General features: G+C 54.4%; 2 protein-coding genes across 2 annotated transcripts; one reads left to right on the forward strand and one right to left on the reverse strand.

The window, feature by feature from the left end:
• Positions 1-9,587: 9,587 nt before the first annotated feature.
• On the reverse strand, positions 9,588-52,625 carry LOC106731961 (IgGFc-binding protein-like). Its single transcript, XM_075907339.1, has 11 exons — positions 52,572-52,625; positions 21,490-24,551; positions 20,030-20,606; positions 18,731-19,320; positions 16,563-17,130; positions 14,892-15,493; positions 13,476-14,049; positions 12,509-12,708; positions 11,672-12,052; positions 10,914-11,202; positions 9,588-10,228 (listed from the first exon to the last, which is right to left on the reverse strand). Exons 1-11 carry the CDS (start codon positions 52,621-52,623, stop codon positions 10,218-10,220), a joined length of 6,906 nt encoding a protein of 2,301 aa, XP_075763454.1. The 5' UTR covers positions 52,624-52,625; the 3' UTR covers positions 9,588-10,217.
• Positions 52,626-77,247: 24,622 nt separating this feature from the next.
• On the forward strand, positions 77,248-116,254 carry LOC102448003 (IgGFc-binding protein-like). The gene is made up of 20 exons (XM_075907485.1): positions 77,248-77,296; positions 81,992-83,218; positions 83,651-83,991; positions 84,948-85,521; positions 86,731-87,329; positions 89,775-90,342; positions 90,988-91,577; positions 92,465-93,038; positions 93,942-94,141; positions 95,737-95,878; positions 96,249-96,580; positions 97,589-98,159; positions 98,774-99,369; positions 100,524-101,088; positions 101,419-102,014; positions 102,968-103,538; positions 107,148-107,347; positions 109,411-109,791; positions 112,051-112,337; positions 114,042-116,254. Exons 2-20 carry the CDS (start codon positions 82,012-82,014, stop codon positions 114,049-114,051), a joined length of 8,904 nt encoding a protein of 2,967 aa, XP_075763600.1. The 5' UTR covers positions 77,248-77,296; positions 81,992-82,011; the 3' UTR covers positions 114,052-116,254.
• The last annotated feature ends 24,772 nt before the right edge of the window (positions 116,255-141,026 follow it).

Below are 141,026 nucleotides of genomic sequence, written 5' to 3' on the forward strand. Positions count from 1 at the left end.
CAGTGGTAACACAGGACAAAGGCTTAGGTGGGAAAAAATTCTCCCAAGTAGCCTAGTGTTTTCCCTGCCTTCAGTGTGGCCTGCACCAGGTGGATCAGACAGAGGCTTTTACCTTCTCTACAGGATCATCTGCCATCAGAGCTCAATTAGTCGTTGGAAAGGAGATCACTCCATAGAGGCTCCTCCTCACACCCATGTTGGTGAATTCTCTCCAGGCCGAGGGCAGACCTCCCGCAATATTCTTGCCAGCAAGTTAAGGGAATGTGGATTGGATAAATGGACGGTAAGGTGGATAGAAAGATGGCTAGAAGGTCGGGTCCAGCGGGTAGTGATCAATGGCTCGATGTCAGGATGGTGGTCGGTTTCTAGCGGAGTTCCCCAAGGTTTGGTTCTGGGACCGGTTTTGTTCAATGTCTTTATTAACGACCTGGATGAGGGGATGGATTGCACCCTCAGCAAGTTTGCGGATGACACTAAGCTAGGGGGAGAGGTAGATACACTTGAGGGCAGAGATAGGGTCCAGAGTGACTTAGACACATTGGAGTATTGGGCCACAAGAAATCTGATGAGGTTCAACAAGGACAAGTGTAGAGTCCTGCACTTGGGACGGAAGAATCCGAAGCATAGTTACAGGCTGGGGACCAACCAGCTAAGTAGTAGTTCTGCAGAAAAGGACCTGGGGTTACAATGGATGAGAAGCTGGATATGAGTCAACAGTGCGCCCTTGTAGCCAAGAGGCTAATAGCATATTAGGGTGCATTTAGAGGAGCATTGCCAGCAGATCCAGAGATGTCATTATTCCTTTTTATTCGGCTCTGGTGAGGCCACATCTGGGCTATGTCTAGACTGGCATGATTTTCTGCAAATGCTTTTAACGGAAAAGATTTTCCATTAAAAGCATTTGCAGAAAAGAGCGTCTAGATTGGCACGGACGCTTTTGCACAAAAGCACTTTTTGCGGAAAAGTGTCCGTGCCAATCTAGACACGTTTTGTGCAAGAAAACCCCGATCACCATTTTAGCCATCGGGGCTTTTTTGCGCAAAACACTTTTTAGCTGTCTACACTGGCCCTCTTGCGCAAAAGCAATTCCAGAAAAGGGCTTTTGCCCAAACGGGAACGTCAAAGCATTTGCGCAAGAAGCACTGATTTCGGACAGTAGAACTTCGGTGCTTTTGCGCAAAATCAAGTGGCCAGTGTAGACATGGCCCTGGAGTATTGTGTCCAGTTCTGGGCCCCCAATTACAGGAAGGATGTGGATGCATTGGAGAGGGTCCAGCGGAGGGCAACCAAAATGATTAGGGGGGTGGAGCATATGACTTATAAGGAGAGGCTGAGGGAGTTGGGTCTGTTTAGTCTGCAGAAGCGAAGAGTGAGGGGGGATTTGATAGCAGCCTTCAACTTCCTGAAGGGAGGTTCCAAAGAGGATGGAGAGAGGCTGTTCTCAGTAGTGATGGATGGCAGAACAAGGAACAATGGTCTCAAGTTACGGTGGGAGAGGTCCAGGTCGGATATTAGGAAAATCAATTTCCCTAGGAGGGTGGTGAAGCACTGGAATGGGTTACCTTGGGAAGTAGTGGAGTCTCCATCCCTAGAGGTGTTTAAGTCTCAGCTTGACAAAGCCCTGGCTGGGTTGATTTAGTTGGGCAGAGGTCTGGCCTTGATGACCTTCTGAGGTCTCTTCCAGCTCTGTGATTCTATGATTCTATGATCTCACGGGCAAACTGCAAGGATACTACCTGCGGCAAAGCCATGGGGGTCTCCGAGATTGCCCCTGCCCTGCAGCCTGTCCCACCTGGCTGTTGTCATGGATGCTCTGATATCATTGACTCACAACTACTTTTGAGCAATAAGGTGACATGCTGCAAAAAGCCTTTGTGATGTCACTGCCACACTCACACCTGCCTTGCAGAGCTAATACCCTGCCTCTGGCCAGCCACTCAGTGTCACATTCATTTTTTTTCCTAAATTTGTGGACTTTAAGGCCAGAAGAGTCTGTTAGATCTGCCCTCCCTCACCTTCCTGCAGGCCTATTGTATGGGGCAGTAGTGAGTTTTGAAACAAAGTACACTCCAGAAAGGCAGCTGGTCTTCACCCAGGGGATGTCTACACTACAGCGATAATTCGAACTAACTTAGTTCGAATTAGTTAATTCGAACTAAGCTAATTTGAACTAGCGCATCTAGAACTAAAAACTAGTTCAAATTAGCGTTTTGCTAATTCGAACTAGCGCGTCCACTGATTGGACGCAGGGGGGCATTTAAGGGCAGCTGAAACTGGTTCTTGCAGGGCATCAGGTCAGTAGTTGATTTGTGTGGCTGCTGTCTGAGGCTATCTGAGGCTCGAGCTTAAAGGGACCCCCCTGGACAGCCGGTTCTCAGCTTTTCCTGCTTGCTTGCCAACCTCGCCGAGGGACAGCAAAGCATTGGTCTCTGTGCCCGTCTGTGTCGGTGCTTCCCTTCGGGGGGGCCGCCGCAGGTGGCAACATGGAGCCACAGATCGCCCTGCACCTTCTGGTGCACGTTCTGGACTTGCTGCTGCAAGCCTGCCAGCAATGGCTCGAGGCTGCCTGGCACCTCCTGGTGCATGTCAGCCCCCTGCCTCTCCGCCTGGCCGCCCTGGGGGCCATAGAGGAGCCGCCGTGGCGCCCCGGCACCGGCATGCCCCGCCGCGTCTGGCGTCTGGACACCAGCAGCAACTGGTGGGACCGCATCGTCCTGGAGCGCTGGTAGGACCGACAGTGGACCCAGAACTTTAGGATGAGGAGGAACACCTTCCTGGAGCTCTGCGAGTGGCTCGCCCCTGCCCTGCGCAGAAGGGACACTCTCATGAGGCCCACCATCCCTCTCCAGAAGCGGGTGGCCATCGCCCTATGGAAGCTCTCCACGCCGGACAGCTACCGATCCGTCGGGAACCAGTTCGGCGTGGGGAGATCCACCGTCAGAGCGGTGCTCATGCAGGTATGGCACTCGTCGGCCACCGAGCCGGGGGGAGGGGGGCTGCAAGGAGGGGATGGGCCGCCCCAGGGACAAAGGGGGGGCGGGAGGAGGCGAAAGCGCCCTGCACCGGAGGGGTCGGTCTGTCCCGGCCGTACTACGCGCCGCCAGGGGGGTTGCTTCCGGGAGTGGGGTGTGGGGCACTGCCAGGGCACGAACGCTCCCAGCCACCCGGGCGCCCCAATGATTGGCGCTTTGCTGTGTCTCTCTCCGCAGGTGGTCAAGGCCATCATCCGGGGGTTCGGCGTCCTCGGCTTCCCCAACTGCGGGGGGGCCATCGACGGGACGCACATCCCCATCCGTGCCCCGGAACACCAGGCGTCCCGTTACGTGAACCGCAAGGGGTACTTCTCCGTGATCCTGCAGGCTGTGTGTGACCACCGGGGACAGTTCACGGACATTAATGTGGGCTGGTCCAGCAAAGCACACGACGGCCGGGTGTACCGCAACTCCTCCGTGTGCCAGTGGCTGCAGGCCGGGACCTTCTTCCCCGACAGCCACATCAGGGTCGGGGACGTGGACATGCCCGTGTGCCTGGTGGGGGATGCCGCATACCCACTGCAGCCCTGGCTGATGAAGCCCTACACGGGGCACCTCAATCCCTCCCGCCAGGCCTTCAATGCCAGGCTGACCAGGGCCCGCATCGTGGTGGAGGGGGCCTTCGGGCGACTTAAAGCCCTCTTTCGATGCCTCCTCACCCGTCTGGACCTGGCCGAGCACAACATCCCTCCCGTGGTGGCAGCATGTTGTATGCTCCACAATTTATTTGAGAGAAAGGGGGAGGCTTTCCTGCCAGCCTGGATGGCTGAGGTTGACCGCATGGCTGGACACTACGGTCAGCCCCGCACCGCCGCCATCTGGGAAGCCCAGTGGGGGGCCGTCCGGATCCGGGAAGCCCTGCGGGAGAGCTTCCTGGTGGAGGAGGAGGACTGACCTCTCCCTGCATGCCCCACTGAGGCCTTCTTCCACCCAACCCCCCTTCCCCTTTCCCCTCCCTACCTACTGTAAAATAAAGACACCTGTTTTTCAACCAAAAACGTCTGTTTATTTCACATAACTGGGGTGGGGGGAGGGAGGAATGAGGGTGGGAGAGGGGAGGGGGAAACCTGGGACGAGGGAGCTGGAAGGGGAGGGAAGGGAGGAAGGGAAAGGAAAGCTCAGGGGTGGGAGTCCGGCTGCCTCTCCCGTCTCGCCACATTGCGGGTCCGGGGGCGTCGGTGGGGAATGGTTGTGGAGGGGGGGCAGGAGGGACAGGGGGTGTGGAGGAAGCAGGAGCGGGAGCAGCAGGAGGAGCAGGAGCAGCAGGAGCAGGAGGAAATGGGAAGCGGTCGAACAGGCTCTGGAGGTGGCCTCGCAGGGCATGGCCCTGCTCCTCCAGGGCCTCCAAACTCCTCCGGCGCAGCCTCAGGTCCTCCTGGACCCATTGGTCCTGGGTGCGGAGCTGGTGGTCCATGAACCGGAGGTGCCGCCTTTGGTACTCCTCCTCGTTCCTGGCTCTCCTGCTTGCCCGGGCACGGGCAGCTGCTGCAGGTGGGGTGGTGCGCCCTGCAGGCCCAGGTGCTGCAGCTGTGGTGCAACAAGACCAGCGGTCAATTACCCCAGGGGCCCAGGTGTGTGAAACCCAGCTCCCCTCTGCAAGGCCAGGGCCTCTGCAGGCTCCCCAGCTGCTGCTCCGTGGTGGGCAAGGCCCAGGCGCACGGTCCCGGGGCTCCCTCTCGCCCCAGTCCCCCATACACATAAGGGGAATACGAGGGTACTCACAGGTGGACGCCTCCCCGGCCTCGGACGACACAGGCAAGCGGCTCTGTGGCGTGCCTCGGGGGTCCCGGGTCCTGGGCAGGCTGGCGGCAGGCTCCTGGCTCTCGGAGCCCTCCTCCTCCTCCTCCTCCTCCTCCGTCTCCTCGAGCGGTCCCTCTGCTCCGGGGTCTATCACGTCCTGGGGGGCAGGGACGGCATGAGCCCCCAGGAGGCGGTCCAGAGCCTGGAAGTGGGGGCAGGCCTCCGGGTCGGCCCCTGGCTGGCAGGCCCGGGAGTAGGACTGCCGCAGGTCTTTGATCTTGCAGCGCACCTGCTCCCGGCTGCGCTGGTGGCCCCTGGCGGCCAGGCTGTCAGCCATGCGGCCGTAGACGGCCACGTTCCTGTGGCTAGTGCGGAGATCGTGGACATTGGAGGCTTCCCCCCAAACCTCGATGAGGTCCACGATCTCCGCACTTGACCAAGCGGGCACCCGCCTTTTGCGCCCCTGGGCAGGCTCCTGGGAGCCGCCAGGCTGGTCCTGGGGAGCAGTGGAAGGCTGGGAGCCCTCGGGTGGCTGGCTCATCCTGTGGCAGGTGCAGGGTCTGCTGGCACGGGTGCTTGCAGCCTTGCAACTGGCACAAACTGTGTAGCCAGCCCGTGGCCCTTTAAGGGCTCTGGGGCCGGGAGGGGGGCAATAGAGTTTCCCTGGTGTTGGCCAGAGTGGCCACCAGGGAAATCTGGGGAGGGCTAGCCTAGCCTAGTCTACACAGCCCTTAATTCGAACTAGCTAGTTCAAACTAGGCTTAATCCTCGTAAAATGAGGATTACCTAGTTCAAACTAAGCGCTCCGTTAGTTCGAATTAAGTTCGAACTAACGGAGCGCTAGTGTAGCGCCTATGAAAGTTAGTTCGAACTAACGGACGTTAGTTCGAACTAACTTTGTAGTGTAGACATACCCTTAGACATCAAGGGATGGAGAAAGAACCACTTTCCTTTAGTAGTTTGGAGGAAATTGATGCAGTAATGGGAAGGGAATTGACCTCATGGCCAGATCTGTGAGTCTGTATCATAACACAACAGCCTGTGTGAAGGTTGCACATATACCCTTAACTCTGGTGTTTCCTAATGTTTAGAGGCCTAGACTACACACCATTCTTTGTACTTATAGAACTACTGGCAGATTTACCTGGCATTGTTCAGGTCCTTAATTTGATTAATTTTTTCTGAAAAATAAAAGGAAATTGCACATGCTTTATTGAAATGATTGTATTTTTATGAAGTTAATTTTAGTGGATTTTTTTTTAAATGGGGATTCCATCATGTATTTTTTTAGTTCATCCCCATAAACTCTTATCATTTGCTAGGATTTAACAATTTGGTTTCCAATAAAATTTTTTTCTAATTATCAAACCCTAATCATTAATTTAGCTGCTGCCAGTCTGCTCCTACACCCCACCTCCCACCCAGATTCTGTACCCTCATCCCTAGCCCACTCACTGGCAGCTCTATCCCCCATACTGCACCCCTCATTTTTGGCCCCAACCCAGAGATCAGGGGAGCCCACAAAATCCACTAGCCCTGAACCCCAGAAAAATTAATCTGGCCTGAGGCCTTGAACCTCAGTCCTCCCTGCTCCTCCTCCCCTGAGGCTGGAGTGCAGGTGAGTGAGGTGTCTCAGCTGGGGACCAGGGGAGTGAGGGGTGGGGCTTTTGGAGTTTTTTAATTTGCTCCTCACTTGTGTGGTCCTGACTGATTTTTCTGTGGGTCAGTGGCCTCCCACCCCCAAAAACTTTGCACCCCTGCCATAAATAAAGACAATGTTGGAACCTTTTCTATCAGACGTAATATTGTATTTTATTTAAAATGAAGTTTGGCAAACTAACATGAGGAAGTAAAAGTGCCCAGACCCCATCTGGCCACAGCGTCCTGTCCCTGGCCCCAATCCTGGGACAGGCCCCCCGGTCTGATCCCCATCAGGCCACAGGAAGGGCAGGAGTGGCAGCCCCCCTCTTGCTGCAGCACAGGTAGGAGGGGAGGCCACGATCCAGCTGCGGTGATCCTGGCCCCGTCCCTCGTCTAGCCATTGCCCTCTGGGTGCAGCAGCCCAGCCGTGGCCAGGTGAGGTAATCCAGCCCCAGGACCTCCCTCCCCCATTCTCTACTTCCCACCCCCAGTGCCCTGCCCTGCCTCCCATACACCAACCCCCTGCCCTGAACCCCTCTGAAAGCCCAAACCTGACTCTTGCAGCCAGCATCCACAAACTGCACCGCAGCCGCAGAAGTCCCATGAAATAAAGTCTGTGAGTGCGATGGCCCATTGATGCTGTTAGGAATCTGCATGTCCATTCTCAGTAGTATTCAGCTGTCTATTTTCTGTCATGCAAATGGGCATTCGCAGACTGGCTCGGACCCCTTGTTCCAAATTTGGATGTAGTCTGGCTCTTTGGTTTGAAAAGGCGCCGACTGCTGCCCTGTGGCAGCCAATCCTGTAATCATCCCTGGGCGTGTGGGCTCCCTTTAATGGGGCTCTCAGCGTGGTCTGGCTTCTTCACTGTTGTATCTGGAATGAGGCGTACCGATAGTTCAAATTAGAGATCCTAATTCGAACTACCTACTCCGTGTCGCGTGTAGCCATGGGCACGGAGTTCAGACTAAGGGACATTTAAAAATGGTGGCGCTTGGGAAGATGCAAATGAAGCCCGGGATATTTAAATCCCGGGCTTCATTTGCAACTTCAAATGCCTACATTAGCCTCCCTAGTTCGAACTAGGGGGCTAGTGTAGACATACCCTGAGAGGCTGGTAGTGGGGGTTTCCAACTTCCAGCCTGTTTGAGTAACTAACACACACACACGCTCTTCCTATTTCCACATCCACTGACAGCACCTGTGATCCAATAGGACATGAATGGTCAACAGATCTGGACATTTAGAACGACGCTTCACGAGACCTGGTTTGTACAAAACATGCTGCACATAATTCTAGGGCCGTGTTCTGTGGGGGTACCAGGAGTTGCTTTGAGGCACAGAGGGTGCTTAGCCCATCCTGACTGAAGGGGCCCCCTTCCCTCAGAGGACTGTCCCTCAGCAGAGCCCCATGCTCCGGGGTTCTCCCTTGCCAGAGAACCCCCGTCCTCTGTACCCACCTTGCCTCAGTGACCCACTGACACTCATCATCTAGGCCCTGCCTCAGGGGCGAAGGGGTGTGGACCTGCTGCCTTCTGCTGCCCTGGCTGCTCCTCTGCAGCCCTAGTACTTCCCTGGGCCCCTGTCGCTGGGCCTCAGCCTGGGGTTTAGTCAGGCCTGAGCTCCCTGGATCACCCCAGCACTGCTGTGCCCCAGGTATCCCTGCTAGCAGGCAGCTCAGTCTCTCTCACTCCAGAGCTGGAGCAAAAATGAGTTCTTCCTGCCCCGCCATCTTTTTATACAGCCCCGCTGGGCTCTGACTGGCTGCCACAAACCCTCTCCCAATTGGCTCACAGCCTCAGCCCTTTCCCAGGCCTGTTTTAACCCTTTATACTCCAGGGCTGTGTCTCGACTGGCCAGTTTTTCCGGAAAATCAGCCTCTTTTCCAGAAAAACTTGCCAGCTGTCTACACTGGCCGCTTGAATTTCCGCAAAAGCACTGAGGATCTCATGTAAGATTGTCAGTGTTCTTGCAGAAATACTATGCTGCTCCTGTTCAGGCAAAAGTCCTTTTGTGCAAAACTTTTGCGCAAAAGGGCCAGTGTAGACAGCTCAGATTTGTTTTGCGGAAAAGTGCGTCTAGATTGGCACGGACGCTTTTCCACAAAAAGTGCTTTTGCAGAAAAGCGTCCGTGCCAATCTAGACGCTCTGTTCCGAAAATGCTTTTAACGGAAAACTTTTCCGTTAAAAGCATTTCTGGAAAATCATGGCAGTGTAGACGTAGCCCAGAGGAAAGATACCATCCCAGCACAGAGGGGAATTAATCAGTGGCAAGGAGCATGGTGGACTCCCTCTCCCTGGCCATTTTGAACTCCAGGTTGGCTACTTTGCTAATAGATTTGCTCTTGGGATTGTTATGGGGCAGTTCCCTGGATCCTGAGCTCCAGGAGCTCAGATTGGATGGTCACCAAGTTCCCTTCTGACATTGCACCTTGAAGCTGTGAATCTGCTTCCTCTCCCAAGCTGGCCCCTCTTTTTATGCATTTCCCTGAATTTCTTTCTATGATGCTCGGGGTCAGTGTAATCCTGTCTTTCACCAGCCCAGCCATCACTTCATTGACCTATTGCTCCATCCAGCATCCGCTGCTCACTCTGTTGATCTATCCAGAGACTCAGGAGGCTGAGTAGGAGGCTGTTTGTCTGTCTAGCCATGGGCAAAGAGAAATGGCTAATTGGACTATGTCTACACTGCAGAGGTTTTTTTCCAAGAAACGGATGTTTTTCCAAAAAACTCCAGTTACGTCCACTCTGCAATCACATTCTTTCGAAAAAAAATCAAAAGAGCAGAGGGGTTTTTCCAACATTAGTAAACCTCTTTCTACAAGGTAGAAGCCTTTTTGCGAAAGAGCTCTTTGGAAAAAGGTGTGTGGGGGTGGGGAAGAGGGAGTTCTTTTGGAAGAAGAGGAAAGAGGAAAAAGCACAGGTGCCCTGGTGGCCACTCTGCCCATAGTAATCACAGCTTACGCGCGAGAGAGCGTCCACACTCAATGGATGCTATCTTTCGAAAAGAAGATTGTTTTTTCGATGCACTTTTGTTGTTCAGACGCTTTCTTTCGGAAAAAAGGTTTTTCAGAAGATCTCTTCTGGAAAAGCTTCTTCTGAAAGAAGCCTGTAGTCTAGACATAGCCTGAGACGTAGCTGGGAGAAAAATAACTTCACAGAAGCAAACCCAAAGCCATTGCTGGAAGCATTTATTGATTAGTAGATTCTTACAGCGCTTTCAGTCGAGAATCCAGGATTCTCCCTCATTTCCTGTCCCAAAGTGTTGCTGCGCACCTGTGTTTGCAACCCCTGTTGCACCCCACCCCAGAGGAGGCTGCATCTCAACAATGGATGAGCCATCCCCAGGCAGCTGTTCCCTAGCTGCCCTGCCCCAGAGGTGGCTGCATCTCAGTGCTGGCAGAACCATCCCCATGCAGTGTTGCTGCAAGGCTGTTCCACAAGGAGCCTCCCCAGAGGTGCAGTGGCAGGGAAAGTGAGCCCGACATAAATAATTTGCGTAACACTTTGAGACAAAAAGGGGCTTGGTAATATTGAGTAAAAAAACACGGAGCGTTTGGAAATCAGGCACTCGTCTGTAATGTAGACTAGGCTCTTCAGCTGGTGGAAATTCATCGCTGATTGACAGCAGCTTTTAAACAGCATCTCTGCATAGCAAGCAATTCACAAAGTCAGCTTCTCTGCACAGGGATCTAGGCAAGGGAATTTAGTGCTTTGTGCTAAGCTGGAATCCGTTGTGTCTCAGAGCCTGTTGGATTTTCAGAAGGCAACCCAAATCCTTGGAGGGCTTCAGACATTTGTATCTCAGTCGTAATCTTAAAAAAAAAAAAAAAAAAAAAAAAAAGGGAATCATTTCACTTTCTTTTTGTTTGAGAGTCATAATTCTGGTGTACCAAAAATTCCCCAAAACTGTCTGGTGTTCCTGTATTTTTGGGGCCCATAAATCTGAAGTGGGACAGGGGGAATACTGGGTAGGATAGGCCCACTGGTCTGACTTGGGGGGGGAATGTAGGTTGTGGGGAACAATAGATGGACCTATCAATGGAAAGGTGGAGGCAGGATGCCAGTGTAGATGGGCCAGTGAATGGCAGGATGGAGGTGGGATGCCAGGGTAGATGGGTCAGTGAATGGCAGGATGGAGGTGGGATGCCAGGGTAGATGGGTCAGTGAATGGCAGGATGGAGGTGGGATGCCAGTGTAGATGGGTCAGTGAATGGCAGGATGGAGGCAGGATGCCAGGGTAGATGGGTCAGTGAATGGCAGGATGGAGGTGGGATGCCAGTGTAGATGGGTCAGTGAATGGCAGGATGGAGGCAGGATGCCAGGGTAGATGGGTCAGTGAATGGCAGGATGGAGGTGGGATGCCAGGGTAGATGGGTCAGTGAATGGCAGGGTGGAGATAGGACCATTGATCTGGTCTGGGGCAGGGGATACCAGTCTGTGACATTGGCCCTGTAGCTCCCTTGGACATAGGCTCTTGGTTCTGCTCCCCTCACGTACCTTCCTCGGGCTTCTCGGAGATTCTCCAGTAGCTGAGGACCTCGCTGATGTTCTCCACGACTGTCCCATCGGGCAGGCGCAGGTCGTCGGCACGGTTCCTGTTGTAGTTCCCACAGGCGGCTTGCACCTTCCTGGCTAGCTTCCCGCTAATTCTCACCGTCACGTCCCCGCTGGTGCTGAAGAGAACCCGCAGCGCCGAGCCCTGGGCCACAGTCACCACGTTTCCTGCCCGGCTCACTGACACGGCTTTGGAGGGCCTGGCCGGGAGTCGCACTGCACGGCCATTCACCTGGAATGGCAGATGGAGCGGTCACTGCCAAGGACTCCAGACACACAAAGAGCTGAGACTGAGGGGAGAGGGTAGCAGCAGGTGGGCACAGACACGAACACTGTGGGTGCAAGGGATGGAGGGATGCTCCAGATACAATAAACAGGAGGATGGCTAAATGGATAGACAGATGCTGTAAATATATGGATGGATGGATGGATGGATGGACATCAGGTGCTACGTGTGGTTGGTTGGGTGGGTGGGCATTATGGGTGGATATTGATGGAAGATACAATGTACAGATGGTTAAATGGATGGACAGATGCCATAAGTGGGTTGAATGGGTGGACATTGTAAGTGCTATGGACAGCTGGGGACTTGAGATACAAAAGAGGGAGGGTTAGACGCATGGACAGATGCTATGGATGGGTGGGTGGGTGGACCAATAGGCAGACAAAGTGACAGGAACCTCCCCTGCCTTTCTCCTCACCAAGACTTTGCCGTTGCGGTTGACCAGGATGGTGAGCTTATGGAAGGAGATGGTGACGGACGTGACTTTGGGTGCACGGCACTTTTTGCAGGTCTGGAATTCTACCACCACTCGGAACCAGCTGGCAGACTTGATGTCGATGAGCGTGGAGATCTCGTAGGTGCCATCCAGGGGCACCCTCCCGGAGACCCCGTCATAGGAGGTGAAGACGCCACCACGGGTGATGGTGCACTTCCCATCCCGTCTCACGCAGCCCCACCGGCCTTGGTTCAGCTCGCAGAACTCCCCCGCCGGGCACTGGAATGGCTGGCACATCACCCCGCCCTTTGGGAAGCACCTGCACTGCTGCCGGCACCGTGCCGTGAGCACCCTCTCCCCTGGCTGCCGGAAAGAAAGACATGGTTGGAGGGGGAGCAGCTGCTGGGGTTTTGCCCCTAGCTCTGGGAGGAGGATGGGGGCTGCTGCTTAGAGTCTGTGTGTGTGGGGTGAGGAGGGGCCAGACTAGGAGTCCCAGGTTCTGGAGGGAAGAGGTTTGGTGGGCTGGAAAGGGAGGACTGGGAGTCAGGACTCCTGGGTTCTATCCGCAGCTGTAGGACTCTCCAGAATGGAATGTTACATCCTTTCTGATTCCATAGCAGCTGCTTCAGGCTGGGGGGTTCCAATGTTGGGGCATGTCAAGCTATCCATCCTCAGTCTCACCCCATTCTCGGTCTCCCCACAGCCCCTGCTCCCCTCACACAGCAACCCTGGTCCCCCAGTTCCATGGGGCAGCTACGGGTCCTTCTCTGCCTCCAGCTGCCTGGTGAGCTGGGCGGGACCTCTCAGGGGAGGGCTCACCTTGTAGTACCTGCCCTTGCGGAAGCAGTGGCAGTGCCGAATGGGGACACACTCGTTGCCAGCCCAGAAATAGCCTTTGTTGCACTGGCACCCCTCAGCACAGCGCTTGGGGCACTTGGTGACATCGGACACTCCTTTGCAGCTGCTGGAGCAGGGGTTGGCACAGAGTTTGTAATGGCTGTTGGCCGGGCACTTCATGGCTAGAGGGGAAGAGAGGGCAATGGAGGGGTTAGTGCAGGGAGAGAGGAGAGATGGGATGGGGGTGGAAGGGAGCAGTAACAGAGGGAAGAAGGGATTTTATGAGCTACACTTGAGTGAAAGGGTGGATGGATGGACAGAGATAAGGCTGATGGATGGAAGGATGGAGGAAGAGATGAGTGGAGGCACTGTGGAGGGATGGGTGGGTGAAGGGAAGGAGCAAAGGATAGATGAAGGGATGGATGGATGGATGGATGGATGGATACCGTGGATAGATCAGTGCAGGGATGCAGATTCTGCTGAGGGATGACTGGGTGGACAGAGATATTGCACATGAAGGGGTAAATGGCTGGATTAGTGAATAAATGGAGAGAAAGCTATTGTGGGTGGATAGCTGGGTGGCTACTGCAAATGAATGAAAGGATGGAGAGAGATCTCATGGATGGATACTGTGAATGGATGGGTGGACAAACACTGTGGACCGAGGGATCTATAGATACTGCGCAGATATGGAGCAAGTAGGAGAGTTTACAAACAGATGGATGTGGAGGGAAGGATTCGGAGGAAGGCTGGATGGACAGTTGGGTAGATACATAGGTATTGGCAGGAAAGGAATACTGTGGCTGTGTGGAAGAAGAGAGAAATAGATTCTGAAGATGGATGATGCCATGAATGTCTGGGCCAAGAAAGACATGGCTGAAGGGACACAGACACAAGCAGTGCGATATTGAGGAGGGATGGATTGGTATCAGCTATGGGCAACACTTACGGCAGAACTTCTTGGTCCTCCAGGGCTTGATCTTGACCCCTGCTGTCTGGCAAGCAGTGACGTAGCTGTGGATGGCCCTGCACATCAGCTGCCGGTTCCCCCCAGCCTTACACAGGTCGTGCACGCAGTTGTTGAAGAAGATGGTAGGGTTGAGGGTGGAGTAGCAGGCACTGAAGGGCCCATAGGGTGCCCGGATGATGCCACAGTAGTTGTTGTGGACGTAGCCGGCCTTCCGGGACTCCTGGCAGGCAGGGCAGACCAGGCTGGAACAGCCGTGGTCACACACTTCCTTGGGGACTTTTACCCTCCAGGAGACACCCAAGTCCCGCAGGTCCCGGGCCATGTGGCCATTGGGCCGCAGGAGATCATCCCGTGGTTTGCCATTGTAGTTGCCACACAGGCCACAGGTCTGGCTACGGTAGCTCTTGGGCACGGTGATGGCCAAGTAGTAGTACAGGTCAAAGGAGAGGTGCAGGCCAAATTTGGTGTGCAACACCACATTGGCACCGTGGTAGTAGACACGCACCAAGCCGCTCTCCAGCTGGAAGGGAAGGTAGTACAAGACGCCGTCCATCTGGGCAGGGGAGGGGAGAGAGTGAGATTAATAGGAATTGTGGCATTTACTGTGTAAGGCAGCTACTGTCTATGAGAGGCCCCCTTACGTATCTTTCCATCCTCCCACTTTGTCTATCCAGCCTATTCCCCTCACCAGCAGAGTCAGAGAATCCCAGAATTGGAAGAGACCTCAGAAGAACATTGTCAAGCTGGGACTTAAATACCTCTAGGAGGGTGATTCCACCCCCTCCCTAGATAACCCATCCCAGTGCTTCACCATTCCTCCCTCCATCCCATATACACCACCCCTTCCATTGCTCAGCCACTCATCCATCCATCCCATATACACTATTTCTTCCATTGCTCATCCACTCATCCATCCATCCATCCATCCATCTGTCCATCCATCCACCTGCATTTGTCTGTCCAGCCACCTACTTTATCCATCCATTCCTCTTGTCTGTTCATATATCCATTCACCCTCCCCCTTACCCTTCTATCCTCCTCATCTGTCCATCTCTCTGTCATATACCCACCCACTCCATTCCTCCATCATCCATCCATTCATCCACATTATCCATCCATCTCTCTGATCCATCCATCCACCCATTCACCATATCCACCTATCCCCACACACTCCTATCCATCCATCCATCCATCCATCCATCCATCCATCCATCCACCAGAATCCACTCACCAAATGAGCTGTATCTTTCTTCCACTCGTTTCCATTCATGCTTCTCCTCATCCACCCACTAACCCACCTACCCACCATTCTAGTAACTATCTCCCCGCTCCTCTCTCTGCACCCTCCATCTACCACGTTCCTGCCACCAATCAGAGCCCTGCTTGTGCTCTTACCTGCACCACGCCGTGCCTTTTCCGTACCAGGGTGAACGTGTGTTTGTAGACAATGACGGACACGGAGTGGGTGACAGCAGCTTTGCTCTTGCCCAGCCGTTCATTCTTCACATGGATAGCAAAGGAGGGCAGGTAGCCTTTTCGGACACAGCTCTTGGCAAGGACGTAGGTGCAGTTGCCTTGAAAATCATAGGGGAAGCCGTCGAAGGTCAGGTAGTGGGGGTCACCAGCAGCATGGCATGTGCCAGTCCTGGGCACCACTGGGTGGCACTTCTGGATGCCATCCACTACCCGGCATTCCTCGTTGGGGCCGCAAGAGAACTGGTGGCACTCCACAATCCCGCCCGCCTGGCACGAGCACTTCTGCTTGCAGAAGCCACTGGGGTAAAAGGTTTCGCCTGGTTTGTAGTAGAAGCCCCGGTGGACGCAGCCGCACTGAGAGATGGGCACACACTGGTCACCGCTCAGCACAAAGCCCTCATCACACTCACAGCCCTCTCGGCACTTGCTGGGACAGCGGGATGGAGCGTAGAGGCTGCGGCAGGTGGCTGGACAGCTGCTGGAGCACATCTCGTAATGGCTGTTCTTGGGGCAAGGTGGCCCTATGAGGGAACATCAGATGGACGTGGATGGCCCAACTTCCTGGTGCTGACCCTGACACCTGTTCCCATCCCTTCTATTCTCCCAATACCTCTTATCCAGACTCCCATCCACCCCCTTCTCCTGCATGCGCCTGCCCCTCTCCCACCCAACCAGCCCTTAGATTCTACCCGCTTCCTGGACAGCTAGGACAGGGCCCACGGGAGAAGTAGATTGTGGAAGTGCAGTCAGCTGACTTGTCCATGGGAATGGATTTAGATGGAGCTTCTAGTACAGGGGTGGGCAATAATTTTTGCTGGAGGGCCACTTCAGGAATTGTGGGTAGTGGGCACAGGGTGGCTCCACCCACAAAAGGCGGGGCACTGGACAGAAGGGGTAGGGCCTTGGGCAGAAGGGGCAGTTCCCTTTAGGCACCACTTGGGGGCAGAGGAACACACAAAGTCTCTTGCCTCCACCCTACAGGGGTACACAACGCCTAGAGCAGTGATTCCCAAACTTTTCAGCATCACGCACCCTTTTTGATTTTTGAGAAACCCTTATGCCCCCCCTCCCAAAAAAATAGCAGAAAAACTTGGGGTGGGATTGATGGGTGTGTGTGGGGCTGGGTTGCCTCATCCCCCCCCCGGAAGTTCTTCATGCCCCCCAGTTTGGGAACCCATGGCCTAGAGTGAACCTCCAGCCCTTTTGAACAGCAGCTAGCTCCCTCTAGGTGCTGCGTGCCTGTGGTGGGGAGAGGAGGCTTCGCTCACTCCCCCCTCTCCAGGCCAATCCAGACCCAGGGGCAGGGAGTGCACAAAGTAATTCGCTGTTCAAAATGGCTAGTGGCTCCCTGTAGGCACTGAGCTCCCCTGAGGGGAGGAGGGAGCTGCCAGCCGCTTTGAACAGCGAATGACTTTGTACACTCCCCTTCCCCCGAGTCCCATTTGACCTGGGGGTGGGGGCGTGGCAGCGCAGGCCCTGGGCTGGATCTTGCCCATCCTTGCTCTAGCAAGAATTGAACCTGGGACCCTCAGATCTAAACGCACAAGTACCAGCGGGGTCGAGGACACACTATGCTGTGGGCATACTCACTGCAGAATTTTTTGGTCCTCCACTTAGAGACCTTGGCACCAGCTGCTTGGCAGGCTGCAGCATAGCAAGCGAGGATGTGGCAGACCACAGACTGGTCGTTCTTGTGGGAGCAGCAGTCGTAGATGCAGTCTTTGAAGTACCCTTCTGGATTCACCTTGCTGTGACACTTCTTGAATGGGCCATCCTTGTCTAGAAGGAGCCCACATTCCTTTTTGTCCTCCCTGTGCTTCTTTTCCACGCTCTCTATGTCCATGCAGTCTTCCTTTTCCATCTCCATGCAGCCCGGGATGTCCCGGATCTTCCAGCTCCTCCCGAAGTCTGAGGGGGTGGGTGCCAGCAGCATGTTACTCATGGTCATGTCGTTGTCATCTTCCCCGTCGAAATTGCCACACAGACCACACATTGAGCGTCTGTAGGTGGCCGGCACCTTGATGCGGATGTGGTTCTGGCCGTCAAAGGTCACTGTCAAGCCAAAGTCTGTTCTCACTACTATGTCCCAGCCCCGGTGGTAGGCCGTGATCTTGTCATAGTCAATGTTGTAGGGAAGGTTGATCTGAAGGCCATTCAGCTGAGGGGAGCAGCAGTGGGTATGAAGAGAGAGAAAACACAGTGGGATTAAAACTGACCTCCAGCCATGGAAATATCTTTAGCACAGGAGAAAGCATCCATAGGTGTCTAGGTCAATGCAGATCCCACACAAATGTGGACAGGAACATGGAAAATCATGTAGATCTTTGACTCATGAAGCCTAATCCTGAGTCCTGGGTGTTTAGTTAATAGATTTTTATTCATTGCTCATGACTTACTCACGATTCATTCCTAGCTCAGTAGTTACTCATCTGCTACTCATTACATACTCATTCCTTACTCAATAGTTATTCATTCTCTACTCACAATTTATGCCGTAGTTACTCATTTCACATTCACCATTTTTCATTCCTTACTGGGAGTTACTCATTTCCTACTTACTACCCTTAGACTATGTCTACAGTGCAAGGTTTTTGCGCAAAACCACATGGTGCATCCATACCTCAAATACGTGTTTGCGCAAGTAAATCAACAGTAAAACGGCAGAAGAAAGGGCTTTTTCTGGCAAAGGTAAACCTCCTTTTACAAGGTATAGCTCCTTTTAGTGCTACAGCTATTACGCAGAAAGGCAAGTGTGGATGCTCCAGAGGGAAAAAGTACAGGTGTTCTGATGGCCATTCTGTAATTGCCAATCAGTGCTTTCTTGAGAAAGAGCATCCATGCAGTGTGGCTTTTGCGATGTGCTTTAAGGTGTGGATGTGCTCTTGAGCAAGAAGTTTTTGTGCAAAAACTCTTGAGCAAAAGGCTTTTTGTGCAAGAGGCATGTAGTGTAGATGTAGCCTCAGTGATTCATTCCATACTCATTCCTTACTCAATAGTTACTCATTACCTAGTAAAGAGTTATAACTTCCTTGTTCCTCACTGTGTATTCCTGCCTTACACACTCCTTTTTCAGTATTCACTACTTACTTAAGAAGTTACATTTCCATTAATATGTATGCCTTATGCATCCATTTCTTACTCTGTCCTTACTGAGTTCTTACTCTGTAGTTACTACTTCTTTGCTCCTTATCCAGTGCTTACTCCTTCCTTTCTCAGTATTTATTTGCTATTTACTCATTCACTACTCCTTAGTAGTAAATTCATTTCTTGATCCGTGGTATTTATTGAATTGCCCACACGTTACTCGACACTTGTTCTTTACTTGGTAGCTACTCGTTACATATTCCTTACTCACTTCTTACGCAGGACTTATTAGCTACTCATTAATAATTCATTACTCATCACTTGTTCAGCAGTTACTCCTTTTCTCAATATTCTGTCCTCACTCATTGTTTTCTCATTACTCCTTCCTTCCTCCATGGTTACTTCTTACTCATTATTGGCTTATTCCTTACTCAGTACTTCCTTGCTTCTGCATCATTCTATATTCTGTGCTTACTCACTGTTTACTCATTCTGTACTCTGTGGCTACTCACTTTTCCCTTGTTCCTTTCCTCATTCTTTATTCTGTATTTACTCACTCTTTACTTGACTCCTTGATGTCAAAAGAAAGTGCCTGCATGTGTGCAGCTACATGCTCCTACTGCACACTTACTCTGCAATGAGTTCACACTTACCCAAAGTGATTGCACACTTACCCTGGCCTTTCCATGGATGATGACGAGCTTCACTCCATAGACCTGGATCTCTACCACCTTGCTGCCAGAGATGCTCTTGCTGCCCTTCCTTTCGTGCTGCACCAGGATCTGGAACTTAACCAGCTTGGAATTCTTGTGGCACAAGCCAGCCAGGAGATAGACACAAGTGCCACGGAAGTCGTAGTGCAGCCCGTCAAAGGTGATGTAGTGCGACTCCCCCAGGGTGGAGCAGGTGCCGTAGCTGGTGGGGTAGCAGCCCCGGATGCCATTGACCACTCGGCATTTCTCGCCCTCCCGGCACCGCGAGGCCTGGCAGGTGACCTTCCGGCTCTGCAGGTTGCACTGGCACTTCTGCCGGCACTTCTTGTCCCCCCAGAAATGCTCCCCAGGGGTGTAGAGACGCCCTCTGTGGACACAGCCGCAGCGCCCCTTGGGGATGCACTGACCCCCATCCAGCATGTAGCCCGGCTTGCACTGGCAGGTCTCCATGCAGGGCAAGAGGCACTTGTCCAGGGATGAGAAGGCATTGCAGGTGGCAGGACAGGCAGAGCCGCAGAGCTGGTACTTGCTGTTCTCTGGGCAGGGCAGAGCTGACAAAGGGACAGTGAATGCAGTTTGCTAACAAAGCCAAGGCCACCAGAGTCTCTGCTACATTTTCTGTTTCCCCTGGGGCTCTAGCGCAGGTCAGAGGCCTCAGAGCCTCCTGCTGTGCAACCAGGCCTGGGCCTCCTAAGCTAAAGGGGAATCGCTTTCTCTTGGCAACAGTATGGGTGAGTATGACACACAGATGCTCAAACGTGATTCTATGCAGCAGAGGGTGTGCCCATGTATGTAAACCCACACACACAGAACAGATGCAACACACCCTGTGGAAGGTGGTATTTATACACATGCACACCACACATAGTCCATCCATCCATCCATCCACAGTGCCTCTCCAGCCACAGCATACATCTAACCACCTTGCTGAAGTATCCATCCATCTTCCACCTGTTCATCCCTCCATCCATTTTCCATCTGTCTCAATGTATCCATTCATCTCTCCATCCATCCATGGTACCCACCCATCTATCCATGTCTATCTATAGATCCATCTACTCTGTCTATCCACCCTTCCGCAGGATCTGTCCCTCTCTTTCCATTCTCACACTGACACCCCACTCCATCACATCAGGACTCAGAGCCCCGTGCTGATGGAAACCTAGTGAAATGCACTCACTGGGTGCAGAACCCATGTCCCCCACCCTTCAGCACTCAATGATATGGTTGCCCATGGCTCCATATCCTCTGGTTACTCACGGCAGCCAGCCTGCTTCCTCCAGTCAGTCACCACGGCGCCCTCCCGCTGGCAGGCATCCACGTAGGTCTTGAGTGCCCGGCAGAGGATCTGCTTGTAGCCATCGTAGGCACAGAGGTCAGCCACGCAGTCATCCAGGAAGGTCTTGGGGTTGATCAGGGCATGGCAATGCCGGAAGGGGCCATTTTTGGCTGCCTTGGTGATCAGGCCACAGTAGGCCTCTCTGCGGTAGCGCTTCACTTGCTCTGGCGAGCAGCCCCCGCACTTGCCCTTGCAGCCATGCCGGCACTTTTTGTCACCATCCTCCACCTTCCAGCTCTTGCCAAACTCCACGGCATTGGTGGCCAGCTTCCCCGAAGAGGTGAGGAAGTCATCGCTGGGGTCACCATTGTAGTTGCCGCACAGGCCACACAGCCGGCCCAGGAAGGCCTTGGTGACCTTGACCACCAGGTAGTAGTTCCAGTCATAGTAGACCTTCAGGCCAAACTCGGCCTCCAACACCAGCTGGCCTCCCCGTTGATGGAGCCAGAGCTTCCCATCGAACAGGGAGACGGGCAGGCGGGTCCGCTGGCCGTTCACCTGGAGAGGGTTAAGGGAACAGCCTCCATCAGGCTAAACGCCCCGCTCCGCAGAGAGGGAAAGAGCAGCCTTGTGGCTACGGCCTTGGCAGGGTCTCTCAAAACATGAGTTTAAGCCCTACCTGTGCTACCAGGGTCATCCCTCAGGCCTGGCTTTAGAGCTGTGCTAGGCCTCGACAGGGTGGATTCCTGACCCCTTACGGAGGGGTGGGATGTTTTCCCACAACCCTTTACAAGGACTCTGGGTGCCAATTTCCCACAGGAACCCAGCAGCATCACAGGAAGAACTAAGCTGTTGTCTCCCCCCGCTGCCTTTGAAACGCTTGTCTCTTGGGGGCTCACCCGATCTCCTCCACTGGAGCATCTAGGCCCCTCACAACCATTAATGGACTTAACGTCATAACCCCAGGGAGGGAGAGCTGGACCATTATCCCCAGAGTACAGGGGTCAAACAGAGACTCTCTTGCACAGCAGGAAATTGTAACCCTGGCTCTCCCACTGGCAATGCCTCCCCGTTGCAGGATTTAGAGGACTGTGAGGTCTTTGGGGCAGCATCTGTCTGGGCAGCACCTGGCACAACGGGGCCCTGATCCCAGCTGGGCAGGGTCTGTCTCTGGCTGGGTCTGGGCAGTGCCCAGAATGAGGAGGCCCCAATCTCAGCTGTGGCTGGGACTGTGTCTCTCTCCACCTGGGCAGGGCCCACCACAAAAGGGTGGCCACTAGATGCATCTGATCTGCTCTGTTATAATCAATGGAACCTGACTCTCACCCACAAAGGTGACTCCATTAACTCCCGGGGAGTCCCTCTGGGTTGCCACCAAGTGAGTGAGAGGGACCCTGGGGACCTGGCCGCAGGCTGCCCCCGGACCGCGCTTGGTTCTTACCCTGGCGAGCCCGTATTCGTACTTCACCATGGTGATGTTGTAGTGGTAGGCCTTGACGGTGACCTGGCTGACAAAGGAGACCCGGGTGTTGCCGCGCTTCTGGCTCTTGGCGATGATGTGGAAGGCAGGGAGCTTGGCCTTGTGGCGGCAGGTCCTGACCACCGTGTAGCTGCAGGTGCCATGGAAGTCGTAGCTGTGCCCGTCAAACGTGTGGTAGTGAGGGTGGCCCGAGGCCCAGCAGACGGGCTGGGAGCGCGACACTGGGACACACTGGGGCCAGCCGCCTGCCACCTCACACACCATCCCTTTGCTGCACTGGACCGTGTCGCAGGAGCGGTGGGTGGGCATGCACTTGGGCCAGCCGTTCACCACTTGGCACAGGGTGCCCGGCTTGCAATACACACCCTTACAGGAGGGCTTCACACACTTGGGCCAGCCGTCCAGAACCCGGCACACGCGGCCTGGCTTGCAGGTCATTTTAGCACAAGATGGTGGAGATACTGGGGCAGCTCTAAAGAAGCGCATGCACTTAGGCCAGCCATCGATGGCCTTGCACACCGTGCCGTCCTGGCAGTGCACTCCTTCGCAGGCCAGAGGGGCGGGCACACACTCGGGCTGGCCATTCACCAGCTTGCACACAGTGCCCTCTGGGCACTTGACGTGGTGGCAGGAGGGCACTGGGACACACGTGGGCCAGCTGTGAACAATCTCGCACACGGTCTCTGGTGGGCATGGGAAATTCAGGCAGGATGGTGGCACAGGAACACACCTGGGGCCATGCTTCCCCATCTCACACATGGTCCCTTCTTGGCACAAAACGGCAGCACATGACACAGGTAGGGAAGAAACACACATGGGCTCACCCTGAACCATCTCACACACCATGCCCTCCTTGCAGTGGGTGTTCTGGCAGGACGGCACGGGGAGGCAGCTGGGCCAGCCATTTACCATCTGGCAGAGAGTTCCTTCTCTGCACCGAATGCCTTTGCAGGAAGGTAGAATGTGAACACACTTGGGCCAACCATCTTCAACCTTGCACACGGTCCCCTCTTTGCAGCGGACGGTCTTGCAGGATGGTACAGGGACACATTTGGGCCAGCCACCGTCCTCCTGACAGACGCTCCCCTCTGCACAATGCATATTCTGGCAGGATGGCACAGGCACACACTTGGGCCAGCCGTCTTTCTCTTTGCACACGGTGCCCTTTTCACACGGGGTGTCCTGGCAGGACGGTATGGGAACACACATAGGCGAACCATTCACTATGCTACAGAAAGTCCCCTTTTTGCAGTGTTTGTGCTTGCAGGAGGGCACAGGGACACACTCAGGCCAGCCGTCTTTCTCTTTGCACACGGTGCCTTTTTCACACAAGGTGTCCTGGCAGGACGGTATGGGAACACACGTAGGCGAACCATTCACTATGCTACAGAAAGTCCCCTTTTTGCAATGTTTGTGCTTGCAGGAGGGCACAGGGACACACGTAGGTGAACCCTTTACTATGCTACAGAAAGTCCCCTTTTTGCAGTGTTTGTACTTGCAGGAGGGCACAGGCACACACTTGGGCCAGCCGTCTTTGATTTTGCACACGGTGCCCTTTTCACACGGGGTGTTATGGCAGGATGGCACGGGAACACACGTAGGCGAACCATTCACTATGCTACAGAAAGTCCCCTTTTTGCAATGTTTGTGCTTGCAGGAGGGCACAGGCACACACTTGGGCCAGCCGTCTTTGATTTTGCACACGGTGCCCTTTTCACACGGGGTGTTATGGCAGGATGGCACGGGAACACACATAGGTGCACCATTTACTATACTACAGAAAGTCCCCTTTTTGCAGTGTTTGTGTTTGCAGGTTGGCACGGGGACACACGTAGGTGAACCCTTTACTATGCTACAAAAAGTCCCTTTTTTACAGTGTTTGTGCTTGCAGGATAGCACAGGCACACACTTGGGCCAGCCGTCTTTGATTTTGCACACGGTGCCCTTTTCACATGGGGTGTCCTGGCAGGACGGTATGGGAACACACGTAGGCGAACCATTCACTATGCTACAGAAAGTCCCCTTTTTGCAGTGCTTGTGCTTGCAGGTTGGCACGGGGAGACACGTAGGTGAACCCTTTACTACGCTACAAAAAGTCCCTTTTTTACAGTGTTTGTGCTTGCAGGAGGGCACAAGAACGCACGTAGGCAAACCACTCACTATACTACAGAAAGTCCCCTTTTTGCAGTGCTTGTGCTTGCAGGAGAGCACAGGGACACACTCAGGCCAGCCATCTTTCTCTTTGCACACGGTGCCTTTTTCACACTGGGTGTTTTGGCAGGATGGAATTGGGACACACGTAGGCGAACCATTCACTATGCTACAGAAAGTCCCCTTTTTGCAATATTTGTGCTTGCAGGTTGGCACGGGGACGCACGTAGGTGAACCCTTTACTATGCTACAGAAAGTCCCTTTTTTACAGTGTTTGTGCTTGCAGGAAAGCACAGGCACACACTTGGGCCAGCCGTCTTTCTCTTTACACATGGTGCCTTTTTCACACGGGGTGTCCTGGCAGGATGGAATTGGGACACATGTAGGTGAGCCTTCTACAATGGTGCAGAACATGCCTTTCCTGCAGTGAATGTTCTTGCAGGTCAGCACTGGGACACACTTGGGCCAACCATTTATGACATTGCATATTTTCCCCTCTGGGCATGGGGTGTTCTGGCAGGATGGTATAGGGACGCACTTGGGTTCACCGTCTGCCATCCGGCAAAAGGTCCCTTCCATGCAAAGGATGGTCTGACAGGACGGCACGGGGACACATCTGGGCCAGCCTTTCTGAACTTCACACACTGTGCCTGGGTTGCATTTGATGTGATGGCAGGACAGTGGTTTGGGGACACACTTGGGCTGGCCATGAACAATTTCACAAGTAGTCCCATCTTTGCAGTGCATTTTGTTGCAGGTTTGAAACGTAGGGATGCAATCTGGCTCTCCATCCTTGTCGATGCACTGGTACCCTGGTTGACACTGCACCTCGCTGCAGGAATCTGGGTGCTTGGGATGCTCGGGACTAGCAGCTGATGAAGAAAAATAAACACAGTTCATTGAAAAGGATGCCGTGGAAGAATTAGTCATGCACATGGCAAGATTTGCCACCAGGGTGAAGCTGACTTCTACACAGAGGAGTGTGAGGCAGGGCAGCACAGGGACCCACTGGGCCAGCTATGGGATTGCGCTAGTTGGCCTGCATCTCTGCTCCTGGTTGACTCCAATATGTAATACATGAGGAGGGTAAAAGTCTGGGAGGAGGAAGCTCTATGAAACTGAAGGGAACACCGGCACAAGAACCAATATGGAGAAACTGGCTACGGCTGGAAATTTTAACCACCAGTGCAGAGAGTCTGTGGAATGACCTCCCACTAGGAACTGTGGATGCTATGATCCAGGAACGTCTTGATTCCAGCTGGCAGGAGGCACTAGAGTTTCATAGTCAGATGTATGCCTATGGCGGTTACCAAAAGGTGGCGGATGTGAGTTCTACCAGGACCCAGAAAACTGTAGGTCATCTTAGTTGTAACAAAATGTACGTCTGGATCACACGGAAGGAATTATGCTCTGAAAGCCAGTGAGATGAGGCAGGACCCCATGTTATGAGAGAGCTGGACTTGACATAGCCATCACCTTTCTGTGTATTGAGCCACAATTACCTAGAAGTGCGAACACCATGGAATCATTTGGCCTTTGTCTAAGAATCGCCCACAACTGCTGCACTGGTTTGGTGTTGCTAGCAAGGAATGATAAAGTAGCAGATCCGCTGCACTGGGAAGGAGTATGAATAGCTGACTTTGAATTAGGGTGTGTCTGACTCTTTGGGAGGGTGTTGGGGAGGGAGGGGGAAGCTGCTTTACTGATCATTAGAATTATTAGTTCTGTTGGTGTTGCTAAGGAAAAGGTTATTATGAATTATGTGCTTTCTTTTGAACAACCTATACAAAGCAGAGTGTGTATTTGGGAGACAGTGGCCAAGAGATTTTGACAGACTAGGAGACTGGTATCCAACTTCCCCAGGGCTAGAAGGAAGGCTGGCCACTGGAACCCTACTGCTGACAACTCAACACCTCCTCACATTTTGGGGAACTATAGTTTTTAGTGTGCTCCAGAGTATTGTTATTTTTGATGTGTCCTTTAGACCCAGTAAAAACACAGATTTGGGGGTGAAAGCATTCCTGTGTGTAGCAATCACTTAGCAGACAGAGGAGCTGGGTGCCCATTGATTTATGTCCTGAAACTACCTGGGAAGCACAGGCTAGTTTTCATGGTTTTGGTTCAGCAAACCCCAGGTAACAGGGTGATAAACATGCTTCTGGGAGGTAGGAGGGAGAGATACTTATTGCTCTCTGGCTGGTCCTTAGTGCATCAGGGCTTGTCCGCTTGCTACAGAGCCAGCTGAGTGCTCATCAAAAGACTGTGGAATTGGCAGGACAGAGGCACCCAAGAAAGTCACGAGGAAAGACAATGGCTTTGTGGCCATGATCCTGGAACACCCTGGATCGTTCCATCGGGAAGACAAGCTGACAGCATGGCCTGTCCCGGGAATGGAGACGACGCTGGAAAGGCCTGTCTGTAAGAGGCAGGCAAGATTTCGAGGGTGGGGGCAAAGGGGGTGTGACGGCGAGTTGGGGGTCCCCTGTCTCCTGCAGCCCCGAAATGGCACAAACAGACTGCACCAGCCGGTGGAATAGAGGAACTTTATTCCCTCTCCAGGATACTGCACAGCACAGATGTAATCTGGTCACAGAGCTGGGCTAGGATGCCTCAGGCCCCCTTGAAATGGGGGAAGACTGGGCCCCTAAACTCCAGCCCCTTTCCCTAGGCTGTCTCCTCCATGCTCCCAGCCAGCCATTCTAACTAACTCTCTTCCCGCCCTGCCCCCCAGCCAGGGCAGCATTCCCCCTTCCTTTGTTCCTCTCCATGGGGTTTATCTGGTTCAACAGGTTTGGCATCACCTTTGCATAGTGAGGTTTTCCCTGCTGGGTCTTGCTCCAGACAGCAGAGGTCACCACAGCCCAGCAAGTACCCCCACTACGTCACAGGGGGAAACTAACATGGGCCCGGCAATTCATAATGACCCCTGGTGGCTGTTACCGTGGCAGTGGTGGTGGCTCCTTTAAATCGCCACTGGAGCCCTGGGTGGAGTGCTCCTGGGGGTGCTGAAGGGCTTGGCAGGGGAGACGAGCCCCCAACCCACTCAAGGCCCTGCCATTTCCAGGAGCACCGAGCCACCCTCCTACCTTGTGGAGTTCCACAAGGGTCTGTTTTGGGACCCGTACTGTTCAATATTTTCATCAATGATGTAGATATTGGGATAGAGAGTACGCTTATTAAGTTTGCAGATGATACCAAACTGGGTGGGGTTGCAACTTCTTTGGAGGATAGGGACATAATTCAAAATGACCTTAGCAAGTTAGAGAAATGGTCAGAGGTAAACAGGATGAGGTTTAATAAAGAGAAATGCAAAGTGCTCCACTTAGGAAGGAACAATCAGTTCCATACATACAAGATGGGAAGCGACTGTCTAGGAAGGAGCATGGCGGAAAGGGATCTAGGGGTCATAGTGGACCACAAGTTGAATATGAGTCAACAGTGTGATGCTGCTGCAAAAAAAGCAAATATGATTCTAAGTTGTATCAACAGGTGTGTTGTAAGCAAAACTCGTGAAGTCATTCTGCCGCTCTACTCTGCACTAGTTAGGCCTCAGCTGGAGTACTGTGTCCAGTTCTGGGCGCCACATTTCAAGAAAGATGTGGAGAAATTGGAAAGGGTACAGAGAAGAGCGACAAGAATGATTAAAGGTTTAGAGACCATGACCTATGAAGCCAGGCTTCATGAACTGGGCTTGTTTAGTTTGGAAAAAAGAAGATTAAGGGGGGACATGATAGCGGTTTTCAAATATCTAAAAGGGTGTCACAAGGAGGAAGGAGAAAATTTGTTCCTCTTGGTTTCTGAGGACAGGACAAGGAGTAACGGGCTTAAAGTGCAGTAAGGGAGCTTTCGATTGGACATGAGGAAAAAATTCCTAACTGTCAGGGTGGTCAAATATTGGAATAAATTGCTAAGGGAGGTGGTGGAATCTCCCTCTCTGGAGATATTTAAGAACAGGTTAGATAGACATCTGTCAGGGATGGTGTAGATGGAGCTTGGTCCTGCCTTGAGGGTGGGGGGCTGGACTCAATGACCTCTCGAGGTCCCTTCCAGTCCTATGATTCTATACCTCGTCCAGGGGCTTGGCAGTTCGGTCGGCTTCACTGCTTATGAGACATAACAGTTCATAGATTCATAGGTTCAAAGGCCAGATGGGTCAATTGAGACCATCCAGTCAGAACTCCTGTGTCACCCAGGCCAGAGAGTCGTCGTTCTCCCCCCCCCTCCCCCCCCCCCCGCCCCGATATCTAGGTTAGAAAACCAGCCAGTTTCCGGTTAAAAATTGTTACTGATGGAAATCGGCCCTGCTCCTTGCTTGGCAAGCTGTTCCCATGCTTCACTTCTCACCGTGTCAAGAATTTTACCCTTATTTCAAGGCTCTTTAGCTTCAGCTCACAGCCGCTGGACCTTCCTCTCTGCTAGACTGAAGAGCCCTTATTAAACATTTGTTCTCCAGGTTGGTTTCCTAGCCCTTTAATCCCTCTTGCTCCTCTTCTCTGAACCCTCTCCAGTTTATCAACCTCCTGATTCATCGGGGGTCCCAGGACTGCACCAAATATCAGATTGTCCCCTTTGTGCATTCCAGGGTCCCATTAGCACTTTGGGCCATCGTGGTCACACGTGGAGCGTGTGTTCAGCTGATTCTCTGCTCAGAGAAGGCTGCCTGGTTAGGTAGGTCTGTGGTCTTGTATGTTAGGTTTTTATTTTTTACATAACCTCCTGTTCCCAATATTGCTACTTGCTGGCATTTGAATTTCAGTGTTTGCTAAAGAAACTTGTTCCCCCTAGAAACTCCAAGTGCTCTTTGCAGCATCAGCCCCAGGATATGAGAGACAGCTTCTGCATGGCGCGCTATCTTTGCTGCACCAGATTTTGTGCTTCCCAGAGCTGAGGATGAACTTGGTGAAGCTTGGAAGTGTGTCTCGTCCTCCTACAGTAACTGGGCCCGTGAAAGCTCTCACCTCCCCCACCAGGCCTCCTGCACATCACAGTCTACGGAACCTCTCCCAGCCACTCCTGTAACAGACCCCCCAGCTCTGGCTGGCTCAGGCTATGGCGACACTGGGAAGGTTTGGTGACAAAAGTGCTGTCGACACGCAAAAGTTGCCAAAAATGAAAATAGGTCAAACCATGTTTTTTAGCTTCCCATTGTTGACATTGCATGGCCACGTTGCCAACTTCCCTGTCGGCAGATAGAGCAAAGCACTGTGGGTAAGCAGGGCAGTGTAGTGGGAAGGCCCAGCTAATCCCTGCACTTCTTGGGATTCTGGGAGTAGCATCATGAGTAGATCTGGGAGCTTTCTGTGCTGAGCAATGTCAAACCAGCACAGTGTCTGTGTCCTCCCCCCTTCCCCCTGCAGCAGCAGCCTGCCTTGCCACTGTGTTTTTATCAGGACAGAATAGGAGCACTCCAATGATTTGCTCTTTGTTTGTTCCCCAAACAGAGCGGCTCACTCAGCTTCTGGGTATTTCCTAGAGCTTTGAAAGGGGAGGGGCACATGCCTACAGGGCAGCAGAGATCACAAAGCACTGAGCAGAGCCATCAGTGCAGCCCTTTTGGGATACTGGCAGAAGACAAACAGCCGAACTGTCGTTGTTGACAGCTCTTTGTTGAAAATAAAGGGAGGGGGAAAGAAAAAAGTCTTTCACCGGGTGAAAGCTTTTTGTTGCCCAAAGTGGGTGTTTTCCCCACAAAAGTTGCATTGCAGTGTAAATGTTTTCTCTGTTTTTGGTGACAAAAGGCAGTTTTTGGCAACAAAACTTGGTAGTTGCAGGGAATCCACGCCCATGGGTCTCCGCTCCCCCTGGCCCCTGCCAATCTAATCTGAGGGCATGATGGTCAGTTACACCCCCGAGCATGTGAGTGAAACCTGGCAGCCAGACCCCTGGGAACGAGTTCTCAGTAGTAACTCAGAGCCCTCCCCGCCTCTGTTCCCTCTCCAGCTATGGGGATATTGGCTGCCAGCAGCCACCAGTGGGCTGCTTGCCCGTGTAGGCAGCCTCGTCCTGCCATCCCCTCCCCAGCCTCAGCAAACTCAGTCTGGAAGCCAGTTCAGTTCTTTGCCCCATTGCCCCTTTGGGAGGTGGCTCCGGGACTTTGGTTCAAACCTTTTACCTAACAAGCCCTCCCCCCTCCCCCATGCTGATGGCCATGGTAGAGCCCTTTGTTCTGTGCCTGTTCCACAGGTAAGGGCTGTGTGGTCTGTGGAGTGATGGTGGGAGGCACAACTGGTAAACTGTGCTGTTCTGGTCCTTTGGGAGCCACGACTCTGTGAGCACCCAGGGGAACAGGCGTTTGAGATGCTGGGGGGCTGCTTAATGCTTGGTGAAACTGCTGCTTGCAGAGCTCCCAAGCCTGTGGCCCCCACCCATAACCCCACCTCTGCTCTGCCCAGACCCCCCGTCCCTCCCCACTTTCTCCCTCCTCTCTCTGCTCACCCCTTCTAGCGAAATCCCTGACCCCAAATGCAGCCAAGGGTTCTTTCCAAAATATCTTTCTAAAGAAAACAGCCTCTTTCCCTCTGCCTGCCAGTCTGTGACAGCTGGACATGCAGAAGGTACTTCATTAAAAGCATGAACTTTGGGAATAAAAAATGTCCGGCTTGGGTTTATTGCTATACCCTAAAGTGAAATCAGAGATTTATTTGCAAAACTTTGTAGTGAGGGCAAGTCAGTTGTCCAGTGGGTACAACAGTAAATACTGTGGAACAACTAGTGCAGCCCCTCTGTTTTACATTTGCTTCATTTATGCTGATTTTAAATTTTATATTTTATATACTCTTAAGCCTTCATAAAGTAGTCATTGCAGATTACAACATATTTAAATTCACAGAAACAAAGACATTATTTTAAACTAATCAGTCAGAGTAGCTTAGTGTGTTTATTACAAAGTTCGTTGATTTTAGAGAAAGGAAACACTAATTGCTTTTGTATGAGTTTCATAAGAACAGTAAGCATATTTATGAAATGTCACTGTGATTATGCAAAAAATATGTTTCCAAATATTTTAGGCCTAACAAAGAGTTTTGTATCTTAGTAAGGTACTGATTTTGGTGGAGGGTTCTTCTAAAACTAGTTCATCAAATAGACAAGAAGTAAAAGGGAAACTCATTTGTTCAGCTATCTGGAAGAACAAGGAATGGTGTCCCTTTAAGGCTCTCTTCAAGGGGGTGTGTGTGTGTGAAAGAAGAGTCAAGAAGAATAGAAAGGACAAGGGAGACTTTGGAAGCAAGGTTTCGCACTGTCGAAATTAAAATTATCACATGTATTTTAGATAAGGGGGGGGTCTTTTGAAGAATGCATTAAAAACTTGCATCTCTGAAGAGCCAAGCATTTAAGACTGAAGCTGAATACTCAGAGGCTACGTCTACACTGGCCCCTTTTCCGGAAGGGGCATGTTAATTTCACAGGTCGTAATAGGGAAATCCGCGGGGGATTTAAATATCCCCCACGGCATTTAAATAAAAATGTCTGCCGCTTTTTTCCGGCTTTTAGAAAAGCCGGAAAAGAGCGTCTACACTGGCCCCGATCCTCCGGAAAAAAAGCCCTTTTCCGGAGGATCTTATTCCTACTTTGAAGTACTTTGAAGGAATAAGTACTTTGAAGTAGGAATAAGATCCTCCGGAAAAGGGCTTTTTTTCCGGAGGATCGGGGCCAGTGTAGACGCTCTTTTCCGGCTTTTCTAAAAGCCGGAAAAAAGCGGCAGACATTTTTATTTAAATGCCGTGGGGGATATTTAAATCCCCCGCGGATTTCCCTATTACGACCTGTGAAATTAACATGCCTCTTCCGGAAAAGGGGCCAATGTAGATGAGCCCAGACTGTGCATCTGAATCTCTCTGCAAGGAGTTTTTAGAATCTTCAGCCACAAACTAATGAAATATTTAAAGCACGTCTTATACTAAGGTCTGGTAGACACAGTAACACACACCTGGTTTTGCCAGTAAAAGCAGGGTTGGCACATGCCTGTGAAATGGCTTTGTTACCACTTAATAGCTCTGTCGCAGGCTCAGTGTTATGCAGACTCGGGATAGGCTGTGGGGAGAGCTGAGCACTAAGACCCAGGGGAGGCACTGCATCTCTTTGCCACTTATACTTGCCACCCATGCATGGCAGTTTGGAGGCTGGTGTGTCCTGCTGCTGACTGCAGAGTGGCAGGGGCCAGCACAGGCCATGCAGAGCTGCTTGGAGCCTGCAGCCGGGGAGCGGACAGCTGACCCGTGGCCAGAGATGATGAGTAACGCTTGGTGGTCGGGGCACAACTGAAGGGCTCTGGGAGGCACGTGACTGCACCACAGGCTGCCTTGGCCTGAGGAGCAGCAGCCGACCTAGGAGCAGCAGGACAGTGGTGAGCGAGGACCGTGGCAGCATCTCATGTCGCTGGGCTCCACAGCCAGGGGCTGGCTCCAAGGAACCGGCATGAGGCTCCTTCAGGGCAGCTCAGAGTTGTTCTGCCTGCCCTATCTCAGGAGCACCTGGCCATGTGGAGGTGGCCTGGCTCAGGGAGCAGGGCCAGGAGGGCTGCGGGAACCCAGTCAGCATCCTAGCTCCCTCAGCCAGGAGGCCAGGGAGTGGGGAAGGGGGGGGGGGGGAGCAAGCTGGGTGAGATCCACCAACTTCTGATGGTTTTGGGACCTGGCACACAATTTGAAAAATCTCTGAGCTAAATAGAAACAGAAGTGTGTGTGTGTGTGTGTGTGTGTGTGTGTGTGTGTGTGTGTGTGTTGGGGGAAGGGGTGAGAGAGAGAGGGTGTGTGTGTGAAGGGGGTGTGTCTGAGAAAGGGTGTGTGTGTGTGTGACAGAGAGGGGTATGTATGTGTGTGAGTGAGAGGACGGTTGTCTGTGTGTGTGTGTGTGAGAGAAAGAGAGGTGTGTGTGTGTGTGTGTGTGTGTGTATGTGAGAGAGAGGGGTATATGGTATGTGTGACAGAGAGAGAGAGAGAGAGAGAGAGAGAGAGAGAATTAGATCTGGCACCGGCAAACCCCCCTCCACTCCCCCAGCATTGCCTCTGCGTTGGGCAGGCACTATTGAATTGTTTTGTAGAGATCTTGACACATTTCAGAATGGGATTGCAGGGCGGAGCTGCTTCTCGCAGTGGGGCACAGGGCTCAGCAGATTTGGGGACACTTTGGCTATGTCTACACTGGCATGATTTTCTGAAAATGCTTTTAATGGAAAAGTTATCTGTTAAAAGCATTTCGGAAAAGCACTTTTTGCGGAAAAGCGTCCGTGGCCAATCTAGACGCGCTTTTCCGCATAAAAGCCCCGATCGAGGCTTTTTTGCGGAAAACAGTACTGTACTGTACTGTTTACACTGGCCCTCTTGTGCAAATGATTTGCGCAAGAGGGCTTTTGCCCGAACGGGAGCAGCACAGTATTTCCGCAAGAACACTGACAATCTTATGTGAGATCGTCAGTGTTCTTGTGGAAATTCAAACGGCCAGTGTGGACAGCTGGCAAGTTTTTCCGCAAAATCAGAAGATTTTGCGGAAAAACTTGCCAGTCTAGACACAGCCTTCTGGTTTACATCTGATGCTCCTAGACTCTTGTGCTTCTGGGCTCAGACAGCGTCCTGCAGAGGCCAGGAAGGGATCCAGCCCCACCTGTATTCTGGGTTCCAATGTTTCTCCTGCCTCTGACACACGGGGGATTTTGGTGGCTGCAGAGGGGACAATGGGCAGCGCACACCCGGGCCCTGCGGTGGCACCCCGCATTTTCGCTTGGCTGGCTGGGTCTCACCATAGGTGGGTCAGGAAAGTAATTCCCCCTCCCCAGCTAAGACTGGAAGGGACCTTGGGGGATTTTTCACCTGCCTCCACAACATGGGGGACTGCCATTGTCAGATTATCTGGGTATTGCCCTATCGTTGGGGGCCCACTTAGTGGGTCTTGGCCCCTTCTAGTCCTGTCTCCTGTGAGCTGTAACTTTGGTCTCATTTGGTGGTTGGGTTGAGTGTGCGGGTGCTGGGAGGTGCTGGGGGACTGTGATATACAGGCGGTGAGGTCTTCAACTCTATAGTTCCAGGATTCTCTCTATCAGTGGCTCTCAGTCTTTCCAGATTATGGTTCTCCTTTGAGGAGTCTAATTTGTCTTGTGCACCCCAACTTCTACCTCACTTAAAGACGACTTGCTTACAAAATCAGACATAAAAATACAAAAATGTCACAATGCACTATTACGGAAAAATTGCAACGTTCTCCTTTTTACCCTATAGATTATAAAATAACCCAACTGAAATATACATCTTGTACTTACATTTCAGTGCATCCTATATAAAGCAGTATGAGCAAATCATTGTCTGTGTGAAGTTTTAGTTTGCGCTGACTTTTTATGCAGCCTGTTGTAAAATGAGGCAAATACCTAGACGAGTTAAAGTACGCCTGAAAGACCTCTGTGGACCTCCAGAGGTACATGTATCCATGGCTGGGAACCACCATCCCATACAATCCTAAACTGGGGTCACTTTCTTGGACTCCAGATGGGTTTTGGCTTTACTGATAGGGTACCCCACTGTGATCCAGGGGCAATGGAGCGCAAGAGGGAGGTTGTGAGGGGCAGGAAGATGTGTGTGTGCAGGGGTGGAGGACATAAAAACAGCCAGATTAGGTCAGACCCATGGCTATCTTGTTCAACATCCTGTCTTCTGACCATGGCTGGTGCCAGATGCTTCAGAGGGAATGAACAGAACAGACAATCATTGTGCGATTCATCCTGCCCTCCACACCGAGTTCTCTGGAGCATTGGACTATATCCCTGCACCTCGTGGCTAATAGCCAGTGATAAACCTGGCCTCCAGGAACATAGCCCACTCTTTTTTTGAACCCACATGGGCTATGTCTACACTGCAGACTTCTTGCACAAGAACTTTTTGTGGAAGAGATATTCCGCAAAAAGTTCTTGCACAAGAGAACGTCCCCACTGCCATGTGCTTTTGTGCAAGAGTGTCCACACTGCCATGGATGCTCTTGCTCAAGAAAGCTCTGATGGCCATTCACATAGAAAGAGGAACAACTCTTGTGCAAAAATCCTCTCTTCTGACGATCTACTGTACTTTTTCTTGCACAAAAACGTGCTTGTAGTGTGGACGCTCTGCAAGATTTTGTGCAAAAGTAGCTGTTTTTGCACAAAAACTCTGCAGTGTAAATGTAGCCTTACACTCTTGGCCGCCACAATATCCCCTGACAAAAAGTTCCACCTGCTCTCTCTTTAGCCTCCCTTCTGCCCCCATCTCCTTGCTCCCCCCTCAACTGACCATGCATTGTGTGAGCAAGCACTTCCTTTTGTTTGTTTGAAATCAGCTGCCTGTTAATTCCACTGGATGATCCCTGCTTCTTGAAAAGGTTAAATAGAATCATAGAATCATAGAATAATAGGACTGGAAGGGACCTCGAGAGGTCATAGAGTCCAGCCCCCCGCCCTCAAGGCAGGATCAAGCTCCGTCTACACTATCCCTGACAGATGTCTATCCAACCTGTTCTTAAATATCTCCAGAGAGGGAGATTCCACCACCTCCCTTGGCAATTTATTCCAATATTTGACGACCCTGACAGTTAGGAATTTTTTCCTAATGTCCAATCTAAACCTCCCCTGCTGCACTTTAAGCCCATTACTCCTTGTCCTGTCCTCAGAAACCAAGAGGAACAAATTTTCGCCTTCCTCCTTGTGACACCCTTTTAGATATTTGAAAACCGCTATCATGTCCCCCCTTAATCTTCTTTTTTCCAAACTAAACAAGCCCAGTTCATGAAGCCTGGCTTCATAGGTCATGTTCTCTAGACCTTTAATCATTCTTGTCGCTCTTCTCTGTACCCTTTCCAATTTCTCCACATCTTTCTTGAAATGTGGTGCCCAGAACTGGACACAGTACTCCAGCTGAGGCCTAACTAGTGCAGAGTAGAGCGGCAGAATGACTTCACGAGTTTTGCTTACAACACACCTGTTGATACAACCTAGAATCATATTTGCTTTTTTTGCAACAGCATCACACTGTTGACTCATATTCAACTTGTGGTCCACTATGACCCCTAGATCCCTTTCCGCCATGCTCCTTCCTAGACAGTTGCTTCCCATCTTGTATGTATGGAACTGATTGTTCCTTCCTAAGTGGAGCACTTTGCATTTCTCTTTATTAAACCTCATCCTGTTTACCTCTGACCATTTCTCTAACTTGCTAAGGTCATTTTGAATTATGTCCCTATCCTCCAAAGAAGTTGCAACCCCACCCAGTTTGGTATCATCTGCAAACTTAATAAGCGTACTCTCTATCCCAATATCTACATCATTGATGAAGATATTGAACAGTACGGGTCCCAAAACAGACCCTTGAGGAACTCCACTTGTTATCCCTTTCCAGCAGGATTTAGAACCGTTAACAACAACTCTCTGACTACGGTTATCCAGCCAATTATGCACCCACCTTATCGTGGCCCTCTCTAAGTTATATTTGCCTAGTTTATCAATGAGAATATCATGCGAGACCGTATCAAATGCCTTACTAAAGTCTAGGTATATGACATCCACCGCTTCTCCCTTATCCACAAGGCTCGTTATCCTATCAAAGAAAGCTATCAGATTAGTTTGGCATGACTTGTTCTTCACAAACCCATGCTGGCTATTCCCTATCACTTTATTACCTTCCAAGTGTTTGCATAGGATTTCCTTAATTACCTGCTCCATTATCTTCCCTGGGACAGACGTTAAACTGACCGGTCTGTAGTTTCCTGGGTTGTTCTTATTCCCCTTTTTATAGATGGGCACAATATTTGCCCTTTTCCAGTCTTCTGGAATCTCCCCTGTCTGCCATGATTTTTCAAAGATCATAGCTAAAGGCTCAGATACCTCCTCTATCAGCTCCTTGAGTATCCTGGGATGCATTTCATCAGGACCTGGTGACTTGCTGACATCTAACTTTCCTAAGTGATTTTTAACTTGTTCTTTGTGTATCCTATCTTCTAAACTTACCCTCTCTCTGCTTGTATTCACTACGTTAGGCACACCTCCAGACTTCTCGGTGAAGACCGAAACAAAGAAGTCATTGAGCATCTCCGCCATTTCCAAGTTCCCTGTTACTGCTTCTCCCTCCTCACTAAGCAGTGGGCCTACCCTGTCCTTGGTCTTCCTCTTGCTTTTAATGTATTTATAAAAGGTCTTCTTGTTTCCCTTTATGCCTGTAGCTAGTTTGATCTCATTTTGTGCCTTTGCCTTTCTAATCTTGCCCCTGCATTCCCGTGTTGCTTGCCTATATTCCTCCTTTGTTAGTTGTCCTAGTTTCCATTTTTTATATGACTCCTTTTTTATTTTGAGATCATGCAAGATCTCCTTGTTAAGCCAAGAAGAAATAACACCTTCTTCCTGACTTTCTCCACATCAGTCTTTATCCTACCCCCCGTCAAGGAGGTTTACAGGATCTGTTAAAAAAGGCTTTCTTTCTCGACAGATCCCCCTCTAGACTGCCGCTTTTTGCCGACAAAGAGCGGAGTCAGCAAAAATGGCAGCCATTTTAATGCAAATTAGGCATGGGATATTTAAATCCCTGCTTCATTTGCAGTGTCCACCTGCCTAATCTGCATCCCTCTGCCAACAGAGGGATGCAGTCTTGACATACCCATAGTTGTCTTTTCCAAGTGAAAAGTCTCAGTCTTTTTAATTGCTCCTCTCACAGAAGCTCTTCTATACCACTCATCATTGCTGTTGCCCTTCTCTGTACTGTGCCCAATTCTATTTCTAATATGTCTTTTCGAGAGTGGGTGACCAGAATGGCACACAGTATTCAGGAAGCGTACATCTTGCTTAGGAAGGACAGACAGGGAAAAAAGGGAAGAGGAATTGCCTTATATATTACAAATGTACACATCTGAACTGAGGTTGAGATGGAAATAAGACACAGAGTTGTTGAGAGTGTCTGGATATGGATTAAAAAGGGTAAAAACCAAGGATGATGTCATAATAGGGGTCTCCTACATACCACCTAGCTAGGAAGAAGAGGTGGATGAGGCTTTCTTTAAACAACAAACAAAAGCTTCCAAAACACGGAACTTGGTGGAGATGGGGGACTTCAACTATCCAGATGTTTGTTGGAACACAGTGGGGCATAAATAATCCAATAAATTCTTGGAATGTATTGTAGACAAATGTTCAAAAAGTAGAGAAAGCTATTAGGGGGAGGTGGTTCTAGATTTTATTTTGACAAATAGGGAGGAGCTGGTTGAGAATTTGAATGTGGAAGGCAGCTTGAGTGAAAGTGATCATGACAAATTATTTTAAGGAACGGTAGGAGAGAGAACAGCAAAACAAAGACAATGGATTTCAAGAAGGTAGAATTTAGCAAACTGAAGGAATTGGTGGGTAAGATCCCATGGAGAGCAAGACTAAGAAGAAAAACAACTGAAGACAGTTGACAGTTTTTCAAAGAGGCATAATTAAGTGCACAAGAATAAACTATTCCACTGCATAGGGAAAGATAGGCAGTATGGCAAGAGACCACCCTGGCTTAACTAGGGGATCTTGAATGATCAAAAGTAAGTCCTACAAAAAGTGGGAACTAGGTCAAATGATATAAAGGATGAACATAAACAATAATATAAGTATCTAGGGGTAAAATTAGAAAGGCAAAGGCAAAAAGCAAGCTCAAAGAAGCTACAAACATAATGGTTACAAGCTCAAAGAAGCTACAAACATAACGGTTACGTCTACACTACGAGTTTTCTCAGCAAAAAATATGCTAACGAGGTATTCATTTTCATGAGTTGTGATCTCATTTGTATATTTGCAGCTGATCGTTTTTTTTGCTAAGGTTTTTGCACAAAACCAAGCAGTGTAGATGTTTCCTTTTTGCGCAAGATCCTTTGGGCAAGATCCTTATGCCCCAAAAAAGGAGGTTTACTGATCTTGCGGGAAAAGGGTTTTTTGTGCAAAAAGAAAATGTCCACACTGCTTGTTATTGCGCAAAAACCCGAGCAAAAAAATGGATTGGCAGAAAATACGCAAATGAGATGGTGACTCATGCAAATGAGTCCCTCATTAGCATATTTTTTGCCAAGAAAACTCGTAGTGTAGATGTAGCCAATGGGTAACAAAAAGCTTTCTACAAATACATTAGGGCTATGTCTACACTGCAGGCTTCTTGTGCAAGATCTTTTTGTGCAAGAGTTCTTGTGTAAGATCTTTTTGCACAAGAGATGGCAGTGTGGATGCTCTCTTGCGTAAGAAAGCTCTGATGGCCATTTTAGTCATAGGAGTTTCTTGTGCAAGAAACCCCTGTTTCCATCCACACTAGTCGTTTTGCGCAAGAGCTCTTGTGTAAAAAGGCTTATTCCTCGTGGGAAGAGGAATAACTCCTGTGCAAAAAGCCCTTTCTTCTGACGATCTACTGTAAATTTTCTTGTGCAAGAATTGGCTTGTAGTGTGGATGTTCCACAAGTTTTTGCGCAGGAACAGCTGTTCTTGCACAAGAAGCCTGCAGTGTAGACATAGCCTAGAACCGTGGTCCCCAACACGGTGCCCGCAGGTGCCATGGTGCCCATGGGGGCATTTGTGTGCGCCCGCCACGTGCTCGGGGCTGGCCTGGCTCTGGGCACGTAGCGCATGCACAGTGCCGGAGCCGGCTCCAGGCGCATGGTGAGCGCCGGCCACGGGGCACTGGCCCTGGGCGCGCGGCGCTTGGAGGGGGGGCGCTGGCCCCAGGCGTTTGGAGGAGGGGGTGCCGGCCCCGGGCGCATGGCGCTTGGAGGGGAGGGGGCGCCAGCCCCGGGCGTGCGGCACTTGGAGGGGAGGGGGCGCCGGCCCCGGGCGCATGGCGCTTGGAGGGGAGGGGGCGCCAGCCCCGGGCGTGCGGCACTTGGAGGGGAGGGGGCGCCAGCCCCGGGCGCATGGCACTTGGAGGGGAGGGGGCGCCGGCCGCGGGCGCATGGCGCTTGGAGGGGAGGGGGCGCTGGCCCCGGGCGCATGGCACTTGGAGGGGAGGGGGCGCCGGCCCCGGGCGCGCAGCGCTTGGAGGGGAGAGGGCGCCGGCCCCGGGCGCGTGGCGCTTGGGGGGGAGGGGGCGCCGGCCCCGGGCGCGCGGCGCTTGGAGGGGGGGGCGCCGGCCCCGGCCCCGGGCGCTTGGAGGAGGGGGGAGAGCCGGCCACCGCCCCGACTCCCGGCGCTTGGAGGAGGGGGGGCGCCGGCCCTGGGCGCACGGCGCTTGGAAGGGAGGGGGCGCCGGCCCCGGGCGCGCGGCCCTTGGAGGTGGCCCAGGGCACTTGGAGGAGGGCGCGCGGCTATGGGGGGGGGCCGCACGGCTATGGGGGGGCCCCACCCCCGTCCCCGCCCCCGTCCCCGCCCCCTGGAGCCCGGCGGGCGAACGGCCACGCCCCCTGGCGCCCGGCAACTCCACAGGTTGGGGACCACTGGCCTAGAAGTAAGAGGAAGATCAAGGACAGGGTAGGCCCATTACTCCAGGAAGAGGGAAAAACAATAAGGCTGTGTCTACATTGGCATCCCTTTCTGGAAAAGGGATGCTAATGAGACACTTCGGAATTGCAAATCCGTGGGGGATTTAAATATCCCCCGCGGTATTTGCATTTACATGGCTGCCGCTTTTTTCTGGCGCGGGGTTTTTGCCGGAGAAAAGCGCCAGTGTAGACGCGATTTTCCGGAAAATAAGCCCTTTTCCGGGAGATCCCTTATTCCTACTTTCAAGTAGAACCCACCAGTGTAGACATAGCCTAACAGAAAATGTGAAAATGGCGGAGGTGTTTACTGGATTCTTTGTTCAGCTTTCACTCAAAAGTTTGATGATGGTTGGATGCCTAACATGGTGAACATCAGTGAAAAAGGAGTAGGTGCAGAGGCCAAAATAGGGAAAGAAAAAGTTAAAAATGACTTAGAGAAGTTAGATGTCTTCAGGTCACCAAGCCCTGATGAAATACATCCTAGCTGCTCAAGGAGCTGACTGAGGAGATATCTGAGCCATTAGCTATTATCTTTGAAAAGTCATGGAAGACAGGAGAAATTCCAGAAGACTGGAAAAGTGCAAATATAGTGCCTATTTATAAAAAGGGAAATAAGAACAACCCAGGAAACTACAGATCAGTCAGCTTAACTTCTGAGCCAGGAAAGAGAATGGAGCAAGTAATTAAGGAAACATCTAGAAAATAATAAGGAGATAAGTCAAGAGCAAATCTTGTCACCTGATAGCTTTCTTTGAAAGGGTAACAAGCCTTGTGGATAATGGGGAAGCGGTAGATGTGGTATTTCTAGACATTAGTAAAGCATTTGATACAATCTTACATGATTTTCTCATTAACAAACTAGGGAAGCATGCTGACTAGAAGTTTTCAGAGAACTATCAATGATGACTCCAAGATCTCTGTCTCCAGTGGTAATATCTAATTTAAGAACATAAGAATGGCCGTACTGGGTCAGAACAAAGGTCCATCTAGCCCAGTATCCTGTCTACCAACAGTGGCCAACACCAGGTGCCCCAGAGAGGGTGGACCAAAGACAATGATCAAGCGATTTGTCTCCTACCATCCCTCTCCAGCCTCTGACAAACAGAGGCCAAGGACACCATTTTATCCCCTGGCTAATAGCCTTTTATGGACCTAACCTCCATGAAATTATCTAGCTTCTCTTTAAACACTATTATAGTCCGAGCCTTCACAGCCTCCTCTGGCAAGGAGTTCCACAGGTTGACTACACGCTGTATGAAGAAGAACTTTCTTTTATTAGTTTTAAACCTGCCCCCCATTAATTTCATTGGTGTCCTCTAGTTCTTCTATTTAGGGAACTAATAAATAACTTTTCTTTATCCACCCTCTCCACACCACTCATGATTTTATAGACCTCTATCATATCCCCCCTCAGTCTCCTCTTTTCTAAACTGAAAAGTCCCAGTCACTTTAACCTCTCCTCATATGGGACCCATTCCAAACCCCTAATAATTTTAGTTGCCCTTTTCTGAACCCTTTCCAAGGCCAAAATATCTTTTTTGAGGTGAGGAGACCACATCTGTACGCAGTATTCAAGATGTGGGCGTACCATAGTTTTATACAGGGGCAGTAAGATATTCTGGGTCTTATTTTCTATCCCTTTCTTAATAATTCCTAGCATCCTATTTGCCTTTTTGACCACCGCTGCACACTGTGTGGAAGTTTTCAGAGAACTGTCCACAATAACTCCAAGATCTCTTTCCTGATTTGTCATAGGCAAATTTGCCCCCTTCATACTGTACGTATAGTTGGGGTTATTTTTCCCGATGTGCATTACTTTACACTTATCCACATTAAATTTCATTTGTCATTTTGTTGCCCAATCACTCAGTTTGGTGAGATCTTCTTGGAGTCCCTCACAGTCTGCTTCTGACTTGACTATCCTAAACAGTTTTGTATCATCTGCAAACTTTACTACCACACTGCTTACCCCTTTCTCCAGATCATTTATGAATAAGTTGAAAAGGATTGGTCCCAGGACTGACCCTTGGGGTACACCACTAGTTACCCCTCTCCAATCTGAAAATTTACCATTTATTCCTACCCTTTGTTTCCTGTCTTTTAACCAGTTCTCAATCCAAGAAAGGACCTTACCTCTTATCCCATGGCCATGTAATTTACACAAGAGCCTTTGGTGAGTGACCTTGTCAAAGGCTTTCTGAAAATCCAAGTATACTATATCTACTGGATCCCCCTTGTCCACATGTTTGTTAACCCCTTCAAAGAACTCTAAGGGTATGTCTACACTACCCCGCTAGTTCGAACTAGCGGGGTAATGTATGCATACCGCACTTGCTAATGAAGCCCGGGATTTGAATTTCCCGGGCTTCATTAGCATAAGCGGGGAGCCGCCATTTTTAAATCCCCGCTGCTTCGAACCCCGTGTAGCGCGGCTACACGGGGCTCGAACTAGGTAGTTCGGACTAGGGTGCCTATTCCGAACTACCGGTACACCTCGTTTCACGAGGAGTACCGGTAGTTCGGAATAGGACCCTAGTCCGAACTACCTAGTTCGAGCCCCGTGTAGCCGCGCTACACGGGGTTCGAAGCAGCGGGGATTTAAAAATGGCGGCTCCCCGCTTATGCTAATGAAGCCCGGGAAATTCAAATCCCGGGCTTCATTAGCAAGTGCGGTATGCATACATTACCCCGCTAGTTCGAACTAGCGGGGTAGTGTAGACATACCCTAACAGATTAGTAAGACAGGATTTCCCTTTACAGAAACCATGTTGACTTTTGTCCAACAAATTATTTTCTTCTTCATGCTTCACAATTTTATTCTTTACTATTGTTTCAACTAATTTGCCCGGTACTGAAGTTAGACTTACTGGTCTGTAATTGTCAGGATAGTGACCCTTTTTAAATATTGGTGTCACGTTGGCTACCTTCCAGTCATTAGGTACGGAAGCCGATTTAAAGGATAGGTTACAAACCACAGTTAATAGCTCAGCAATTTCCCATTTGAGTTCTTTTAGAACCCTTGGATGAATGCCATCCGGTCCCAGAGATTTGTTAACATTAAGTTTTTCTATTTGTTCCAAAACCTTCTCTAATGACACTTCAATCCGGGACAGTTCTTCAGATTCATCACTCACAAAGGATGGTGCAGATTCAGGAATCTCCCCAATGTCCTCAGACTGAAGCAAAGAAAACATTTAGATTCTCCGCAATGGCTTTATCGTCCTTGATTGCTCCTTTTATAGCTCGATCATCTAGGGGACCCACAGGTTTTTTAGCAGGCTTCCTGCTTCTAATGTACTTAAAAAACATTTTGTTATTTCTTTTTGAGTTTTTGGCTAGCTGTTCCTCAAAATCTTTTTTTTGCTTTTCTTATTACATTTTTACACTTGATTTGACAGTGTTAATGTTCCTTTCTATTTATCTCACTAGGATTGGACTTCCACTTCTTAAAAGTTACCTTTTTGTCCCTCACTGCTTCTTTTACATGACTCTTTTTTAGGTCTCTTACTATGTTTTTTAATTTGGGGTATACATTTAAGTTGGGCCTCTATTATGGTGTCTTTAAAAAGTTTCCATGCAGCTTTCAGGGATTTGGCTCTAGTCACCGTGCCTTTTAATTTCCGTTTAATTAACCTCCTCATTTTTGTGTAATTCCCCTTTTTGAAATTAAATGCCAGGGTGCTGGACTCCTGAGGTGTTCTTCCCACCACAGGCCACCTAGCCAGGTGGAAGAGGTGGATGAGGCCTTTTTTAAACAATTAACAAAACTATCCAAAGCCCAAGATTTGGCGGTGATGGGGGACTTCAACTATCCAGACATATGTTGGGAAACTAACACAGCGTGGCACAGGCTATCCAATAAGTTTCTGGACTGCATTGGAGACAACTTTCTGTTTCAGAAGGTTGAAAAAGCTACCAGAGGAGAAGCTGTTCTGGATTTGGTTTTAACAAATAGGGAGGAACTAGTTGAGAACTTGAAAGTGGAAGACAGTATAGGGGACAGTGATCATGAAATAATAGAGTTCATGATCTTAAGGAAAGGTAGAAGGGAGACCAGCACAATTGAGGTAATGGATTTCAGGAAGGCAGATTTTGATAAGCTCAGAGAACTTGTAGGTAAGGTCCCATGGGAAGCAAGACTGAAGGGAAAAACAACTGAGGAGAGTTGGAAGTATTTCAAAGGGATGTTGTTAAGGGCCCAAAAGCAAACAATTCCTCTGTGTAGGAAAGATAGAAAATATGGCAAAAGACCAGCTTGGCTTAACAAGGAGATCTTGCATGATCTCAAAATAAAAAAGGAGTCATATAAAAAATGGAAACTAGGACAAATAACAAAGGATGAATATAGGCAAGCAACACGGGAATGCAGGGGCAAGATTAGAAAGGCAAAGGCACAAAATGAGATCAAACTAGCTACAGGCATAAAGGGAAACAAGAAGACCTTTTATAAATACATTAAAAGCAAGAGGAAGACCAAGGACAGGGTAGGCCCACTGCTTAGTGAGGAGGGAGAAGCAGTAACAGGAAACTTGGAAATGGCGGAGATGCTCAATGACTTCTTTGTTTCGGTCTTCACCGAGAAGTCTGGAGGTGTGCCTAACGTAGTGAATACAAGCAGAGAGAGGGTAAGTTTAGAAGATAGGATACACAAAGAACAAGTTAAAAATCACTTAGGAAAGTTAGATGTCAGCAAGTCACCAGGTCCTGATGAAATGCATCCCAGGATACTCAAGGAGCTGATAGAGGAGGTATCTGAGCCTTTAGCTATGATCTTTGAAAAATCATGGCAGACAGGGGAGAAGACTGGAAAAGGGCAAATATTGTGCCCATCTATAAAAAGGGGAATAAGAACAACCCAGGAAACTACAGACCGGTCAGTTAACGTCTGTCACAGGGGGTACGTCTAAACTACATGCCTCCGTCGATGGAGGCATGTAGATTAGCCAGATCGGCAGAGGGAAATGAAGCCATGATTAAAATAATCGCGGCTTCATTTAAATTTAAATGGCTGCCCCGCTCTGCCGATCAGCTGTTTGTCGGCAGATCGGGGCAGTCTGGACGCGCCGCGCCGACAAAGAAGCCTTTCTTGATCGGCACAGGTATGCCTCGTGAAACCAGGTTTACCTGTGCCGATCAAGAAAGGCTTCTTTGTCGGCGCGGCGCGTCCAGACTGCCCCGATCTGCCGACAAACAGCTGATAGGCAGAGCGGGGCAGCCATTTAAATTTAAATGAATCCGCGATTATTTTAATCACGGCTTCATTTCCCTCTGCCGATCTGGCTAATCTACATGCCTCTGTCGACGGAGGCATGTAGTCTAGACACAACCAGGGAAGATAATGGAGCAGGTAATTAAGGAAATCATATGCCAACACTTGGAAGGTAATAAAGTGATAGGGAATAGCAAGCATGGGTTTGTGAAGTACAAGTCATGCCAATCTAATCTGATAGCTTTCTTTGATAGGATAACGAGCCTTGTGGATAAGGGAGAAGCGGTGGATGTCAAATACCTAGACTTTAGTAAGGCATTTGATACGGTCTCGCATGATATTCTTATTGATAAACTAGGCAAATATAACTTAGATAGGGCCACGATAAGGTGGGTGCATAATTGGCTGGATAACCATAGTCAGAGAGTTGTTGTTAACAGGATGAGGTTTAATAAAGAGAAATGCAAAGTGCTCCACTTAGGAAGGAACAATTAGTTCCATACATACAAGATGGGAAGCGACTGTCTAGGAAGGAGCATGGCGGAAAGGGATCTAGGGGTCATAGTGGACCACAAGTTGAATATGAGTCAACAGTGTGATGCTGTTGCAAAAAAAGCAAATATGATTCTAGGTTGTATCAAGAGGTGTGTTGTAAGCAAAACTCGTGAAGTCATTCTGCCGCTCTACTCTGCACTAGTTAGGCCTCAGCTGGAGTACTGTGTCCAGTTCTGGGCGCCACATTTCAAGAAAGATGTGGAGAAATTGGAAAGGGTACAGAGAAGAGCAACAAGAATGATTAAAGGTTTAGAGACCATGACCTATGAAGCCAGGCTTCATGAACTGGGCTTGTTTAGTTTGGAAAAAAGAAGATTAAGGGGGGACATGATAGCGGTTTTCAAATATCTAAAAGGGTGTCACAAGGAGGAAGGAGAAAATTTGTTCCTCTTGGTTTCTGAGGACAGGACAAGGAGTAATGGGCTTAAAGTGCAGCAGGGGAGGTTTAGATTGGACATTAGGAAAAAATTCCTAACTGTCAGGGTGGTCAAATATTGGAATAAATTGCCAAGGGAGGTGGTGGAATCTCCTTCTCTGGAGATATTTAAGAACAGGTTAGATAGACATCTGTCAGGGATGGTGTAGACGGAGCTTGGTCCTGCCTTGAGGGCGGGGGGTTGGACTCGATGACCTCTCGAGGTCCCTTCCAGTCCTATGATTCTATGATTCTATGAATGTTGAATGTTATTATATTATGGTCACTATTCCCAAGCGGTCCTGTAACGGTTATATCCTGGACCTGATCCTGCACTCCACTCAGGACTAAATCGAGAATTGCCTCTCCCCTTGTGGGTTCCTGCACCAGCTGCTCCAAGAAGCAGTCATTTAAGCCATTGAGAAATTTTACCTCCGCTTCTCTTCCTGAGATGACATGTATCCGGTCAATATGGGGGTAATTAAAATCCCCCATTATTATAGAGTTCTTTATTTTGGTAGCCTCTCTAATCTCCCTTAGCATTTCAATGTCAGTATCGCTGTCCTGGTCACGTGGTTGGTAATATATCCCTACTGCTAATTTCTTATTATTGGAGCATGGAATTTCTATCCATAGCGATTCTCTTGAACATGTTGATTCACTTAATATTTTTATTTCATTTGATTCTACATTATCTTTCACATACAGTGCCACTTCGCCACCCAGCCAGCCTGCTCTATCCTTTCGATATATTTTATATCCCGGTATGATTGTATCCCAAAGATTTTCCTCATTCCATCAGGTTTCAGTGATGCCTATTATGTCAATCTCCTCATTTAATACGAGGTACTCTAGTTCACCCATCTTATCAGTCAGACTCCTAGCATTTGTGTACAAGCACTTTAAAAATTTGCCACTGCTTATTTGTCTGCCCTTCCCTGATGCATTGGATTCCTTTATATGCAGTTTTTTGTCTGCTCTGGCCCATGGTTTGCCCTCTCCCCTCCTCTCTATCTGAGTACAGCATAGAGAATCTCTATCAATGGATTCTCCTCTAAGAGAAGTCTCCCTCCGATTTACGTGCATCTCTGCACCAATCAGCTTTCCCCCATCTCTTAGTTTGAAAACTGCTCTATGGCCTTTTTAATGTTTAGTGCCAGCAGTCTGGTTCCACCCTGGTTTAGGTGGAGCCCATCCTTCCTGTATAGTCTCCCTCTCCCAAAAGTGTCCCCAGTTCCTAATAAATCTAAACCCCTCTTCCCTACAACATTGTCTCATCCACGCATTGAGACTCTGAAGCTCTGCCTGCCTACCTGGCCCCGCGCATGGAACTGGAAGCATTTCCGAGAATGCCACCATAGAGGTCCTGGATTTCAGTCTCTTTCCTAGCAGCCTAAATTTGGCCTCCAGGACATCTCTCCTACCCTTCCCTACGTCATTGGTACCTACATGTACCACGACCACCGGCTCCTCCCCAGCACTACACATAAGTCTATCTAGATGCCTCGAGAGATCCGCAACCTTCTCACCAGGCAGGCAAGTGACCATACGGTTCTCCCGGTCATCACAAACCCAACTATCTATGTTTCTAATTATCGAATCACCCACTACTAACACCTGCCTCTTCCTAACTGGCATCCCCCCCCCCCTCAGAGGTATCCTCAGTGCGAGAGGATACCACTACATCCTCTGGGAGGCAGGTCCCAACTACGGGATGGTTTCCCTCTGCTCCCATTGAATGCTCTGTTCCCTTGAGACTTTCATCCTCCTTAAGAGCACTGGGGCTTTCAGACTGGAGGTGGGACAGTACTACAGTGTTTCGGAAAGTCTCATCAACATAGCTCTCTGCCTCCCTTAGCTCCTCCAATCATTATTTAGACTCAATCATTATGTAGAGTTGTATTATGATTTCCTGTGTCCATTATTTTGCATTAATCAATACGGAATTTCATCTGGCATTTTATTGCCCAGTCACCCAGATATGTATGATCCCTTTGTAGCTCTTTGCAGTCTGCTTTGGACTTTGCTATCTTGAATAGTTTTGCATCATCTGCAAACTTTGCCACCTCACTGTTTATCCCTTTCTCCAGATCATTTATGGATGTTTGGAACAGCCCTGATCCCAGTACAGACTTCTGAGGGACACCACTAGTTAACTTTCTCCATACTGAAAACTGACCATTTATTCCTACCTTTGGTGTCAAGTATCTGAGGGGTAGCCATGTTAGTCTGAATCTGCAAAAGCGATGAGGAGTCCTGTGGCACCTTATAGACTAACCGAAGTGTTGGAGCATAAGCTTTCATGGGCAAAGACCCAATTCATCAGACATGCATCTGACGAAGTGGGTCTTTGCCCACAAAAGCTTATGCTCCAACACTTCGGTTAGTCTATAAGGTGCCACAGGACTCCTCGCTGCTATTCCTACCTTTGTTTCCTGTCTTTTACCCATGTCCCAGTCCATGAGAGAACCTTCCCTCTTATCCCTGACAACTTACTTTGTGAAGAGCCTTTGGTGAGAGCAAGTCCAAGTACACTATATCCACTGGATCCCTCTTGGCCACACATTTGTTGACTCAAAAAGAATTCTAGTAGATTGGTGAGGCGAGATGATTTCCCTTTACAAAAGTTGCTTTGACTCTCCCCCAACAAATTGTGTTCATTTATGTGTCTGACAATTTACTAATAGTTTCAACCAATCTGTCTGATACTGAAGTTAGACTTACTGGCGGTATTGTCAGAGTCACCTCTCTGAAGCCTTTTAAATAGTCTGTGTGAACTATCCTCCAGTATTCTTGTATAGAGGTGGATTTAAGCAATAGGTTACATGCCACAGTTAGCAGGTCTGCAATTTCATATTTGAATTACTGTTTAACTTATCACTTTATTACAAAACCTCCTCTATGACCACTTTAGTCTGGGACAATTCCTCAGATTTTTCACCTAAAATGAAAGGCTCAGAGGTGGGACACTCCCTCACGTCCCCTGCAATTAAGGCTGATGCAAAGAATTAATTTAGCTGCTCTGCAATGGTCTTGTCATCCCTGAGTGCACCTCAACTGCCCAGGGGCCCATAGATTCTTTGGCAGGCCTCCTGCTGCTGATGCACTTCGTCATTTTTCCTGTTAGTTGTTGTGTCTTTGAAAGTTGCTCTTCAGATACGGTGTTGGGCCTGTTACTGCTGTGCTTGACGTGCGAGGGTCTAAACTCTCATCTCTTTTTTTCACTGGGATTTGACCTCCGTTTTATAAAGGATGCTCTTTGGTCCCTAACCACCCCTTTTGCTCCCATGGTGGCATTTTTGCCCCCTTTTAGAAGGGGAGAGGAGGAAATCTAGAAGAGGGGGGAATGGGAGGATATGAGGGGCAGGAGAGAGAGTGGGGGAGCACAGTGATGGGGGAAAGAAAGAGGCAGAGGAGGGAGGATGGTGATACGGGGGCAAGAGGGAGACTGAGGGGGGAGCATGAGATGTGAGGGCAGGATGGTGGGGGTATCAATGATGATGAGGGGGCAGGGTGATGTAGATGGCAGGAGGGACGCTGAGGGGGGAGCAGGAGGTGTGAGGGTAGGATGATGGGTGTAGCGGAATGTGAGGAGCACAAATGATGCTGAGGGGGCAGGAGGGAGGCTGGGGGGGAACAGTGTGATCAGGAGGTAGGCACATGGGTTGGGAAATATGGGGGACACAAGTGAGGCTGAGGGGGAGCAAGAGGATATGGGGTGTAGGAAGGTGGCTGAGGGGGGAGCAGGGAGATATGGGGGCAGGAGAGAGGCTGAGGGGGAGCAGGAGTGTGTGAGGGGGCAGAGGGATGTGGAGATAGGAGAGAGTCTGAGAAGGGAGAAGGAGGTCTGGGGGCAGAAAGGACGTTGAGGAAGGAGCGCAGGATGTGGGGTAGGAGCGAGTCTGAGGGAAAAGCAGGAGGTGTGGGGGCAGGAGGGAGGCTGAGGGATGAGCGTGGGATGTGGGTCAGGATGGAGTCTGAGGGAAGAGCAGGAGGTGTGGGGGTAGGAGGGAGGTTGAGGGATGAGCGTGGGATGTGGGGTAGGAGCAGGTCTGAGGGAAAAGCAGTAGGTGTGCGAGCAGGCGGGAGGCTGAGGGAAGAGAGCGGGATGTGGGAGCAGGAGGGAAGCTGAAGGCGGTGCGCGGCATGTGGGGCAGGAGGGAGGCTGAGAGGGGAGCAGGAGGTGTGCTGGTAGGAGGGAGGCTGAGGGATGAGCGTGGGATGTGGGGCACGATGGCGTCTGAGGCTATGTCTAGACTGCAAGCCTCTTTCGAAAGAGAGCGTCCAGACTGCACACGGAACTTTCGAAAAAGCAAGCCGCTTTTTTGAAAGAAAGCAGCAAGTGAGTCCAGAGTGAGTGCTCTCTTTCTAAAAAGCCTGTTTGCTTTCAAGAACGCCTTTTTTCGAAAGAGCACTTTCGAAAAAAGGCGTTCTTCCTCATGGAATTAGGTTTACCGCCGTCGAAAGAAAAGCCGCATTCTTTCGATTTAATTTCAAAAGAACGCGGCTGCAGTCTAGATGCAGGTGAAGTTTTTTTCGAAAAAAGGCTACTTTTTTCGAAAAAACCCCTGAGTCTGGACACAGCCTGAGGGAAGAGCAGGAGGTGTGGGGGCAGGAGGGAGGCTCTGGGAGGGAAGAAGGGCTATTTTGGCCAGTGAGGGGCATGCAAACACTGGGGGCAGAGGGTGGCTGTGTCATGGCAGTTGAGGAGGCCCTGTGGCTCCATCCTTTAGCCAGGGCAGGGGGAAGTGGGGAAGCCCAAGGTACAATCACATTGCCTGGTAACTGATACTGATGAATTGTGAGGGCAGGGAGCATCTCGCCATATATAGCAAATGCTCACACTTCCCACGTGCAGCACATCTTCCCCAGCACACGGCATGTCCCCTCCTTCCATATGCACATCCTCCCACATATGTACCCGATGTCCTCCCAGATACATAGATCCTCCCCCACATACACTGCATGTCCCCACAGTACACAGATCCTCCCCCACATATACAGTATGCCCCCCAGCACACAGCATATCCCCCCTGTATACTGCATGTCCCCGCAGTACATAGATCCTCCCCCACATATACAGTATACCCCCCCTGCACACAGCATGTCCCCCTAACTAGGGACCTTACAAATTCATGCTCTATTCTGGTAAAATTCACAGTCAGGATTTTAAGAATCTGAAATGTCATGGTTTCGGATAGTTAAAACTTAAAGGTTTCAGTATTGCAACCATTGGGGTCCTGACCAACATTCCCTGTACGCTGAGCTCTTAGGTGGCCCTCCAGGAGAGATTCAGCTGATCATCAGAGCAACCACAGCTGGCAGCATGTGCATCTCTTGGTAGTGCTCATCTATATATGCCTCGGAGTTCATGTAAGCATTTATTTTGCACATGGATGGAAAAAATTAGAGGGAACATTGGTTCTAACCCAAAACTGGGTCTTGGAGCGGGGGGGTAGGGAGTGTCACCAAGCTATTGTAGGAAGGTTACGGTATTGCCACCCTTAGAGCCAGAGCTGCTTCTGCTGGCCACACTGCCTTCAGATCTGGGCAGTGGGAAAGTGGCGGCTGCTGGCCTGGAGCCCAGCTCTGAAGGCAGCGCTGTCGCCAGCAGCTGCGCAGAGGTGGGAGTGGCATGCTATGGTATTGTCACCCGTACTTCTGCGCTGCTGCCAGCAACAGCCATGGAGCTTTCTGCTGCCCAGGGAGGTCCTGGAGATGTGTTTGACCTGGCCTTGGGGCAGGAGATGAAGGAATCCTGACGCTCCTCGTCCTGGCTGGGATTAGCAGCTGGAGCCGAGTAGGGGGCCCTGGCTGTGGTGCCATCCAGCCTTGCTCCTTGAAAAGGGCCTTGGGCTGGCTAGGTGTGTGTGTGTGTGTGTGTGTGTGTGTGTGTGTGTGGTGACCATGAAGCACCCAACCAGGGTGCCTTAGATGGCTTCCCACTTCACTCACCCACAAAAGTGACAACATTCCCATTGTCATGCCACCCTCACTTCTGAGCTGGGTGCCCAGCCAGCAGCTGCGCTCTCCAGCTGTCTGACTCTGAAGGCTGCACAAAAGTAAGGGTGGCAATTCTGTGTCGTCGTCCCCCCACACACCTCTAACAGCCAGATTCCATAGGGGAGATCATATTTCAGGTCCATGATGTTTTTCATGGCCATGAATGTGGTAGAGTCCTATCACCAACACATGGCATATCCTTGTAGAATGCCCCCCCCCCATGTGTCCAGGCATATAGCACATGTCCCCTGTATACAGCACCTGCCCCCCAGTTCAACTCACCGCAGAGGAGTGTGAGCCAGGCCCAGAGCAGTAGTGTTCCGATGGGCCCCATGTCTACAACAAACAAGGGAAAATAAGAAACAGGAACTGGAACAGGAACTCCCACCACACACACTGTAACCATAGACACCACTGCCCTCCCAAAACTTCAGAAAGAGCCCAGGAGTACCAGCTCCCAGACACTCCCTGCTCCAACCACTAGACCCCTCTTCCTTCCAGAGTTGGAGATAGAACCCAGAAGTCCTGACTCCCAGCCTCTCCCTTCACTAGTCCCCACTCCCCATGCCAGGGATAGTACCCAGAAGCCCTGGCTCTTAGCACCCCCCCCCCAACCACATGACTGGACTTACCTCATCAGGGCCATCTGACTGAAACCCCATCTCGATTCTCAGGCTTTTGTACTTTCCGCATCCGGGGACTCAGCCAATGGCACGAGGGACATGCCCACTTGGCGTCCTCCAGCAATATTTCATCCCCAGCCCCTTTTAGGGTAGGCGGAGCCTTCTGCTCATTGGCTGCTCAGAGACTCAGTGGGTGGGAACAGTGGGCAGGAGCCTGCTGGAGAACCTGTGGGACCCACCCAGTGCTGTGCGGAAATACTGCCAGCTGCCCACAAGGGGGAGCCATGAGTGCTAGGTGTGGGATGTCTGTCTGTCTGCCTGTCTATCCATCCAATGGCCGACACGTCACACCTATTGACTAACATTCATCCTCAGAGTGCCCAGTGCCTCCTCACCATGAGGACAAAGATGAGAAGAAAGTCATGCTGGGACTCAAGGTCTGTTCCCCAGCACTGGAGGCCTTGGGAGGGAGGGAGGGTGAAAGCCCCATCGCTCAGGCCATGAAGTGCTGGAACTGGGTAGAGCCATGAAGAGCAGCCTGTCAGGAATCTCCATCCCTTGGCTGAGGTTGGTTCGTGCTCATGTTCTGGCAAATCTCTTCACTGGGGCCCAGTGGCTGCTCCAGGCATCAGGGGCTCCTGGGTTATATGCATTGCCTCTGATGTACTCTGGGACCTTGGACAACCCTCTCACCCTCTTTAGCCCACTTTGTCTATTTATATTGTGAGCTTTTTAGGACAGTGCTGCATAGGCTTGGTACAACAGGGCCCTGATCTCGACTTGGGCAGGGGCAGTCTCTTTTGTGTCTGTCCAGTGTCTGGCCCTACGAAACACTGATCTCGGGTGATAGTTACATGCTGCTGTGGAAATGTTTCTAACAGCAGAGCTGAGAATAGAAGCCTGATTCTCAGGTCTAAGTGCTAATCACTATACAGCACCCAACTTCCAGAGCTAGGGGGACAACCCAGGAGTCCTGACTCCCAGCCCCCTGTTCTCTGACCCACTAGACCCAACTTCTCTTCCAGTTGTGGGAGCAGATCCCAGGCTGTTCTCCATCTCGCGAACCCCTGCTGAAAAGCATGGTCCATTAGGACACAAATGTACATTCAGTGCCAGCTGGTTGGAGTGTGGAATGTGGGATATGGTGCTTTGTTTGAATGGCTGTGACCCAGATGGAGCTACCCAGACTGATTTTATCCATTCACTAGTGGGTCAACTCTACACTATCGCTTCTGCCTTTTCTTCTGATAATTGCTGAGCAAAGGAACAGCTGGGACTTAATCATTTTCCAGGACGCAATGCTCTCTATTTATTAGTGAAAAGTTTGATTGTATAAAAACACAATCCTGAGCCAGAAAATACTTGTTGAAAGTTTTTTTTTCTAGGCTGGAGATTTGTGCATCAAAACATTGTGATATAGATGTATTTACTTATTAATATTTCTATTACAGCATGGCCTAGAAGATTGCCAACTGAGATTGGAGCTCTAGTGTGTCGGGCACTGTGTCAGGAACCAAAATCAGGCCCTCTTGTGCCAGGCATGGTACAGAAACATCATAACCCAAACCAGGGCCCAAGTGTGCTGGACACTGCCCGGACACACAATGAGCTCATGGCCAATAAAGGATGGACATCTTGTCTAGATTCATAGTTGTGCTGTAACTTTAAATCAGATTAAAATCAATTTACTTTAATGTGTACAAAAGGTGGTATACACCTTATTATAAGCAGCACTAGTAGTGTTCCTTTAGTTAAGGTTACCTGGCATGTCCTGTTTTAACAGCCTATTTTCAGTTGCTTATAACTTTTCTAAATTTGGGCTGAATTCTTCCATGTTGAGTGTCTGACTAAGGTTGCTGGATTTGTGTGTGTATGTGTTGTTTCAGCATAAACAGTTTAGCCATTTCGATGTTAAGGGTGAATACCTTGTTTTGCCCATGTTAATTTTTTTTAACAACCATTGCCTTGAGAAGCTCTAGGACAGCTGTGCTTTGGAACAGGGACTGGAAATTTGGAAATTTGGAAGGGGAGTGGTCACAGGGATGTGCCTGTTCCTGTATTTGTGAAAATCTATCAGAATTTGGCCAAAAATGAACCTCCCATTTCTCACCTGGTCGATAGAGACACGTTGGCAGCTACATTCACCAATGATTCCATTTGCACTAAGTATGCATCAGCCTCTGGCTCCTACATGTGCTCAGTCTGCAGATCCCAGTGGAACCTGGTGTGCTCCAGCCTTTGGCCCCTGGGTTTCAGCTGGACTTTCCCTGGAATTGCTCCTCCACATGCTGTGGGAGTGGAACAGGCAGCAGCACCTGTGTTTCTCCCACGCTGCCAGGGCCCCATTGTTGACCAGAGTAGCATGGATGAGCATTTGCTGGGCTTGAATGGAGAAGAGACAAACCAGTATCTCAGGTGTGAAAACAGACTGGGACACGGAGCCTGGGATGATGAGATACTAGGACAGGGAACTGGGAGTGGAGAAAAGAGAGGAGCAGGAAAGGGATTAGCTGAAAGGGTGTGGGCAGAAGGGCCTGTGACCACAAGAACATGCTTCCCTTCAAAGCTTGGGGTGCGACTGAGATGCCCTGTGTCTCACCAGGCCTCTGCTGTCTGCCAGGATTTGTGAAACCTATTGTCAATGTGTGTGTCTCCTCTGCCCCTAGTGGCTGGTCTGCACAGAGCATAACAACCTACTACTGCTGCTAGTGACTCCCTTATCGCCAGGCTGGAAATGAACAAGTGTGATTCTGTAATCAGTGACTGTCTCACAGCGCAGCTGAACAAATGAAGGCTGCGCAAAGAGCATGAAGGCTGGCATTTCCTGCCTTTGGAGCGCTTGGAAATCTTCTTTTCAAACATTTTTGATGTAATATTGATTTTGCATCACTCAATAATGGTGAGGGTGGAGGGGGGGGGGGGGACTAGCTGGGGTATGGAATGAGATGTGAGGCCTTCTGAGAAAACCAGTTCCAATCCATGTCTCTACACCTATTGCCCTTGCTATTGCTCCATGCTATCAGAGCGATCGATTCAGACTCTGCAAACACAGGCACCAGCGCTAGGTTGCTGACACTTCCATCACATTTCAAGCTTTTGTGGCAATCCTGAGGGGTAGAGCCTTGTGGATTTTTGTAGAGCAGGAACTTAGATTGTGGAGCACAAGTTAAGTTTTTTTCCTAACGCTTCTGGCTAGAGCTAAGTGCCCTGAGGCAGCAGGGGAGAGGAGGAACATCTTAACTCAGATTCTGAACCAGGACTCAGGACACCTGGGTTATTTTTGTGGCTCTGCCATGAAATACCTGTGCCACACTGAGCAAGTTACAGCCCTGCTTTGTACCTCAGTTTGACAGTGGGGCAATGGGGAGAAAATCTATTAACAATTGTGAGGCAGGATGCTGATAGGTTGTGGTGGGAGAGGTCCAGGTTGGATATTAGGAAAAACTTAAGTCTCGGCTTGACAAAGCCCTGGCTGGGTTGATTTAGTTGGGATTGCCCCTGCCTAGAGCAGGGGGCTGGACATGATGACCTCCTGAGGTCTCTTCCAGTTCTATGATTCTATGATTCTATGGGGGCCATATAAGTGGGTTGTGAGCTAGAGGGGTCATGGCTGAAACCCACTGGTGGTGGCATGGGGATGGTTGCCCATGCATTCTGGCCTCTAAGGGATAAAAACTCTGCCTGGTCTCTGGGGCAGTCGTTCCCAAGGTTAATACCTCTCCCTGGGGAAATTCGGCCCCCTATTCCCAGTCTTGCTTTCTCTGGGTATGGCTACACTAGCCACCCTACTTCGAACTATGGTGTCTAGTGTAGCCATACCTCTGACTCCATCCCCCAGTGGTCGGCTCTCGCTCTGCCCTTGTCTGGTTAATGAGCCCTCTGCTCCCCAAAGCCTCCTCCGGGGAGGTGCTGACAGACCGGGATCTAGTCCTCTCTGGGTCAAACGCACAGGATCTAGCTTCAGTCGCTGGCATGCAGGCAGGTTTGCCAGCCCTTCAATTTTTCCTGTTGCTCTTCTCTGACTCCTCCCCCATTCCTGGGCACCCACTTTGATGTGCATACCCCCAGAGCTGGATGCAGTCTCCAGTTGTGGTCTCCCCTGTGCAACCCTGTCTTCCAGCTCCCCTCGCTGCACCCCTGCTTCTCCAGCCCAGCATCACTCTCCCCGTCAGCCACAGCATCGCCAGTGAGCTCACCAGGACACCCAGGTCCTTCCAAGAGTCGCTACATTCCAGGGTTCAGCCCTCCAGCCTGTGCCTGACTGGCAGCTGTGTCCTCCCAGGCATGGCCTTCCACTGGGCTGTGAGTTAATACACATGGATCACTTAAGCCTAGCTAGAGCATGGGGTGAGGCAATGGCGTCATCGGTGAGGCTCTGCCTGTGCGTGCCGGGGTTAGAACCAGCACCCCTGGCCCCCTCTAACCACTAGACCCTAGACCCTATTCCCCTTCCAGAGCCAGCAAGAAAACCCAGCCATCCTGACTCACAGCTGTAACCACTAGACCCAACTCCCCTTCAAGAATGAGGGATTGAACCCAGGAGTTCTGGCTCCCAGCCCCCCTCTTCTCATTTCTTCCATGATGTGGACTCCAGGGGTGGATGGCCCTCTATGCATTGTCAGGAACAAAGGCCTGTCTTCCCAGGGAAGCTGGTCCAGCCCCATCAGGTCTGATTTGGATACAAAGCCCCGCCCCCAGCCCCACCCCTGGTTCATTGGACCATTGTGGTCTCTGCACATCTTATAGCCATCCTGCCAGGAGCAGGGCAGAACCAATGGACTCAACTCACCACCCACTAGCAACTGGAACAGAGCTGATGCTTCTAGAGGGGAAAGGTCAAATTCTCCACCCCCTGGGCCAGCCATTCTCCCCCTCCCCTGGTGCCAGGTCAGACCTGGCTCTCTGTAGAGGGGAAAGGCCCCCCTGATCCTGAGCCAGCCAGTGCCCTGCCTTGGGGCTGAGTCCTTAAAGCAAAGTCCTAGCATGATTGTTTATGGTCCCCAGTCCAGTGGCAGACGCAGAGGGGTGCTCACACCAGCATCCCTTGTAGATACTGTCAGAAACTTTCAGTAAACATTGGTCCCTTGATTTGGGATGGAACTGGGTCAGGAAGCCTCAGGGCCAGCATGATATTGCTGCACCTAGTGGGTGCAATGCAATTAGCTAGCAGGCTGGGGATGGGGCAATTGTGTGGGGAGTGAAGACAGCAGTTCAAGTCCCTTCTCCACCTGCTTTGAGACTTGAAGTTGAGTCTCCCACAGCCCAGGTGAGCAGAACACTCGACTACAGATAGGGTCCTAGCCACTGGGGATGGGCTGCTCTGGGATGTGGCTTTCTCAGACCTTCTGTGAATGTTTAAACAATCTTTGGGGTTTTTTTGTCTTGATGAGGAAGAAAAAATAATTTTGAACCTCTGAAACTCTGTGTGAAATGGAATTCTTGTTCTCAGACCAGCTGTGGTCCTAGTTAAATTCATTCTTGGTCAGTACATGTAAAAACTACCCTCAAGGTTGGATTAGATACAGGATTCCCTTTCTTGTCACATCTCAAATTATGGTGTAACTGTATGGGCATTACCCAGCTGTTATACCAGAGGTAGCTGCATCTCAGCAGTGCACAAGTGCTCTCCATGCACTGCTGCTGTGTGGCTGATCCCCAGCTGCCCTGCCCCAGAAGTGGCTGCATCTCAGCACCAGGCAAGCTGTCCCCATGTGGTGTTGTGATGTGTCTGTTACCCAGCTGCCTTTCCCCAGAGGTGGCTGCATCTCAGTGCTGGGTTGTGTCCCTGTGTGGTGAGTTTTCTCCAGGCACTTATTCTGTGTGTCTGTTCTCTAGCTGCCCCACCCTAGAGGTGGCTGCATCTTGCTGGGTGGGTGCTCCCTGCAGAGTGCTTCAAGAGCCTTATTGACAGAATGCATTGTTCCAAAGCAGGAGACTGGATTATGAGTCCCCAGCCAGCAAAGTGGCCAAGGTCCCGCGGGAGAGGAGGGAGTCTGGGGGAGGTGGTTATGAGTTAGAGTTTCCTATTGTTTGAAAGAACAAAAGGATCCTGAGTTAATTCTTTTGCAGCCTCAATTATCATGAGCAAGGGAGCAAGGGAACCTGAGAGGACCCCCCTCCCCGCCCAACAGCAACAAGATAACAATAGGCGCCAGACACCACCCAGCCCGTCCTTGGGACCTAGCGACACCACAACCCGGATGTCCCTGCAGACACCAGCTGGGAGGCGTCTGGAGAGAGACATGAAATAAAGGCCAAAACATTACAGCGCCTGAGTTCTCCCCCCAACCCCGGGAGGAGAGCGGGGGCTGGTGGATAGAGCACAGGGGCCTGGAAGCCAGTACTCCTGGGTTCTTTCCCCAGCCCTGGGAGGAGAGCAGGGGCTGGTGGGTAGAGCACAGGGGCCTGGAAGCCAGGACTCCTGGATTTTGGTGCTAGTTGTGCCATTGACCTTCTCAGGCCTTTTGCAGTTCACTTCCCCTCTCCATGCGTCTGGTTTCCAGGCTATAAAATCACTTCTCTGGTTCCCAGGGGAGCACTGAGAACTGAGTCCCATCTAAGAGGCTGACTAGGAAGCATCTTGCCCCTGTGAAGCAGCCCTGTCTGGGCAGAGCACAGCACCCAGCACTGACTGGGAACCAGGAGGACAAAAATTGGCCAAGGGCAGATGGGAAATGCAGGCTCCAAGGAACAGACTGGGTCAAGAGCTGAAACGAACTAGAATTTCCACCCGCGTCCCCACTATCCTACCCAGAGCACCGTCTATACCCTTATACAGGCCCGATGTTCTGGGGATCAACGTATTTGGAGACTGACAGGTGTAGGGTGGATTAAAGCATTTTTGCCTCCAGCCTGAGTCTGGCTCCTGGAGTCATGAGAATCCAGCAAGCTCCCAGAGACATGAAAACATTGTCTGTGGGATTGTGACAATGAAAATGATGCTGCCTGTCTGGATGCTTCCTGCTGCCTGCACCTATTGTGGAGAGAAGAGGCAGCTGCCCGCGTGCGACCAATGCAGCACTGCTGCCTGAGTCTGCAGAGAGCCTGCGCCCATCACAGGAGAGGAGGCAGCTGCCCTAGTGTGGGTGACGCATCAACACTGGCTAAGCATGAGCACATCACCTGGGGGGGGGCAGGAGCTCCCCTGTGCATCCCAAAGGGTGCCAGTTGCCCACCCCCTGCCCTTGGGTTCATGCCAGCCTTTCCTCAGAAGGGAGCTGGGGGGCACAAAGCGGGTGGCCTAGCCCCAGACCTAAGCACAAGCATCCCAGAATAATACTCCTGTGCTGTTACTTTGAAGGGGAAGAAGGTGGCCACATGTGCCAGGGAGGGGCATGGCATAGGGGGTGGGACTGCTTTGTCTTAACCCAGTCCTGCCTCACTACTGGCCCCATAGCACAGAACTTCCTCTGTGGAGCTACAGGGGCCAGACCCTTAAGGTGCAGCAGTAGTAGATTGTTACCCCCACGTGCTCCAGAGAACTAGGGGATATAGGCCCAAAGCCAGGGACTGCAACACCCCTCTCTCACCTCAAGATAGCAGCCATGTTTTTGATTCCCAGATTATGGAGCACCCTGGGCAAGAAATGTCATCCCGGGCTAGGGGCCTGGATCACCCTCATCAGCTAATGGCCTGGGCCAGGCACCTTGTGGGGAAATGGGCTGCAGGGAGCAGAAGCAGCTTGGGAACAGGGTCACACGCTGAAACTGAAGCACAATCCCAGGAGTCAGAGTGCCCAGCTCCGCCACTAGACCCCACTGCCCTCCCAACCAGGGAGCGAACCCAGGCGTCCGGGCCCCCAGCCCCTCCGCCTCTCACCACTAGACCCCACTGCCCTCCCAACCAGGGAGAGAACCCAGGCGTCCGGCCCCCAGCCCCTCCGCCTCTCACCACTAGACCCCACTGCCCTCCCAACCAGGGAGAGAACCCAGGCGTCCGGCCCCCAGCCCCTCCGCCTCTCACCACTAGACCACACTGCCCTCCCAACCAGGGAGAGAACACAGGCGTCCGGGCCCCCAGCCCCTCCGCCTCTCACCACTAGACCCCACTGCCCTCCCAACCAGGGAGAGAACCCAGGCGTCCGGGCCCCAGCCCCTCCGCCTCTCACCACTAGACCCCACTGCCCTCCCAACCAGGGAGAGAACCCAGGCGTCCGGGCCCCCAGCCCCTCCGCCTCTCACCACTAGACCCCACTGCCCTCCCAACCAGGGAGAGAACCCAGGCGTCCGGGCCCCAGCCCCTCCGCCTCTCACCACTAGACCCCACTGCCCTCCCAACCAGGGAGAGAACCCAGGCGTCCGGCCCCCAGCCCCTCCGCCTCTCACCACTAGACCCCACTGCCCTCCCAACCAGGGAGAGAACCCAGGCGTCCGGGCCCCAGCCCCTCCGCCTCTCACCACTAGACCCCACTGCCCTCCCAACCAGGGAGAGAACCCAGGCGTCCGGCCCCCAGCCCCTCCGCCTCTCACCACTAGACCCCACTGCCCTCCCAACCAGGGAGAGAACCCAGGCGTCCGGGCCCCCAGCCCCTCCGCCTCTCACCACTAGACCCCACTTCCCTCCCAACCAGGGAGAGAACCCAGGCGTCCGGGCCTCCAGCCCCTCCGCCTCTCACCACTAGACCCCACTGCCCTCCCAACCAGGGAGAGAACCCAGGCGTCCGGGCCCCAGCCCCTCCGCCTCTCACCACTAGACCCCACTGCCCTCCCAACCAGGGAGAGAACCCAGGCGTCCGGCCCCCAGCCCCTCCGCCTCTCACCACTAGACCCCACTGCCCTCCCAACCAGGGAGAGAACCCAGGCGTCCGGGCCCCCAGCCCCTCCGCCTCTCACCACTAGACCCCACTGCCCTCCCAACCAGGGAGAGAACCCAGGCGTCCGGGCCCCCAGCCCCTCCGCCTCTCACCACTAGACCCCACTGCCCTCCCAACCAGGGAGAGAACCCAGGCGTCCGGGCCCCAGCCCCTCCGCCTCTCACCACTAGACCCCACTGCCCTCCCAACCAGGGAGAGAACCCAGGCGTCCGGCCCCCAGCCCCTCCGCCTCTCACCACTAGACCCCACTGCCCTCCCAACCAGGGAGAGAACCCAGGCGTCCGGCCCCCAGCCCCTCCGCCTCTCACCACTAGACCCCACTGCCCTCCCAACCAGGGAGAGAACCCAGGCGTCCGGCCCCCAGCCCCTCCGCCTCTCACCACTAGACCCCACTGCCCTCCCAACCAGAGAGAGAACCCAGGCGTCTGCCCCTCCCCCCCATCTCCCAGGTGAGCCCTCCCGGCGGAGCTGACCACAGCGGGTGGCTGCGGGGTGCGAGCTGCCCCCTGCAGTTCCAGGAGCGCCCAGCAGATGGCGCCCTCCCGCCAGGGACGCGGCTCGGGGCGGGTCTCGCGGGGCTCCGGGCAGCAGCGCGCGGGAGGCACCGCGGGGAGCCCGGGCCGGGGGGTGCGAGGCTGAGTCTGCTCCGCAACAGCTACACCAGGGAATCAGCCCCCCCCCCCCGCCGTGTGTGATCCCCCTATGCCTGACCGCCCCGTGTGTGACCCCCCATTGACTGACCCCCCCCGGCTCTGACCCCCTGTGTCTGCCCCCCATTGTCTGACTGCCCTGTGTCTGCCCCCCCATTGTCTGACCCCCCCATTGTCTGACTGCCCTGTGTCTGCCCCCCATTGTCTGACCCCCCATTGTCTGACTGCCCTGTGTCTGCCCCCCATTGTCTGACCCCCATTGTCTGACTGCCCTGTGTCTGCCCCCCATTGTCTGACCCCCCATTGTCTGACTGCCCTGTGTCTGCCCCCCATTGTCTGACCCCCCATTGTCTGACTGCCCTGTGTCTGCCCCCCATTGTCTGACCCCCATTGTCTGACTGCCCTGTGTCTGCCCCCCATTGTCTGACCCCCCCATTGTCTGACTGCCCTGTGTCTGCCCCCCATTGTCTGACCCCCCATTGTCTGACTGCCCTGTGTCTGCCCCCCATTGTCTGACCCCCATTGTCTGACTGCCCTGTGTCTGACCCCCCATTGTCTGACCCCCCATTGTCCGACTGCCCTGTGTCTGCCCCCCATTGTCTGACCCCCCATTGTCTGACTGCCCTGTGTCTGACCCCCATTGTCTGACCCCCCATTGTCTGACTGCCCGATGTCTGTTTCCCATTGTCTGACTCCCCCGTTGTCTGACCCCCCATTGTCTGACTGCCCGATGTCTGTTTCCCATTGTCTGACCCCCCCGTTGTCTGACCCCCCATTGTCTGACTGCCCGATGTCTGTTTCCCATTGTCTGACCCCCCCGTTGTCTGACCCCCCATGTGTGACCCCACTTGTTTGACCCTCCATTGACAGCCCCCCCATGTCTAGCCGCCCATTGACTAAACCCCCTGGGTCTGCCCCCCCCCCCCATTGTCTGACCATCCTATTGACTGAGCTTCTTCTGTGTCTGACCTCCTACCGCCCCCCGTCAGAGCTTCCTGGGACTGATGCCCCCCATTGTTTGACCCCCTTCCCATATCGGACCCCTCCCTGTATCCGATTCCCCCCTCTGCCCTCCGACACTCCGCAGGTGACCACCCCAGGACTGACATCTCCCCTATTTGACCAAACCTGTCCGGTCCCCCTGGTGTCTCCCCCGCATCCAATCCCTGCCTGACTGATACCCCCAGTGTGATTCCCCCCAGGACTGACTCCTCCAGGACTGGCCCCCCGTGTCTGATCCTCTCCGGGACTGTAGCCCTGTGTCTGATGCCCTGGAATCTGACACCGGAGACTGGCCCCCAAGTCTCCCCTGTTTCTGGTCTACCGGTGTCTGACTCCCTGCTTGTCTGACTCCCCAGAGACTGACCTGGGTCCGATCCCCCTAGGGCAGGGGTGTCCAAACTTTTTTCAAAGAGGGCCAGATTTTATGAAGTGAACATGCGTGAGGGCCGACCATTTTGCCTGACATTCTTTGAACCATTAAAATTAAACACAAATTAACTATTTTATGCAAAGTTTATTGCAAGCGGCATACTTTTCATTTCGTCACATGGATGACAAATCTAAACAGGTGTTAAATCACTCTGCCTTTCATATCTGAAGGCCAGATGAAAAAAAAAATCCAGGAAGCTGAAATATATGTCAGGAACATTGTAAAGTATATTACATATTATTGGTAATAAAGGTTGTCTGTCAACTTTTAAGTTCAAAAAATATGAGCAGGAACATAACACCAAGTATACATGTTGTGTCCAAATATATTTATAACTGATTTAGACCAACTGACATTAACTGAGATTTTACAATGTATTCATCTCAATACATATGGATTCGTTGGGGGCCATAAAAGATGGATATTGCCAAATTACCTGTGGGGCCGTATTAAACCGGAACACGGGCCGCAATTGGCCCGCGGGCCGGACTTTGGACATGCCTGCCCTAGGGTCTGATCTGCCCAATGTCTGATCCCCCTGAGTCTGATTCTCCCAGAATCTGAGCCCCCAGTGTCTGGTCCTCTGAGACTTTCCTGCAAGTGTGGACATTTAAATTGATAAAAATTTAAACCAAAATTTTACATAAGTGAAAACCGAACTCTGCCAACCCCGGCAACAGACACACAAAGTGTCCTGGCTCTGCCCTTGCTCTCTGAGCCCTTCCCCCCCCCCCCCCGCCTTTCCCCGCCCCCGCAGCTCTGCCCCTGTTCTCCCAGCCCTGGGTTCTTAGTCCCTCAGCTCTGTCCCTGCCACCCCAGCCCTTCTCTCCCCACCCCCCCGCTCCGTCCCTGCCACCCCAGCCCTTCTCTCCCCACCCCACCGCTCTGTCCCTGCCACCCCAGCCCTTCTCTCCCCTCCCCCCGCTCTGTCCCTGCCACCCCAGCCCTTCTCTCCCCTCCCCCCGCTCTGTCCCTGCCACCCCAGCCCTTCTCTCCCCTCCCCCTGCTCTGTCCCTGCCACCCCAGCCCTTCTCCCCCCCCCCCCCCGCCTTTCCCCGCCCCCGCAGCTCTGTCCCTGTTCTCCCAGCCCTGGGTTCTTAGTCCCTCAGCTCTGTCCCTGCCACCCCAGCCCTTCTCTCCCCTCCCCCCGCTCTGTCCCTGCCACCCCAGCCCTTCTCTCCCCTCCCCCCCGCTCTGTCCCTGCCACCCCAGCCCTTCCTCCCCCACCCACCGCTCTGTCCCTGCCACCCCAGCCCTTCTCTCCCCACCCCCCCGCTCTGTCCCTGCCACCCCAGCCCTTCTCTCCCCACCCCCCCGCTCTGTCCCTGCCACCCCAGCCCTTCTCTCCCCTCCCCCCCGCTCTGTCCCTGCCACCCCAGCCCTTCTCTCCCCACCCCACCGCTCCGTCCCTACCATCCTAGCCCTTCTCTCCCCTCCCCCCGCTCTGTCCCTGCCACCCCAGCCCTTCTCTCCCCTCACCCCCACTCTGTCCCTGCCATCCCAGCCCTTCCCCCCACCCCCCCGCTCTGTCCCTGCCATCCCAGCCCTTCTCTCCCCTCCCCCCCACTCTGTCCCTGCCATCCCAGCCCTTCTCTCCCCTCCCCCCCACTCTGTCCCTGCCATCCCAGCCCTTCCCCCCACCCCCCCGCTCTGTCCCTGCCATCCCAGCCCTTCTCTCCCCTCCCCCCCCACTCTGTCCCTGCCATCCCAGCCCTTCTCTCCCCTCCCCCCCGCTCTGTCCCTGCCATCCCAGCCCTTCCCCCCACCCCCCCGCTCTGTCCCTGCCATCCCAGCCCTTCCCCCCCACCCTCCTGCTCTGTCCCTACCACCCCAGCCCTTCTCTCCCCTCCCCCCCACTCTGTCCCTGCCATCCCAGCCCCCCTGCAGCTCTGTCCCTGGGCTCCTAATCCCTCAGCTATGCTGGGGCAGGGGGCTGGGAGTTAACACCCCAGTTAGATGCAGGTGGCATCTGCTCCCCTCCCCCATTTCCTGTTGCCTCCCCAGAGCTGGGAATGAGTCGCAGGCGTCCCCCTCACTGGTGTGAGTCGGGGTGTCTGCACTCTCCTGGGTTCTGTCCCAGCTTTGGGAGGTGAGTGAGGTCTAGTGGTTGGATCCGGAGGAGGGAGGCCGTCCTTAAGCACATGGTGCATATGTGGCTGTATAAGGCACCTGAAAATTTGTGGCACCACCAGGACAGCAGGTAAGAACGGGTCGGCTCCCGCCCCACCAGAGCGCAGCAATCTCCTTAGGAAGGGGCCGTGTTGACAGAGCCGAGTACACAGGCCTGTTTCTGTGGGGAAGCTTCTGTCTGTAGGGCACCAGTTTAACAATGCACAGAGCCCCATAAGTCCTACGGACAGCTGGGGGAGGGGACGGGACTGGGAACCATGACTCCTGGTTTAGGGGATGGGGGTCTTGTGTGTAGTGTGCAGGGAAAGGGCTCTGTGGTTCCGTACCAGTGACCTGCTTTGCCTTGGGATGTGCCGCTGAACTGCTCTCAGCCCTTGGTCGTGCCTATTGTCCACATCACACCATGCCCCCACAGCCATGGTAGCACCAGCCCCATGCAGCCATGGGGAACCTTGCTCCCAAAGACTTCAGATGCCCTCAGAAGCCCTAATTAATCACAACTCTGCCAAGACAGGATTTATACATCTGCAGCACCAGGAGGCAGACACCTCTGGGGTGGGGCAGCTGAGGCATAGTTACACATAACACAGCATGGGGATGGCTGGCCTTGCACTGAGATGCAGCTGCCTCTGGGGCAGGGCATCTGGGGAACAGCTGCACATAACACAGCATGGGCATGGCTCGCCTTGCATTGAGATGCAGCAGCCTCTGGGGCAGGGCAGCTGGGGCATGTAACTCCACTGGGGGATGGCTGCCACCCATGGAGGTGGAAGATGTGGGACCTGACTGGAGGACTGTGGGTAGGCAGTATCCCAGCAGCTCAGCACGCTGCTTTGTGGGAGATTGTTTGCAGTGCTTTGCAGGATACTAGTGGATGGTGGGAGGGCAGGAGCTCAGGGCCAAATTCACACCGTTCCTTTCTTCCCCCAGTCCAGTGTTTCCTTCCATCACCTAAAGTTTCCCTGCATTTCTTACAATTCGCGGAACCACAGAGATGTGGGGCTGGCAGGGCCCTTCAGGGGCACCTAGTCCAGCCCCCCACACGCAGGTTACAGCAACATAACCCCAGAGCAGCCCTGGTGGGTTTGTCCAGACTGCTCTTAATTCCCTGTGATGGGGATCTCATGGCTGGATTGCCCAGGCAGGTAGAAAGAGTTTCCTAAGAGTGAACCTCAGTCTCGCGTCCTGCAGGTTAAGCCCAATACTGCTTGTCCAGTAACATATTTGGAGACTGTCACAGCCCCTCCCCCCCACCTCAATCTTAGAATCCCAGGGCTGGGAGAGACCTCAGGAGTCATCGATTCCAATCCCTGACCCAAAGCAGGACCAACCCCAACTCAATCAACCCAGCCAGGGCTTTGTCAAGCTGGGACTTTAAAACTACTAGGGATGGAGAAACCACCCCCTCCCTAGGGAACCCAGCCCAGTTTTTCCTAATAGTCAACCTAGAACTCCCCCACTATACCCTGAGCCCATTGCTCCTTGTTCTGCATCTGTCACTACTGTGAACAGCCTCTCTCCATCCTCTTTAGAATCTCCCTGCAGGAAGTTGAAAGCTGCTCTCAAATCCCCCCTCACTCTTCTCTTCTGCAGACTAAACAAGCCCAAACCCCACAGCCTCTCCTTGTACGTCATCTTCTCTTCACCCAACAGGGCCAGTTCTTTCAACTGTTCCTCATAGGCAGTGGCAGACTAGCAATAGGGCCCGTGTCTGGGGCCCCAGGCCAATTGGGGGGACCCAGAAGAGTGCTGTTTGGGGAGCAATTTGGGGCGGTGGGCCTTGCTCCATTCTGCCTGCCTGGTATTCCAGCCAGGGAGCAGGTTTGGGGCAGGGGCTGTGTTCACAGAGCCCCCCCATGTGCTGACCCCATTTAACTCCCACTTGCTCTGGCGCAGGCCCCCTCTCTCCGAACTATTGTCTGCCTCTGCCCATAGGTCAGGCTTTCTAAACCTCTGATCAGTTTTGTCGCTCTCCCGCAGATTCTTTTTAACGCGTCCCCATCTTTTCTATAGTGCAGCACCCAGAGGTGGCCCCAGGAGCCCTGCCGAGGCCCCCCCAGTGCCGAGCAGAGCAGGCAATGATCTCCTGCCTCTTACCTGGAGAAGAGCTCTGTGCAGCTGGAAAGTTCCTTCCTCCAACAGAATTTGATGGGATAAGAGATTATGGAAGTAAGATCCCACGTAATTAGTTAACCGGTTACCACCAGTTCACATCCCTATAAGAGATCCCCTTGCCCATCTCTGTCTCCAGTACGGCCCTCCTGTTCCTGCCGCTCTTATAGCCCCAGGCTGGAACCAGGATCTGGGGGTTTGCCACCATACAGCGGGGCAACCTGTGGCCTCCATGGCACAGCCCACGGGCAGTGTTCCCTGTAGGCTGAGTGCGTGGGCAGCTGCCCAGGAGAGATGCTGGGCAGAGCACAGCACATGTTTCTGTTGGTGGTGCACATCTGCACATGCCTCCCAAGGTGCAGGGCCTGGGACAGTTGTCCTGAACCGCCCAATGGCTCTGGCTGGCTCCTGGCCCCTTTCCCCTCCCCATGACATTTGGGCATGGCACTTGACCCTTCATGCCCCCCATGTTGCCCCTGTCCCAGAGGTTTTGTGGGCATAAACAGGAAGTCCCCAGCGCTCTGCCCAGGTTAGCTGCAAGGGGCATACAGTGCTTGCATATTGTACACGTTGCTATCACTTTTTGAAACGTCAAACTAACTCATGCACGTGTGTGTGTTTAGCTGCTTTAACCTTGTACCCAGCTCTCTCCTCTCCTTTCCTAGCTAATACATCTTTCCAGTTTGTTAGCGCTTGGCTGTCAGCCTTGTCTGTGGTAGGGGATCTAAAGTATGTTTGACCTGGGGTAAGGGACTGAATGTTGCTGTAATTTTTGACAATAGCAAGGAGAGCATCCATCGCCTGGCAGGTGTCAAACACCCATCGCCAGCCCTTGTCCAGCAAGGAGCCGCAATGCCATGACTCGCCAGCAGGAGGCCACCGCAGGCGACTTGCTCAGCCTGCCTGGCCACTCAGGGATGCCCCCAGACCTGCCTGGAGGTGTGTCCTTGAGTGTATGGGACAGAGGGTATGAAACAGAACAGAGGGCCTTCCCCAGCTACACTGCAAGCACCATGGACACTGGGAAGACTTAGGACTCCGGGGTTTTGCTGAACTCAAAGCCATTGGCGACTTTGCTCTTTGCACGGTCATGTCAGGAAAGAAATCAGTGGGGACACGGCGCTTCTGGCCAATGGTTGATCCAGGTAGGCAAACAAAAGGGCTTTCACTTAGAGCTTCTACTTGATTTAGCGTCCAGCCCTTACACATCCTCCACAGGCTACGGGTGCACCCCACCCAAATTCCCCCAGATTAATATTTACCCAAGCGCTTGAGGAAGCCTTGAGTGGATACCCCTAGAAGGCTAAGGGTCAGCTTTCAGTCTGCTGGGGAGCTTGAAGAGGAAATGTCCAAGCACCCACCAGTGTTCCCTCTAATCTCCATCCAGGTGTGGATTTTTTCCATGCATTTTTTCAGTGGATTTTTTCCATTGATACATTTTATGTACACCGAGGCATGTGCAGAGGTGCACAATCAGAAGAAACAGAAAATCTAGCTGTGGGCACTCTGCTAATCAGCTGGGTGGCATTTGAATCTCTCCTGAGTGGCTGCACAAGGTCCCAGCTTACGGGGAACCTGCCCACTGAGTTCAGTGTTCCCCATGTAGCCGATGAACTGATTAACCGATAAGCAAAAGCTTATAGTTTAATTCTGTAGTCTACACACATTTCCCTCCCCCTCCACCCCAGCAGTACATTTTTTGGCAGGCAGGCAGCCCACCCGGCTCAGTCCTGGCTCACGCTGGGTCCAGACCTACTCCCACTGTGGCTCTGCATTTGAAGTATATTAGGAGCCGCATGGGCAGGCAGCCCAGCTCAGTTCCAGCTTGCAGTGGGTCCAGGAGCTCAGACATCCCCTAGACAGGGGCTGCTGCCACCCCGTGCTGCTGCCTCTTTACCAGGCCGCAGCACTGGGCAACAGGCAGGCAGTCCACAAGGGGAGCTGGTTTTTAAACTCTCTCTCCTCATGGGCCAGCTCCCGCCTGGCACCCCATGCTGCAGCAGCGCAGAGTGGCAGGGGGCTTCACAGGAGCGCACTGGCTGCCGGCCCCGCCCTCTGGGGACTATAGAATAGTCGAGTAACCTATAAGAATTCATGAAGTTACTTGACTATTCAGTTAACCGAGATTTAACATTCTTATTCCGAGATCCCCATGCCTGGAGGTTTTAAGAACCAGCTGGACAAACACCTGCCAGGGTTCCCTTGGTCTTGACTTACTTGGTCTCCTCTCCACTCGGAGACCTGGCTGAGATGACCCCTTGAGGCCCTTGCAGCCTGACGTTGCTGTGACCCTGCAGGCGAATGCTGTGAACGCGATAGTTGGGATGTGGGAGAGGGAGCAGGAAGGACACGGGAGATTTCATTCGGGACACGTCTGACACCCAACAAACAAACAGTGGTTTCAGAAGCAAACTTCTTTGAGTGCCAAAACCCCAGGCCACTTAGGAACAGCAAACCCTGAGAGGCACCGTGTCACCAGCTGGAAACCCTCGCACGCAGCCCTCGGGAAAGTAGCCCAACTGGCCGCCATGTCTGGTGTCAGGAAGGAATTTTCTGTTCCCCCAGCCGCTTGGGGGCTTTCACCTTCCTCTGCTTCATAGGGCAGGGTCTCTTGCTGGCTTAAACTCATGGAAATGGCCGGTTCTCTGGAGCAGGGCATCTTTACATGGTGATGGGAGGATGTCAGTAGCCCAACCAGAGGCTAGGGGCCCCTTGCAGGTGTGTCTGGGGGCCTGGCAATGCAGAGGAGGGCAGACTAGATGGCCTCTTTTGGCCTTAAAGTCCTTGAGTCTATTCCAGGCCCTGGGAGCTCATTGTCTGACCCCGAATGGCCCCAGCAAGCATCCTGGTAGTCAGGGCCAGCCTAGGCCAATTCCCCTGATTCCCCCAAATCGGGCCCCATGCCTAAAGGGGCCCTGTGCCCTAAAGCCGGTAGCGTGCCGGGCATGCTGTGGGAGGGGGCGTTGGCCCGGGAGTGCGGTGGCTGTCTGTGCCGCAGGAGGTGAGAGTCGAGCGCAGGGTTTTCTTGTGCCGTGAGGGGCGGGGGAGGGGAGGGGTTATCTACCTCTGGGGTTTGGCAGGGGAGGTACCTGGGGATTTTTTGTGTGACGCTCTTTTTTTTTTTTGCTCAATCAAAATTGCTGCAGGGTCCCATTGAAATTGTTCCTAAAGCCAGACCTGCTGGTAGTTCTCTGTCCACATGGAAGGGAAGGCCGGCCGTGCAGGCGTCTGCAGAGTTTGAATGGCTCCGTGTACATGGCACCATCCCTCGAGCGTGGAGATTTGGGGGCCCTTCGCTCCATAATGCCCTGCAGCTTAGCAGAGTCGCCGAGGACGCTCTGTAACTCTCCGTCCCCGTCGCTGCCTTTCTCAGCACCTGCGCCGCTTTCAGTCCTACCGTTCCACCTGCTTTCCGGCGTTGGGCCCACTGCTCCCTGCCTCTCAGTCGACAGCCTCTGAGGCCTGGAGGGGCAAAGCTAGGCCAGCAGAACTCTCAGGTGGGCTTTCCTGTGGGGGTAGGAGCATGATGTCAGCACAGGCTGTGCCAGCGTCACTGTGTCTACACTGGGCTCTGCCATGAGGGTTTTTTCACAAGGCTGACGAACCAAATCTGGCCGGTCTATGCTTTAAGGGAGACTAGGCCCTTCACGTACCTTGTCTCCCACTCCCACGTTCACACCCTCGTGCCTTGTCTCCCACTCCCACGTTCACACCCTTGTGCCTTGTCTCCCACTCCCACGTTCACACCCTTGTGCCTTGTCTCCCACTCCCACGTTCACACCCTCGTGCCTAGTCTCCCACTCCCACGTTCACACCCTCGTGTCTTGTCTCCCACTCCTACTTTCACACCCTCGTGCCTAGTCTCCCACTCCCACGTTCACACCCTTGTGCCTAGTCTCCCACTCCCACGTTCACACCCTCGTGCCTAGTCTCCCACTCCCACGTTCACACCCTCGTGCCTAGTCTCCCACTCCCACGTTCACACCCTCGTGCCTTGTCTCCCACTCCCACGTTCACACCCTCGTGCCTTGTCTCCCACTCCCACGTTCACACCCTTGTGCCTTGTCTCCCACTCCTACTTTCACACCCTCGTGCCTAGTCTCCCACTCCCACGTTCACACCCTTGTGCCTTGTCTCCCACTCCCACGTTCACACCCTCGTGCCTAGTCTCCCACTCCCACGTTCACACCCTCGTGACTTGTCTCCCACTCTCACGTTCACACCCTTGTGCCTAGTCTCCCACTCCTACTTTCACACCCTTGTGCCTAGTCTCCCACTCCCACGTTCACACCCTCGTACCTTGTCTCCCACTGCCACGTTCACACCCTCGTGCCTAGTCTCCCACTGCCAAGTTCACACCCTTGTGCCTAGTATCCCACTGCCACGATCACACCCTCGTGCCTAGTCTCCCACTCCCATGTTCACACCCTCGTGCCTAGTCTCCCACTCCCACGTTCACACCCTCGTGCCTAGTCTCCCACTCCCACGTTCACACCCTTGTGCCTTGTTTCTCTCTCCCACATTCACACCTGTGCCCCGCGGAGCAGGAATCCCTGCCAATACTTTATTTGCCAAAGTTATATTGACACTTCCACTTAGCAAGAGGAGAGCACTGAGCAAACAAGGGCCTTGCTCAGAATCCCAGCTTGGAGCGCTGGGGGGAGCAAGGGAGGGCGGCAGCCGTGGGGAAAGTTTCCAAGGGAGATGCCCCTCGTAGTTCAGATGGGATTTCCGCATCTGGGATTCTGCAGCATGAGGAGGACCGTGGTTTTACCTTGCGTGTGAGAATATCCCTGGGAGCCAAGGTTCCCAAGCAGCACTCTGGGCAACAGGCGTGTAATCCTGGCTCTGGGAAGGGGGTGGGGTCTAGTGGTTAGAGTGGGGCTGAGAGCCAGACTCCTGGGGTCTAGCCTAGCTGGGGGGGGAGGGGCGGTCTAGTGGTTAGAGTGGGGAGGAACTGGGAGTCAGAACTCCTGGCTTGTATCTGCCGCTCAGCCTTTGGCAGCAGTATGCTCGGGAGGTGTGACCCAGCCGCAGCCCTGGCTCTGTGCCCGGGGTGGTGCGCAGTGTAAGGTGAGCAGGGAAAGTGCTGGGGGATTATGCGAATAGGGACAAAACTAAGTCTGCATCAGCTCATTAGCTAAACCCCTGAAATCTGGCAGGTGCGGTGTCAGAGCAGGTGGTGTAGCCGCGCCCCAGCCACCAGGATGCAATAACAGTGGGGCCAGATTCCTTGCTGGGGTCAAATGGGAGTCAATGGGGCCAGATGCCCAGCTGGTGTGACTTGTCTTTATTTCCACTGAAATTAACAAACTATTTCTGATTTACACCAGCTGGGGATTTGGCCCTCTTGAGAGTAAGGGCATCGAGTAAATGGCGTATTGAGAACAAGCAGCCGTCACACTTGTGGATTCTGTTCACAGCTGTAGGAGGGGAGTGGGGTCTAGTGTGGTTGCAGGGTGGGTTGGGAGCCAGGACTCCGGGGTTCTAGCCCTGCTCTGGACAGGGAGAGGTGCTTCCTGGTTAGAATTTGCACTAGTGACAGATCTGACACCTGCAAGTGCTTTGCACGCAGAAGTATTGAACTGTGATGGGAAAAGTATCTGCAAACATTTGGCTAACACCCTAGGTTAACAGGGGCGTAGTGTGTGCTAAGGCCTGTGGGCTGATCACACACAGCGAGCTGGAGGTGAACAGAGTCCACGACTGAATCTGAGGACACGAGAATGACACAACAAAGGTCAGGACAGCTCTCTACACCCCAGCGAACACAGCCCGAGTCAGTCACACTGCAGGCAATCAGGAGTCACTGGGGTCAATTCCCTCACGCTGGTGTAAATCAGGAGTAGCTCTCCTGGGCTGAATGGATACCATTGACCCCTCACTCATCCTGGTGTAAATCCAGAGTAACTTTCCCTGGCTCAGTGGGGCTAGTTCCATTCTCACTCACCTCCATGTAAATCCAGAGTAACCCCGCAATGCCAGGATGGGGCGCTGACAGGTATCGGAGGATGATAAACGGCACCTGGGCTCTTGCTGCCCTCGCCTGTGTGTATCAAGCTGGGGGAGAGGAGAGTTCCTGGGCTTTGTAGGTGGGGAAACAGGGAAGGGCGTAACACGGGCAACCTGGGCCTGATACCCCTCCACTCACCCTGGTGTGAATCAGGTGTAATATGACTCGGGTAACTGGGGCTAGTTTGTACATTGTCATTCCTGGTTTACCCTGCAGGGGGAGCAAGAGCGGAGTCAGCCCCAGTGAGCCTGTGGAGTCACTCTGGATTTACACTGGGGGAGAGAGAGGGGATTGCCCCTGGTGATGCTTATGGAATCACTCTGGATTTACACCAGAGGGCCTGAGAGGGGAATTGGCCAGAGTGACACCTGTGAATCCGGAGTGACTCCACTGGGCATCACCCCAGATTCACCCTGTGTGAGAGGCTCCAGCTCCATAGCGTCTCCATGAGGAGTAACAGTAGTTTGAAATTAGGGGCTTTAATTCGAACTATCTAGTTCATGCCGCATGTAGCTGCAGGCAGGTAGTTCGAACTACTGGGCATTTAAAAATGGCGGCACCCGGGAACATGCAATTGAAGCCCGGAATATTTAAATCCCGGGCTTCATTTACAAGTTCGAATGCCTACATTAGCCACCTAGTTCGAACTAGGGTGACAGTGTAGACGTACTCATTGAAACAGCTAAAACTAAACCCTCCCACCTCCCCGCACTGCCTGCCTCCCGCCTTCCCTGCCCATGTGTGTTTTGGGCCGGTTCCCTGGCCGCTGGCAGCCAACCGTAGCGCCTCCAGAGTCACACCCGCAGGGAATCCGGCCGCCAGGCCCGGGGGCCGGGGCACCTGGCTGGGCGAGGAGGAACTCCCTGCGGTTGGGCTGTGGGAGCAGTTCCATGGGAACCATGACTCTCCTCCTTCTCAAACACTCACCAGGAGCGGCTATTGCTGAGCACACAGCTGCTGGGCCTCTCCTGCCTGTACACAGGGAGCAGGGGCTCAGCAGGGGGCTGTGGGAAGTGGGGTGGGGGCTCAGTAGGTGTGGTGTCTGCAGGAAGGGGGCAGGGGGCTCAGTGGGCACTGTGCTGCAGGAAGGGGGCTCTGTGGGGGGTGCAGAAAGGGGGCAGGAAGGAGGCGGGGGCTCAGTGGGCACTGTGCTGCAGGAAGGGGGCTCTGTGGGGGTGCCGGGTGCAAGAAGGGGGCAGGAGGCTCAGCGGGGGGTGCACCACACTTCCTCTCTTGGATGCTCCCAGCCCTGGCTCCCCACAGCAGTCCCTCCTCCGCCCAGCGGGGTGTTGTGAGGACCCCTGCAGTCAGGCGGGAGGAGGGTCTGTCTGTGCTGGCCCAGCCCTGCCTCCGCCTGTGTGAAAATAGTCACCACTATTGACGCTACTGCAGCCACAGGGTGGGGCCCCTGGGGGATTCAGTGGGGCAGAGAGCTGGGCGTCAGGGCTCCTGGGTTCTGTCTGTGGGCCTGGGGAGGGAGTGGTCTCCAGGGGGTTAGAGCGGGGGGCTGGAGTCAGGACCCTGGGTTCTACCCCTGAGCTTGGGGAGGCAAGGTGCCAACAGGGCCTTGCGGTGGTGGCCCCTTTAATCCTGGCTGAGTGGAGGGGAAATACGCTGGTGAAACATTTTCACCCAGGACAGGCTCCTGACTAGCGCCTCCTGGTCCCCGCCACACCCAGACATACCTTGATGCTGCAGGGGCCCTGCCTCTGGCTGTCTGAGGGCTAGGAGGGTTAAGAAACCCCCTACTGGCCAGTGGCATATTGTGTGTGGGGCGGTCTCTTTAACCCACGGCATTGGGTTCCATACCATAATACTCTAAGGCTCCCTGTGTGGTCACAGGGGCTGCATAAAACTAGTCAGAGTTAGGAGGGACTAACTCTGACTAGCCTTGCTGGACCCCAAAACACCCTGTGGCAAGGTGTTCCACAGGCCTCTGTTGCATCCCCCCCGATCTCCGAATTGCAGGGAAAAGGGAACCTGACTCCTTGGTTTGCCTTCCGCCCCAGTCTGGACATTGTAACCCGCTGTGCTATTTGTCATGTCTCTGCACTTTATTCTCTAGCATCCTTTGCCTCTGTGTAGGATTGCCCTCCTCCAGGAAGCTGTGATGAAGCCTGGCCTCTTTGCCTCGCCCATGGGTGTCCCCACCCCTCGAGGAGTCCCTTGCTATTTAAGCCCCTCAGGCTCCACTGCTGAGCCAGCCAGGTGCTTCCGGCAGGTAAGTCCAAATTCTTGCCTTTCTCTTTTGCCCCCAGCCCTCACTCAGGGGTGTAGTGGGGACATGTTGATGGCAGGAGATTCAATGCTGCTTGGGTTCAAGTTTGGTGGGAGACAGACAGACAGATGGAGGGAGAGACGATGGCAGAGAGGGTCTGTATATGGGAGGGATAGAAGGTATATGTGTGGGGATGGAAGGGGGTTGATCTAGCTAAAGGATGGGTGTGTATGGACATTGACAGATCAATGGACGGACAGACAGATGCGCGCTGAGGCCTAGCGAGAGAAACAAGAAGGCGCAGAGAGCAGACCATGGAGGGTGAGCAAGGAGAGCGCAGGGTAGGGAGAGGAGGAGGGGGTCGCTCTGCAGCAGGACCAGACAGATAAAAGACAGACAGGGATGCTTCTTTTGGGGTAAAGGCATCACCTCCTTCCAAGCCCCGGGAGCACCCAGACCAGACCAGACCATGGGCCCATCTACCATGGTATCTGGTCTCCAGCAGCGGCCTGTCCCAGCTGCATTCCGATGGGCGCATGACACCGCCTGGTAGCCCGTGAGGGCATGGTGTGCCCCAGGGAAGTTGCTGACCAGGTTTCAGGGGGATCTGTCATATGGGGCCACACACCTGGTGTCTCCAGCTCCTCCGCCCCCCTGGCTGCGGCAATCCCAGGGTGGATGGCAGGAGTCTCATTTTAACCCTTTGTGGCTGGGCTGGCACTGGGGCGTGGGAGAGACTGCAGGGCAGTGGAGAGCAAGGTTCATCTACATTGACCTGGAACAGGCAGGAGCCCCGACAAGAGCTGGGGGAGAGCCCAGGCATCCTGGCTCCCACTTGCCCTGGGAATCCCAATTCCCCCTCGGCGCTGCCTCCCCCACCCCCACACTCACCTCTGCTCCCCCTGGCACCCTGACTCCCCCCATTGCCCCGACTCACCCTTTGCCCTGCCCCTTGTCTTACAGCCATGGCAACGAGGAGGCTGCTGCTGCTCTGGACCGGGCTGGTGCTGCTAGGGGGTGAGTAGGGATCTGGCCTGGGGCGGGGGGGGGGAGGGGGGGCGGGGGGTGCCCAGGTGCAGGTTACTAGAGCTGGGAGTGGGGCAGTAAAGAGTCTCTGGGGGCTGGGAGCAACCCTGGGCAAGGGAGGAGCCACAGGGCAGGGAGGGACTGAGGATTTTCCACCCTCTCTCCATAAATCAGGAGACTCCCCTGGGGTCAGTGGGCTGATCCGCACTTTGCACACGCTGGTGTAAATCAGGAGACTCCTCTGGGGTTAGTGGGCTGATCCGCACTTTGCACACGCTGGTGTAAATCAGGAGACTCCTCTGGGGTCAGTGGGCTGATCCGCACTTTGCACACGCTGGTGTAAATCAGGAGACTCCTCTGGGGTCAGTGGGCTGATCCGCACTTTGCACACACTGGTGTAAATCAGGAGACTCCTCTGGGGTCAGTGGGCTGATCCGCACTTTGCACACGCTGGTGTAAATCAGGAGACTCCCCTGGGGTCAGTGGGCTGATCCGCACTTTGCACACGCTGGTGTAAATCAGGAGACTCCCCTGGGGTCAGTGGGCTGATCCGCACTTTGCACACGCTGGTGTAAATCAGGAGACTCCCCTGGGGTCAGTGGGTCAGGTTCAGCTCCTGCTCACCCCAGTGTAAATCTGGAGTAATCTCGATGGAGTCGATGGCTCATAGTTTCCTCTCTGTGTAAATTCAAGCTCACTGCTGGCCCAGCCCTGTGAGCCAACTTCCGCGGTGCCCAGCACAGCCTGGGTCCTGGGGCTGCTGCTTTGGATGGGCACAGCCCCCATGCAACCTTGGGACTACTGTAAGATTTGGTTCAGGGCCACAAGGTGCTGGGGGTCGGGGCTGGGACCATGCGCCCCACCCCTTTGCCAGGCCCCTGTGTTGAGGGAGGGGTGTGGCATAACATCAGCGCCTTACACACTGTAGCTGGGCATCGCCCCTCCGCCAGGCGAGGCCATGCCCCATGCATGCAAGGGCTTCAGTCTGCACTGTCACAGGGTACATCTCACTTGCTTTTCACACACAGTGGGGGAGGAGGAGCTGCACAGACTTCATCAGTGTGTATGTGCACACGTGTGTGAGTGTGTATGGGTGTGTCATCCTGTGTGTGTGTGTGTGTGTGTGTGAGAGAGAGAGAGAGCATGTATGGGTGCGTCGGCCTGAGTGTGTGTGCCTGTGTGTGTGTGAACATGTCTGAATCAGCCTCTGTGTGTGTGCAGAGTGTGACCAATGGGTGTACAGTGTGTGTTTGTGTGTCCATGACAGCATGTTTGCATGGGTCTGTGCATGTCATCCTGCATGTGTCTGTGTGTCCTTAGGTGTTTATGCAAGTTAGGGTGTGTGTCAGCAAATGTTTCTCTGTGTGCATCAGTATGTATTTGTGTGTATGTTAGTATGTGTGTAGGTTTTTGCATATATTAGCATGTGTGTGCATGTGTCTCTATGTATGTTTGTGTGTCAGGGGGTGTGCATGGATGGTTAACTCTTCCCCTCTGCCCTGTCCCTCCTGAAGCCTGGTGGCCCTGAGATGCAGGCATAGCAAAGGATGGGCACAGAGCCAGGATTTGACCATGCCCCTTTTCCCTTTTGCCACTCCTTTCCTTCTCGCCCTGCCCCTCGCCCTGCCCCTTTCTCACCTGGACAGGTGCCGGTGGAGCACGCCCATTCCCCTCCGGCCTTGCCTTTCCCGACGCGCAGGCCCCCTTACCCACAGGGAGGGGCATGGTGGGTCCTCTCCAGAGCTCCTTCCTGCCAGGGTTGAGCTGGGCTTTGAGATCTGAAGAGTGTGTGGGGGGGGGCAGGGCGAGTCAGGCCTGCCAAGGTGTGCACTTGGCTCTGGAGCAGTGTCCTGGAGTTACAGAGAGGGGTTGAGAGCCAGGGTTCCTGGGATCTATTCCTGGCTCAGAGAGGTGAGTAGCGCCAGGAGTACTATGTTCCCTCTGAGCTGCATGGGCAGCCAGCTGCACAGTTCTCTGATAAGCTCAGCCTGACAAGGGTCAAACAATGAGGCGGCAAAACTCGCAGATGACACAAAACTGCCAAAGATAGTTAGAACATAAGAACGGCTGGACTGGGTCAGAACAAAGGCCCATCTAGCCCAGTGTCCTGTCTGATGACAGTGGCCAGCACCAGGTGCCCCAGAGAGGGTGGACCGAAGACAATGATCAAGTGATTTGTCTCCTGCCACCCATCTCCAGCCTCTGACAGAGGCCAAGGACACCATTTTAAGTCCAAAGCAGACTGCAAAGAGCTTCCAAAGGATCCCCAAAACTAAGTGTCTGGGCAACAAAAGGGCAGGTGAATTTCAATGTCAATAAATGCAAAGTAATAACTATTGGAAAACATGACCCCAATTATGCATATGAAATGCTGGGGACCAAATTAGCTGTTACCACCCAAGGTGAGATGATCGTGGTGTCACCATGGCTAGTTCTCTGCAAACATCTGCTCCATGTGCAGCAGCAGCAACAAACAAACAGAAAGTTAGGCATAGTTAAGAAAAGGACAGAGATTAAACCAGAGAACATCTCATTGTCTCTGTATAAGTCCATGGGACGCCCACATCGTGAATACTACGTGCAAATGTGGTCACCTCATCTCAAAAAAGATCTATTGGCATTGGAAAAGGTTCAGAAAAGGGCAACAAAAATGATTAGGGGTTTGGAACAGCATATGTGGAGAGATTAATAAGACTGGGACTTTGCAGGTTGTAAAAGAGATGACTAATAGAGGTCTATGAATTCATGACTGGTGTGGAAAAAGTAAATAAAGAGGAGTTATTTACTCCACCCATAACACAAGAACTAAGGGTCACCAAATGAAATTAAGAGGCAGCAGCTTTAAATCAAAAACAAAAGGCAGACTTTCTTCACACAAGGCACCTTTGACCTGTGGAACTCCCTGCCGGAGGATGTTGTGAAGGTCAACACTTTAACAGGATTCAAAAGAGAACTAGATACATTCATGGAGGATAGGTCTATTAGCCAGGATGGGTAGGGATGATATCCCTAATCTCATTTGTTAGAAGATGGGAACGGATGACACCTGCGAAAATCAGAGGTGGGCAAAAGGGTCTCTGCAGGCCGGATCCAGCCCACCAAGTGGGTTGATCCACCCCGCAGAGATCCTGCCACTCCTCTACCCCCAGGCCAATTAGGGTCTGGCGTCAGGGGAGCACGCAAAGCTTCCTCCTGCCCTGCCAGGAGAACGTGGTGCTTTGAAGCGGTGTGTGCTGCTCACAGGGCGGGAGGAGATGACACGTGCTCCCCTGCCCCCAAGCCCTGATTGGCCTGAGGGGAGGGGAGCTGAGCAAAGTTTCCTCCCTCCTCCACCCACCCTTAGGGTTGCCAGGTGTCTGGCTTTGAACCGGACAGTCCAGTATTTGAGTTTTCTGAAACAAACTGAGAAAATAGAAATGAGAAAATAGAAATGTCCGTTAGTTTCTAACTAAGATGGAATGTAGATTGTGACGTGATGTCAAGTGTCCGGTATTTTTGTTGAAACCATCTGGCAACCCTACGCCGCCCTGCAAGGAGTGAGCGGCACTTCAAAGTGCCGTACACTTGTGCAGGGCGGGGGCAGGGAGAAGGACGTTTTGTGCAGCTCCTCTGCCCCCAGGCCCTGATTGGCCTGCAGGTGGGGGAACGTGTGAAGGGGGGGGCAAAAGGGCTTCCCTACCCCCAGACCAATCACGGTCTGGGGAACCCCAGAAGCATTCTGGCTTTGCCCCTTCTGGTTTAGACCCCGCCCCTTCTAGGGCAGCCTGGGCCCACTTCAAAAATGTTTTTGAAGCGGCCCCTGGCCAAAAATTATTGCCCACCCCTGGCAAAAATGTCCCGTGGCTATCCACAGCCATGGATGCGGATACCCTCAGACACAGAGCAGATTTGCAGGGATGTACAGCTCAGGAGTGGGGTTGGAGGAGCAAATCTCTCCCTCAGCCAACCTGGAGCTGCCTCAGAGCTGCTGTGGTTGGGCGACCCTTCCCTGACTTGCACCCAGCTTAGTCTGGACCTTCCCTGGCTGCAGGACAGGCTCCTTCCCCCGCCTGTGCCCCCTGGAGCTGCAGTGGCCATACAGGGGCGCCTCTCACGGGGTTCCAAGCTGTTGCAGTGGGAGAGGGCTGGGGCAGTCCTCTCTTCCCAGGGCAACCCACACCCTGGACCCAGCCCCAGCCCAGAGCTCGCACTGCCAGTCAGAGCCCTCACCCCACAGCCCAACCCTCTGCCCCAGCCCTGAGCCCCCTCCCACAGCCCCACCCCTTGGCACCACCCCACCACGTGCTGTCCGAGTGTGGAATGACTTGCGTCATGTGACCTCCCTCTCAGCACATAGCACACGGGGACACAGAACATTGGCGGGATCGTGGCGGCAGTGTCCTGGCTCACTGAGGTAACCACAGCACCTGGGCCCAGCTCTCTCACTCCTGATTGTAACTCCCTTGCGGGACTCCTCAGCGCTACACTCAGAGGCACGTTGGCCCAGCAGAGCTGTGTGAGGGGCAGCCCGGGGCTGAGATGGCGGGTGTGTGTCAGGCCTCAGGGGCACAGGCAGAGCAGTGTGTGGGTTACTGAGGGCTTTAGCCATTGCCGTTTGTTCTTTTCCACCGCTACGGTACATAAACGCAGCTCCAAGCCTCCTAGAGCTGCTGGCGTGGTTACCCCTCTCTGTCCCTCTCCCTTCAGACCCCAGCACGGCCGCCCACATGGGCCGGGAGTTCATCACGGCCTTCATGGAGAATTACCAGATCAGCTACTCTAAGGCTGACTTCCAGCTCTTTGTTTCTGGCTACGCACCCTCCACCACCGTCACCATTGTGGTGCGTAAGTCCCAGTTCCACTCCACGATCCAGCTTGGCCAGGGACAAACGGTCTCGGTGAAGATTCCAGCCAATGCTGAGATGTTCGGCACCACCAAGTTCTGCAACACCGTCCTGGTGCAGGCGGACAAGGAGGTCTCGGTGATGTCGCTCAGTGCCAAGGCGCTGACGACCGACACCGGGGTGGTGTACCCGGTCCAGAGCCTGGGTGTAGAGTACTACATCCTCACGCCAGCTGGAGACGTCCCTGGGACCTACAAAGAGTTCTCAGTCGTGGCCTGGCGGGAGACCACGACAGTGGAAATCTACCTGAAGGGCAGTGTGAGGTTCCAAGAGCGGATCTACCCGGCTGGCAGCAAGATCACTATGTCCCTGGAGCCCTACGAGGCTGTCCAATTCCAGAGCAGCCAGGACCTCTCTGGCACCCGAGTCGTGTCCCTGAAACCGGTGGCAGTGCAGAGCGGGCACAGCTGTGCCCAGAGGAACACCAAGTGCAACTATGTGGCTGAGCAACTGCTGCCTGTCTCTGGGTGGGGCACAGCTTTCTTTGTGCCACCGATGCCCTTCCAGGCCAGCGACGATCTGGTGTACCTGGTGGCCTCCCAAGCCACACAGCTCACCTACCTCTCTGGCAAGGACAAAGGTAGCCAGGCTCTGGTGTCTGGGCAGGTCCTGCAGTTGAAGGTGAGTCTGGCCAGCCCACTGTACATCTCCGCCAGCGTCGGCATTCAAGTCTTCTTCTTCTGCACCGGCGGAGCCCAGGGCACCGTGAGGTATGACCCCTTCTTGGTCAGCATCCCAGACGTCTCCAGCTACTGCGCCTCCTACTCCGTCTTCACCCAGCAGGGCTTCGAAAACTACGTGGTCCTTGTGGCCAAGAGCACGCTGATGGCTGGCATCACCATGGACGGGCAGCCCCTGCGAGGGGCGCGCTGGAGACCGATCCCCGGCACCGAGTATTCCTGGGGAGAGCTCGGCCTGGGCGTCAGGGCCAGCGCCCGCTCGCTGGAGCATCCCAGCGACACCTTTGGGCTGCTGAGCGTCGGCCTCACTCAGCAGGATGGCTATGGCACGGCTGCTCTTTGCCAGAGCGGTGAGTGGGGGGGGGGGGTCTGAGGGAAAGGGGGGCCCTGGGCTGTGTCTGGGGCTTTTATGCTGTTGTGGGTGTGAAATCTTAAGGTGCTGGGCAGTGTGACTGTCCCTATGGGGGACCCCATGCGGTGTCTGCAGCGCTGCATAGGGAGCATGGCACCATCCAGCCATGGTCATTTAATGAGCATTGACAGCAAAGTCCCTCCCTCCGTCCATCCATCCATCCTCTCCAGCTGACCCTGCCAACCATTCATATCTCCCTACTTCACCCTTGTATAATGCTCTGTTATAAAGCCCCATCTACCTGCTCTAAGGCACTGGGCCACCAGGTCAACCCACTGGACCCTATAATTTGACCTGATGCCCATATGCTTCCTGTTATGATGTCGTTCCTATCTCTGCACTTGCCCTTTCCTTCTCATCCTATCCCCAGCCTCCCCGGTGCCCTCCTGCAGCTCTGTGCAGTGCCGGAAGAAGGAGACCTGCCAGATTACCAATGGCAGACCCCTGTGCGTGGCCACTTCTGTGGCGACTTGCTGGGCACTGGGTGATCCCCACTACCGCACCTTTGATGGGCGCCACTACGACTTCATGGGCACCTGCACCTACACCCTGGCCAAGACCCTCAGCTCGGATACCACTCTCCCAGCCTTCCACGTCATGGCTAAGAATGAGAACCGGGGCAACCAGCGAGTCGCCTATGTGGGCTTTGTGACTGTGCAAGTCTACGGCTACACCCTCTCCGTGGTCAGGAACGAATACGGGCTTGTGAGGGTAAGAGAGAGCCTGCCCCCTTTCATTCGTCTCTGTCCATCAAACTTTTCTTGGATTTTCTCTTTGTTTATTCTTTGTCTTCATTTCTCTTGCTCCCTTCTCATAGCTTTCTTCATTTTTCCTTCTTTTCTTTGTTTCTTCATTACTCTTCCTTTGCTTCATATTTTTCTTTTCTTTTCTTTTCTTTTCTTTTCTTTTCTTTTCTTTTCTTTTCTTTTCTTTTCTTTTCTTTTCTTTTCTTTTCTTTTCTTTTCTTAAAATAATTTTTGGTTGAAACAAAAATAAATTAGAAATGTTTGGCAAATTGGCAAGCTGATTTTTTTTTGTTTTGGGCTAAACAAAATCAGCAGCTTTTCCGGAAAAACTTGCCAGCTGTCTACACTGGCTGCTTGAATTTCCGCAAAAGCACTGACCTCCTACTGTAAGAAATCAGTGCTTCTTGCGGAAATACTATGCTGCTCCCGTTCAGGCAAAATTCCCTATTGCGCAAAACTTTTGCGCAAAAGGGCCAGTGTAGACAGCTGAGATTTGTTTTCCGCAAAAAAGCCCCGATCGCAAAAATGGCGATCGGGGCTTTTTTGCGGAATAGCGCGTCTAGATTGGCACGGACGCTTTTCCACAAAAAGTGCTTTTGCACTGAATTCCTTCGGTGTCACCAAATCTGCTTTTTTTCCCCTGAAAAAATATTTCAGTTGAAACTTTCTCCCAGCTCTGTTGCCGAGCAGGCCTGGGGGTTCACCTCACAGGGTCCCATCATGAGCAGCAGCAGATGTCCCCGGGGAAGGTGCATGGAACCTGTGCAAGGTGGTGGCAGATTTACCTGCCCTGGGAAACACGAAGTGGTTCAAGGTGAAGTGGGTTCTCTTGGGTGGGCTGTGGCCTGGGCTTGTTTTTAAGGACGTGGCTGTTGGGAATAGGCCGTGAACTATGACCATGACTTGTGCTTTCCCTCCTAGGTGAATGCCCAGCGGTCCCGCCTCCCCATCTCCTTGATGGAGGGGAAACTGAGGCTGTATCAGAGCGGGGCCTCTGTGGTCATCCAGACCGACTTCTCCCTGAGTGTCTCCTACGACTGGGGCAGCTCCCTGGTGGTGAAGCTCTCCAGCAGTTTCTGGGAGAGCGTGAGCGGCCTCTGTGGCAACTACAACGGGGACCCTGGGGACGACTTTGCCACCCCAGCTGGGACGCTGGCTGCCAGCCCTGTGGAGTTCGGGAGGAGCTGGAAGGTGGAGGACGGGGACAGGTTCTGCTGGGACGACTGCCATGGGCAGTGCAAGAGCTGTTCCCCGGAGCAGGTCGGCAGGTACAAAGCGGAGCCCTTCTGTGGCTGGATCACCAAAGGGGCGGGCGGCCCCTTCAGCCGATGCCACTCCATGATCGATCCCAAAATCTACCTGGACAACTGTGTCTATGACCTGTGCATGAACGACGGGCGGAAGGAGATGCTGTGCCAGGCGCTGGCGAGCTATGCTGATGCCTGCCGGGCCGAGGGCGCGGCCGTCTCTGACTGGAGGAGCCTCACAGGATGCAGTGAGTGGCGCTGACCCCTGGTTTGATCCTGGTAGCTGGTACCAAAGAAATCCAAACCACGGTGGCTCAGGGGATGGGGCATTGTGTCTTCTCCCTCGATGGGGTGCCGGCTCCCCTCCAGCCCCAGGGTGGGTGACTGCTTGGCTCCGCGGAGGGCTTGGAATGGGGCACAGAGCCTGTCCCCTCTAGAGGAAACACTGTCAGGAGATGGGCTGTGGTTAGGGGAACATGTCGGCCCGTTTCTGTGGGGGAATTGGTGGCTGATCCTCGTTATAAAGTCCTGCTAATGAAGGGTGGGAGAGCATGGACCCCTGGGTCGGTGGCTTGCTACCCCCATCTGTCGCCTCTCAGCGCTGTAAACGTTGGGGTGAAACTGCCCTGAATAAAGAAGTCAAGCCACCCTTGACCCCACCAATGCTTCCAGCGGGACCAAGACCAAGCTGTGCCTGGGGGGCTCTGCTTCCAAGCAGTGGGGGCAGGGGAAAGGCTTGGGCCACAGAGAAGGCTGCAGGGAGTAGACTAGGGGCAGGGGTCTATGGGAGGCAGAAGGGGAACGGAGAGATCTGGGGGGCAGAGGAGGAGCAGTGCTGGGGCACGCAGAGTTGGGGAGCAGAGCGTGGAGGGGAGAAATGTGGGAGAGCAGATGAGCAGAAAGCTGGGGGTCCAGGAGGGGCTGCGGTTGGGGGGCAGGGAGGAGAAGATGGGGAAGAAGGAGGGGTAGCAGGGCCTACTCCCAACAACCCAACAGAGCCCACCCCCTCCATCAGGGGGCCAAGGGGCAGGGTCCTCCCCCCCCAAGTGGAGATTACCTAGCATTGTGTCCCCCTCTCCCAGGGCTGTTTCCTGGACTCTGGCATGTGGTATTCATCACCTGCTGGGAGGTGTTAGTGGTGCTTGAGGGTGGGGTGGGCGCTGCTGAAAACTCAACCGGTCCCCACCCGACACAGGATGTGTATTTAATGTAACTTGCAAAAGTTCCAAAGTTCTGACCCATCTCTCCATGTTCCGGTGGGCCGGCCAGGGGATTGTGTTAAGTGTTGGGCTTGGGGAGAGCACAGACCTTTGGTGCTTGGGCTGAAGGGGTGCTCCCTCTCCATGGGCAGCAGTAGTAGATCTCTTATCCTGCCTCTGAGACTGATGCATGAAGCTGCAGCATGCGCCAGGTGCAGCACTGCTCCCAATGACCCCCGTGTCCCATCCCTCTTCCAGCTCTGCCCTGCCCGGAGAACAGCCAGTACCAGCTCTGCGGCTCCGCGTGTCCTGCCACCTGCAATGACCGAGTGGCTCCTAAGAACTGCTCCCTGCCCTGCGTGGAGACCTGCCAGTGCCACGAGGGTTTTGTTTTGGATGCCGGGAGGTGCATCCTCCAGACCAGATGCGGGTGTGAGTTTGAGGGCCGCCTCTACGCGCCCGGGGAGCAGTTCTGGGGAGATGGTGCCTGCACGAGACGCTGTGTCTGTGACCCGCAAACCAGGCGGGCGAGCTGCCAGGCCACAGGCTGCCGGGCTGGGGAGCAGTGCCAGGTGCAGAACGGCATCCAGGACTGCTACCCCACAAGCTATGGAACCTGCTCAGCTTCGGGGGACCCCCACTACATCAGCTTTGATGGGAAGAAGTTTGACTTCCAGGGCACCTGCCTGTATCAGTTCGCTGGGCTGTGCAACAAGAGCCAGGACCTGGTGGATTTCCAGGTCCTTGTTCAGAACGACCATCGGGGCAGCCACGTCGTGTCCTTCACCAAAGTCGTGCAAGTCAAAATCTATGAGGTCGACATTGTGATCAGAAGGGAAAACCCCGGCAGAGTCCTGGTGAGTTTATCAAACCATTCTTCCCTTTCCTGGTTGGTCTTCAGACCTGTCTTCCTTTGCCATCTTCCTCCCTTCCTCTCTCTTTGTGTTTGTATATGTCGGAAGTCCCCCCTAACAGGTAACGTGCTCTGTCCAATGATGATAATCATTTGGCTGAATGCTTGGCCCCTCTGTGTGTCATGCTGGCTTTACGCAAATAGCTAGCACAGCAGACTCTGAGCGAATCCTCAAGCACCACAGACTCAGATAAGGTACAGAGGCCCCCGAGTCAGATTTATTATAAACGAAGCACAGCAATAGCTTCCCTGGACCAGACATCTACAGTTGGGCTAAGAACATGTGACCGTGGAAATGGACACATCGTCGTCAGTAGCCGGGGATCTGCCACTTCCTCCCAACGAGTGACGTCGAGGTGCCCAACATTTATAGAGTGAGACAATCAGCCTATGACATACACCTTCCACGGCATCGTGCGCGCTAGTGACTCGTCTGTTACTCTTCTTGTGTTTTCCTCCAAAACTTTCCTGCCCCCGGCTGCTCTGCTTTCGCTCCTGGTGGTCCAGACAAATATCACTTTTGTCAAACGAAGTTATGGTGCGCTAGGCTGGGGTGTCCTTGCTGCCCTGCTGGAGTGTGTTCACATGTGCCGTGTGTGGATGCAGTGCGAGCAGTCCTAGTGCCGACATTGCCCGGACACCGACTCGCAGGCCAACATCTGCTTTGACAGGGCCTGTTTCTCGCGGCATAGCTCTTGCTGACTGGTTCAGGCCTCAGGCCTTATGCCAGGCCCAGGCCTTATGCCAGGCCCATGCTTTAGGCTCCTTCTCTCTCCTGCAGCGTTCACATGTCATCTTCTCTCCGGAGTTTGCTCATTTTACCTTTTCCTTTACCCAGGACACCATGGGCGGCAGATGTCATAGGCACGGGGAGGCTAAGCCTCACCCGACAGCCTGGCCTGCCCCGACACATGGTCCCCAACCTGCCTGCTCTCAGTTTTCCCTTTCACTGGGGCTGGGGCATCTGGCCTGTGGCTGGGACTCAGGGCAGTGGGGCTGTGCTACCCGCCCACCCAGCTTGCACACCAGGGCTGAGAGTGGCGAGGGCCATACTGCTAGTCTGGCATGATGGATGGAGGGGGGCTGCTGGGACCACAGTGCTTGCCACCCTACCTGACTTGGGGTGGCTGGGGCTGTACCACCCACGCACCAGGTACACCAGACTGGAGACTGCTGGGGCTATGCTGATGCCCTGGGACAGAGGGCAGCACCACGCAGCTGCCTGCTCAGTGCTCTGGGGTTCAGCATAAAAAGTATTATTGTTTGGTGTTCCGTGGTCTCAAAACGTTTAAGAAACACTGCTCAAGGCAGTGGATTTCTATTACAGGGAGCTGTAGTCCGCCAAGGAGCCCAGCCCATCTGTGAGCATGGGGAGTGGAACTACAACTCCCATAAGGCAATGCACAGCAGGGACCAGACTCTTCATTTCTTTTTAACTGATTCACAGTGAAACCTTGTGGGTCAGTTAAAAAATGAAATATTCCAGTTCAGGTCCCACTGACCTACAATGAATGTTTCATTGTGGTGTTTCCCCTCTGAAAAATGGAACATTTTCAGCAAAATAAAAATTTTCTGTTCTAAATTTTAAAGTTTCAGAAACTGCATAATCTGCTGCAAAATCCTCCCTTCAGGGGAAAGCCAACCCCCATGGCTTGCAAGTCATTTCCCCTCAGATTCATGACCTTTCTCTGGCACTGTCATTGTACCCACAGGCCTGCTGACAGGCAGCATGTTGGCAGGCAGAGGGAGCACCTGCCCCGGCGCCTGGTGATTCCACAGAGCCCGGAGCCCTCAGCCCTTTCAGTCGCCATGGCAGTGCCCTGCAGCGCAATCCAGGCCATGCTAGGACAGCACGGGGAGCCTGGTGCGCTCAGGGTGGCGCTGAGTCTGGCTCTCCTGTCCCTGCCGCTTCTGCCTGAGGCCCCGTCCCTTCTGGGGGCACAGTCAGTCCAACACATGCACCTTTCCCAGGGTCCAGCCCGGCTGTTGCCTTCCCTGTGTATCCTCATCTCTTATTCTTCTCGCTCCATCCCCGGTCCCGGCGCAGTGGGTCTATTTGGAAGACTGGCATAAGCAATTTTAATCAGATGTTCTGGGGACAAAATGGTGGCAGTTTTCACAAATGTTTGGTTTTGGAATCAATACAAATTCTAAAACACCCCAAGCCCCTTTATCCTGCTACCGGGAAATGGAAACATAGTTTAAAAGCCTTTTTTAAAAAGGGAAAATAAAAACTGACCAAAGTGGAAGCGACTACAGAATTCACCCTCTGGGTTTCTCTTCAGTCAGCTCGACTGTGAAAGTTCTTTAGGGAAGCAGGTTCTGCAGGTTCAAAGCTCCTTGCCCAGTGTCAAACCGTTCTCACTGACCCTTTGGCCCCTACTCCCAGGTGAATGGCGTGCTGACCAACCTACCGTACAGCCACAAGAGCAGCAAGATCTCCATGTACCGGAGGGGGCAGGAAGCAGTGATCCAGAGCGACTTCGGTCTCACCGTCACCTTTGACTGGCAGAGCCGGATCACCGTCTCTGCGCCAAGCAGCTACGCCGGCGCCCTGTGCGGACTCTGTGGGAACTTGAATGGGGACAAGGGAGATGACTTGACCATGAGGGGTGGCAGGTTGGCCCCAAACCCAATGGCCTTAGGGCAGAGCTGGAAGGTGGCGGATATCCCAGGCTGTGTGGAGGTTGCCAAGGACGAGTGCTCAGATCTAGCAGCTGTGGAGAGACGCCAACGAGGAGTAAGTCAGGAGTGCGGGCTCCTCCTAGACAAGAGCGGCCCCTTCCGAGAGTGTCACAGCAAAGTTGACCCGCAGGGCTACTTCCAAGACTGCGTGTACGACTATTGCTTCTTCCAAGGCCGACAAGCTGTGACATGCCAGCTTCTCACCAGCTACGCCGCAGCCTGCCAGGCCGCCGGGGCGGCTGTCTCTGCCTGGAGGAACAGCTCCTTCTGCAGTAAGTGCGAGCAGCTTGGCACCGCCTGCAGGGCTGAAAGGAGAAAAAGCGGCGTGTGTGGTTGGGGCAAAGATGAGCTGATGGGTGGTCTGGGAAGGGGATTTGAGATGTTTCTGCCATAGCAGTAACAGGCTCCAACCCAGCCCAGGGAGGGGGGACTGGCAGGTTCGGGGTGGGCATAGGAGAGGCTGTGGGGCTTCTCCTTTCCAGGGGACATCAGCTGTGACATGGCCCTAAGACAGGGGAACTAGCTGGCTCAGGGGCGGGCGACTGGACTACAGAGAATTCCAACCCAGGCTCTGCGGGGGCGAGAAGTTGACTCGGTGCGGCTGGCTCAGGGAATGGGAAATGGGCCAGAATTTCCTAGGGGGTGGGTCTGGTGAAGGTCCTCACTGGGAAGTGAGCCCGTCCCGGAGCTCAGGCCAATCACTGGAACTCACCCGAGCTCAAGAGCTGAGCGGGCCGTGGAGACGGGGCTCCCCTGTGCCAAGGGGCCGGCAAGGGCACATTGGCTGGGCACAGCAGGACGCGTCCCACACTGCCCCCCCCCCCAGCTCCTCTCCTCCAGCCAGTGCCCGGTGGCGTTTCCCAGCCCTGTCTCCTTTCCTCTGTGTGGGATGCTAACGCCGGTTGTTCCACTGCCAGGTGTCTCCTGCGCACCAAACAGCCACTACGAGGTCTGCGCCCGGGGCTGCCAGTCGACCTGCAGCAGCCTCTTGGCCCCGGTTCAGTGCTCGGCTCAGTGCTGGGAGGGCTGCGTGTGCGACGAGGGCTTTGTGCTGAGTGGCGACGAGTGCGTCCCTATGTCCCAGTGTGGGTGCCTGCACCAGGGACGTTATTATAAGGCTGGGGAGACCTTCCACCCGACGTGCCAGGAGCAGTGTGTGTGCCGGGCCGGCGGAGACGTTGTGTGCACGGGGCTGTCCTGCCGCCCTAATGAGGAGTGCAAGCTGGCGAACGGCGTCCGGAAATGCCGCCCTGTCGGATCCGCAACGTGTACTGCTGCCGGAGACCCCCACTACGTCTCCTTCGACGGGGTCGCCTTCGACTTCCAAGGCACCTGCACCTACATCCTGGCCAAGACCTGCGCGGACACCGGGAACCTGACCTCCTTCGCCGTGAAGGTGGAGAACGTGCCCTGGGGCAACGGCAGGGTGTCCGTCACCAAGCTGGTGTCCGTGGAGGTCTACGGGCTCACGCTCACCCTGCTGCAGAACCGGAAGGGGCTCGTCATGGTAAGTTCTGCCAACGATGGGGCCGAACCCTGCCATGGCAATGCAAGGGCCACTTGTCCCACAGGTCAGTCATTCCAATTAATTCTCAGTAGGACTCAGGGTCTGATGGTGACCATACTGACACCACAGGCCTTTGGGTTTCCCTGGTAAAGTGAGACCAGAATCCAGCGCCCACCCCAGTGCAGCCAGTGGATGATTTAACATTAACCCCAGAAAGCTGAGATCAGAATCCTGCCCTGAGCCCCTTACACTGAGCAAAGTGACTCAGGATTTACCTTGGACTCTAGGGGTATGTCTACACTACCCCGCTAGTTCGAACTAGCGGGGTAATGTAGGCATACCGCACTTGCAAATGAAGCCCGGGATTTGAATTTCCCGGGCTTCATTTGCATAAGCCGGCTGGCGCCATTTTTAAATGCCGGCTTGTTCGAACCCCGTGCCGCGCGACTACACGCGGCACGGGCTAGATAGTTTGAACTAGCAAGCCATTCCGAACTATCTGTACGCCTCGTGGAATGAGGTGTACAGATAGTTTGGAATGACTTGCTAGTTCGAACTATCTAGCCCGTGCCGCGCGGCTACACGCGGCACGTGGTTCGAACAAGCCAGCATTTAAAAATGGCGCCGGCCGGCTTATGCAAATGAAGCCCGGGAAATTCAAATCCCGGGCTTCATTTGCAAGTGCGGTATGCCTACATTACCACCCTAGTTCGAACTAGCGGGGTAGTGTAGACATACCCTAGGAGATCAGACTCTGCCCTAACGTAACTGAGTTCAGTGGAGTCACTACAGATTTGCCCAGCCATCACTGAGACCCTCCCTTGTGTCCCTAACCCAGCCCTGCAGCACCCCTACCCCTGCTCAAGGGAACGCTCTGTCTCTCCCAGGTGGACGGGGTCTCCCACAACCTGCCTGTGGTCGTGGCCGAGGGGCAGCTCCAAGCATATCAGCAGGGCGGGAATGTGCTGGTGCAAACGGACTTCGGCCTCACCGTGAGCTACGACCTGGTTTACCAGGCCAGAGTCACCGTCCCAGGGAACTACCAGGGGCAGATGTGTGGCTTGTGCGGGAACTACAACGGGCGCCGGGACGACGAGTTCCTGCTCCCCGGTGGCAGGCTGGCCCCTAATGTGGCGGCGTTCGGGTCGGCCTGGAAAGTCCCGGTCCCGGGGGCAGCCTGCGAGGACGGATGCACCGGGAACAGCTGCCCGGTTTGTGAGGAGAGGAAGAAGGACGTCTTCAAACAGCGCCACTACTGCGGGGTTCTCACGGCCCCTGACGGCCCCTTCGCCGCCTGCCATGGCACGGTCAGCCCCAGCGTGTATTTCAACAACTGCCTCTATGACGTGTGCCTGGCCAACGGGGACTCCCCGGTCCTGTGCCAGAGCATCCACAGCTACGTGACGGCCTGCCAGGAGGCTGGGGCCTCCATCCAGCCCTGGAGGAGCGCCTCCTTCTGCCGTAAGTGCCGGGATGCCGGTATGGCACAAGGCCTGGCTCACTCATCCCCCCTCTGGGCATCTCATTCCAGACCCTTCACTTCTCTGTGTGTTCACATCCAGTCTCTGCTTGCTCTCCCACTCTGGTTCCTTCCTTGCTCCCTTTCATAGAACCATAGAGCTGGAAGAGATCTTAGGAGGTCATCAAGTTCAGCCTCCTGCCCAATGCAGGACCAGTCCCAACTAAATCAACCCAGCCAGGGCTTTGTCAAGCCAAGACTTAAAAACCTCTAGGGACGGAGATTCCTCCACTTCCCTAGGGAACCCATTCTAGTGCTTCACCACCTTCGTAGGGAAATAGTTTTTCCTAATATCTAACCTAGACCTCCCCCACTGTAATCAGTTCTTGCTCAGTCAGATTTGCAGGTGGGGGCGGGAGGGGCTGTACTCTGTAAAGCAGTGACCCTGGGAAGGACCCAGGTGTCCTGACGGAGCCAGCTGCTCATGAGCTCCACAGACTGTGCTGCGGTCTATATGGTGTGGTGACCCTGGGCTGGAGAAACGGGACTGTGAGGAGCAGTCAGGAGGTGAGGTCTCCTTGAGAGGGCCACGACTGGAGACTGTGCCCAGCTCTGGGGGGCCGCACATCAAATACGATGTTGGAAATGGGCTGGGGCTCAAAGAAGAGCTACGGAAACAATCCAAGGGCTGGAAAACCTGCCTGGAGCTTTATGTGGTGTGTAACCCAGAGTAAGCTCGGGGGGACTCGGTCGGGGTCTGTCAGCAGTGCCCTGGGGAGATTTCGGGGAGCAGAGCGAGAACCGACCACTGGGGGATGGAGCCTGAGAGACTGAGAGTGGGCTTGGGCAGGCAGGAAGGCAGAGTTGGCTGCTCTGTGAATCAGTAATTTCTCTCTTTACTTCAGCTCTGAACTGCCCGGCCAACAGCCACTACGAGGTGTGTGCCGACCTCTGCTCGGCCACCTGCGCTGGGGTCGCCGGCGCTGCCCCGTGCTCGGAGACCTGCGCCGAAGGCTGCCAGTGCGACGCTGGCTTCCTCTTCGACGGCCAGGGCTGCGTGGCTGTGGACAGCTGTGGCTGCTTCGAGAAGGGGAGATACTACAAGGTACTGCCCCCTGCTGGAGGATGAGGATCTGAGCCTATTGCCCCCTAACTGGGAACCTAAGGTCAGCCGGAGCAGGGCAGATTCACAGCCTGGAGGTGCATCTGTGGGATCCCCTGGGTCTGGCATTCTGCCTGCTGGCTGTGCTGAGTCCCCGATCTCCACAGACAGGCAAAGACATCTGAGTCAGAGCCATGTGTTCCTCTGTCCTGGGCACAGACTCTGGGTCAGATTTGCAGGTGGGGGAGGGAGGGGCTGTACTCTGGAAAGCAGCAACTCTGGAAAGGACCCAGGTGTCCTGGCGGAGCCCTGTGCCTGTGAGCTGGAATACTTAGCTTCTACATCCTGTAGCCAGCTTCTTGACTGCACGTTGATGGGTTATGACCGAAACCGACAAATAACCAGCCCAAACAAGAACCTCAATAGGCTTCTCGCTAGCCGGTAGTAGCAGCGGATCCAGGCTAAGGCAGGATTGTAGCTGTGTCTGCTCCAGGACAGCGGGGAGGGGATGAGCTTGCAGAGTTTCTTTTGCCGTTGTTTGAGGAAGATCCTTCAATTCCTGGGTAAACTGGGCGGGAGGTTTTCTCTGAGTCCTTTTTGGGTGTGGGTCACGTCATCGTCTCTGTAGAGTTCAGCTCAGTGAGTTCAGTTTTATGGCTTTACAGTTCTGATGAAGGACAGCACAGTTACCTTTAAGCTATATTAAACTTATTTATTTACGTTTTCACTTTGTGCAGTGCGGTAGAGTTTAAGCATTTATTTTAAGTTGGCTTATTTAAAAGTTCCCAGATGGGCAAAGCTGTGGGTTTTACCCATTTAACAAATGCTGCTTATTGAAATTATCTCATCTTTGTGCAACATTGTGGGTTTTAGGCATTTGAAAATATTTTTTATAGATTTAAATTCTCACAGCTGCACAAAATGATGGGGTTGTCAGACTACACAACCGTAGCGGCTGGGATTCCAAAAGTTACAAATTTGTAACCATTAAGACACAAATTGTCAATCTCACAAGTCAAGGTACACAAAGAGCGTGGCCTTCAGGCAAATGCTGAGAAATTGCAGCCTTTTTGATACAGGAGGACAGCAGCTGCTGTGTGCCACCTTACTGAATGCCCTCTGCTTAGAAAGCAGGTATGTGTAAGCCAATGAACCCTGGTCCAGTGGCAGCTGGTATTGAATCTAGGACTTTAGGGACTAATCTCATGTGCCTCTCCACAGGCTACAAGCCAGATGGCTCTGGGCTTGGGCTGTAGAGCAGAGATCATGCTTCCTAGTGGTCTCAGTGCCTCCGGATTACACGTGCATCCAGCATTATCCCTCCTCGTTAGACCCATCCTGTTTCCAAGTTGCTAGCTACCGTAACCATCATCCGGTGGCAAGATTTAATCAGTCATCTTGGTAGCTGAGTCTAGTGGCTAGAGCAAGGGGCTGACAGCCTGGACTCCTGATTCTGTGCCCCACTGCAGAAGTGGGGTGTAGACGCTGGGACTTGTGGGCTCGGGCCTCAGTTTCCCCCCACCAGTTGTTCTCCTCGGGCCAATGAAAGGTTGGCTGTGTCTGCTCGCTGACTGGGGTTATGCCCTTTTTCCAAACAGCCCCACGAGACAGTCCTGGCAAACGCCTGCCAGCAAAGTTGCAGCTGCAGCCCGGCCCGAGGCCTGAGCTGTGAGTCCCATGGCTGTGCCCGGGATGAAACCTGCCAGGTCAAAGACGGGGTCATGGGCTGCATTAACAGAGGTAAAGGGCCGTGGCTGATGCCGGTGCTGTGAGGAGTTCTTGGAGCCAGAGCACATCAGCGGTTGTTGGTGCCAAGAGCGGGGGCGGGGCTGGAGGTCGGGGGCTGGGAGCTGGACTCTTGGATTCGACCCCAGCTCTGGGCTGGGAGGAGTGGGGTCATGTGGGATGGGAGGGGTTAGGACTCCTGGGTTCTTTCCCCAGCTCTGCTACTGCCTTGCAGTTATTTCAGGCCAGCTCTGCCCCCTGCCGGGACCAGAGTTCTGCTGAACACTCCCATAGACTCCTAGGCCTGGAAGATACCCCAGGAGGTGGAGTCCAACCCCCAGCCCCCCACCAGAGCTCACCCCTCCTGCTTGCTGTCTCCTTTCAGACCCCTGCAAATCCCTGCAATGCCGGGCCAAGGAGACGTGTAAGATCGAGAACGGCCAGGCCACGTGCGTCCCCAACTACAAGCAGACCTGCTGGGGCTGGGGGGACCCGCACTATCACACCTTCGACGGGCTGAACTTCGACTTCCAGGGCACCTGCACCTACACTCTGGCCACGTACTGCGGGAGCGACCCCTCCCTGGTGCCCTTCACCATCAACGAGAAGAACGACAACCGGGGGGGCAACCAGGCTGTGTCCTATGTGCGTCTGACCAACATCTACGTCTATGGGTACAACATCTCTATCCACAAGGGAGAGGTTGGCAAAGTCCGGGTGAGTCTCCTGGCTTGGGTTGGGCTTCCAGCCAGCCCAAGGGCAACACACCACATAACACAGCGCAACTGGAACACAACACAGCAAGACTGCCACACAACATAGTTCATACCAACACAGAACAGCACAAATGCAATGCAACATGCTGCATGCAACACAGCACAGCACAACTGCAACACAGCACACTTCACATCCACACAATACAGCACAGCACATCTGCACCACAGCATGCTTCACACCAACACAACACAGCACAATTCAACATAACATGCTGCATGCAACACAACACAGCACAACTGCAACATAACCTGCAGCATACCAACAAAGCACAGCACAGCTGCAACACAACATGCTTCACACCAACACAATACAGCACAGTGCGCATGCAGCTGTCCCACCGTGTCCCACCAACGCTACATAGCATCACACAGCACGACCACAACACAAAACATCTGATGGCAATGTAACACAGCTTTGCACAGCACAACCATAGCATGACTCACCTCACATAAAATCACACCACTCCAGCTTGCTTCACAGCAACACAATAGCTTCTGATTCACGTATACCAGTGGTGTGCAATCTTTTTAGATCTGCGACCCCCACATTGCAGGGGCTGCCAACTGCTGGGCCCAGCCCTGGCCAGCCAGATCTAAGCGCTGCAACCCCCTGGGAAGACATCCGCGATCTCCTTGGGGTCATGACCCATGGGTTGTGCACCACTGACCTATACCCCCACACAGCTCAGCGCTGCTACTGTATTGTGTATAGCTTCTTCCACAGCACCTGGACTCGCAACACACTATCCCACAACATACAACCCCAGCACAATATTCTGTGCAGCATTCTCAGTGGCACCGGCAGCCCCAACACACCAGGCCCCAGTGCATTGTGTAGAGCACGTTCCAGTACACCAGTGCTCCCAACACAAGCTCCCTTTGTGCAGCGCATGTTCCGCCATCCCCATCCCCCGCTGTGCGTGCTCTCATGCTTGCCCTCCCCCCGCAGCTGAACGGCGTTGCCACCAGCCTGCCGCTGACCCTGGCCGAGGGCAGTCTGCGGCTGTTCCAGAGCGGCCTGAGCGCCGTGCTGCAGACAGCCTTCGGCCTGGCCGTCTCCTTCGACTGGAACTGGCTGCTGCAGGTGACCCTGCCCAGCGGCTACTACGGCGCCACCTGTGGCCTTTGTGGGAATTACAACCAGAACCCGGCAGATGACATGGCCACGCCGGCCGGCGCCCGGCCCAGATCAGTGGTGGAGTGGGCCTCCAGCTGGCAGGTGAGGGACCGCGACCCCTTCTGTTGGCACGTCTGCCAGGGGAAATGCCCCACTTGTGAGGAGGAGCAGCGGCAGCGCTACCAGCGGGACGAGGCCTGCGGGCTGATAGCCAAGGCGGACGGCCCCTTCCACGAGTGCCACCGCAAGCTCAGCCCGGACGGCTTCTTCGACAGCTGCGTCTACGACGTCTGCCTCAACGGGGGGGCCAGGAGCATGCTGTGCCAGGCGCTGGGTGCCTACGCCGCCAGCTGCCGCAAGGAGGGGGTCGTGCTCCGCGACTGGAGGACGCCGTCTGGCTGCAGTGAGTGTGGGGCCAGCGGGGAGCAGGTTGGAGCAGGGGGACTGGGAGCCATGGCTCTTCAGTTCTACCCCTGGCTCTGGGAAGGGAGTGGGTCAGAGCAGGGTGGGCCGGGAGTCAGCATTCCTGGGTTCTATTCTCACCCTAAACATCCCATGATGCATCAGGGTGGTTGGCTCCCATGGTGCACCACTTCCCCTTCACAAAACGAGAGAGCACGGTGCATCATGGGTGATGTCCAGACACGGAGCTAGGTGTTTATAGGTGAGAAGGAGGCACCAAACCAGTGCCCCAAGGAAGCACTAGGGCAGCATTTCCGAGCAGAACTCTTTAGATTGCTTTTTGTTTGTTGTCAGCTGAAATTTGCACCCCAAATCAATGTTTTCCATAGGGGTAAGCCTCTCATTTTTCCTATCAACTCTCATGTTTCAGGGCATGACAGACTGCAGGGTCAGGAAGGGATTTTTGCTCCGCTCTGCAGCTGGCCTGAGTGTGATACCTGAGTGTGTAGCATCTTCAAAGGGAGGTGGGATATAGGATTGTCTGGACCAGGGCTACGCGTCGGGATAGGCTGTGGGTCAGTTTGGCTGTTGTTAATTTCCCCTCCCTTATCTCAGCCCTGCCCTGCCCTGAGAACAGCCACTACGAGGCCTGTGGGGACGCCTGCCCGGCCAGCTGCTCCGACCGAACTGCCAACACCTCTTGCCGGGAGCCCTGCGTGGAGACCTGCCAGTGTAACGCCGGTTACGTCCTCAGCGCCGGGCAGTGCGTCCCCGTGGGGAGCTGTGGCTGCGACTACAACGGCCGCTACTACCAACCCAGCGAGGAGTTCTGGGCCGATGAGAACTGCCGCTCTCGGTGCAGGTGTGACCCCAGCCTGGGCATGGTGCTTTGCCAGGAGACCAGCTGCAAGGCCAGTGAGAGATGCGCCGTGGTCAATGGGGTCCGGGGCTGCCAGCCAATCAGCTACTCCACCTGCACGGCCTCCGGGGACCGTCACTACACCACCTTCGCTGGGCTGAGATATGACTTCCAGGGCACCTGCATCTACCAGCTGGTGGGGGTCTGCTCCAAGGACCCCACGCTCACCCCGTTTAATGTCACAATCCAAAACAACCGCGGCAGCAGGGCTGTGTCCTTTACCAGGGAGGTGACCCTGGAGCTGTACGGCAGAACCATCACCATCAGCCAACAGCATCCCCAGAGGATCCAGGTACATGGGCTCTTGCGGAAGGGGGATCTGGGTGCCAGATTCCAGCTGGGGTCAATGAGCCGTAGCTCCATTGGAGTCAATTGGGCAGATCCCGGCTGAGTTAATGGGCTGTTGCTCTATTGGAGTCAGTGGGCCAGATCTCAGCTGGGGTCAATGGGCCGTAGCTCCATTGGAGTCAATGGGACAGATCCTGGCTGACTCAATGGGCCTATAGCTCCATTGGAGTCAATGGGGCAGATCCCGGCTGGGTCAATGGGCCATAGCTCCATTGGAGTCAATGGGGCAGATCCCGGCTGGGTCAATGGGCCATAGCTCCATTGGAGTCAATGGGGCAGATCCCGGCTGGGTCAATGGGCCATAGCTCCATTGGAGTCAATGGGGCAGATCCCGGCTGGGTCAATGGGCCATAGCTCCATTGGAGTCAATGGGGCAGATCCCGGCTGACTCAATGGGCCTATAGCTCCATTGGAGTCAATGGGGCAGATCCCGGCTGACTCAATGGGCCTATAGCTCCATTGGAGTCAATGGGGCAGATCCCGGCTGGGTCAATGGGCCATAGCTCCATTGGAGTCAATGGGGCAGATCCCGGCTGGGTCAATGGGCCATAGCTCCATTGGAGTCAATGGGGCAGATCCCGGCTGGGTCAATGGGCCATAGCTCCATTGGAGTCAATGGGGCAGATCCCGGCTGGGTCAATGGGCTGTTGCTCTATTGGAGTCAATGGGGCAGATCCCAGCTGGGTCAATGGGCAGTTGCTCCATTGGAGTCAATGGGGCAGATCCCAGCTGTTGGGATTCACAGAGGATATGAGCTCTGGTGTCCATATAAACCAAGGAGCCAGCCTTTAGTTAAGCAAGTAGCTGGTATGTTGGAAAGCGTTAGTGCGACACTGTGTGTATGATCCGAGGCACACCGCAGGACAAAATCTTGCCCAAAATTACATAGACAGTCAGTGGAAGAGCTGGGAAAAGAGCCCAGGAGTCCTAGCTTTCAGCTTTAGCCACTAGACACTACTCCCACCCAGAGCCGTGGAGAGAACCCAGGAGTCCTGGCTCCCACTACCTCTCAGAGCTGTGGATGGAGCCCTGGGTCCCTGTCCCCTGCTTGTAACATTCATTCACAGTTAACCCCTGTCCCTGCCATGTCTGCTCCAGGTGGACGGAGTCTTTGTGGATCTGCCTTTCTACCATGAGGAGAAGCTTCAGGCCTATGTCAGCGGAGCCCACGTCCTCATCAAGACCGCCTTCGACCTGAGGGTGACCTTTGACTGGAACAGCCTGGTCCGGGTCACCGTGCCCAGCACCTATGCCAACGCCCTCTGCGGCCTGTGCGGCAACGGCAACCCGAGCCCTGGCCAAGATCTGACGATGAGGGACGGGAGCCGGGCCACCGACACCGTCCGTTTCGCAGAGAGCTGGCAGGTGGGGGAGGCCCCAGGCTGCTCGGCTAGCTGCACCGGGGACTGCTCAGTCTGCAGCGAGGCTCAGAGACAAACCTACAGGGGAGAGCAGTACTGCGGGGTCCTCGCCAGAGGGGACGGGCCGTTCAGTCAGTGCCACGGGGCCGTCGACCCCGCCCCCTTCCTCCTCAACTGTCTGTCTGACACCTGCCAGTACAAGGGGCATCACTCAGCTCTGTGCAGCGCGATCGGTGCCTACGTGGCGGCCTGCCAGGCCCGGGGAGTCCCGCTGGGGCCGTGGAGATCGGCCTCCTTCTGCAGTGAGTGTTGTGGGCGGGACTCTGCTTTGGGGGCAGGCAGGGGCGGGGGCAAGGTCAAAATGTCTTACTCACCGGCCGCATGCGTCTGTGACTTATTGCTGTCTAGGGGAGACTGGCTGTAGTTCACACAGCCAGTGCAGGGCCACAGCCCAGGAGGCCTGGCTCCCTGCCACCCCTGCTCTAACCACTAGACACTAGTCTCCTCCCAGAGCTGGGGCGAGAAGCCAGGAATCCTGGCGTCCAGTTTCACACCCACCCCAGCTTTGTTCACTGTACCTCAATGGGCCTTTTATCTCACCCCCTGTGCCCCTTTCCTCTGCTCTCCTGTAGGCCCCACCTGCCCCCGCAACTCTCACTACGAGCTCTGTGGGAGCAGCTGCCCTGCCACCTGCCACGGCCTCTCAGCGCCGGATGGCTGTGACGCCCCCTGTGCCGAAGGGTGTTTCTGCGACGCCGGGTTCCTCCTGAGCGGCGACCGGTGTGTCCCTGTCGCGCAGTGCGGCTGCGTGCACCACGGCAGGTACTACCGGAGGGGAGAGGAGTTCTACCCCAGCCCCTCCTGCCGGGAGCGGTGCCGGTGCCAAGACAACGGGGCCGTCGAGTGCCGGGAGGCCTCGTGCAGATCTAGCGAGCAGTGCAGGGTGGAGAACGGAGTCCTGGGCTGCCACGCCAAGGGCTGCGGCAAATGTGTCATGGCCGGCGATTCCCACTACCTGACCTTGGACGGACGGTCCCTCGACTTCCAGGGCTCCTGCTCTTACACCCTAACCAAGGTCTGCAGCAGCAGCCTCCCGCTGGCAAACTTCTCCGTGGTGGTGGAGAAGGAGAGCTCTGGCGAGGGCCGCGTGGCTCAGCTGAGGACAGTGCTGGTCTCCATCCATGGCTACTCTGTCTCCCTAGAGAGGGGGAGGAAGTGGACAGTCGTGGTGAGTTCCTGTTTGCTTTGGGCCTTGTCGCTGGACAGCTCCATGTTTGCCGGTTGTTCTGCACTCTGACCCAGGTGCCCGACGTCCAGTGTTACCTGGCTCGGAGCAGAGGGGAGGGATGGCCCTGGGGACGGGGAAGGGGGACTTGGGAGATTTGGTGCTAGACCCTGCTCCATCAGGTGCTCGCTGTGTGATCTTCAGCACGTCCCTGTACTCGTGACCTGCGTTTTAGCCCCAACCCTTCTACCGCCCACATGGAAAAGCCTCTGGGCTATCTTGGGCCGTGTCACAATAAACATGCAAAAGGCCGTGGGCTGCTCAAATGGCAAATTAACACAGGCCAGATCCGGAGCTAGAGTAGAGCAAGAGCACCTGGACACTTCTCAGCAAGTCCGCTGCTGGAGTGTGGGCAGGTCCCTTCCCGTTTCACTGCCTCATTTCCCCAGGCGCCGGTTCACAAACACTGTGGTGTTTTGCCGAGAGAAGTTGTAGTTTTCCATGGGGTAGGGGCAGGGGCAGGGGCAGAAAAATGCCCACTTTTGGGCCATCTCAGAGATGCTGGTGGTCTCGTGAGCCGAGTTCATATGGCCCAAGAGTGGGGCAAACAGTCGTGGGAGGATGGGCTCCGTTTTCATGAACATCAGGGCCTCCTCTCCCGAAAAACCACCTCTCCCAGGCTCATGCAGATCGAGAGCCTGCAGTAAGGTGAGATGAAATGGATAAAGAAACAGAAGGCAGGGAGAGGCCTTTGAGATTTGCCGGGGCTGCATCTGCATCCCGGAAGACTAGCTAGAAGAGAGACAGAATTTAACTTTTGACGTTGCCTCAGAACAAGAGCCAGTATTGGCTCTGGGGCTCGGGTAGATCAGCCTATGGAAGCTCCATGACACAGCTCCAGGGAGGCTGCGGGACTCGAGCGCAGTGATGGGCAAACACCCTTTTCCTTGGCACAGGTGAACGGGGAGCTCTACACTCTGCCGCTGGCCCTTGACAGCGGGAGAATCCAGGTGAACCAGGAGGGGAAGAATGTCATCATCCAGACCGAAGTGGGCCTCAAAGTCCTTTACGACGCCTCCTCCTATGTCCTAGTCTCCGTCCCCAGCTCCTACCAGGGACACGTGTGCGGCTTGTGTGGCAACTTCAATGGCGACAAGAACGACGACTTCCTGCTGCCCAGTGGGAAGAGCACCCAGAACGCGGATGAGTTTGGGGCTGCCTGGAAGGTGCCCGTTGAGGGTGTCACATGCTCCCATGGTTGTGGGGACAGGTGCCCCGCCTGCGATGCAGCAAAGATGGTGCCGTACCAGGCTGAGAGCTCCTGTGGGCTGATCAAAGCTCCAGCCGGTCCCTTTAAAGACTGTCACTCGCTCGTCAGCCCTGCCGAGTATTTCAGCCATTGCCTCTATGACATGTGTGCGGCCAACGGAGCCAGGGAAATCCTCTGCCAGAGCCTGCAGGCCTACGTGGCCGCATGCCAGGCAGCTGGAGGCACAGTCAGAGCCTGGAGAACGGCCTCTTTCTGCCGTAAGTTTACAAAGCAACCTACAGCCCTGGCTGAGGTAACTTCTCCCCACCCTGTCACCCTCATGCCCTGGGACCCTGGTCTCCTTTCCCAGCCCTCCACCCTTCCCCCCAACCTGTTCATTAGTAGCAGCCCTATTGGCAGGAAAGTCTCTAAAGGACCAAACAGCCTAGGAACCAACCTGGAAAAATAGCCTGGCTTGGTCAGGCCAAGGAGACACTGGTGGGGCTGGGACTGGATCCAGACCACTGGTGTCTACAGGTACATCTACGTGACAACACAACCAACTGAGCCAAGCCCCAGAGCGCAGGCTGTGAAGGGGTTGGGCTCGGAGCCCTGGTGGGAACGCCCACACTGCTAGTGACCCACTTGCGATAGCTATAGGGGCTGACACTGAATAAGCTGTGGATATGGCAGCAGTGGAAAAGTGCACAGGCCCCTGTAGCAGTAGCTTAGCCAAAGGAACTCTGGTTCAAGGCCTGTAGACTTAATACCAGCAACTTACCAATATGCCGTTGTGACTGGGCTCCCAGGAGAGCCAACTTAGGCCGCTCAATTAGGAAAAGTTATTTACTTGTTACTATAATACAAGAATTAGGGGTCTCCAAATGAAATTTGGAGGTTTAAAAGAAACAAAAGGCAGTATTTCTTCACACAAAGCATAGACAACTTGTGGAACTCCTTGCCAGAGGATGTTGTGAAGGCCAAGACTATAACACCATTCAAAAATGAACTAGATAAATTAATTGAGGATAGATCCATCAATGGTTATTAGCCAGGAGGGCCAGGGATAGTGTCCCTAGTCCCTGTGAGAAGCTGGGAATGGGTCACAAGAGGATGGATCACTTGATGATTTGCTGTTCTGTTCATTCCCTCTGGGACACCTGGCATTGGACACTGTTGGAAGACAGGATCCTGGGCTAGATGGGCCTTTCCTCTGACCCAGGTTGAGCAAATTCCTATTTTCTTATGATGAACTGCAAAAAATGGGGCAGCCAGTCCTCAAATGTAACTTAGATTTACCAAGTCAGCAGAAAACAGCTTCTGTAAGACCTTACTGGTTACCCAGAAGCCAAAAATGGAGTTCTCTTGTAACAGCCCAGCCTTAGGCTCCACCCAGACACCAGGTCAAGGGTCACTGAAAATCTTATTCTTCATCTAAGAAAGTTCTACCAAAGGACCAGACACAGCACATCCCTGGGGGAATAGTTCAGATCTCATCCAAATACCTGCTCACAGCCAATTCTTATGAACTAAACAACCACGGCTTAGGACAGAAAAGGGCGAGAGCATAATGGTTGACAGACAAGCACACAGACACCTGGGAGAACAGTTCTCGAGACTCAGATTCATTGTAGAGGGTGAGCTTTGTAGTTGCCACGAGTTCTTTCCAAAATCGCCCAGAGGTTACAGTGCAATGTTCGTATCCCGTATCCTGAGACTTTTACTTTTGTGTACAGTCCATCTAAATGTAGTAAGTCCTTATGATCCCAGAATCACTAGCTAGCGCGACACAATGGAACTTGCATCAAACAGGAGGTGAATACACACGCACGATTGGTATTACCTCTACATTCTAGCAATACAGGCAGTCCCTGACTTACGCGGATCCGACTTACGTCGGATCCGCAGTTACGAACGGGGCTGCCCCAGAGTACACGGACTGCGGGACCTCGCGGTCCTGCCGCCCGTGTACTCTGGGGCTTTGCTCTGCGTCTCCCTGGTCTGCAGACCAGGAAGACGCAGAGCAAAGCCGCAGAGGGGCTCGGGCAGCGGGGCAGCCCCGCTGCCTGAGCCCCCCCCCCGCCGCGGCTTTGCAAAAGCCGCCGGGGGGCTCGGGCTGCCGGCTTCCCCGCGGCTTTGCAAAGCCACCGGGGGGCTCGGGCAGCGAGGCACCCCAGGTGCGCCTGGGCTGCCCCGCCGCCGGCTTTCCCGTGGCTTTGCAAAGCTGCGGGGGGGGGGGGCTCGGGCAGCGAGGCAGCCCAAGCTGCCTGGACTGCTCCGCTGCCGGCTTCCCCAGGCTTTGCAAAGCGGCGGGGGGGCTCAGGCAGCGGGGCACCCCAGGCGTCCCTGGGCTGCTCCGCTGACGGCTTCCCCGAGGCTTTGCAAAGCCGCGGGGGAAGCTGGCAGCGGGACAGCCCAGACGCCCCGCGGCTGTCCCGCTGCCGGCGTCCTCAGAGGCTTTGCTCCCCATCTCCCTGGTCTGCTGGTCTCCAGCAGACCAGGGAGACGGAGAGCAAAGCCGCGGAGGACCCAGGTGGCGTGACCGCGGTGTGTCTCGGTCCGCCGCCCGTGTCTTCCTGGTCTGCTGCGGTTGGGGGGGCGCAGCTAGTATGCCCCCCCCCCCAGCAGACTAGGCTTTTCTCCGGACGCCTGTGGCAGAGCAGCTGGGGTGCTGCCGGTTGGTCCCGCAGCGCCACTCTGGGCGCTACTGGTCCAACCCAGCAGCACCCCAGCTGCTCTGCCCCAGGAGTCCTGATTTAGCTGCTGCTGAAACTGACCAGCGCTGACTACAGGAAGCCCGAGGCAGAGTTGCTCTGCCCCGGGCTTCCTGGAATCAGCTGCTGATCAGTTTCAGCAGCAGCTGACTTGGGGACGCTTGGGGTTCTTAAGTTGATTCTGTATGTAAGTCAGAACTGGCGGTCAGTTTCAGCAGTGGCTGAATCTGGACGCCAGTTCCGACTTACATACAGATTCAACTTAAGAACAAACCTACAGTCCCTATCTTGTACGTAACCCGGGGACTGCCTGTACAGCTTTGCACCTCACACATCTAGCCTACTGTGAAGGCACTAATGACTTTTCTCAGATGTCTCTACAGGGTGACTCTGGACGCTTAACCCTTTCTGGCCAGGGCCATACTTGGTCTAAGATTTGCTGCAGTTATATAATAGTGGGAGCAACAACCGTCTGTAGGCCATATTTTCATCAGATAACACCACAAAGACATCTGAGGATAGCTAGTCGCAAGCCGAATGCTGTTATAAGTTGAATTGCAGAACAGATGCCTGTTCGCGCCGGCATTAGCAGTTCATGAGAGGCAGCTGCGCCAACATCCACACAGCAGCCTTTTGTGCCCTAATGCACCACCAGTGTACACACAGCCTCCTAGTGCACCCCCACCCTAGCTCCGCCTCTACAAGAGGCTCCAGGCTTGTCAGCAGCGCTAGGGCGAGGCCGTGCCTGAGTCACTGTCTCACTTCTGTCCTATTGTCTGCTTGTGACCTTCATGGCTCCATGCAGAGAGCTGAGAGCCTGCCACCCCTGCACCACGCAGAGCCACTCGGGGAGGCAAGAAGCGCAGGCGGCTGGCCCCTGCTCCTGGCAGGGAGCCTGCAGGGCACATGGGCTCCTGGCAGGGAGCTAAACAGAGCCGACAGCTCTGGCCCCCAGCCCCTCTTGGTCGGGGGAAGCGCTCCAGTGAGGCTGCGCACAGCGACGGGGGACAGGTGCTGTGGACCAGCCACGGCAGTAATGACATAGGTTGGCAGAAGTCTGCAGTGTAGACAGGCCCTTCTCCAGCAGCTTTGCTGTACCAGACCAAGTCCCCTGTTGCTTGGGCATTTACTTCTTGTTCAATTCCTCTCTCTCTGGTTTGTTTCTCTCGCCAGCCCTGGCCTGCCCGGCCAACAGCCACTACGAGCTGTGCACCAGGTCCTGCGATTTCACCTGCGCCGGCTTGTCCGCCCCTGCCCAGTGCACCGGGAAGTGCTTTGAGGGCTGCCAGTGTGATGTGGGCTCTGCGGCCGACGGGGAGGCATGTGTGTCCATGGATAGATGCGGCTGCATGCGCGACGGGCGCTACCTCAAGGTCAGTGCTGGGGTCCTGAGGCGTTAATTTCTCAGGCCTGTTGCTGCCTGCAGGGTTAGCACAGGACTGAAAGGGGAGGGAGGAAGGAGAGGGGCTGAGAGGAGGACACACTGGAAAAGCAAAGGGGGTGGTGGTACTTTCTTAGCTCCACCCACAGAATACGCTTCGCCCACGAGTCTGCTTTTCCTGTAATAGATGTTCAGAATATGAACCGGTTCCTTGCCATTGCCAGCCGGGGACCAATGGGAACTGCACACACAACTCTGAAATCCCTCATATGCAATGAATTGCAGCAGGCTGATGAACAACCAGCTTTCTTAACCTCACAGGGCTGCAGTCCACTAATGGCCTGGCTGAATTTTGTCCTTTGCACCGATAAATCCATGGAGCACTGATTGTCTTGCTACTAGACACTGGACACGCTTTTTTGCCCAAGGCCTTTCCACCTGGGGAAAAATGAAGATTTGGTGATGCCAAGTTGTTTTGTGATTTTACCTTGGTTTAGCCAAATTTTTTAGCCATATTGTTAGCAATATGACAAAAAAAAATCAGGAGAAATCCAATTGTTTCATTTCAGCATTTTCTAAATGGAGCGTTTTGGTTTTCCTGTTTGTCATTCTTTTTTAAAATACAGTTGTAAGCAGGGTCTGAGGGTTACACAAGTGAAGGAATTTGAATCCAAGTTGATTTGAACCAAAAATATCAGAGAGTTTTGTTTCAGGGCCAACCCTTTTCAGACACTTGTGATTGGTTTAGTTAAGAAAAGCGAAGGTGCTTTTGAAGGCAGTGGCTTGCCCTGCCATGAGATGTGTAGTAAGGCATGTGGCAGCTTTTAAAAGGAACCCATGTTGCACTCAATTTTCCACCCCAATGAAGCACTTCTGCCACCGGCTCTGTTATCGCGGACGATCCGGTTCTGCACTTCCAAGCTGTTGGCTGTTCATCCGTCTCCACAATGTCCCACAGAAGTGCCTCCTGCCTGCGGAGTGTCCCGTGTGTCTGGAGTGCGCCAGGTCACACTGTGCAGAGAACGCTGCTTTGCTGTAGAGCCTGCGCCTGGGGCAGGCCTGCCAATGGGAGTGTGTGGGGGGGAGGCAGTTGCCCTGGGGCCCAGAGATTCAAAGGGGCCTGGAGCTCCCGGCTGCCCCTGCTGCCCGACTGCTGCTCCACTGCTCCGCCTGACTCTGAGGGCTGGGGGCAGGACACTCTGTGGTCTGGTTGCTTTGACTTGCCCCTCCTGCCCTGCGCTCTGCCCCTTCTGGGGCGCAGAGCTGGCCCCCCCACACACCTGGCCCCGGGGCCTGTGGCGGCTGTTGGCCTTGCTGCGTTGGGGGCTGGACAGCATAGACATGGATGTTGGATCTGTCCTGTGGGCTGCCAGGTGGGGCAGGATTTTGGGAGTTGTGGCGCATGCCCAGGTTTGATCCAATTGCAAATGTCTACAATCTGTCACAGCTGTGAAACGGAGCATTCTGATTTTGGGGGTTCCAACAAGCGTTTCTGTTTGAGAGTGTCCTGCAGGTGTATGAAGAAAGCCAGTCGCAATTTGAAAATGGTGGACACTGAAGGAGGCATTTTGATTTTGTTGAAACAAAATGGTTGGTTTGACTAGAAACTACATGTTCTAGACTTCTCAGAGCCCTGAAAATGTTGACAAATTTCATTTTCAGTTCGACCCAGCACCGTTTCTTTTGGAGTAAGGCAAAGAAATGGCTGTTCACACCGTTTACTTGCACTCTGTGGCTGGTTTCTAGGTGCTCGCTGTTTTGACACCCCAGAGCCCTGGGGCGGTGGGCGTTGACTCCCATCAGCTGTAAGATGAAGGGAGAGATACAGTCGCTTGAGGGGCTGGGAGGGGCACCTGAAATCAGGCCTCTCAGCCAATCTGGAAAGTGTGTCTTTGTGGTATCGGAGCATCTACACCTGCTCTGAGCCGGGTCCTGTCCGCGGCCTGCGTCAGAGGTGTGGGGGAGGGAGGCGTAGCTGCTACTGGCCTCTGATACAGAGACTTGACTCTCTCTCCAGTGAGGGTTTAACGAAGGTGTTTGGGGATTTCCCTGCAGGCTGGGGAGAGTGTGGTCTCCAGTGACTGCTCTGAGAAGTGCACCTGCCGGGCTGCGGGCGGGCTGGTCTGCGAGCCACACAGCTGCCCCGCCGGAGAGGCCTGCGCGCTGCAGAACGGGGTGCGCGGCTGCGTGAAGCGGGAAGGCCGGTGCACTCTGCTCCCCGGAGCCCAGCTCACCTCCTTTGACGGCACCTCGGGGAAGGTCCTCGCCGGCGGGGTCTACGAGGCGGCTTCACTCTGCGACGGCAGTGCCCCCTCCTGGTTCAGGGTGGTGGTGGAGGTCCAGCAGTGCAGCAGCGGGGGAGCGGTAGCTGGTGCTGCCATCTACGTCTTCTTCCAGGAGGCTCTTGTCGTTGTGAGGAGGAGCAAGGAGACGTGGGTAAGTGGGGAGCGGGTCGGAGTGGACTGAGCCACAGGGGAGAGCGTCCCCAAGTTAGAGCTAACCACATAGGAACACCCAGGAGTCCTGGCACCCAGCCCGTCTTCCCCGGTTCCTCTAATCCACTACAGCCCACTCCCCGCCCTGAGGCAGGACAGAACCCAGGAGTCCTGGCACCCAGCCCGTCTTCCCCGGTTCCTCTAATCCACTACAGCCCACTCCCCGCCCTGAGGCAGGACAGAACCCAAGAGTCCTGGCCCCCGACCGTCTCTCTAACTCCCAAACCGGGGGACAGGCCCCTGGAGTCCTGGCCCCCGACCCTCTCTCTAACTCCCAAACCGGGGGACAGGCCCCTGGAGTCCTGGCCCACCCACGTGCCCCATGCCTGTAGCCCACCAGAACCCTCCCTGCGCAGCGCCAAGACGCCCCTCACGCCGCCTGGTGCGGGGACGTGACAGCACCGTACAGTCTGTGTAGCCAGAGTAGCAGGGGTTGAAATGGAGGGAGCGCCCAGCACCCACGGGAAGCGGGTTTTGTGCTGCCCCGTTCTGGAAATGGAGTTTTCGGCTGATTTATCCTGCTGCGTGTGTGTCAGAACCCGTCATTTCCCCATGGAGGGGGAGGGGCGCTGCGCTCGGCGGAGCAGGCTGATCAGCCTTGGAAATACGAGAAGCGAGAGGGGGGCCAGGATCTCACCATCCACGTGTCCGGGGGGCCAGGGTCTCACCAGTGCTGTCCCGGGCCAGTGGCCGGCTGGAGGATGTCAGGACAGGCAGGGCAGGGGCACAAGCAATGGAGCCTACCATGGAGAGGAGGGTGCGCATGCACCGCACGGAGCCTGAAAATGAGAAACACTGGACGGTTGTTGAGCCACCGGGTGGCCGTGCTGATCCCCGGCCAACCCCCAACCCAAGGAGGTGAAAAGCTGCAATGCCGCCCCTCCAGGCCCCACAGAGCTCCCTAGTTGTATCTCCCAGGACCCCTGTGCCAGGCGCTGTACAAACAAACCCCTGGCTCCTGCTCCAAGGAGCTTCCACCCCAAGTGCAGACCTGGCAGCCGGACGCAGAGTGGCATGTCTGACAGCACCGCTCAGCCTGGCTGGCCAGAGGACGCAGCCTGTGTCGGACAGAAACCGTGTGACTGTAGCAGGGCACAGACCTGCCTCTGCTAGTTTGGATCTAAACCTGGCAGGGTCGCCGCCCCAGCGTCAGCTGGCGACTTGACTTCCTAGCTGGGATCCCTGGGACTTGGGCAGCTTGTGCCATTGCACACCTGCTGCTGTCCCCACCTGCGCTAGCTCGATGAAAGCTGGTCTGCCAGGCCGTGCGGCTGTCACCCCCATGCACCCTTTGGGCTGGCCTGCGGGAATGGCCGGGCCAGCTCGCCCACAGCGCTCCCTGGTAGACACCCTGGGCCTGCTCAGAGTTAGCGTCGGCCACAGTGCGAAACGTCTCCCTCGTTCGGGGCTAGCTCGCGTGTTGCCAGTTCACACCCATCCTTCTCCGGACTGAATTCCTGATGCGGACGAGCCCGCAGAGCCTGAGCCGGCTCCCGTCCCCAACGCTTCAGAGCCGCTCACCCGCTGGCGAGGTCCGGCACACGTTACAGAGTGGGGAAACTGAGGCACGGGAGGACTAAATGACACGCCCCAGACCCTATGGGGAGTCTGTGCCGCAGGGCAGGGAACTGACCCTCTTCTCTCAGGGCTCAGCTGGGCACGAGGCGCTGGCCTTTCCACAGCAAGGGTGGGGCTGGGGCGAGAGCCCGCTCCACAGCAGCAGCCATTGCTGCTCACTTGCAAGAGCAGAGGCTGTCAGTTGTTTTGCTTTAATGCTTCCCCACTTGCCCCCGAGCCGTTAAACGAGCACATTGACCTGCGCGAGCCAAGGGACAGCTACAGAACAAAGAAGAGTCGCGTTGCTAGACAGAGGGGTTCCCTGCACCCTCCCAGCAATGGGCACCAGCACCAGTGTTGCACGTGCACGGCTGTTTTACTTTCACCAGCAGAGTGCAACCCGTGTTACAAAGTGGTCAGGCTGATTACACTGGTGGGGAAACTGAGGCAGAGAGAGGGCCTGAGACTGGGCCACAGCTGCCCAACATGCCAGGGGGAGGAATCAGGAATAAGTCAACCTAATTAGTCCCACTACTAGGATGTGGCCCTTGGACTCCTGGCCCGTTGTGCTGTGGCCTGTCCCCGGGGATCTAGCTCAGCCCTTGTCACATCAGCTCACCCCCTCCCCCTCCGTGCGTTGCAGGTGAACGGGCGCTCGGTGCAGCTCCCGGCAAAGGTCTCCGACGTGGTGTCTGTGAGCGAGTCTCAGGGCGGTGTGGCCGTGGTCCAGGCCTCGGGGGTGCAGGTTCTGTTCAGCCCCGGCGGGCAGGTGACAGTGCGAGTCGGCGAGAGCCTGGCTAACAAGCTGTGCGCATCCTGCGGGAACTTCAACGGCGACGTCTCTGACGACCTGCGGCTGCCCGGCGGGCGAGTCGTGGGGAGCATCGCGGAGGTTGTTGCTGCCTGGAAGGCCAGAGACTTCTCCGGGTGGTGAGTGGCTCTGCAGACCAGCACCTCTCCTGCCCCTACGCAGCAGCCGGTCTTCAGCCAGATTGCCCCACGAGGCTCGGTTTGAGGGCTCTAGAGATCCCAGAGCTCATTGGCTCAAACCCGCGTCTCCTCGCTCCCAGCCATCGTGGCTTCCCTCCACACTCGGCTCTCGGTACCGGCACGAGGGCAGCAGCAGCCACTGCAGTGCCCACTGCAGGCCCCCAGCAGCGTGTTAGCTCCCCAGCCTGCTGTGTGGGGTTTGGCTTTCCCTTTGGCACCCGGGAGAAGGAACAGCCCCCAGGCCAGGCGCTCCCTGTATAGGTTACAGGTGCCCCCAACTCAAATCTCCTGCCTCTCAGCAAGAGGCTCCCTGCCCCGAGGGGAAACTGAGGCTCAGAAATGGTGATGTGCAGCATGGCTCAGGGTGCCCAGGACTGGAGCGGGGACACTCCTGTAGCATTTCAGAGCCACGGAGCCGCGGGGAACAGAAGCAAGATCTCCCGCGCCCCACTGCAGTGCTTTCATTACCAGGCCACTAAGTGTGGAAGGGATGAGCCTGGTGTAAAAATGAGTCTAGAGATCGAAAACCATCCCCTGGTACGGAGAGGAAAGCGAGTGGCAGGGAGGCAGGGACTTGCCTCAGCACACCCAGCAGGCTTGTGGGAGAAGCAGGGACAGAGCCCGGGGCACTTCAGGCCAGTTCACCTTGCAAGCATAAGCTGGCACCGTTCTTCCACCCCCTCGTCCCAGAATGCCGAGCTTCCCCTTTGCCAACACCCCCCATGGGCACCCGTCTCGTACTGCGGTAGAGGGCTGGGGCGCTGCTCCGTGGCTGGGAAAGGAGGCCTCTGCCAGATGGAGGCCATCTCTCACCAGGAATGGTGTAGACGGGGCTGCAGGTTGCCTGGGATTTCCAGGCAGGTTGGCTCAACCTCCAGTTCCATGCAGAGGGCAGTGGGCTCGCTCAGGCCCCCCAGAGACAGAGAAGCAGCTAGCACCAGAGCCACGGTCAGAGCATGGACTCAACAAAAGGTCTCCCTAGAGGAGCAAAGTCGATACGAGAAGGGGGTGGCAGACTGGTTCCTCATTGACTAGTGGCCAAGATGGCCGGGGCCACACGCCATGAGTCTCCAGCTGCCAGAGGCTGGGTCTGGACAACAGGGGAGGGATCACTCAAAAGCATCTGTTCTGTTCATTCCCTCGGGGGCGCGGACCCCCTCATAGGCAGTGAGTGGACTGGAAGCCCCACTGTGCTGATGCAGTGTGGCTTCCCTTATCTTCCACAGCCGGGGGAGATTTTTGCATGACAGTTTTGGCACAAAAATGCAGACTGAGCAGCACTGAAACCGTTCTGATTTTGCTGAATTGTTTGCTTATTACATTTTAAAAAAATAATCCTGCTAAATCAAACCATTGGCAGTTTTTGAAAGAAAAGGGTTGGATTTCACTTCCAAACAGACATTGTGTTCTCCTTGGCTTGTCTCTCGTTCTGAGCGTGGCCACACTCTGGTTTGATTTTGGCAAACCAAGTTTTGTTCCGTCTGAATCCAATTTTGAGTTTTCAATTTGCTGCGAACTTGTAAGTTCTTACTCTGATTCAAAACGGCCTGGGACTTCCCCCTCCTTCAAAATCCCTCTGGTGGCCCAGTTCTAGCGCGTGTTCTTGATCAAGATGGCTGCTAATGGCTATTATCTCTCTTCTAGTGCGGAATAGCACCGCCTGGAGGTGTCAAAGATCAGCGCTGCCCCTCTGCTAGATGCTGCACGTTGTCTGGACAGTTGCTAACCACCCCGAGCTACGTGTGAGACCCTAGGGCCAGTTGTAAGACACTGTAATATCAGTGGCTCCCGAACAATAAACTCTCGTGACTCTTCCAACACCACCTTGCACTCCAGGTTTGTGCTACTGGAAGGGTTCTGGCAGAGCATGTCGGAGCCAGGGGGAGGCTGGTGAATTGTGGTTTCACACACAAGAGTGGAAGGGGCCTTTGTGGCCGTTTCTCCGGGCCTCCTGCCTAGCGCAGGACTTGGATGATGCAGGCCTGGCGCTAATTAACTGAACAGGAAGAGATCTCGTCCCAAGAAGACCCTGTCTTGATTTAAAAGTAACTGGAGAATCCCCTGTGATGCTCCCCTGGAGAGTTACCCTCCCTGGTCAATACTCTCCCTCTTACTGCCTACGAATTTGCCAGCTTCCAGCCCTCGGCTTAGGCTAGGCCTGGGCCCATGTGACTGAAGATCAAGTTTCTGCTCTCGCACCCAGCTGTGTCTAGGCAGGACCCCGTGCCTCTCCCTGCCCTGCTGAGCCCACCGGGGAAAGGGCCACGTATTTCTACTATGGGAAACCAAGGTCGCTCCTGAACCTCAGCCATGGGCAGCAGCCACGTGAAATCACCTTGACCTCTGGGAGTAGATCTGGGGTTCAAAGCAGCACATCCCAGCTCCGTTCAGGCCACAGCCCCCCTGGGAGGATCCTCAGCAGCTGTCAGGGCTACAGAGCTAGGAAGAGGAAAGTGACAGGCGCTTGCAGGAGGCTATTGCCAGGTTTCCTCCCCTTAAATGGGCCACTGCATCAGCTCAGTTCTTAGCGAGCAGGGTTCTGGGGGTCCAGGCGAAACCCAGCCGTTGATTCCACTCGAGGGGAGCAGGGACAGACACTGGTGACCAGAGAGCTTCTACCAGGCCTATTACCCACCCCTGTAAGTAGAAGCACCCTTCATCTCAGCCCTCCCCTCCCCTCCCCACTGGATGTTACCATGCAGAAGCCTGAATTGCCCCCTAGGGTTGCCAAATACTTTCACAAAAAATCCAGAACATGGAAGGAAAAAAGTTGTTGAGCAAAAAAAAAAGGGTTGCTAGGCTTTTAAATACCCCGCACCCTTCGCTCTCCCTGCCCTCGCCAGACGCGGCCTTCCGCTGGCCTGCCGGACATTTTTTACCAGACAGGGGCCAGAAACAATAGACTATCTGGGCAAAAAACCGGACACCTGGCACTCTGGGGGGCAGGGGCGGTGCCCATGGAGGGCCTGGCCTAGGGAAGAAGGACAGGAGGGGAGGGGTACAGACCTGCTTCCATGGGGGCCAGAGGGCAGAGTCCCTGAGACAGGAGCGGTGCCGCCCCACACCTAGGGAAGCTATTAACATGCTGGCGAGCCATCTGCAATGTAGGCCACAGCCAGGACCGGCATGGTGCTGGGACTGGGAAGAGCACCAGGCACTGAGAGGATGAGGCCCAGGAGGCAGAGCTGCACTGGGTAGGGGTGCCAGGTGTCCGGTTTTGAACTGGACAGTCGGGTATTGGAGCTTTCTGTCCAGGAAACAAATTAAATGTCGGGTATTTTCTAATTAAGGATGTTTTATTATTTTCAAGAGTATCAGTACGTACTGGGAGACACGCTCGCACTGCGAGAGTCACACTGTGTGAGCGTGTCTACCAGCCAGGCAGTACACAACTACACAGTAGAGAGAAGAGGGGTAGGGGTGGGTAGGAATCCCCGGAGCCGGACTCGCCCGTGTGCCCCGTCAGGCCCGTGTGTGGGACGGGCAGCACCCCGGGATCTGCGTGCGCCCGGGCCAGCCCCATTTCTCCCTGGCCAGTTCCCCCCCGCTCCTCCCGACCCCCTCCCAGCCAGGCCTGCTCCCTGCTGGCCAGTTTCCCCCGGCCAGTCCCGCTACCCCTGGCCCCCTCCCGGCCAGCTCTGCTTCCCACTGGGTGGTTCCGCCCTCCCCCCCATCTTCCCCGGCCAGCCCCACTCCTCCCGACCCCCTCCCGGCCAGCCCCACTCCCCTCCCGGACAGTCCCCACCCCCATCTGAGATAATTGTGTCCGGTATTTTTTTTAAATCATCTGGTAACCCTAGCACTGGGAGAGAGGCTCCCCTTCGCTCTCTGGGTTAGAGTCTCATGGGAAGGGCTGGATGGACGAAGGTGCCTCCCACTCTCTGGGGGGGGGGCAGACCCACCCCCCAGAGCTGTGGTTTGAGCTTTCTCCTTCAGCAGCCCCTCGAAAGCCTCAAAGGGAGGGGCAGACCCCCTGGCAATCGCAGAAGTCCTACCAGCTGGGCGGGCAAAAACCACCTAGTAGCTCGTTTCTGCCAACCTCCAGGAGTGGGAGGGAGGTGCAATCAGTTAAAAAGGGAAAGGGGGAGCCACCCAGAGGTGTAGCGAGGGTGTTATGCGCCCAGGGGCAAAGGAAAAAATTGTGCCCCCTCCCGGCCGCCATATGGCACGGCCCCAAACCTGGTGCACAGCTGAGGGGAACTTGTAGTGCATCTTCCCCCACCCCCTACAGTTTGGGGCTGGGTTCCCGCATGCACTAACCCGCTGGTGGAGATGGAGGAGGGTCGGGCTTGGAGCAGAGAGGCAGGGAGGAGGCTCCAGCTGCCGGTGGCAGGCGGAGGAGGAGCACGTGAGCTGAGGGATGACCGGGGGAGCAGAATGGGATTAAATTGGCGCCTCCCTAGCATGGTGCCCAGGGGCAACTGATCCCTCCGGCCCCCTCGCTACGCCACTGCCCCCCCCCCCACCAGATCTATCATCTTATGCACGTGCAAGACCTGTGAGAGCCGTCCCATGACTCTGCAGTTAGTGTCTGTGGCGCCGGCTTCTAGGTGGTGTCTCAATGCTGCCACATTCGCCTCCAAAGAGGGGGCTTCCCAAAGCCGGCCCTTGCTGCTGCCCCCCAAGGCATCCACAGCTCCAGTCTCCTTTCAATGGGCCCAGTTCGCAGGGCTCATTGCTCTTAGATCTGGTTTCCATCCCCTCTCCAACCTTTGCAACTGCCCAGAGGTGTCACCTTCCGCCTTCTCCATTCCCACCTCATTCACCCCACAGGGACAGTCTCTGCCTCACTTTCCTAGGGACTATTCTACCGAGACGTAATACAAAGTTTCCAGGTAAAAGGACTCGATACAAAGCTAAAAACTTCAATGAGAGAATGATTAATACAGAGACGTGTCTACATCTGCTGCAGGGAGACACCTCTGCCTGCCTCCGCCCCTCTCCCCCAGAGTCTACAGCCCCATTGCAAAGCGGGGGAGGGGAAGGAAAGAGGCAGAGGCCCATCCAACGGGACTGACGCAGTCATGAGCAAGCCATGCCCGGGAGCCATTCTCCTGTCCATAGCCGGTGCTGTGTTGCTTCAGACATGCTGAAATGCAGTCACCTCTAGGGTGGGCTGGACAGCTGTTTAACACCTGCACAAGGTTTCTCTCTGCTGCCATGTCTCCTCCCCTTGCTCCATCAGCTCCCCTGGTGCCTGCTGTCCCCCAACTCCTCATCCTACTCTGCTGTCCTGACTCCTTCCCCTTTCACTGCCCTCAGCCCTCCTGAGACCTGGCCCCCTCCTCCAGCCCTTCTCTCCCCCTTGTGCCCACTCCTCCAGTAGCCTCACTCTGATCATGTGAGCTACCCCTCCTCATCCCCTCGCCTTACACCTCCCTCTACATACCTGCTCTGCCTCTCTCCTCTGGTGCTGGTCCCTCCCCTGCAGGTGTCTGCCCTTCTGCTTCACCCCCAGAATCCCCTGGCAACTGCACCTTCCCTTAGCCCTGCACCCTCCTGGTGCCTCCCCCTTCCCACACTGCCCCTGCTCCCTTTTCCCTCTTTTTCCCTGATGCCCACCCCCTCACCACTCTCTGCCCCCATTCTCCTCCTGCCCCTCTGTGCCCTCACACATGACTTGCTCCATCCCCACCTTTCTTATGCCCACCCCTTCTTTCAAGCCTTCTCCCAGCACCTCCTCCTCCCCCCTCTAGGCCCCAATGCCCTTACCCTCTCCTTTCCTCTCCCAGCATCACCCTGTCCCCCTCCCACTGAAACCTCCCCTCCTGCCCTTTTCCTCATTGTCTCCACTTGGCCCCCTGGCATTTGTCTCTCCTCCACGCTGTCCCTTGGTGCCTTCCCCTTTCTTCCCCCTCCCCCTCCACACAAGCCCCTTCCTCTCCCACCCCTTCCTCCTAGTTTTCCCCCAGACCTGCCCTGCCTTGCTCTGCCCTGCCCTACCCTACCTTCTGTCTTCCACTTTGCGGGGACAGAGTCTGCACTCCAGCCCCAAAAGTCCCCAGACTCCGAACCTGGAGCTAGGCCGCGCAGTGCAACATGGCGCTAAGCAATTTTAAAGTCCTGGGCTGTGATGTCACATCAACTGGAAATGCTGCGCATGGCATCAGTAGCAGCCGGCAGCGTATTGGATATGGACCAGAACTCACTTCAGGCAGGGCCGACCTCAGCATGAGGGGCACTGGCCTAGGTCGTATCCATACTCCATGTTCCCCTTCAGAGCCAAAAATCCATTCAGATCCATCCTCGTATTAGGCCCCAATTGACACATGGCCCGGGCACGTCAGGCACCACCCCAGAGAACACACGCGGGGCCAGACGGTTCCCAGAGATTTCAGCTTTACTGTCTTACAGTCGAACCCTGAAGTCCTCAGTTGCAGTCCCAAGCCTCCGCTCTGGCCTGGACCCTCTGCTTGGGGTTCTTCCTCTGTAGGGGGAGAAGAGGGTCTCGATCAGGGGGAGCCGCAGTGTTGATGTGGGGCTGGGACTAGTGGCCTCGCAGGCAGTACCATCCTCCTCTTAGCAGAAACCCTTCTTACTCCCGGATTTGGAGCGTGGTTCTATCCCCAGTGTCACTTGGCTGCCGTCAGGATCACCGCTTGTGTCTCCAGGTTTTCAGAGCACTCCACACCTAGCAGCCCCCTACTCCATAGGAATTCGACTGAGCCCAGGAATTCTGGTGCCCAGTGGGCCCCACCATTCCCCTGGCTCTAACCTACATCCCACCCAGAGCAGGGGACAGGGCCCAGGAGTCCTGGCTCCCAGACAGCCACAGACTCTACCCACTAGGCCCTGCCCCCAAGGGGTTAGTGTGACAGTGATGCCCTTTCGAGGCTGATGCATAGGGCAGCACATGGCAAGTTTGCCAGGCACCAGCTGGAACTGGGGCCACTTAAGCCTGGCTCATGGAGGAAGCCAGCAGCCAAGTGCTAGGTACTGATATAACAGGGCAGCACCTGGTCTAGTAGCTTGTCCTCAGAGCCAGCTGGAGAAGTCACATCCTAGGCCTAAGGCCCAATGGGATGGATTTCCCATCCAGTCTGAGCAACGCTCAGCCCAGACCTGGTACCAGGCGGATCCCTGTGCCCAGCCCATGGAAAGCCCAATGCATGGCAGCAGACTGAGGAGCTACTGCAAGGTGGGCACGCTGCTGACCCGAAGTTGTGGGGGGGTGTAACAGATCACAGGGGGTGAATAGCATCCTGGGGCCTATTAGCAGCAGGGCTGTATGCAAGGCATGGCAAGGCCCCGTCCTGCTCAGCCCTGGCGGGGGCCTCAGCTGGGGGGGTCCTGTTCCAAGATGGAGCCACACTGGACAGTGCCCAGAGACCCAAGGGTTCGAAGCCAGGCCTATGAGGAAGGAACCTCAGGCAAGCTACAAGCCTGGTGCCGAACCAGAGGAGGTTGTGGGACCCCTGGCACGGGAGGGTTAAGAAGCCAGGGATGGTCCAGGTGCACTTGGTCCTACCTCAGCACCGGGTTGGGCCTGGCCTTGAGGTCTCGTCCTGCCCTGCCTGTGTAGGAGGTTACGCTCACGCCCCTGTGGAGATGGGCAACAGCGCAGCCACATGGGGCACCAACACACAAGCAAGAGACTTGCCTTAAGTCACATGGAGCTTGGGGCAGAGCCGGGGGACTGAACCTGGCTGTTTCAGGGACTCATGCCCATCTGCTACAGGCAGCCCGTGCAGCGGCCCTCTGCCAGGCCTTCCCACCTCCAGCGCCCTGGTGGCATTGAGTCGGGCCTCCAGCTTCGCCAGCCACCGGCCTGCCACGCCCTGCCCAGACCGGCTCAGAGACAGCTCAGTGTTGATGCGAGCAGGCAGTGAGGCCTCAGGGCCATTGGCCTAATGGGGTGGAGAAGGAATTGATCAGAAGGCGGCCGCCCCGGTCTAGTCTGAAGCGTTTCATGTGACGCCTTGGCCCCCTCAGGTCCCTTCCAGGCCCACACTTCTGGTTCTCTGGAGGTCGAGTTGCTTGCCCCTTTGGAGATCAGATACCACACTAGGTGGGCCCAGCCTTAAAACCTAACCCCCTCCCCCACGCAGCCCGTCCTGGGCTCCTGTGAGACCCCTTCATGCTGTAGTTCGGTCCTGGCTAGGTCCTAGTGCCATTTGCTGGCTGCAGGAGCTGTCCAGCCTGGTTTCATGGTCTCTACACTGGGGGTGATTTCCCAGGTGCTAGAGCAGCTGGACCTGGGCAGTGTTCATGATACCTCCCCAGGGATTCTGCAGGGACCTCACCGCCCTGCTGGGGCACTCCTTACCCAGGCCGCACCCTCAGCATGCATGGCCGTGAAGGCGGCGTGGAGGAGCAGGCACAGTGTGGCTGGGTGCCTGGCCTCTGGCTGGCACTGCCTGCTCTCTAGCACCGCCCTGAACCAGCCAGTGGTGCTCTGCTCACAGAACCTGGGCTGGTCGTGGGCCCCGCTGCCAGGGCCTCTCCGGCCAAGCCATGGAAGCGGGAGAGGAGCTGCCCGTGATCCACCAGGCTGCTCAGAGCAGCACCCTCACACGCCATCCCTCAGCCCGCAGGCCTCCTGCTGGGGCACGGTGGGGGTGCAGGCCAGCTCCAAGGGCAGGAGGACGCAGGGCACAGGAGCCCAGTATGGGCTGTGTGGGGGAGGGGGGTTAGGTTTAAGGCCAGGTGCATCTAGTGTGGTATCTGATCTCCAAAGAGGAAGCAACCCTGGAACAAGGGGACATGTCTGGCCACCCCCGGTGCCACCCCCGGCTTTTCGGGTCCAGAGCAGCACAGCACCCCCAACAGCACCTGGAGTCAGCGCTGACAGCAAGGTGAGAGCCAGCCCCGCAGCAGAACTTGGAGTGTGGCTTGCTATCTCCCACTGAAGCTTGCCCAAGCCAGCATGCCCCATGCTGCAGGGCTGCAGGCCCATCCGCCCCCAAGAACCCACCCAGGCGCGGCTGGCAGCCGACCAGGCCTGGTCAAAGAGTTTGTGGGGCCCAAGGTGGCATGTTATGGTTGGCTCCACCGTGTGGCTGGATAGCTCCCAGCCAGGGAAGTGAGAGAGCCGTCGGTGGGCACAGGGCAACACAAGGCCCTGAAGGCACAGGGCCCAAGGCAATGGCCTCGTTTGTCTTGAGCTAAGGCCGGGCCTGCAGCCGACCCCTTTAGCTCGTCATCAGGCAGTTCCAGCATCACTGGGGAAGCCAGTCCGGCTGAGCTCCGTTGCAGAAAGCCACTGCCCCAGCTATTGCTCGATTTCCACATAAATACTCTGGAAATGCATTAAACTGTCAGGTCCTGCCAGCACATGGCTGAGAGCACCGGTTGGGGGCAGTTGTCCTCTAAGTCACTTTCTTACTGGTGCTGTGTAGCTGGGAATTGTTCTCAGACACTTGCTGTGCTCGGAAGGTCTCTTTGTAACCACTCAGCTTTGAAGCGCTGGAATTGTTACTTTGTAACTTTCAGCTGCTTTGCCTTTTAAGTTCAGCCGATTGTTGAGCTTGGCAACTTTGTAACTCTCAGCCACTCTGCTTGTAACTTGCTCTAAGCTGCAGCCCTCCCGTGATAAGTGTTATGTCGTGGGGAGTTTCAGAGCATAGGAAGAGTTCAGTGGGAAGGCAGAGAGCTGGAGTAGGTGCAAGTGTCCATTTTATTGCATAGCACAGAACTCACCAGAACAAGCCCAGACTAGCTGGGCTGACCCCAGTGACCTACTCAGTTACCATAACAACATGTAACCCCCAAGGAGATTGCTTGGATTCCCGGGGCTTTGTCTGCTGGCAACTCAGGGAGAGGCTCTGAGTTTGCCTTGGCTCCCCCTCCCTACCAGGGCCAGAGTCTGCCCGGCAACCCATGGGAAGGAGAGACCATTGTTGAGGGGAGTCTGGAGCCAGCCAGGAAAAGGGGAGGACTGAGTGTGTGGGAGCTAGTAAGCCCAGGCCTGCATGCAGGGTTCCCCCTGAGAGCTAGCCTCTAGGGACCTGAAGGCAGGATCCCTCAGCTGGGTTTATGTCTCCACTGTTGATTCCCAGTTGTGGAGTTTGCTGGGAGGCTTCCCCAGCCAGGCGGAGTTGGCTCCAGCTCCCTGGGTGAGAGAGTCACTGCATGGTCAGCTGGGCTCTAGCAGAAGTTCAGGGCTGCTGCCTGCTGTGTGGGTCTGGAGGCTGGGCTGGGAGGCTATAGTTTTGAATTTTGGTGCAGTTGTGTGGTCTGCATCTTGAGCCCTGCACCTCTTCGCGGTGAGGGGAAATTCTGGGACCGAAGCAGCCTGGTTCCTGCTTAAAGAGGACCCCTGTGAGAAGAGAGCAGCCCTTTGCAGAGACTGAGTCATCTCTCAACCTGAGGCTCAATCATGGAGTGTGTGAGTGCACCAATTTTTAGTTAGTCAGGCAGGGAATTTGTTTGGGGATTTTATTACCTGCAGCATATTAAACTGTGGAGGGATTTACTGCCTTCTCCCATTTGAGAGTCCTTTGGGCTGTACTGGACCTAGTCAGCTCCACTGCTAAACCACTGCAGAGAAGGATTGTGTGGTCAACAGTCATCAAGGGCCCCAACAAAGTACGCGTACCAACGGGACACTAACCTCACAGTTGCTGGGCACCGGTGACCCTAAAAATAGTGTTTTACCCTGTTCTGTTATAATTGTCTCTTGTTTAATATAATTGTGTTTATTATAGTGTATGTGTTTGTGTTATTTTCTGGGAGTCTCCAACTAGCTGGCAAATACGTGGGGATTATCCTGGGCTAGAATTTTCCTCCCAAGCTGCCCTGGTGACCCTGCTAGGAAGGAGTGAGGGGGGTGGAGGCACCGCCAAGTACATCAATCAGAAAGAATAAAATTGAGTAGGTGGCGGGATCCAGAAGAACCCAGACCTATCCATCCGAACCTGAAAGGAGATTGGCTTTAAAAGAAGGTAACCAGGTGGAGAGGGGGCGCTACATTGGAGGCACCGCTGGGATCCCGTCTTTTAAACTCATACCTTATATACACTCCTGCTGTCTTCCTGGGATATTAAGTAAATTCCCAGTATGGATTATCAGAAGAGGCTTATAGCTTGGTGTGAGCTGGAGGGAGCTGACCCTGAACGCCACTTTCTGCTCACTAATGTACCCACTGAATGGGAAATTAGACAAATTGAAGATGAGATTGCTAATGTCAGAGAATGGGGAACCTGTGTGGTTCGGAGTCAGATGAAAGCACAAGGGGAAGCTACTTTATCTCTTCTTGTAGAGAGCAAGATTATACTGTCTACTGTAGTGACTCCCCATGTAATTCTGCCAGATGGAGAGAAGGACGGATGGAAGGTGACCATTCAAACACAATCACGTTTTCCCTCCCCATCTGCCCCACCATCTGAAACTAATGGTTTTCAGTCCAAATTGAGGAACTTCCTTATGCAGGAAGGGAAGACCATGACTGAATTAAGGACTCTTTTGGGAAGTAGTCCTGTGCCTCCTTCCAGTTCTACAGACCAAATAATTTTTGCTATGGGAAAAGCAATAGGAGGGCCCAAAATGACAGCATCTGTGGAAGACCACTGCAAATGGTGCTCTCGGTGTGTTAAGCGGAAGACTCTGCCAAAAAAGGCAGCGACTATGGTGAACATCGCTACAGATGCACCCATGCAATTGGTGTGCATTGACTTTTTGTCATTGGAGCCTGATAGAAAGAACCACTCCAGTATATTTGTAGTTACAGACCATTTTACAAGGTATTCCCAAGCATATCCCACAAAAGACCAAAAAGCCAGTACAGTGGCCAAAATTTTATGGGACAAATTCTTTGTACATTATGGTTTCCCTGCCCGAATCCATTCTGACCAGGGAAGAGATTTTGAAAGCAGATTAATTCATGAACTTACAAAAACCCTGGGAATAAGGAAGTCCAGAACCACTCCTTACCATCCCCAGGGAGATCCACAACCGGAGAGATTCAACCGGACTTTGCTAAACATGTTGGGAACACTACATCCATCCCAAAAGACCAGATGGAGTGAGCATGTCAGTTACCTTGTGCATGCTTATAACTGCACTAAAAACGAGTCCACTGGATTTTCGCCTTATTATTTAATGTTTGGCAGAGAAGCAAGGCTACCAATTGACTTATGTTTTGGGATATCCTCTGATGAAGCTAGCGAAACAACCTATCTCCAGTACATTCAGAGTCTCAGGCGTGACTTGCGGGAAGCTTACAAACTGGCCTCCCAAGCAGCCACAAAAAGCAACTTTGCTAACAAGCAGAGATATGATAGTCGGGTCCGTGAACAGGATCTGCAGGTAGGAGACAGAGTCTTAATCTGAAATCTAGGTCTCACTGGAAAGCATAAATTAGCTGACCGGTGGAATGCAGACACCTACATAGTGGTTGATAAGCTACCAGACTTGCCTGTATATCGCCTTAGGATGGAAAATGGAAAAAATGTTTGTAAGATGTGACGGCGCGTTGGGAGTCCCCCGTCTCCTGCACCCCGAAATGGCACAAACAGACTGCACCAGCCGGTGGACTAGAGGAAGTTTATTGCCTCTCCAGGATACAGCACAGCACAGATGTAGTCTGGTCACAGAGCTGGGCTAGGATGCCTCAAGCCCCCTTGAGATGGGGGAGACTGGGCCCCTAAACTCCAGCCTCTTTCCCTAGGCTCTCCTCCATGCTCCCAGACAGCAACTAACTAACTCCCTTCCAGCCCTGCCCCCCAGCCAGGGCAGCATTCCACCTTCCTTTGTTCCTCTCCATGGGGGGTGTCTGGCCACTGGTTCAACAAGTTTGGCATTACCTTTGCATAGTGAGGTTTTCCCTGCTGGGTCTTGCTCCAGACAGCAGAGGTCACCACAGCCCAGCAAGTACCCCCACTACGTCACAGTTCTCCCCCCTCCGAGAGCGAACTGAGCAGGGTCACTCCGCTCGTGACCTAGGGAAGTTCGGGTCCTCTGCGTGGGAACCCGCCCTGGGGACATGGGTGCTCCCCTTGACTCAGGCCGGCCGTGGCAAGGCCCCACATGAGCTGGCTTCCCTCTGTCCACTCGCCGCCCCGCTCCAGGGCGACTGGCACAGGCCTGTCCTCGGGGGTCACACCCACCCTTCCGCTGGCCTTGATCTCTGGCCAGGGTCTCTCGGGCCGGGGCCATGAGCCCAGTGAGCCTTCTCTGGACAGCCAGGGCAGCTTCCACCCCCGATGCTCCATCCAGGGAGGTCTTCCCCTCCCATAACTCTCTCAGCAAGCCCAGAGGGTCCTTTATCTGGGGTAGAGACCCCCAAGCCGCTTTCCTCCTGTCTTGGGCCTTCCCGCCCCTCTGGCAGGAGTCACAGGACCGGCAGTACCGCTGCACGGCTGTAAAGATTCCCGGCCAATAGAAGTGCTGGAGCAGACTCAGCTGGGTGCTCCGGATCCCCCGGTGGCCCCCAACGGGGACGTCGTGGGCCAAATACAGCAGCTTGAGGCGATACTTTCGGGGGACGACCAGCTGCCGCTGGACCCTCCATGCCCTCACCTTCCTGGGGGGAAGCCATTCACGGAACAGGAGTTCATGCTCCCGCAGGAATCTCTCCTGGCCACCTCTCCCACGGGGCTGAGCTACACAGAGGCCAGCCTGGTCCCTCAGCCTCTGCAAGGAGGGGTCTGCCTGCACCTCAGCCTGGAATTCAGCTGCTGAGGCAGGGATCGGGACCTGTTCCCCACCTTTGCCTAGGTCCGGAGTCCCAGCCTGGCTGGACCCCGTGCCCACTGGGATGGGACCCTGAGGACGCTGCCAGGAGTCCTTCCCTGGACCCACGTTGTCAGCCCCCCGCTGGCTCTGGCTCCGGGTAGTGACTAGAGCCCGCTGGGATTCATGGGGCCACTCCTCTAGGTCATTCCCCATCAGCACCTCGGTGGGCAAGTGCGGGTGCACCCCCACTTCCTTGAGGCCTTCCTTCGCCCCCCATTTCAGATGCACCCGGGCTACAGGCACCTTAAACGGGGACCCATCTATGCCCTTCAGGGTCAGCTGGGTGTGGGGTAGTATCCGGTCTGGGGTCACTATGTCGGATCGGGCCAGAGTCACCTCCGCCCCCGTGTCCCAGAAGCCCGTCACCTTCCTACCATCCACCTCCAGGGGTATGAGGCACTCGCTCCGCAGGGGCCGTCCTGCCCCCACCCGGTACACAGAGAAATCCGCCTCCTGAGAATCAGACCTCCCAGGGGAGGTGCACTGAGCATCCTTCCCCTCTCTCTGAGCTGAGGTTTGCCTGCCAGCCCCTGCCTCTGGGGCAGCCTGCCCTTCCTCCCGCCCCAGCCAGTTAACCCTGGAAAGTCCCCGGTCCTGGGACCTGGTGCACTGAGCCCTCTTGTGGCCTTTTTGCCCACAGCGATGGCAAGTTAGGCTTTGGGCTGTCTCTGTCCAGGCCCTGGCTGGTTCTCTGGGGCGCAGACGACCTGTTCCTTGGTCTCGCCCCGTAGTTGACTCCCTCCGTCGCTCAGCCGAGATCCGGTCTCTGCGCGGTTCCCTTTCTCTCCGGGACTCCCGTTCACACCCGGACCAGGCTCTCTGTGAACTCATCTGCCAGCCTCCCGGCCTCCTGGGGGTTCTCTGGTCTCCGGTCCTTGAGCCACAACCTCAGTTTGGGTGGGCACACTTCATAGAACTGCTCCATCAGGACCAGCCTGAGCAGCTCCTCTGCGGTCTGGGCTCCGACTCCAGACACCCACTTTCGGCCGTATTGCGCCAGGCGGGAGGCCAGATCCACATAGGTCTCCCGTGGCCCTTTCTGTACCCCCCGGAACTTCTTCCTGTACATCTCGGGGGTCAGCCCGAACTTGTGCAGCAGGGCCTCCTTGACTCGGTTGTAATCCCCTGGCTGTAGGTCCTCCAGCTGACTAAGCACTCCGGCCGCCTCCTGGTTCAGTGCGGGGATGAACTCCTGCAGCCAGTCAGCTGGGGGAACCCGTTGCAGTCCACAGGCCTTCTCAAAGGCACTGAGGAACCCGTCTATGTCGCCCATGTCCTTCAGTTGGGCCACCACAAGCCTCTCCAAGCGCCTGGCAGTCCTGGGACCTTGGGGCCCCTCCGCACTTGGCGCAGCCGGTGCCCCGCCGGTTCTCCGCTCTGCCATGGCCAGCTCATGCTGTCGCTGCCTCTCTCGGTCCTGGCGGTCCCTCTCTCGGTCCTCTACTTCCAATTCCCTGATCCGCAGCTGGATCTCCAGCCGCCGCAGCTCCGCTGGGCTGGTCCCTGCCCTAGATGGGCTATTACTTGCAGGCCTCCCGGGAGACGCTGTCTCATCTCTCTGGTGGGTTCCAGCACTCCTCCCCCTCTCTGAGCCTGACACACTCTCGGGGGGGGTCTGGCTGATTCCCCTGGGGACAAGATCCTGGCCCTGTGGCTGGTCATTCTCTTCCAGCTGGGCAATCAGCTGGGCCTTGGTTGCTTTCTGCACAGGCAAGCCCCTCTCTCTGCACAGCCCCACCAGCTCTGCCTTCAAGAGTCGGGCATAGGCCATCTGCCCGCTGGGTCCCTCGGTGCAGACTCACCAGTCTAGTGCTGCAGCGCCCCACGATTCCCAGGAACCGCTTCGCTCTGTCTCCAGCACGCCTGGCTCCAGGGCTCTTGCTTCTACTGCGCCTTGTCGCTTGCCGCTGGAAGCTCCATCCACGGGGTGCAGTGCATCCCGCTCCTGACACCAGTGTGACGGCGCGTTGGGGGTCCCCCGTCTCCTGCACCCCGAAATGGCACAAACAGACTGCACCAGCCGGTGGACTAGAGGAAGTTTATTGCCTCTCCAGGATACAGCACAGCACAGATGTAGTCTGGTCACAGAGCTGGGCTAGGATGCCTCAAGCCCCCTTGAGATGGGGGAGACTGGGCCCCTAAACTCCAGCCTCTTTCCCTAGGCTCTCCTCCATGCTCCCAGACAGCAACTAACTAACTCCCTTCCAGCCCTGCCCCCCAGCCAGGGCAGCATTCCACCTTCCTTTGTTCCTCTCCATGGGGGGTGTCTGGCCACTGGTTCAACAAGTTTGGCATTACCTTTGCATAGTGAGGTTTTCCCTGCTGGGTCTTGCTCCAGACAGCAGGGGTCACCACAGCCCAGCAAGTACCCCCACTACGTCACATAAGACTATTCACCGAAACTACCTCTTGCCAGTGGGGCAGTTAATAGGTGAAGAGAAAAATAGTGAATGTGGTTCCTCCCGGCGACCCATTACTCGTTCAAGACTAAGGAAGAAAGTTCCTGCAGAAAGAACCCTTACTGCACAACTTGAATCTGCTGAGCAGGCAGACAGTGAGTCTTTAACCTCCTCTGGAGAAAATGATCCTCATTCCCAGAGTAGCAGTGAAGAGGAATTCTTCCCCTATTATCCAATACCTCCTATGCTTCATGAGCAGCTATGTGAGGTAGAAACTGTTAGAGAGGGAGAATCTGAGCCTCCTCTAGCTCAAATACTTAACCCTGAAGCTGCACCCTTTGTACCCCCTCAGTCAACAATACAGCATGAAGAGGCAAGTGGTTTACCAGCTAGGATGGTTCCACCTGTAGAGGATGTGGGAGAAGCCATGCAACCTGCAGAGAGGGAAATCATTGATTGTCCTGCAGTCATTACTGCTGAGAACCCTGAGAATGAAGAAGCTCCTGTACTTCGACGTTCAGAACGAGAGCGAAAACCTGTACAGAAACTCACCTATGATGTCCCAGGGTCCTCCACCTCTGTCCCTCTGCATTTAGTAAATAGATGGGTGCGGGTGGCCTATTATTGTTTGTGTCTGATAGTTAACAATGGAGACTCCAAGGTTAAGTCATTTATTTAAATATAGTAAGAATGTTATTAATGTAAATTGAATAACAATTTAATGTTTAAATTAATATTGTATGTGGACACAGCAATACTTACTTATTGGCTAATGATATTTATTGTCAACTAAACAATGTATACTATTACCTGATGGAAAGGACCTTGCATGTTTGTGTTGTGGTTAAATGACCCTTGCCGAGGACGGCAAGAACTATCGCACAGGGAGAGTGTAACCCCCAAGGAGATTGCTTGGATTCCCGGGGCTTTGTCTGCTGGCAACTCAGGGAGAGGCTCTGAGTTTGCCTTGGCTCCCCCTCCCTACCAGGGCCAGAGTCTGCCCGGCAACCCATGGGAAGGAGAGACCATTGTTGAGGGGAGTCTGGAGCCAGCCAGGGAAAGGGGAAGACTGACTGTGTGGGAGCTAGTAAGCCCCAGGCCTGCATGCAGGGTTCCCCCTGAGAGCTAGCCTCTAGGGACCTGAAGGCAGGATCCCTCAGCTGGGTTTATGTCTCCACTGTTGATTCCCAGTTGTGGAGTTTGCTGGGAGGCTTCCCCAGCCAGGCGGAGTTGGCTCTCCAGCTCCCTGGGTGAGAGAGTCACTGCATGGTCAGCTGGGCTCTAGCAGAAGTTCAGGGCTGCTGCCTGCTGTGTGGGTCTGGAGGCTGGGCTGGGAGGCTATAGTTTTGAATTTTGGTGCAGTTGTGTGGTCTGCATCTTGAGCCCTGCACCTCTTCGCGGTGAGGGGAAATTCTGGGACCGAAGCAGCCTGGTTCCTGCTTAAAGAGGACCCCTGTGAGAAGAGAGCAGCCCTTTGCAGAGACTGAGTCATCTCTCAACCTGAGGCTCAATCATGGAGTGTGTGAGTGCACCAATTTTTAGTTAGTCAGGCAGGGAATTTGTTTGGGGATTTTATTACCTGCAGCATATTAAACTGTGGAGGGATTTACTGCCTTCTCCCATTTGAGAGTCCTTTGGGCTGTACTGGACCTAGTCAGCTCCACTGCTAAACCACTGCAGAGAAGGATTGTGTGGTCAACAGTCATCAAGGGCCCCAACAAAGTACGCGTACCAACGGGACACTAACCTCACAGTTGCTGGGCACCGGTGACCCTAAAAATAGTGTTTTACCCTGTTCTGTTATAATTGTCTCTTGTTTAATATAATTGTGTTTATTATAGTGTATGTGTTTGTGTTATTTTCTGGGAGTCTCCAACTAGCTGGCAAATACGTGGGGATTATCCTGGGCTAGAATTTTCCTCCCAAGCTGCCCTGGTGACCCTGCTAGGAAGGAGTGAGGGGGGTGGAGGCACCGCCAAGTACATCAATCAGAAAGAATAAAATTGAGTAGGTGTCGGGATCCAGAAGAACCCAGACCTATCCATCCGAACCTGAAAGGAGATTGGCTTTAAAAGAAGGTAACCAGGTGGAGAGGGGGCGCTACAAACAAGATCTAGATCTACAACCCAATATACAACATATTCCTCCCCCCTTAATAAAAACGTCCCTTTAAGAAAACAAAAACTAACTATGAAATGAGGGTAGAACGCCTCAAGTTCCCAGCTAACCCTGGGGATTATTTTGCCCCATCTGTGAGTTAATCTCAACTAAAGGTCCGGCCGTTGAGGAGGCCTCCTTTCTCTAGGTGGATTACGGCGGACATCCGGTGTTCTCGCACCCGAAGATGTTGTGGGTGCAGGCCTGACACTGGGCTGGGAACTTGAAGTGTGAACAGGTGAGGCTGTTGGATCAGCCTGCTCAGGGAGGGGGTTATTGTTCGCTGCTGGTGGTAATGGAGGAGGAGAGTCAGGAGCAGGTGATTCTTGACACGGTAGCTCACCAGCAGTGGGAAGGACGGGCAACTCAACTGGAGATGTGCCTCGGGGGCAGGAATAACCTGTCAATAACTGATCTACATGACGCTGCCAGGTGAGATCTTTCGCAGTCTAGACAGTATAGGAAACAGGTCCTGTTTGAGCAATAATAGTGGCAGGGACCCATTTAGCTCCAGGAACATAGTTCTGAGCCAAAACTGTCTGTCCAGGACTAAAGGTTCGGTCTTTTGCTCTGGATGCGCCTCATGACTTGACCTTCCTGCTGACGTTGCACAATTTGTCGTGGTTCTGAAGGTTTCAGCAAATCAAAGCACGTGCGAAGCTGACGTCCCATTATTAGAAAAGCCGGGGACACTTTGGTTGTAGCGTGAGGAGTGTTTCTGTAGGATAGTAAGAAGGTGTCCAGACTCTTTTGTTCTCTAACCGATTTCAAAGCTTGTTTCATTGTCTGGACAAACCTTTCAGCCAATCCATTTGTGGTCGGGTGATACGGTGCTGAAGTGATGTGATGGATCCCGTTTGCTTTCATAAAATTTCCAAACTCCTGAGACACAAACTGTGGACCGTTGTCACCCAAATGACAGAAGATTCCCCGTAATTTTTGGATAGTACTCTCAGCAGTAGTGGAAGGCATTATACAGACTTCTGGCCATTTGGAATGAGCATCTACCACCACCAAAAACATGTTACCTTCACATGGGCCAGCAAAATCAACATGAATACGTTGCCATGGTTTTTCAGGCCAGTTCCATGGGTGCAGAGATGCCAATTGAGGTGCATTCCTCACACCCTGGCAAGAAATATAAGCTCTTGCCTTCTCTTCAATGTCACTGTCCAAACCAGGCCACCAAAAATAGCTTTGTGCAATTTCTTTCATGCGCACCATTCCACAGTGACCTGAATGCAGTTGCTCTAACATCTGTTGTCTCAGTATTTTTGGAATAATGACACGCATTCCCCACAACAAGCACCCCGAATGGGTTGATAACTCTGTTCTCCTGGACATGTAAGGGACAAGGTCAGATGAGACCTGAGAGTTCCGTAGAGAAGTTCCACGCATCACTAGTTCCATTACTTGGGAGAGTACTGGGTCAACACGAGTTACTCTCTTAACTTGTGCAGCAGTGATGGGCCTGTTCTCTACCTGCTCAAAGTAAAAGATTTCCTTCTGGCCACTATCTTGATGTTTGATTGGCAAAGGCAGCCTAGAGAGACCATCTGCATTGCCATGTAGAGTGGCTTTCCGATATCTGATCTCATATGTGTGTCCTGAAAGCCACAATGCCCATCGTTGCATACAACTAGCAGCCATTGGTGGAATACCTGAGTGTGGACCAAAAATCGCCGTCAGAGGTCGATGGTCAGTGAGAAGTGTAAACTTCCGTCCAAACAGGTACTGGTGAAATTTCCAAATTCCAAAAACGATTCCCAATGCTTCACGTTCAATTTGTGCATAGTTAGTTTCAGCTGTGCTTAAGGTGCGTGAAGCAAAAGCAATTGGTTTCTCCTCTCCTGAGGGCATAACATGTGACAAGACCGCTCCCACTCCATATGGGAAGGCATCACAAGCAAACTGTAAAGGTAAGGATGGATCAAAATGCGTCAGGACCTCTGCATTTAGCAATGCACATTTAGCCTTGTTAAATGCAACATCACAGGCGTCAGTCCACTTCCAGACCTTGTTCTGGCCAAGGAGCTCGTGAAGTGGTTTTAATAGTGTGGCTAGCTGTGAAATAAACCTTCTATAATAGTTCAATAGTCCTAGAAATGAGCGAAGTTGACTAACATTTTGAGGGGGTGGAGCTTCCACAATAGCCTTAACTTTTGAAGGGGACTTATGGAGACCAGTAGCATCAAAGATGTGTCCCAAATATTCAACAGAGGGCTGAAAGAATGCACACTTATCTTTACGGACTCGTAGGCCATACTCTTCCAGTCTTTGTAGGGTAGCCTTTAAGTTCTTAAGGTGATCCTCCTCATTCCCACCCGTGACCAGGATGTCATCAAGATAGCACTGAACTCCTGGCAAGCCACACAAGATCTGGTCCATAGCTCTCTGGAACAAGGCTGGAGCAGAAGTTATTCCAAAGGGTAAGCGACAGTAACGATAAAGCCCTTTATGAGTCACAATAGTCAACAGCTCTTGGGATTCCTCCTCAACTTGCATCTGTAAATACAGGCAGTCCCCGGGTTACATGGATCCGACTTACATCGGATCCCTACTTACAAACGGGGTGAGGCAACCCCACACTAGCTGCGCCGCCCCCCCCCAGCAGACCGCCGAGACCCGCCGCGGTCCTGCCGCTCGCGTCCGCAGTGAGAAAAGCTGCTCCGCGTCTCCCTGGTCTGCAGGACTGAGGGAAGTGAGGTGTGGGAGAATAAAATTGAGCTCTGGAGAAATGTTTGGCTAGAGTTTCCCCTACAATATGTACCAGTTCCGATTTACATACAAATTCAACTTAAGAACAAACCTACAGTCCCTATCTTGTACGTAACCCGGGGACTGCCTGTATGCTTGACTCAGATCAATCTTGCTGAACCTTTGTCCCCCAGCCAGGCCCGCAAAGATGTCATCGATGCGAGGAAGGGGGTATTGTTCTGCACATAAAACAGGGTTAACAGTGACCTTAAAATCCCCACAAATCCGAATAGAACCATCTTTCTTCAATATTGGAACTATTGGAGTTGCCCATGGACTATGGGTAACTGGTATTAGGACTCCATTTTTGACTAGGCGCTCCAGGTCTGCTTCAACTTTTGGTCTGATAGCATATGGCACAGTTCTGGCCTTCAGATATTTTGGTTGGCTACCAGGTTTAATGTTCAGTTTCACGGTGATTCCCCTCATACTTCCCAGATCCTCTCCAAAAACAGCAGCATGTCTCTTTAATATATTGGTCAGACCTGTTTCTTCTTTAGTCATCCGGTGCACTTCTGCCCAGTCCAGTGGGATCTTCCTAAGCCACGATCTCCCCATTAAGGCTGGGTAATGGCCTTTCACCACAAACAGTGGTAATTCTGCAGTCCGTCCATTTAGTTCCACCTTAACATCAGTAGTGCCCAATAGGGGTACTGCTTCTCCCGTATATGACTTCAGAATGATCTTTGTTGCCTTAAGTGGAAGATGCTTCAACTTTTCCTTATACACCGAGTCTGAGGCCAATGAAACTGCTGCACCAGTGTCCACTTCCATGCGTACCGGTTTGCCATCCAACAGTGGGGTTACCCAGTATTCATGGGAGCCCCCTTTCAAAGACAAAACATAGCAGGGCACTTCTTCTTCAGACAAGGTGTCACTTTGATCATCAGGCATCTTCTCGATGGTATGCAGATTTTCCTTTTTGTTCTGCCAGGCCACAGGCCTCTTTTTCTTTTGTTTACAGGCACGCTCAATGTGTCCTTTTTTTCCACACTGTCGACACACTAGGTTCTTACACCAGCATTCTGCAGCATGGGGACCTGTCTTACCACAGCGGTAACATTCCTGGCTCCCCACTGTTACGGAGCATAGGAAGAAATCAGTGGAAAGGTAGGGAGCTGGAGTAGGTGCAAGTGTCCATTTTATTGCATAGCACAGAACTCACCAGAACAAGCCCAGACTAGCTGGGCTGACCCCAGTGACCTACTCAGTTACCATAAAAACAAGATCTATACTGAACCCTGGAGCCAGGAGGAGACTGACTAAAGAGACAACTGCCCTAAGCAAAGAACGGGCTCAGACTGAGGAAGTCCAGCATGGAGGCAGGAGCCCACCCAGGCCTTGTAAAAAGGAGAGAGCAGGTGGCAGGAACCTCTTTCGGATCTGCTCGCCCACTGAGTCCCCTTGACTTTAACCCTGCAGTGGATTGTTAATTCGTCATGTAATAAATCCCTATGGGTATGTCTACACTACAAAGTTCATTCGAACTAACAGCCGTTAGTTCAAATTAACTTTGATAGGCGCTGCACATACAAACCGCTACTTCGAACTTAATTTGAACTAGCGAAGCGCTTAATTCAAACTAGGTAAACCTCATTCTATGAGGACTAAGCCTAGTTCGAATTAAGTAGTTCGAATTAAGGGCTGTGTAGCCACTTAATTCAAACTAGTGGGAGGCTAGCCCTTCCCAGCTTGCCCTGGTGGCCACTCTGGGCACCACCAGGGAAACTCTTCTGCCCCCCTCCCGGCCCCGGCGCCCTTAAAGGGCCACGGTCTGGCTACGGTGCCCGTGCCAGTTGCAAGCCTGCCAGCGCCCAGCCAGCAGAGCCTGCACCTGGCACGGGATGAGCCAGCCACCTGATGCCACCAAGCTCTCACCCTCTTCCCAGGACCAGGCTGGCGGCTCCCAGGAGCCTGCCTGGGGCCACAAGAGGCGGGCGCCCGCCTGGTCAAGTGCAGAGATCGTGGCCCTCATTGAGGTTTGGGGGGAAGCCTCCAACATCCACGATCTCCGCACTAGCCACAGGAACGCGGCCGTCTACAGCCGCATGGCTGACAGCCTGGCCGCCAGAGGCCACCTGCGGACCCGGGAGCAGGTCCGCTGCAAGATCAAGGACCTGCGGCAGTCCTACACCTGGGCCTGCCAGTCAGGGGACGACCCAGAGGCCTGCCCCCACTTTCAGGCCCTGGTCCACATCTGGGGGGCTCACGCCGTCCATGCCCCTCGGATGGTGATCGACCCCAGGGAAGAGGGCCCCGTCCCTGACACTGAGGAGGAGGAGGAGGATGATGAGAGCCAGGAGCCTGCATAAAGCCGGGTGCCGCCATTTTTAAATGTCCGCTAGTGCGGACTCCGTGCCTGTGGCTACACACGGAACGAACTTGCTAGTTCGGATTAGGCTTCCTATTCCGAACTACCGTTACTCCTCGAGGAATGAGGTGTACAGATAGTTCGGAATAGGAAGCCTAATCTGAACTATCTAGTTCGTGCCGCGTGTAGCCGTGGGCATGGAGTCCGCACTAGCGGACATTTAAAAATGGCGGCGCCCGGCTTTATGCAAATGAAGCCCAGGAAATTCAAATCCCGGGCTTCATTTGCAACTCTGGTTGCCTACATTACCACCCTAGTTCGAACTAGGGTGGTAGTGTAGACATACCCTTAGATAGCTAAGTTAGTTTGAATTAGTGCTGTAGGGTATGTCTACACTGCAAAGTTAGTTCGAACTAACATCCGTTAGTTCGAACTAACTTTCCTAGGTGCTACACTAGCGCTCTGTTAGTTCGAACTTAATTCTAACTAACGGAGCGCTTAGTTCGAACTAGGTAAACCTCATTTTACGAGGATTAAGCCTAGTTCGAACTAGCTAGTTCGAATTAAGGGCTGTGTAGACCCTTAATTCGAACTAGTGGGAGGCTAAGGCTTCCCAGGTTTCCCTGGTGGCCACTCTGGCCAACACCAGGGAAACACTATTGCCCCCCTCTCGGCCCCGGAGCCCTTAAAGGGCCACGGGCTGACTACACACTTTGTGCCAGTTGCAAGGCTGCAAGCACCCGTGCCAGCACAGCCTGCACCTGCCAAACTATGAGCCAGCCATCTGAGGGCTCCCAGCCCTCCACTGCTCCCCAGGACCAGCCTGGCGGCTCCCAGGAGCCTGCCCGGGGGCGCAAAAGGCGGGTGCCCGCCTGGTCAAGTGCGGAGATCGTGGACCTCATTGAGGTTTGGGGGGAAGCCTCCAATGTCCACGATCTCCGCACTAGCCACCGGAACGCGGCCATCTACGGCCGCATGGCTGCCAGCCTGGCCGCCAGGGGCCACCAGCGCAGCCGGGAGCAGGTGCGCTGCAAAATAAAGGACATGTGGCAGTCCTACTCCCGGGCCTGCCTGCCAGGGGCCGACCCGGAGGCCTGCCCCCACTTCCACGCCCTGGACCGCATCCTGGGGGCTCATGCCATCCCTGCCCCCCGGGACGTGATTGACCCCGGGGCAGAGGGACCGCTCCTGGAGACGGAGGAGGAGGAAGAGGGCTCTGAGAGCCAGGAGCCTGCCGTCAGCCTGCCCAGGACCCGGGACCCCCGAGGCACGCCACAGAGCCGCTCGCCTGCGTCGTCTGAGGCCGGAGAGGTGTCCACCTGTGAGTACCCTCGTGTTCCCCTTATGTGTACGGGGGGCTGGGGCAAGAGGGAGCCCTGGGACCGTGCGCCTGGGCCTTGCCCACCATGGAGCAGCAGCTGGGGATCCTGCAGGGGCCCTGGCCTTGCAGAGGGGAGCTGGGTTTCACACACCTGGGCCCCTGGGGTAATTGACCGCTGGTCTTCTTGCACCACAGCCGCAGCACCTGGGCCTGCAGGGCGCACCACCCCACCTGCAGCAGCCGCCCACGCCTGGGCAAGCAGGACAGCCAGGAACGAGGAGGACTACCAGAGGCGGCACCTCCGGTTCCTGGATCGACAGCTCCGTCTCCAGGACCACTGGGTCCAGGAGGACCTCAGGCTGCACCGGAGGAGTCTGGAGGCCCTGGAGGAGCAGGGCCGTGCTCTGCGAGGCCACCTCCAGAGCCTGCTGGACCGCTTCCCATTTCCTCCTCCCCCTGCTCCATCTCTTGCTCCCCCTCTTGCTCCCCCTCTTGGTCCCCCAGCTCCCGCTCCTGCTTCCGCTCCTGCTTCCGCTCCTGCTTCCTCCACACCCCCTGTCCCTCTTGCCCCCCCCTCCACAACCATTTCCCACCAACGCCCCCGGACCCGCAGTGTGTGTCTTTATTGTACAGTAGATAGGGAGGGGAAAAGGGAACGGGGGTTGGGTGGAAGAAGGCCCCAGTGGGGCATGCAGGGAGAGGTCAGTCCTCCTCCTCCTCCTCCACCTGGAAGCTCTCCTGCAGGGCTTCCCGGATCCGGACGGCCCCCCCGCTGTGCTTCCCGGATGGCGGTGGTGCGGGGCTGACCGTAGTGTCCAGCCATGCGGTCAGCCTCAGCCATCCAGGCTGGCAGGAAAGCCTCCCCCTTTCGCTCACACAAATTGTGGAGCACACAACATGCCGCCACCACGGGAGGGATGTTGTGCTCGGCCAGGTCCAGACGGGTGAGGAGGCATCGAAAGCGGGCTTTCAGTAGCCCGAAGGCCCCCTCCACCACGATGCGGGCCCTGGTCAGCCTGGCATTGAAGGCCTGGCGGGAGGGATTGAGGTGCCCCGTGTAGGGCTTCATGAGCCAGGGCTGCAGTGGGTAGGCGGCATCCCCCACCAGGCACACGGGCATGTCCACGTCCCCGACCCTGATGTGGCGGTCGGGGAAGAAGGTCCCTTCCTGCAGCCGCTGGCACACGGAGGAGTTGCGGTACACCCGGGCGTCGTGTGCTTTGCCGGACCAGCCCACATTAATGTCCGTGAACTGTCCCCGGTGGTCACACACGGCCTGCAGGATCACGGAGAAGTACCCCTTTCTGTTGATGTACCGGGATGCCTGGTGTTCCGGGGCACGGATGGGGATGTGCGTCCCGTCGATGGCCCCCCCGCAGTTGGGGAAGCCGAGGGCGCCGAATCCCCGGATGACGGCGTCCGGGTCGGCAAGGCGGACCACCCTGCGGAGCAGCACCCGGTTGATGGCCTTGACCACCTGTGGAGAGAGACACAGCAAAGCGCCAATCAGTGGGGCGCCCGGGTGGCTGGGAGCATTCGTGCCCTGGCAGTGCCCCGCGCCCCACTCCCGGAAGCAACCCCCCTGGCAGCGTGTAGTACGGCCGGGACAGCCCGACCCCTCTGGTGTGGGGCGCTTTCGCCTCCTCCCGCCCCCCCTTTGTCCCTGGGGCGGGCCATCCCCTCCTCGCAGCCCCCCTCCCCCCCGGCTCGGCGGCCGACGAGTGCCGTACCTGCATGAGCACCGCTCCGACGGTGGATCTCCCCACGCCGAACTGGTTCCCAACGGATCGGTAGCTGTCCGGCGTGGAGAGCTTCCAGAGGGCGATGGCCACCCACTTCTGGAGGGGGATGGCGGGTCTCATGCGAGTGTCCCTTCTTTGCAGGGCAGGGGCGAGCCACTTGCAGAGCTCCAGGAAGGTGTCCCTCCTCATCCTGAAGTTCTGGGTCCACTGTCGGTCCTCCCAGAGCTCCAGGACGATGCGGTCCCACCAGTCGGTGCTGGTGTCCAGACGCCAGACGCGGCGGGGCACGCTGGTGCCGGGGCACCGCCGTGGCTCCTCCACGGCCCCCAGGGCGGCCAGGCGGAGAGGCAGGGGGCTGACGTTCACCAGGTGGTGCCAGGCAGCCTCGAGCCATTGCTGGCAGGCTTGCAGCAGCAAGTCCAGAATGTGCACCAGAAGGTGCAGGGCGAGCCGTGGCTCCATGTTGCCACCTGCGGCGGCCCCCCCCCGAAGGGAAGCACCGACACAGACGGGCACAGAGACCAATGCTTTGCTGTCCCTCGGCGAGGTTGGCAAGCAAGCAGGAAAAGCTGAGAACCGGCTGTCCGGGGGGGGGGTCCCTTTAAGCTCGAGCCTCAGATAGCCTCAGACAGCAGCCACACAAAGCAACTGCTGACCTGATGCCCTGCCAGAACCGGTTTCAGCTGCCCTTAAATGCCCCCCTGCGTCCAATCAGTGTGGACGTGCTAGTTCGAATTAACAAATCGCTAATTCGAACTAGTTTTTAGTTCTAGACGCGTTAGTTCGAATTAGCTTAGTTTGAATTAACTAATTCGAACTAAGTTAGTTCGAACTAGCGCTGTAGTGTAGACGTACCCGTAGTGTCGACAAACCCTATGCATGTAACTAGGGTTGCCAGATGGTTTCCCAAAAAATACTTTATTATAAATGTAAGGGGACTGTTAGCCCCTTACTAAAACTCTGTGGGAGTTTTTGGTTCACCAGCTCCCAGTATCAAAATGGGAAGGGTCCATGAGAAATCAGGGCCCTGAGACTGACAGACCCCAGAGACAATGGAAAGCAGCCAACACTCCAGCTCAGCCTGATTGACAGGTTGGACAGGCCAGTGAGGAAAGTGAGAGGCCAGGCCCCGTCTTCCCTGTGAGCTGGGATTGTTCTGGGTCTCTCTGAGCAAGGAGGGAGCTGAGAGACTGCTAAGAGGAGCAAGCTGTGTGGAGAAGAAGTCCTGCAGCAACAGAGCCAGGCACATACAGCCCAAGGAGTGCAAGCTGTGCTGAGGGGCAGTCCTGCAGCAACAGAGCCAGGCACACACAGCCCAAGGAGCGCTGTGCAGGGAGATATCACCAGCCAAGAGGCCCACAGGCCAGACTGGGAGAGGGGTCTGGCCACTTAGAGCTTGAGGCTGTGTGGTCACCAGCAGAGCCGCGTGGCTGGCCCTGGAGTGGCGCAGCATCACTGCAGAGAAGGGGAGCTGGACGGACACTGGTGCCCCAGGCTGCAGCAGGAGGACCAGCTCACTGTGCTGTCAACTGGGGTGTTGGCAAGTAGCTGGCAACGTGGTGCTCCAGCGTGGTCAGGTCATAGGAAGAGACAAAGTTCTGCATGAAAACAGTGATGATCTCCTTGCCCACTGGGTCTGCAAGCCAGGACCCAGAGGGAGATGGGCCAGGTCTGTAAATGGGGTGAGTTACAGTGGCTAGCAGAAGAGACTAGAGCCAGATATAACAGGAACATGGCGGGGGTTTTGCTGCAGCTAGTGATTCTTAAAGACTGAGATCTGCAAATTCAGGGCAAATTGGGCTATTCCAGCCTGCCCCAGACGGAGGGAGAGCATCGTTTCATTTCAGCATAGCCACTTTTAAAAGCCAGAGAGAGGATGAAACACCCAAGATGGGTCAAATTGAACTGAAAAACTTGGAAGTTGTTTTGGCCAAAACATTTAAAATTTCTCTGTTTGGTTCCCAAACAATAAAAATCCGTTAACTGAATTCCAATATCAACCCAGAACCTTAATAGACTCAACCTGGACCTCTGTCCCTTGGACACTTGAATTGGACACTTGGGTTCTCTTACCCAGGCTCACTGGCAAAGCAGGAAAATTGCTGATCCCATCTGGGGTTTTTATTAACCTCAGACTAGTGGTGGAAAAAGTATCCCCAAAAGTTACTTGAGTAAAGTACTGCTACTTAGAAAAAAACATAATTCAGTAACAATGAAAGTATCCTCCTGAAAGACTACTTGAGTAGAAGTACAAAAGTATCCTTTCTT

The sequence above is a fragment of the Pelodiscus sinensis genome, chromosome 24 (genome assembly GCF_049634645.1).
Source record: "Pelodiscus sinensis isolate JC-2024 chromosome 24, ASM4963464v1, whole genome shotgun sequence".
In the NCBI taxonomy this organism is placed as follows: Eukaryota; Metazoa; Chordata; order Testudines; family Trionychidae; genus Pelodiscus; species Pelodiscus sinensis.

What these genes read in the sequence shown, in the direction of transcription:
- LOC106731961 (XM_075907339.1), bottom strand. Translation starts at nt 52,623, where the DNA reads ATGGGGCCCATCGGAACACTACTGCTCTGGGCCTGGCTCACACTCCTC. An exon ending in GAGGACCAAGAAGTTCTGCC is followed by an intron (nt 12,709 to 13,475) that starts GTAAGTGTTGCC and finishes CTTCCCCTCTAG; the next exon opens with CCATGAAGTGCCCGGCCAAC. An exon ending in GCAAGGGCAGGTACTACAAG is followed by an intron (nt 12,053 to 12,508) that starts GTGAGCCCTCCC and finishes TCTTTCCGGCAG; the next exon opens with CCAGGGGAGAGGGTGCTCAC.
- LOC102448003 (XM_075907485.1), top strand. Translation starts at nt 82,012, where the DNA reads ATGGGCCGGGAGTTCATCACGGCCTTCATGGAGAATTACCAGATCAGC. An exon ending in AAAACCCCGGCAGAGTCCTG is followed by an intron (nt 87,330 to 89,774) that starts GTGAGTTTATCA and finishes CCCTACTCCCAG; the next exon opens with GTGAATGGCGTGCTGACCAA. An exon ending in GAGAACGGCCTCTTTCTGCC is followed by an intron (nt 103,539 to 107,147) that starts GTAAGTTTACAA and finishes TTCTCTCGCCAG; the next exon opens with CCCTGGCCTGCCCGGCCAAC.